The sequence below is a fragment of the Arachis hypogaea genome, chromosome 19 (assembly GCF_003086295.3).
Source record: "Arachis hypogaea cultivar Tifrunner chromosome 19, arahy.Tifrunner.gnm2.J5K5, whole genome shotgun sequence".
NCBI classification, from domain to species: domain Eukaryota; kingdom Viridiplantae; phylum Streptophyta; class Magnoliopsida; order Fabales; family Fabaceae; genus Arachis; species Arachis hypogaea.
In genome coordinates, this window is record NC_092054.1 from 17,395,910 (window position 1) to 17,540,088 (window position 144,179).

Genomic DNA, 144,179 nt, shown 5'->3' on the forward strand with positions numbered 1-144,179 from the left:
GATAAGGGTCAGTGATAGTCGGGAAAATAAAGGGAAAGTTGGGGAAGGAACAAGATCTGAAAAAGATGGGAGAAACCAACAAAAAGAGAGTCAACAAAGACTGTTAAACAAACTGGCTAATCTAACAGTAACAGACAACAGATAATCCAAGCAAAACACAAGCAACAACAAAGCCATTACTCAAGTGCAAACAACCAAGAAAGATAATGGAAAAGAGAATGAAAAGAAAGGAAAAGGATTGGAGAAAGACAAAGACACACAAACAAGCCAAACACTGAGACAACAAAACAAAGAAGAAACAAAAAAAGGAGAGAAGCCCAAGGAAGAAGCCAGAAATGAAGAGATAAGCATTGAAGAGGAAAACGCGACAGAGGTACAGGGAAAATAGGAGAGGAAAAGATGGAAAAGAAGAGCCAGAGAATCAGAAAATAACAACTCAAACAAAGAAGAAAAATGAGTACAGATGCAAAGAGGAAGCTGGCAGAAGAAGTACCTGTGGAGATTAAAGAGGAAGAGAAGAAAACAAAGAAACATCAATCAAACCCACCAACGGCAGTGGTTGCTAAGCAACCCTGCCGAGACCAATGAAGCTTGTTAGTTGGAACTGTCGTGGGCTTGGGAACCCATGGACAGTTAGAGCTCTTAATAAGCTCTTGAAACAAAAAGATCCCAATTTGTTTTCCTAATGAAAACAAGGAAGAAAACTAATGAAATTAACACTCTAAGAAGAAGAGGAGGTTCGGAGAATGTTATAGGAGTGGATTGCAGAGGGGAAGGCAATCGGGAGGACTAGCGGTCATATGGGGGAAGGAGCTAACAGTTGAGATAAAATCAATGTCGCTAAACCACATTGATATAGTAGTTAAAGAAGAAGGGAACAACAGGCAATGGAGAGCCACAAGATTCTACGGATGCCCAGAAATAACTAACAAGCACAAATTATGGGAACTCCTAAGATCTCTAGGACAAGCAAACAATATGCCATGGATGGTATTTGGGGACTTCAACCAAGTACTCGAACAAAAAAAGAAGTAAGGAGGATTGTCGGTGACATTTTCACAAACAAGAGGTTTCAAGGAGGCACTTCAAACAAATGAACTACTGGACCTTGGGTTTGTTGGCCACGCATTTACTTGGACAAACAATCAAGGAGGGAATCAAAATGTATAGGAAAGGTTAGATAGAGCCACTGTAAATATCAGTTGGAAGGAGGCTTTTCCTAGAACTGTGGTACAACATTTGCAAAGATATAGGTCCGACCATAGTCCAATTCTCATAGATATGGTGGGAGATTCAACTTTCAAGAAAAAGAGGGTAAAAAAGTTCAGATTTAAAGATGTGTGGCTGGAAAAGGAAGAGTGTGAAGAAATTGTCAAAAGAACTTGGATCTCGAGCAACAGTAGAGTGAAAAGGAAGCTAAAAATTTGTAGTAAATCGTTGGAAGAATGGGGGAAGAATCAATTCGAGCAGATTCCAAAGGTGATTGTAGAAAAACAGAAGAGACTAGAAGATGTGCAGCAAGGTCCTCAAACAGAACAAGCAGTGGCTAAAGCAAAGATGTTGCAAGGAGAACTAGATGAGCTGCTAAAGTAAGAAGAGATTTGGTGGGCGCAAAGGTCGAGAGCCTCATGGTTGAAAGCCGGTGATCGCAGTACGAAATTCTTTCATAAAAAAGTCACACAAAGGATGAGGAGAAATAGAATCCAAAAAATTACAGATGCAACTGGAGTTGTTCATGAGGAGGAAGGAAAAATAGAAGTGGTTATAACAGAATTTTTTGAGACTCTTTTTGCAGGGAAAGGTATTGAAAATGTGAAGAAAGTCACTGAAGTAGTTAGGGACAAAATTTCAAATGAAAGGCTAAGCATTATCCAAGAGGACTTCTCAAAAGAAGAAGCAAAGAAAGCTCTTAGCCAAATGCACCCAACCAAGGCGCCAGGCCCGGATGGAATGCCGGCACTGTTTAATCAGAGAATGTGGAGCATAATTGGAGAAGATGTGACCAGTTGGGCTCTTGATGTGTTGAATAATAGAGCAGATTCTACAGAGGTAAATAAAACTCATAGATGTCTAATCCCAAAGACTAGCAATCCAACTCACACAAAATATTTCAGGCTAATATCACTTTGCAATGTGCTATTCAAGATTGTCACTAAGACGATTGTGAATAGATTGAAGATTATTTTACCCGAAATTGTGGGAGAATATCAAAGTGCCTTCATCCCCGGAAGACTTATAACTGAAAATGGGTTAGCAGCTTTTGAGATATTCCATTTCATGAAGAAAAAAAAGGATGGAAGCAAAGGTTACATGGGACTGAATTAGATATGGAGAAAGCATACGATAGGGTGGAGTGGGCCTTTTTAATTGAAGTGATGAGAGCTATGGGGTTTCTGCAACGATGGCTAGACCTTATATGGAGGTGTATAAGCTCGGTAACTTTCTCTATTCTACTCAATAGGAGCCCATCAAAAGAGTTTAAACCCGAAAGAGGAATCAGACAAGGGGATCCACTATCCCCTTATCTATTCATTTTGTGTGCGGAAGTGTTCTCCAATCTTTTGAGGAGAGCACAAGAAAGAAACGCCATTCAAGGCATCAAGATAGCCAGATCAGCCCCAGAAATTTCTCATTTGTTATTTGCTGACGACAGCATAGTCTTTCTCAGAACATCAGATCAAAGCATCTTGATAGTGGTAAAGATTCTTAAAGCCTACCAACTAGCTTCAGGACAGAGAATTAACCTGGCCAAGTCGGAGATTTTCTTTAGCCGAAATGTGCCTCCTACCAGACAAATTCTTATCCAAGATTGGTTGAATATTAAGGTAGTGAAAAATCACTCAAAATACTTGGGAATCCCAACAGTTGTTGGGATGAGTTTGTCCAAGAGAGGACCTAGAAGAAGCTAAAAGGATGGAAAGAGAAATCGTTATCTAAGGTGGGGAAAGAAGTCTTAATTAAGTCAGTGGCGCAATCAATTCCTTCCTACATAATGAGTTGTTTTCAGTTACCAAAGAGTCTATGCAACCATCTGGAAAGAATCATCAGCAATTTCTACTGGGAAAGTAAAGAGGGAGAGAGGAAGATTTACTGGGTGGCGTAGGATAAGATGTGTGAAGCAAAGAATGAAAGTGGATTTGGGTTCCGGAATTTCGAAACTTTCAACCAAGCGCTTTTGGCCAAACAGGGATGGCGCCTAATTAAAAATCCGGAATCCCTAACAGTTAGAATGTTGAAGGCAAAGTATTTTGCAAGAAAGAAGTTCACATGCGCAGACATAGGTTTCAACCCTAGTTACACTTAGAGGAGTACTTGGGGGGCAAAATGGGTTTTGGACCTGGGTGGACTTTGGCAGATCGGTTCAGGCAAAGATGTGAGAATTTGGGGTGATTTGCGGCTTCCTAACTAAAACGGTTTTAAGGTATGTAGTACTAGAACAGGTTTTGACAAGGAAGCTACAGTGGACAACCTATTCAACATAGAAGACAGAAGCTGGAACCAAGACATAATCAGAAATACCTTTCTACCTTTTGAAATTGAACAAATTCTAGCTATCCCCATAAACAATCAGGCATAACATGACAACTACTTTTGAAAATTCAACAAGAAAGGAGAGTATGAGGTAAAAGGAGCGTACCATCTTATTAGAAGCCACAACAAGGGACCAGAGAACAACAGTGCATTAATCCAAACAGAACAACAATTCTAGAAAAAGCTTTGGAAGATGAACAAATCGCTACCTACAGGAAACAATTTGCAGAGGAGAGGAATTAGATGCTCAGGAATTTGCCCTAGATGTTGGAAAAAGGAGGAATAAGATACTCACCTTTTAAGAGACTATGAGTGGGTACAAAGGCTCTGGTTTATCTCGCCCCTCACGCTAAGGACAGAAGCGGCGACTGAAATTCTTCTCCAAGATTGGATTCGTTCCATGTTGGTCAAAATTGGGGAGGAAATGAGTGATTTTTTTTTTTTGTGTGTGCGCTCCATAGTATTTGGCAAGGGAGGAACAAACTTGTCTTTGAGAATGTTCAAATGGCACTGGAAGATCTTCTCCAAAAAACTCAGAAAGCGCTCAAAGACACAATCCATCCCGTACACTCTACGACAGCGATGCAGAAGACGCCTCCTGGGAGTTTGAGCTCTAGCACTTGGATCGTGCCTCCCCCCTAGATAGTACAAGATGAATGTTGATGCGGCTGTGATTAATGGAAAAAACGGTAGTGTAGGTATGGTAATTAGAGATTGGGAGGGGGTAGTTATGGATGTTGCCACGTTGGAGACTCATTACTTACTTTCAGTTATAGAAGCAGAGGCAATGGCAATATTTATGAGCTTGAATATAGCAGTCCAAGGATTTTTTTTGATTTGGAAATAAAAGGTGATAACATTGGAGTTGTAGAGGCTTTAGTCTCAACACATAACCTTACTAATCCTTTTGGCACCATCATAACAAACTGTAAAGCTCTTTTGAATAGGTTTAGGCTTTACAAATTTTTACATGTGAAAAGAAGAGACAATTTAGTAGCGCGCTCTCTAGCTAATTTAGCATTTATCAGACCAAACTTAATATGGCTTGAAAAAACTCTCTTAGAAATTTGTAATCTGGTCCATTTAGATATTTTGGGCCTTGCTGTTTAATAGAAAGTTTCCTTTCAAAAAAAAATAATCTAACAACATATTTTATCCAATAATTTTAAATATTGATGCTAACTAATTAATTATTAGAATAATAAAAATTATTTGCCGTAATAAAACAATCAAACTTTATATACCAAACTTTTCTATTACAATAAAAGTCGTTCATAACCAATTAAGTTATAGGACACAAGTCTACTACGATTTAAAATGACAATTTCAAGCGTAATAAATAAAAAAAAGGTGGACGTGAAGTCGACTTTATGTGAAGTTGATACCTGAGAGCCATTAAATGATTTGACTGATTTAACTAAATTTTCATCCAACGACTCTCAGGTATCAACTTTACGTAAAGTCGACTTTACCTGAGTTTTCACCATAAAAAAATGCTAAATGATAAAATTGCTCAAGGCCAATATGTGTATTAAGAATTAACTCATAAGGAAAAGGAAAAAAAAAAAAAAAGTGTTGCGCGATACAGTAAATACTAAATAGAATAAACAGAACGGCGATCACATACAAAGTTTGGAAAGTTCAGATTTCAGAAGAACATGTGCCCAATATATTGGAATGTTGAACCAAGAAGGCGATCCATCCAAAACAAAAAGAAAAGAAAAGAACACACAGTAACTCACATGCAAGATAGTTACATAACCGTACCATGCTTCAATTTGATCCAGCATATTTTATATGTGGTCAAAAGAGGACATGGAACTAGACAAAATGAAATGATTACAAAGGGAAAACCATTCTCGATTGAAACCCTCTTGTCGGGAATAATGCAAATAATGGCATGTATTGTTTGAGAAGTAACGGCAACTTCGCCTTACATTTCCTTCATTTTCTAACACATTATAACTATTATACAATATGAAAGATTGTCAGATATACCACTTTACTTTTTTGAACATTAATATTCCGGTCCTCATCATTATTGAGATTTATTTATTAAATAATTTATATATTTACCAAAGTGGAGAAAAAATTTTAGGCTACGAGATTTCAGTTTAATTAACAAGTATTTCATGTTTATTATGATATGCTATTAGAAAGTTGACACTATAATAATAATAATAATAATAATAATAATAATAATAATAATAATAATAATAATAGTAAATATTTTTTTTAATCTTTGATTATCATTTCGAAAGACAATAAATTCTTCTATAATCAAAATTTTTTTTAATTTATCTTAACTATTCATATAATTAGACTTGGTTTGGTAAAACTTTTTGAAGAGATGCTTGTACTTTTTAAAAGTTCATACTCATTATTTTGTGTTTGATAAATCAAAAAGACCATGTGCTTGTGCTTGCAGCTTTTAAAAGATGGGGTACTTTTGAAAGCATCTAAAATAGAGCTTTTCAAAGTTAGCTTGTACTTTTTAAAATTTAAAAGTTTAATATAACCTCATATGTTAACTAATTTCAAATTTAATGCTTGCATTTATGTCTATTATAGAATTTTTAAATTTTAAAAATTATTTTACCAAACGCAATTGTTGTTGCTTGTGTTTATTGAAAGTTGTTTTTAATTTGATTTACCGAACATAAATGTTACTACTTTTAAAAAACCATCTTTTAAAAATTAACTTTTATAAGCTACTTTTGAAAAGTAAAAATTTTACCAAATTAAGTTTTAGTTTAAACGATTTATGTTATTGGTCTAAAAGACCTCTAAAATATCAGTAGTTCGTCGTTTATAAGAGCCGCTTAGATCAATAATGGAAGTCACTTATACCAATTATTTAAATAATTAGAGATTGGTTAAAAAAATTTTAAATTATAAAAAAACGTCTTATCATTCCAACAAATATTCAAAAATTGCAAAGATGATTTACTCTAATAATAATAATAATAATAATAATAATAATAATAATAATAATAATAATAATAATAATAATAATAATAATAATAATAATAATAATAGTAGTAGTAGTTATATTTGGCCATCTTACTTATTTGGACTGAAAAATAAGTTAGAGCAAGTCCTACGAAGATAAATTCCGCGGCAAAAATTATCTCATTAAGAAAGGGAAGAAGAAGATGGGTTTTGTTTTGAGATCACAAAACTGGTTGGTCTGTGATTTCAATTATCTTACTTTTGTTATACCTTTAGCGTATAAATTAAAATTACTTTTATTTAAAGTAAAGTTTTTCGTTTAATTCATTAAATTATATTGCTTAGTGTGCATGTGTATGTATATAAAGATGTTTGACATGTTTGGATTAGAAAGCTTTTTTTTGGTTTTCTCATGTTTGGTCTTTTTCTTTTTAAATAATACCAATGTAACTACAAGTAATAACTTTTCATTCATATGATTTTTTATAAAAAGCCAACATTGAATTATAAATTTATAACTTATAAGAAATCTTTAATTATAATATGTCATGTATGTAAATAAAAAAAAAACATATGATATTTTTTTATATACCTAAAAAATATGATATATGTAAAAGGTCTATATTTATAAGAACTATTTGTGCATGTACACAACTAATTGTGCCTAATTTTGGTGAAATTTGTCATAGATGCATGATCTTTTTATCCTGGATTATTTTATTTATTATGTGATTAAATGATAAAATCAATAAAATGTAATTCTATAATAAGCCATATATAAGCAGTATTGTAAGTTTGTAACTGATGTCATCTTATTTGAACTCATATGTGAAATTAATTACATATATAAAATATTTAATTTTAATGCACATTTTTATTAATAAAAAACTTACTTAATGTAATACTGATGGAAAATAATTTTGATTAATTAATTTATTTTTATTTCTAGTCCATAAGGAAATTATTTTTTCCTTAAAACTAAAAATGTATTTCAGTTTGATGTTGGAATATTAATTAGAGTTGAATAAAGTTGGTAAAGTGCATGAAAAACAAGAATTTTGTAAATGGAACATACTGAAAAACCTTCAGAGTAAGGTGATTGGATGTTCGCCACTATAAATACTAGAGGTGGATTAAATTAATATTTAACTCGAATGTGGTTTTGAACTAAGTGAACAAATATTGTTCTTAAATATTTATTTATTAGTTTAAAATTTGAAAGTAGAAAAAGTATAGGTATCAACATATTATCTGCCAACTTATTACTAACAATAATTAATTATTATATTTTAAATACATATATAAAGAGACACATCCAGAAAATATATCTATAAAGATACTTCTATTAAACACAACCATAAAAAAAATATTTTTATTAGATACATCCACGAAGATACTTCTATGAAACACAATTATAAATAAGAGTTGACAGAAGTTGGCAGATATGCTATTGATAACGTAGCGGGACCGTTTGAAAGTAAGGCTATTGTTTGAGAAATAAACTTGCCAATAATAATTATGACATATTAGTGAAAAGAGTTAAGGTCGTTATCATGAATACGATCGAAAACAAGTCGAGTTTAATTGAATCAGGTTAAACTTTAGCTCACGAAAAACTAAGCTCGATTAATTAATAATTGAGTTTGTGTGTAAAATTCAAGCATGGTTGATCATAAATTCACAATTAAATATATATAAAATTAAAATTTACATTAAAAAAAGTATCGATTGTATATATATTTATCAATCCATTATAGTTTATGTCATTTATATAATTATATATAAAATTATATATTATTATATAAATTAAAAAAATAAAATACATAATATATGTATTAATATAAATAATTATATAAGTAATATATAGTTAATATATATATTGCATGTTATGGTAACTACGGTCTTTCTCGTTGAATTTGGTGTTGTCTTCTTTATGTTTTTTTCTATTGTTGTTGTTGGTGAATCGTTAGAGGTGGAAATGTGGAACTGGCCGGGGGAGTTCACAACTTCACATATAGTAGCGACGAAATTTGGTTTATTTTTTTTAGTGAAAGAACTATTTAAAAATTTATTATAACGTTAGAAATATTTTGCATCGTAGATGATGTTGATTTTGAATATAAACTTTAAAGTTTAAACACTAAAACAGTAATTTATGCTAAAAACTAAAATAAGTCTTAACCTTAAAAAGTTATGTTAGATCAATTAAAATATCATAGACCAAATTAAATCTCTACTTCAATTCAGCTTAATTTGAAAAGTTTCATGACTAGCCACTTTATCATTATGAACCAAGAGACTAAATTAAAATAAAAAATAAAAACTCAGCTTGCATGTTAAAATTGTGTAGATCATAGAGATAATAATAAAATTAATTTGAGTTGATTTAATAATTAATTCACTGATTTATTTAAATAAGTGTTGAAAATTTAAATTTTACTTTGTACATACAATAATTTATTAACTAGTAATAAATTTTTAAATAGTAAATTTTCTACCTACAACAAATTAATTTTTGACACGATGAGAAACAAAAAAAAAAAAGAGAGACAATAATGAAGATAACAGTATATGTCGATGAAGGAATTCAAAAGCGTAATTGATTGAGGCAGCGAATTGACCCCAAAAGAAGAAATTATAATGGTGGGGTTATCAGTTATCAGTTATCACTCACTGAGTCTCGGAGACATGCATTGAACATTGTCAGTGTTCAAACCACAAAAGGCTACTGAAAATTGAAAATTGTGGTCTCCCTCTCTATAATCTTCGTGAAAATTATTGTCACATGACGAGAAAGTTCAGTCTACCTTTTCGCTCTATGGAATGATGATATTGATGAGGTACTTAATTAAGGCTTCAGAAAATAAATGTTTGTTGATCATAAAATATTTAAATTTTGACAATTTTAATCACTTATATGATAATTTAATTTCGATGTGCATACAGATTAGTCTAATCACATATATTTTTTAAAATAATTATTTACATAGTTATAATATAATAAAATAGTTGATTTTATTGATGTGATATCATATAATTATATGTATGTATAAAATTATTTTATATTGATAATATATTAAAATTAAATTTTTATATTAACTGTTTTAATATTATAAAAATATTAAATTACTCTGAAAAACAACCTAGAAGCTAGAATAGTCTTGGTAGTTCATTTCGTAATTTTGTCAAACTAATTATGAACATTGAATTAATTTATATTGTTTATGAATAGAATTGTTAAAAAATTTAAAATGTTCAACATGATAATTTATTCAAAACAAAGTAAGATAAATTAAAGGGAAGTAATAATAGATAGATACTCCCATGACTGCACAGATGCCTAAGTTACAACATCTATCTCTTGGAGATGAGACCTAGTTGTTAGCTTTTAATATTATATTTAGATAAGTTTTTATGTGATGATTATAAACAAAATATTTGGCAATTTTGATGTGTGTATTTGTTCTTAATTAGAAAAAATGGTAAAGTATTAAATTGTTTTTTTTACATTTTTATCGTAATTTTATTTTAGTTTTAAAATTTAAAAGTGTTCTATTTGAATTTAAAAAAATTTTATTTAACTTTAATATAATCTCATCGTGAGGTCAAAATTAAATAATTAACGAAATGTTGTACATAACAACAGTACAATAATAAAGTCGATAATTTAGAGAACAAGTACAAGCTCCAGACATACAAAATCAACTGTAGATACATCAATACATTTTATTTATTATTCTTTTTATAATTTAAATGAAATATTTTCTATAGAACTAAAGAGATAAATAAATGTATTGATGCATCTACGGTTGATTTTGTGTTTTTGGAGCTTGTATTTATTCTTCAAATTATCGACTTTATTTTTGTATTACTGTTATGCAGGATATTTTGTTAAATATTTAACTTTGACTTCGTAATAAGGCTACATTAAAACTAAATAATTTTTTTTTAAATTCAAATAAGACACTTTAAACATTAAAAAATAAAATAAAATTACACCTAATTATAAAGTTACGGAACAATTCAATATTTTACTCTTCAAAAAATTATATATGGAACACATATATGAATCATATTGAGCATCGAGAGGAATGAGCAAATGAAGAGTAAACGAATGAACGAATTTAACAACAATTATGTTAACCGTAAAAAAAAATTAACTATTAAATCAAGTTAAATTATGACATATCTTACTATTATTAAATAAAATAAAATAAAATAATTTATTATAATTAATTCTAATTTTTAATTTAACTTAAATTTTATTAATTTAATCAATTAATCACGATATAAATTTTTTTTGCAAATTATAAAAATTATTAAAAAAGTTTAATTTTATAATTTTTTTAAATTATATATTTATTAATTAATTTCAATCATAAAATTAAAAAATTCAAAAAACATAAAAATAAAAATAAAATTTAAGAGGCGCAAAAAATTTTAAATTTTCTCTTTTTTGCTTTCATAATTTTTTTTTCAAAAATTTTTTTTATTGTTCTTATTAACTAATTATATCTATTTATTATCCGTCATTTTTGTAGACCAATTAATAAATTATTTTACACGACATACACATGTATTAATTCATGGTAACTACGTTCTGTTCACATTTTGGTATTTTCTTTTTTCTTGTTCTTCATATACGTATCTTCTAGTGCATTTTAGTTTGCCGGCATCGTAATCATGCCTTCATGGCTATGTTGAGTAACAACGGCTCTAGTTTGAAAAAAAATTTAAAAAAATTATTATTGTTTTAAAATATTTTCAACGGATCTAATTTCATTGTTAAGAGGAATGAAAAAGATTTTTGAAAGAACGAAAAAAATAAGAGAAAATTATTAAAAAAGCGTTTTGGGAATTTTACATATTGTGTTTCTTCAATTTTTATATTTATTTTTTTTTAACTTTTTATTTTTTGGTTGAAATTAATAGATGTGTGATTTAAAAAAATAAAAAATCATAAAATAGAATTTCTCTAATGATTTTTATAATTTTTAAAATAGTTATATTATAGTTAATTGATTAGGTTAACAAAATTTAGATTAGATTAAGAATTTAACCATGATAAACTAACTTATTTCATCCAATAATAATAAGATATATATCATGCATAAAGAAATAAGTTATCTTTTATTTTAGAGAAAGTTAAATAGAATTTATTTTAAATCAATTATCTATAAGAATATATATTAAATTATAAAATATATATTAAAATTAATTAAATAATTTATATATTTATATATAAATAAATAATAACTAATATATTAAGGTGAATTCTACTCAATTCTTTTTTAAATAAAAGATAAATTATTTTTTATAACATATTTAATAATTATTAAATAAAATAGATTGTATCATCATGATTAACATTGATTCTTAATTTGACTTGAGGTTTATTACCTTAACTACCAATATTTTTTTTGTAAATTACAGAATTATTTGAAAACTCATATTTTATAATTTTTTTAAATCACTTATTTAATGATAAGTTCCAACACAGAAAAAAAAAAAAAAAAAACTCCAATGCTACATAATTTTTTTGCTTTTAAAAAAATCTTGTTTTTCTATTGAAGCAAAACTACAATAGTCGTGCATCTAGTCTATCTCAAAATTTTAAATGATAAATATTTTGGGCTAACCTAAAGCAAAATTAAAAAGCATATATATCTAGAAGTTATATGCTAATAATCAAATATTTTATATCATATGCAAATTAAATTATAGAACTTTACTATAAAAAATTTAAAAACTAAAAAGGAAGTCACTTAATTTGGCTATAGTAAACCTACTTATAAGTTAAAATATTGTTCTAAGGTATAATATAATGTTACATACTATTGCGATTTTTCTTCAATGGAAAACAAAATTTTTTCGAAAGAAAAACTTTAATTTGCATCAATTTAGTTTCAATGAAAGAATCACTGTTGTCTTTTGTCTTTTGTTTTTTTGTTCCTCTTAGTATTTGAGTTTTTGTTTTTCTTTTGGAATTGATTAATAAATCGATGGTTTGGGAAAAAAAATTGTAAAGTAAGAATTTTTTTAGTAATTTTTGTAATTTTTAAAAAAATTATTATAATTAATTAGTTAAATAATCAAAATTTAAGTTAAATTAAGAGTTAGTATATATATTAACTATAATGATATAATTTATTTTATTTAATAATTATTAGATATATCATAAAAAATAATTAATTTTTTATTTAAGAGAAAAAGTTAGGTATATATATATAGTATTTTTAATTTAAAAATTGGCAAACCAAAGATCAGGGAAGCAAATATCATTATTCAAAAGTGAATTCAAGATGATATATATATATATGAAGACTAAGGAATTTTTTTCAAAAATAAAATAAAAAAATTCATATTTTTTCAAACATCATTTTTGAACGTTAATTTTTTAAATACAATTTTTTTTTGTTTAGAGCAAATTTTCCGCACTTCCGGCAAAATCTATAAAAATTATAGAGTTCATTTTATCCCTGGCGAGCTCCCTTCAAATATTTTAAACCCCACGTTTTTAATCCATTTTAATACATTATCATCATCTGATCTCCAAATAGTATATAAGAGTACACAAAAATACATAGATAACAAGTATGGCTTCTTCAAGGATTTTTTTTAAGGTTTAGTTACTCTGCAGGTCCCTATAGTTTCACCGAATTTTCAATTAAGTCCCTATACTTTTTTTTTTCAATTAGGTCCCTATACATTATTTTTTTTCAATTTAGTCTCCGTTAATGTTAAACGTAAAAAAAAAGTTAGTGAATTATGAAATTACTTGTATATCTTTAGGAACCCAATTGAAAAAAAAAATATAAGAACCTAATTGAAAAATCGATAAAACTATAAATATTCAATGAAAGATATTCCTATAATCCTATTCAATGATTCTAAGACATTAAAGATATTTCTATGATCCCTTTTATTTTGTCACTATCATTCTTTTGCGTATTTATATACAAATTGTACCAAAAATATATTTTTTTTTTTACTTTCAAAATACCTTATCTTAAGAACATACCAAAAAAAATGGATAAAATGAAACAGAAATAATAGTAATAAGTATATATAAAATTCAATTTCCACCATTCAAGTAATCATTATGATTATGTAATATTTTATATTTATATGGATTCATGGAATATAGTTTGTATCTTTATCCTATCATGGTACGCCATAGAAAACCATAAGACTATGTAATTTGTGTTATTGAAATTTGAAATCTAAAAACAAAAATCATAGAAAACATTTCGGTGTAATACAAATAATCTAAAAATCAGTTCTTGTGTTGCAACCTCCCACTCTCTGAACCAACATAGGGATCAACAACAACATTGATAAGGCTGATTCTTATGCGACTCATCAAGAGGCTGGCTCGTGGTAAATGTAACAGTTCTAACATGTTTTGCCTCGGATGAGTTTTTTAACGACAGACGGCATACCGGGCAAGTGGATTGTTTCCTCAGCCATATGTCAATGCAAGAAAGATGAAATGTGTGATCACATTTCGGCATGATGCGTAACACTTTTCTTTTTCTGTAATCTGCCAAACATATGACACACCCATAGAAATAATACGAATTAGTTATCCATTCATTGACTCCTTGGTTGAATTTATTTTGAATCCATGAAGTGCTTTTTTAAAAAAATGATGTTAAGATAATTACAATATCTAGAAAATACTAGAAGTTACAATACGAGGTTAGGAACATATGAGATGTAAGTTGTGCATGAACTGAAACTGAGAGACCAAATTTAACTATGTATCTTCAATAGCATAGAAGGCCTCTTGGTTCAATTTCAAAATGGGATTGCATCAAGCATAACAGGCTCGGATTCAGGGTCATTAGCATGATGTTCTGGCTATCATAAACAATAAAAAATTAAAATCTAAATCACCAACTGATAAACAAGTAAAATAAACAAAACCACAACTTAAGTATAAATTAAACTACTAATTAGGCAAAGAATAATATCATCAACTTGAATTATATGATATATGCAGATTCATGAACCTGAAGTATATGATATATGGAATATTGATCTGTAAAAAAATCTCAACCACGTACTCATCTTACAAAAGAATAAAATAAAAGGGCAGTATATACATTGTTCAATACCTATATACCAATTCTACATCTGATTGAAATTTATTGCCAAGTCACAGATTTATTCTAGAAAAAAGATACAACATTTGCATCATTACAACAATCTAAGAACCATGACCAAATAATACATAGTATAGAACTAATTTTCACAAAAATTTGAGCAAAATATCAAAAACTCAAACTCATGTTCACAAATCACAACTCAAAAAAAAAGTTTAATTAATCAGCTCAGGAAAAGAGAGGGGTTTAAAGAGGTGAAATTTTTACCTTTTCTATGTCAATCTTGGATTCAATCTCATACATCATGCGAGATTCAATACTCCCTCTTATCTTTCCACAATTGATTTTTGTGCGCATAAAAACAATAAAAGTGCCACTCATCCCAAACCCAATGACCGTGGTAACCAAATTGGTACCTGAACCCATCATCTCCAATCACCATTTTTCTTTCAAATTTTAACACAAGAAGAAGAAGAAGCGCACGCCGAGTGGCGAATAGGCTTCGACGGCGAGGTGAGGCGAGGCACTTCGAGTGGCAGACAAGACCGACGGAGGAGAAATACACTGCACACACGACTCTCAGAGAGTAAATTAGGAGCCGGTTAGGGGTTTTTTTTTTTCTTTTGGGACAAATTTCAAGGGTGTTTTGGGTATTTTAGAAAAATAGAAACATGTCCAATTAGCATATCTAATCCAAACAAGAGAATATTATTTTTTTAAATAGAATATTCTCACAGTAGGGACTTAATTGAAAAAAAAATTAATGTATAAGGACCCAATTGAAAAGAAAAAAGTATAGGGACTTAATTAAAAATTTGGTGAAACTATAGAGACCTGCAGAGTATTTAAACCTTTTTTTAATTAAAAATTAAAAAAATAAGTCATATTTAGCAATAAGAACCATTATCATCGGCTCCAGAAATACACAGGTACACTGGAATAAGCCATATTTAACAAGGATTTTTTTAATTATAAGTCGTATTTTATTTTGAATAAATTTATATTTTTTTAAATTTATTTCAAAATAAAATACGACTTATAATTAAAAAATTCTTGTTAAACATGGCTTATTCCGGTGTTCTTGTATATTTTTGGAAATGATGATAATGGTTATCATTGTTAAATATGGCTTATTTTTTTAATTTATAATTAAAAAAATTCTTAAAGAAGTTATGCTCGTTGTCTGTGTATTTTTGTATACTTCTTATAGATTTATATACTATTTGGAGATGATGATAATAGATTAAAATGGCATGGGTTTAAAATATTTGAAAGATGATTAACAGAGATAAGGCGAACTCTATAATTTTTATAAAGTTTACAGGAATATAACAAACTTGCTCTAAATAAAAAAAAAATCGTATTTAAAAAATTAAAATTTAAAAATAATGTTTGAAAAAATATAAATTTTTTTTATTTTATTTCTAAAAAAAATCCAAGACTAAGCAGCAGAATGTGTGAAATTATAAATTAGTCAATTACCTCATTTATCCAAGTTGGTAAAAATATAAATATGTAAAAAATTGAAGCACGCTGGCGTTAGTGCGTGGTGTCAAAATTTCTGAAAGAGAGAGGAAGAAAGAGAAATAGTACAAAAGGACAAGAGTACAAAAGGGTCAACACTTGGATTAATAGAAGCATAACGAAGAGTGTCCACCAGATAACCACGACAAAAATCAGCTTACCAAACAATCATGAGTTTTAGCATCAGCCTCTTTCAAAAGATCCCCATCATTCGTGTACTTTCTCATAACAATTTTTTTTTTTTTTTTGGGTATACTCTCATTACAATTTTTTAATAATAACTCTTTTTCTTCCCCAATCCCTATATAGGCAAAAAATATTCTATTAAAGCCCATGAGTTAGAGGTGATATATATTTTTTTATAGTATTTTTAATTTGATTGGTCAAAAATTAATTTATCATAGTGTTTCGAATAAAAGAAAATATAATCGATAAAGCGATTAAGGTTATAATCGACTTCATGGGATAACGGTAAATACTGCAACAACCATGTCATTTGATTCTGTAACTATCGAATTTCGACAATAATGAGCACTAAATACTGAAAAAACAACAGCTTTAAAAGGCAAAGACTAAAAGAGAGAAGCAACCAACAGGTAAACATACGAGAAACTCACTTTACTACCTAGCACACTACTGACTTTAGCATTAGAGTGTCTTGCAGGTTATCCTTTCGACCTGGTTCTGTACTTGACGAAGTTGGGATCTCCTGTCTCCACCTTTTCAGATCGTGACCTCGCTTTGAGCACAAACATTTGGCGGCGTCTGTGGGATCCCGCTTTAGTAAGAATCATGGCTGAACGATGGATTCAATCTACCATTAATTTAAAAACCTCGTTGAAAAGCCAACAACGGGTGGATGGACATGAGACAAACGTCACACCAAGTCACGAGGAAGTCCCACTTGGTTACGAGAACCCTGAACCTATAAACCTAGAACCGTCATTTCGCTGCCTGGGAGATGACTATCATCATGCCATGCAAGAAATGTGATACAGGATGCAAAAATTGGAATGCTATCAATTAAAGCTTCAACAACAGTTGGTTGAGTGTTTATTATCCAGGCGGTCCCGTTCTCAAAGTCGCCCTGCCAGAGAACAGGAGGAACCTCATCCCAGAACTCATGAACAAAAGCGCAAACTCCATAGGGCTTCACCTTCTCCCCCACGTCATAGAGACGAAAGAAGGTCACCCTGACGGCACGACGATTCCTGGGCAGGAGAAGAATCACGATCTACCTAGTTTAAAAGGAGGCGGACTCCGCAAATGAGTCCAACACCTAAAAGGCATAGGGAGTCCCGAGAACACGTCATCATGGGTCAAACCCCATTTGCCTCTCATGTTCTTCAAGTTTGATTGCCAAAGCATTTTGACAAGCCAACGGACTTAAAGTATGACGGAAAGACGGATCCCCAAGAGCATATCGATACCTTTAAGGCTAGGATGAACCTAGAAGGGGTTGAAGATGCAATTCGATATAAAGCCTTTCCGATAACATTGTCAGAACCAGCCATGATGTGGTATAATATATTACCTTCTGGATAGATCCTCTCCTTTGTTGACAACAAGGTCAAATTTCTGGCTCACTTTACCACCAAAGGACTCAGGCAAAACACCCAATTTTCTTATTGGGAGTAGAACAAAGGGTGGGTGAGAGCATTCGAGACTACTTGAGTCAGTTCAACAAAGCACTTTTAGAGGTGAACATGCGAACTCTCGAAGTCGTGTGCTTGTGCTTGATTGCTGGATTATTGGAAGGAGACTTCCATAGGCACCTAACTTCCAAGGACGTAAAATCCATGGAAGAAATCCAACAGATCGCTGTGGAGTACATGTGAGATGAGGATGTGTCAAAGGTAGTTTCTACCAAAAGAAAGAACTCAGCATCTCTCCTAAAAGGCGGGAGCTCGGGACAATCCTCAACCCCAAAACTTTTATTTCCTCGAGTTGGAAAGTTCAACTCCTACACTCCCCTAGTGGCCTTACTTGCCGAAAGCAGGCTAGATTCAACCAAGAATCTCATTGAATAAATCTCAGTATTGACAAGTCTCATAGTCACAAGACTGAGGATTGTATTGATCTGAAAGATACTTTGGAGCAATCAATCCAAGATGGAAAGCTTCCTAAATTCGTTCAACACGTACGACCGCCAAAATGGTGTAATAAGGACAAAGATTGGGAAAACAAAAACCCAAGGAGCTCCAGACCTCCAGAGAATACGGAAGATACAGCTCAGGTCGTGGTCAACATGGTAGTTGGAAGAAATGGGTTGCCAAGATCCAACAACGCTGTAAAAAGGAACATTAAAGCCGCAACCTCGGAAGTTCTCAAGGTAACAAGTGTTCCAACAGTTCAATTCACAGCAAAAGACTTTCAGATCGGCATGTCGAATGAGGACGAACCCCTAGTCATCACGGCCAGATTAGAAAATGGCATTGTAAAGAGGATCTTCATCGATAACAGCACGGAATCAAACCTTCTACTTAGAAATGCATTCGATACCCTGGGGTTGAAGGATTGATGATTGGACTTTTGACGGTTTAGAATTCACAAATGAAGGCTCGTTGCAATATAGTTTCTAAACCAACAATAATCTTTTCATGCAAAAATTTGTTTGTCACAAGTAACAAACCCCTAAAATTTATAAACTGAAGTATTGAACCTTGGGTCGTTTTCCCTAGGAATTACAAACAAGTGTTCTTGTTATTGGTTTTGAGTTGTATATTTTGGGGTTTTGGATAAGAAACATGAAAAGTAAATGGAAATGAAATTCAAATAACAAAAGGTATTGGCAAGGTGTGGTGGTTAAGGATCTCTATCCCTATCACTAACCACAACATGAGAATTGGCAAGGATCAACCACATTAAGTCATCCTCTAACTAATAAAGGAAAGTTAAATGAGCTATGTCAATCCAAGTCCATAAGTCCTAGTTCTCCACCAATTCAATTAGTGAGATCTAGAGTTAATGGCTCCCAATCGTCAATCACTTGGACATTAGTAACTCAAGAGTTCCTAAGTTATCTTCCCAAGGCAAGAGCATTAAAATCTACTCTAACATCTTCTCAAGCATTTTGACAAACACTTGGAAGGCAAAAGAATAAAGCATAGTAAATCAACAACAAGAGTAAAATCTAACAACAACTAATTGCAAAGAATTAACAACAACAACTAAAAGAAGCACAATTATTATGAATTACCTCTAATTGAATTGAAGGAGTAGAGAAAGAACAAGAGTAGATCTACAACAAAATATAGAAGCAACATAAAGGAAATTACAACAAAAGAATAGAAGAAGATGATTGCAACAACAAAGAATTAAGAAGTAAAAGTAGAGGGAAGCATGAATGAAAACCTAGATCTAAGAACTAATCCTAATCCTAATTCCTAATCCTAGAGAGAAGAGAGAGCTTCTCTCTCTAGAAACTAACTAAAACTAATCCTAATGTGTGTAAATGATGCTAAGTGTTGATTCCCTTCAATCCTTGGTCCTTTAAATGCATTTTGGTGCCAAAGTTGGTTGCAAATTGGGCCCCATAGCTCTCAGAAATCGCTGGGCACATTTTCTATTAAAAAATCACGTGCGCCCACGGCGTGTACGCGTACAGTGCGCGTGCGCGTCCCTTGCATTTTCGCGATCCACGCGTGCGCGTACAGTGCGCGTGCGCGTGGATGATATTTCTCAAATCTTTGGCTTTTTCATGATTTCTCCACTTTGCATGCTTTTCTCTTCACTCCTTTGATCCATTCCTAGCATTTTCAACCTGAAATCACTTAACAAAACAAATCAAGGCATCCAGTGGAATCAAAGGTGAATTAAATTTGGCTAATTAAAGACCTAGAAAGCATGTTTTCTCACTTAAGCACAAATTAGGAGACAATCATGAAACCATGCTATTTCATTGAATAAATGTGGGTAAAAGGTGATAAAACCCCCTAAAATCAATACAAGATAAACCCTAAATATGAGGTTTATCAAGGATCAGCACCTAAAATCCCATCTTCTGGGAGTTGTTGGCTTGGGAGATCATTATATCAAACCAGATGGAGTCGTGGACCTCTTCTTTACCCTAGGGGAAGGCATGAACATAAGGACAGTACAATGCAAGTTTGTTATCCTTCAAAATTCTACAACCTACAATGTCATTTTGGGGAGGAGGATACTTACTGATTTGTGCACGTTCATCTCGACCAAGTTTTTGGTCATGAAGTTTCTTATAGCGGAAAATCGGGGTGCAATGATTCGAGGAGATTGGGTCTTTACAGTCAAGTGTAGCAAAGCTGGTCTCACACTCTGAGATAAGGCCAAAGAATCGACTGGAGTTTCCTTGTTGACTTAGACACCCAAATTCAAGAGAACCCAAGGCCAGAGCCTAACGGAGAGCTTGAAAAATTTTCAAATTGGGGACAATCCAGAGAAATACACCATGATTAATAAAGAACTACCTTACCCCCCTGAAATTGGAGCTTCAGAATTTCTTGAGAGGTAATGTGGACTTATTCGCTTGGGAACCTACCGATATGTCGGGAATAGACCCTGCATTCATGTCCCGTCAACTGGCTATTGACCCCGCCTTCAAGCCGGTTGCGCAGCAATGTTAAAAGATGTAACCTGACCGAGCAGCCGAGGTCAAAATCCAAGTCCAGGGATTATTGGATGCCGGGTTCATCCAAAAGTTGACTTATTCCACTTGATTGTCCATTGTGGTGATGGTGAAAAATCTAATGGGAAGTGGTGAATGTGTGTAGACTACACAGATAACATGATTGACTCCTCCTCGGGATCGGATTCTAAGCTTCTTGGATACTTATAGTGGTTATAACCAAATCCCAATGCACAAAGCTGATGAGGAGAAAACAATTTTTATTACCCCTTATGGAATTTACTATTATACTGTAATGTCTTTTGGTTTAAAAATGTAGGGGCAACATACCAAAGGCTAATGGCAAAGGTTTTCAAGTAACAGATCGAGAATAATATGGAAGTATACATTGATGATATGTTGATCAAAACTAATGAAGACTCCGATCTGATTAAAGACCTCAAAAAAGTATTTAACTATCTTCGACTTCACAGGATGAGGTTGAACCCAGCAAAGTGTGCCTTCGGAGTTTGGAGAGGTAAAGTCTTAGGGTTTATGGTTACCTAAAGAGGCATAGAGGCCAATCCTGAAAAGTACTAGGCAATCTTAGACATGTCGAGTCCTCGGAATCTCAAAGAGGTTCAAAGGCTAACAGGTCGGTTGGCTGCCCTATCAAGGTTCTTGGGAGCCTTTGCCATTAAAACCAAACTATTTTTTAATTTAATGAAAAAAGATATTGACTTTGCTTGAACAGAAGAATTTGAGGCTGCTTTTCAGCATTTTAAAAACTTACTCTCATCTCTTCCTATTTTGGCAAAATCCAAGCACGGCCAGCCTCTATATCTATATTTATCCGTGACTAAGGAGACCCTGGCCTCAGCCTTGGTCTTAGAAGATCAGGATAAGCATCAACATCCAGTGTATTTTGTAAGCAAAGTTCTTCAAGGACTCAAGCTACGTTACTCAAAAATTGAAAAACTTGCTTTTACATTACCTACATCGACACGTCGGCTACACCAATATTTTCAAAGCTACTTAATAACTGTGATAACTGACCAACCGATCAAGAGGGTTTTGCAAAATTCTGACTTCTCAGATGATGAACTGATCTATTGAATTGTCCCAATTTGATGTGCGTTATGAACCACGTTCAGCCATCATGACTCAAGAGATGGTCGACCTGCTGGCTGAGATGACACGCCCAGATTTTGACATAACAATATGGGAGCTTCATATGGATGGAGCTTCAAATGTCCGATATAGGGGAGCATGCATCATCTTAACCAAAGGAGAAGACGTGGTGGTTGAGGCTTTCATAACATTTGACTTCCCTATTTCGAACAACCAAGTTAAGTATGAGGCTTTACTTGTAGGATTGGCACTAGCTCGGAACTAGCTCGGGATGTTGTAGCGATGGAGGTAACCGTGTATAAAGATTCGCAACTAGTAACCTCTCAAGTTAATGAGGAGTACCAAACACGAGACCCATTATTACAGTAGTACTTGAAAAAAGTACAACAATAGGTATTGCCTTTCGATTCTTTTTTAATCAAACACATACCTAGAGAACAAAATACTTGTGCCAATGTGTTATCCAAGCTTGCAATCACGAAGCTTGGTTCGGATAATCGTAGTTTGATACAGGAGGAGCTTACAGAGGCCATTGTGATGAAACTCGATGTTCTGACATTGTGTTCATCCACTATCAACACATGGATGAACCTAATTTGTGAATATATATAGCACAGAACATTACCCAGTGAACCCAAGGAAGCGAGAAAATTATGGCTTAAATAAGCCAAATACACTATGATAAATGGTCAATTGTATAAAAGGGGCGTGTCCCAACCACTATTGAAATGCCTAAATGACCAACAAACGATATATGTATTGCAAAAAGTGCATGAAGGCTGTTGTGGACATCACTTAGGGAAAAATCGCTGTCACAGAAAGCCGTTAGAGCCGGATACTACTGGCCGAAACTCATCAAAGACGCCATAGAATACGTGAAAAAATGTCATAAGTGTCAACAATACAGCAATCTCCATCAAGCGCCTCCCTATGAGCTCGTATCCGTCATCCCGACGCGGTTGTTTGCAAAGTGGGGAATGGACTTGTTAGGATCTTTCTCACAAGGACGCGGACAGGTAAAATATCTTATAGTTGCTATAGATTATTTTACCAAGTAGATCAAAGTTGCACCATTGTCTAGCATCAGCTCCGCTCAATGCCAGAAATTCGTCTGGAAAGAAATCATAGTGAGGTTTGGAATTCCCGAGTTCATTCTCACAGATAATGGGACCTAGTTCACAGACTTGAGATTCCGAAAATTATTGTCTGGCCTCGGGATCCGACAGATATTTGCCTCAGGTGGAACATCCACAGGCGATTGGGCAAGCTGAAGCTGCGAACAAGGTAATCTTAAATGGACTAAAATAGAGACTAGATGAACATCTTGGTTCTTGGGCTGACGATGTATGGTTAGTAATGTGGTCATACCAAACTACAGTACACTCCAGCACCAATAAAACTCCTTTCAGGCTCACTTACGGTGAAGAAGTGGTAATCCTAGAGAAACTCAGAGAGCCAAGCCCGAGAATGCTTCTAGGGACATCAATAACCCATGAAAGCTTGGATTTAATTGACAAAATAAGAGGTATGGCTAACCTAATGGAGCAAGATATGAAGCAAATGGTAGCTAAAAGAGATAACATAAAAGTCCGACCCAAGAGTTTTCAAGCAGGGGACTTGGTTCTAAGGCAAGCTGATGCTGGGGTACCGAAAACACGGGATAAGCTGGCTCCAACCTGGAAAGGACCCTTTAGAGTAAAGAAAACGTTGGGAAAAGGAGCATACAAGTTGAAGACCTTGGATGACACCGAGATACCAAGAACCTGGAATGCAACCCATTCAGAAAGGTACTTTTCTTAGATGATAGCACATTTGAGTAACTTTTTTTACTTTGCAATCACTTGCTTAAATATTTGAATTGTTTAAAAGTCTTTTACATCTTACTACGAATTCGATGATTACGCAAGAACAAATGTCACTTCATTCGTTTAAAATCAAAATCGAACTAGAAGTAAAGTTTGAAGCAAAACGATTTTACGAAGAAAAAGACATACCATAGTACAAAATAAAACACTAAGCATTCAATAAGTTAATCCTGGACTTGAGGGGAATAAACAAATGTTAAGTCTCGAAAAAAATGGAAAAGTTACTGCAAAAGTGTCACAAATACCGAGGTACCAACCTCAAAACACTTAGAAAATAAGTAAAAAAATTGTATGTAAATTAAACATGGAAACAATTTTTCCATCAACAACCTTTTTGAAGGCATCGACTTCGGAGACGTCCAAGTCGAGAGCCTTCAGTTTGATCTGATCTAAAACATTTTTCTCGACGTCAAAAATGTCGTCAATAGCAGCTTGCTCAGATTTCCTGATAGAAAGATCAAGTTCTTCAATCTTTTTCATCAACGCGAAAACCTGCTTCTTCGAGGTTGCCTCCCTCAAATCAGAAGCAGCTTGAGCTGACTTCAAAGTCTTTACCTCATTCTCCAGGGAAGTTTGCTTGGCCTGAAGAGCAGTAACCGAGCTATTGAGATCCTTAATTTGGTTGGTGGCCTCAGCAATCATCTTGTCCTTGGAAAGGAATTCCGAGCAGAGACTCATGATCTCCACCTCTGCGTCCCAGACATAAGTTGCAGAACGCAGGAGCATCTTTTGGACCTGAGGAAGAGTATCCTCTAGAGGCATATTAGCAAGAGCTGCCCGAGTATCGTCATCCATTAAGTGTTTGTCCACAAACTCAGGAGCCTGGAATTCCTTATCCAAAACATGCTTGAAGGTCGAAGGGACAGAAACAATGGCATCATCTTGGCCGATATTCCTGGGCTGCTTCAAGGAAGGAGAGTTGGCAGGAGAATTCCCCTCTACAACGTGTATCTCAGGGCCTTGCCCATCCCTACTCCCTTCCACTCCCCGAGGCTGTGGCTGGTGACTTACGGTAGCAGAAGATGAAACCTTGTCCCCACCAACTGTAATATGATGTTGGGATGCCAACCTGCTCTTCATTTCGGCGATAGCGGCGAGCCCCCCAGCTATGTCAACTGGGAAAAAAAAAACAAAGGGTAACTCATGAGATAAAAAAGTCAAAAATAAAATGAAAACACAAAGCGTTGAAGGCTTACTAATCGCACTCCAGGAAACTTGCTCGTTTATAAGAATGTCCTTAAGAATTAGCGAACGCTCATTCCACAGCATCATTAATAAATTGATACTGAGGAGCTCGTCAGCATTTAGCTGGAAATTCGAATTTTTGGGGAAGAGAATTTATACTTCTAATAAAGATTAAATCTGTTGGAACTGTTCAAATTTAAGAAAAAAGGAGTGGTGCCCTCAACCCTCCATATCTTAAAAATTTTTTCTTTGAATCTATGGTAGGATTTCTCAAATAAAGTAAAAATTCTTCTGTTTGGGACACCTCGAAAAGAGATGAACCCGCAACCTTGTGATTTAAATGAAATTGTAAAGGTAAAAACGTAGAAAATGACCCTAAGTGTGGGTTTGATATCTAGGAACAAACACAGGAGCTCAGAACCTCGGATAATCACCCAAGTATTGGGGTAAAGCAGTGAAGGAGCACACCCAGTGTGAGTCAAAATGCTCACTTGGAAATTAGAAAAGGGAAAGTGAATCCCAATCCTGGAGAACAAAGTTTCATACATTCATAACCAATCTGGGATAGTATCGACATGCTCATTTATGTGGCACAGACGGTCCCCGGATCTCGGAACAGAAAAAAATGTACAAATTACTAATATCAGAATAAAAAATGATCTAAGCTTCTCGAAGATTATCAAGCTCTTCTTGCATGATAATGGACGGAGTAGTTTGAATCTCCTCGGATATCCAGGTGTAGATGTCCACCTCGAGTTCATTATTCATCCTCTGAATAGGAGCAGGTCGGGGTCTCAACAAATTCGCACCGCCATGCCCATGAGTCGCGATTACTTTTTTCCTAGCCATCACCTACAGGGGCACCACCACTACGTCACTACCACTACCAAAAAGCAAAAATCATAACACTACAAAATCTTAGCTAACCAAAAGATGCAAAACAAATCCAGGAAGCACAAATAGTGAGAGCAAGCAAAATCATCGATCATTTGGAAAAAAATCTCAAACAATGGTGCCCCAACTATATTTGGCCAAATCAAAAGGAATAATAAACTAAAGAAAAATGCGAGGGAAACTTCAAACAACAGCAAGCGACATCAACCAAACAAGAAGAATACAAAAAAATTCACATAAAAAAAGTACACGCAAGAGCACTAACCACAAAAAATGGGGTGAATGCTGATGGAAGGAGTATTGGCGACAAGAACCTCGATGGGAAATAAATGTAAACAAAGAAGAAGCGCACTGAGCCAAAGTGAAGAAACTATTTGTGTATAGAAAGGGAAGAGACTATTCGAGTGTGAGAGAGCTTTGGTAAAAGAGGAAAATGAAAGGTAAAGCAAAAATAAAAGACTATTTAATTTTAAACTAATATTATATTTATTACAGAGAGAAAATGGAACTGACGGTTCGTGGAACGAGAAAATTATAACCGTTTTTGAAATTAAAAAAAAAACTGTTTAGTTTCCTTCAATGAACCTCTCAAAATTCTTATATAACATAAGGCATGACTTCATAAACTCAGATGCCCCCGACCCAAGGATCCAGGTCCAAGAATCTGAGTTAGGGCACTGTTCCGGAAAAAAGAGAACGTAACTGATGAAGTGATTAAGGTTATAACTGACTTTAAGAGATAAGGGCAGATACTACAACGGCCATGTTATCCGATCCTATAACCGCCGAATCTCGACAATAATAAGCACTAAATACCGGAAAAATGGCAGTTTTAAAGGGAAAAGACTAAAAGAGAGAAGCAACCAACAGGTAAACACACGAGAAACTCGCTTTACTACCTAGCATACTACTTACTTTAACATTGGAGTGTCTTGTAGGTTGCCCTCCTAGTCTGGTTCTGTACTTGACGAAGTTGGGATCTCCTGTCTCCACCTCTTCAGATCGTAACCTTGCCTCGAGCACGAACACATAGATTTAAATTTTATTTAAAAATTTCTTATTAGTTAATAAATTATTACATGCACAAGTCGTAATTTAAATTCCATATACTTATTTAAGCAAATGAATACTAATCATTCGACCTAACTTAAATTAATTAGAGATGATACTTTTTTCTTATATTGATGTGAGATAGGGGTATTCAAGACTTAACTCGGCTTGAAATCTGGTTTAGATCTAAGATATATTCTGTCGGGTTTAAATTTGTCATTTATACATATTATTTTCGAATCGGATTCAGATTATACTTCGAATTACCTGACCCGATTTAAAGTTTTTTTTTATAATAAAAAAGCTGTATTTTAAAATAAAATTAATAATATTATTATATTTTTATACTTCAATTAATATTTTTTATTTTATATGACATTATTTTTATTTTAAAATAATTTATTTTAGTATATATATATATATATATATATTAATTTTACATCAAATCGATCTAATTTAACCCAGTTTATTTCGGATCACTTTTAGATTTGATCAAAATAGATCCGAAGCGTTTTTGTACCGAATCTTGGTCTAATTAATCCGATCCGACCTAGGCACCTAGCGTCCTAGCCTATGAACACTCTTAAGTCTTAATGTGAGGTGATACTTATTTTTTTTGTCATGATGTGAGGTGATACTTAGTTTTCGGCCACATCTAAGTAGTCAGTGTCCAAAGTCAACAAAGCCCAATCTATTTGAGAAAAACAAACGAAAGACCAGAAATAACCCTAAGTGGTACAAAAGCGGCTATTGTTGTGACTGAAGAACATGAAATCCTGTATAAATGATTTCAAAGCCTTTTAGTTTTGTGTTGGTGCATTAAATTTTTTTTTTTTGAGAAACTGTTAATGGCTTTCAACGCCAATTATGATTCTTTAGTATTTCGTTGTTTTGCACTAACGTTAGTGTCCAAGCAATCAAGCAGATAATAGCTAGATAAAGAAAATACAGATCCAAGAATTCTTAGTTAGTAGTATTTAATTTTATCTAATGCCTAAATTATAGAAAAAATTAGAGCTTGAGAATAGAAACATTTTTCAGTATTTATTTTTATGGAATTAACGATGGGGCAATATTAATATCAAGTTACTTTGAAAACACATTTGGGACACAAATATGAAAACACCCCCCTCCCCCAAGTTGGAAACAATGTTGATAATTATCCCAAACACCTGGGGGAAAAAAACACTTTAGCTTTACTTTAGAATAAATTATCATGTTTTATTATGAAAGATTTAATATAAGTTTTAACCATCATAATCATGAAAGATAAAAATTAATTCGATACTCATAAAAAATTGGGTAAGCTACAAAATTATCTAAAATACTTAATAAAATTAACCAACAGATCCGAATTACCCACTTTGATATTTTTTGTCCAACTAATCCAATTTTTATTTTTATTTTTTTATTGATATCAAGTTAATTTCGATTTTTCATAATTAAAATGAGTAGAAGTCAGTCACCAAAAAAAATGAGTAGAAGTCAAATTTTTAATAATTAAAAGGACAAACTACCAATATGGTATTTAAAAGATCATTTTACAAATAAAGAATACCAAAAGATCAAATACGAGAAACAAATAAACTCCAAAAAATTAAAAAATGTAACAAAAATAACCATATATATATATATATATATATATTCAAAAGAGCATTAGATGCCAATTTTGATGTATTTTTTTTAAGCATTATTAGAAAATAAAAAAAAAATTATTTTTAGAATTGGTGATTTTACACAAAGTAAATTTTTTTCTATTCCTTTCTTTTTTGATCGAAAATTAAAAAATAAAAATCATCTAAATGTCGTATTTATTCATATTCTTATAAAAAAAATTCATATCAAATACACAAATTATTTGTTAATAATAATTTGTCACGGATAAAAACATATGATTTTTTTTTTTATTTTTATCGCGTCTTTAAATCTTCTTCAAGAGCTTATTTATATATCTTTGAATTATTTTTATTAACAGTATAAAATTTTAAATATTATTATTAAATAATTATTTATTCCTAACCTTTTATAATCTTCGGCTGTCGTTTATCAATATGTTAGGTGACACTTAAATGTATGTATTGAGTATTAGATACTTCCAGGTTCAGATTCCACCGGTTGTTGAAAAAGTAGCTATTATTGGAGAAAGACAAGTTACCTTTTTGAATGAGATTTATATGTAACGAGAAATGGATACATAGACGTGTAGAATAGATATGTTTGAATAAGTAAACCCTATATGCTAGTATTTAAACAAATAAACTAATCAATTTCCTTATGCAGCGATAGGGACATGTTCATAAGTAAGAGGTGATTTAAGAATATATATATATTGCTTATTACAAATATCTCTCCATAGCTGGATTAATCAATCCTTCAAATCTCTATAACTTAAAAAATACTAAAGCTGTCAATATCAAAGAGACTCTTAAACCGAACCACACCCTTTTTAAAAAAAAAATAAACGCCCAAATCATTAATTTCAATAAGTTTTAGATTAGATATTTTATTCTTTAATAAATTTTTATTTTTTTAAAATTTTTAAAAATTATTCTCCTCAGACATATTGGACCCTTCATATTCCTTTCAATACATTCCTACTTCTTTTCTTCTTTATGATTAAAAAAATTGAAATTTAATCTTTCTTGGATTCATATTCTCTAATAAATAACGATATGAAAAATATTTAATTAGTAAAATTTATTATTTTTTATAATTATTTTTAACTATTAATTTATTTTTAATTTAATAATTCAATAATATATTTTTAATTTATACTTATAAATATTAATAAATAATTAATATTAAAAACAATAAATTCGGCTTATTTTTCTAACATTTTTCTAACATTTGTGTATGAAGGTTAGGAGATAATCGTATGACGAAATATAAGATACTATTGCTCATGAATTTTTTTCTAAAGATTTAGAAGCTACTTACATATGACCCATATTCCGTATTCCGACACCAAACTGAATTGAGACTGGATCTGAGGTTGCGTTAGTTAATTCACTGCAGGTAATCTATGTATCCCGGGCTTAGAGGCATTATTTGAGTGGAAAAAATTTGTTACCGATAAAAATTTACGTACAGTTATTTTTATTTAAAATTTATGATTAAAAATTATTAGATAATAATTTTGTTAAATTTATTAAATTATTTAACCGTTTTTAACTAATAACTTTGTATATACAAAGACAAAATTATATGTAAGTTTTCAACAAAATTATATGTAAGTTTTCATCATTTGGTATAGTCCCTTTGCTTTAATTTTTAACCAAATTGATAATTGAAACCTGTTTGTTTATCTTTCTATAGAATATTGTAATATGCAATTGAACTTGTTGATTAAATCGTTTGTATGTTAAAATTGAATTTGGATTTATTAAAATTAAATTAGATAGTTTATACAGTAAAAAAGTGAGAGGTTCATTTTTTTGGATTAATAATTATTATTGTAAATTCATCTTATAAATATTAATATGAATTTTACTACTTCGTTTAAAAAATGTACTGTACTTAGTTTTAAGAAATAGGGGTGTGCATGGTCCGATTCAGTTTGAAGACCCAACTCGGTCCCAAACACTTTAAGGACTAATTTGGTGTGATTTCACCGGATCTAGGGTCAGGTAAGGGTCTCAAAAATAGACCCGATCATTATTTTGGGTTGGGTTCGGGCCATAGTTCGGATCACTCGAACTCGGCCCGGTCATCATACACAATTAATATTTTGTGTTATTAGTGATGGATGATGGCTATTCTTATGTGGAATTTAAGTATTGTAAACCTTAATATTTTGTGTTATTAGTTATTATAAGACTATAAGTTAATGTTTTATGTTTAAAATGCATAAGATTTTAGACTAATGCATAATATTGTGTTATTTGTATTGATTTAAATATTTGGTGTTATTAGACAATATTAGTATTGATTATAGTTATGCTTTAATTTTAGAGAAGAGTTGGTTCTTGTTATATTTTTCTAAGTAAATTTTAGGGATAAGTACGATTTTGGTCCCTAACGTTGAGGGCCAAAATCGAAATCGTCCCTCTTCTAATTTTTGATTTAAAATCGTCCTTAACGTTTTTTTTCGTATTAAAATCGTCCTTTTAATTTTTTTTGGACAAAAATACCCTCACCACTACCAACATAATTACCTCCTTCACCACCACCACCACCAACTGCCACTCCACCACCATTATCAACATCATCATCACCATCATCATCATCATCATCAACACCCACTGCCACTCCACCATCATCAACACCATCATCAACGCCGCCTCCCCCTCCCCCTCCCCCTCCCCGCCTCCCCCACCCCCACCCCCACCCCGCGTCCCCTCCCCCTCACTGCCTCCCCCTTCCCCCCACCTCGTGTCCCCTGCCCCTCCCAGCCTCCCCCTTCCCCCCACCCAGCGTCCCCTCCCCCTCCCCGTCTACCCCTTTCCCCCACCCCGCGTCCCCTCCCCCTCCCCGTCTTCCCTTCCACCACCCCGCGTCCCCCACCCCCCACCTCCACCTCCACCTCCACCTCCACCTCCACCTCCACACAGAGAAACAGAAACAAAAAATCAACAAATTCAAGCACAAATTTAACAAAATCAAACAACACCAAACCAAGAAGCAGAAACAGAAAGCAAGAAAATAAAAAGCAAAAGCAGAAACAGAGGCGGCGAGGCAGAGGCGGCGAGGCAGACGTGGTGAGACAGACGCGGCGAGGCAGAGGTGGAGGCCAGGCAGAGGCAGAGGCGGCCAGGCAGAGGCAGAGGCGGCGAGGCGGCGAGGCAGAGGCGGCGAGGCAGAGGCGGCGAGGCAGAGGCGGCGAGGCAGAGGCGGCGAGGTGGTGACCCTGATTCTCGCGTTTCTCTCTCTGCTAGCCCTCGATGGCGACGGCTCTAAGGGAGGCGACAAGCAAGGACGGCGGTGGCTCCTCGGACGACGACGCACGCGACGGATTCAGCGGCGGTGGGAACAGCCGAGGCAACAGCGACAGCCGCCGTCCCCTTCCCCCCTTTCCCCTTTCCCCTTCCCTCTCCCCCCTCCGCCTCTCTCCTTCCCCCCACCTCCACCCCACGTCCTTTCCCCTTCCCCCAACCCCGAACCCCACGTCCTTTCCCCTTCCCCTCCAAGCTTCGCCGCCGGCGCCGTCCCCCTCCCCTCCCCCTCCCCCTCCCCTCCCCTCCCCCTTCGTATACCTTTTGCCTCCCCCCCACAAAATGCGTTTTCTTTTTTTTTTATATATTTTTTTTATTAAAATAAGGATAATTTCGGAATAAATTAAAAATTTTTATTAGAAAGGACGATTTTAAAATAAAATGCAACATTAAGGACGATTTTAAGTCGAAAATTACATCAGGGATGGTTTCGATTATGGCCCTCAACGTTAGGGACCAAAACAGTACTTATCCCTAAATTTTACTATGTCAAATAATGGTTGGAGTCTTGGAAATGTAGATATTTTCACATGCTAGCTTATAAGAAGGTATCAAGGTAATGTAATGTTAACGGTCCGGTTTTCACCCGATTTTTACCCGGTATAATTGTGGCCCGAAAGTGTATAGGTTTCATCGGGTCTAGGACCGAATTCAGGTCTAATAAATAGGCTCGGTATATATTTCGGGACGGATCTGGGTCACATCAAATCCGATTTTACCCGAACCATGCACACCTCTACTGAAAAATATTAGATACATGCATTATTCATTTCCTTTATTTTGAGACTCTTGATCACTATTCAAGGTTGAAAAGAAGTTCAAAATGTAAAACTAATACTTGATATTAAATTTCAAATAAATTAAACAAGATTGGTTTATTATAAGAAATTGTATTTGTATATATTAAGTTGTTGTCTCATTTTTATATACTTAATTTATAATAATTATTATATGTAGTCGTCAGTACTTTTTTACTTAATTATTTTATGTTTCATTACAATAATGGACACGAATTTAGAAAAGTTGGTCAAGCTAATTAATAACATCACCCTTTAAAAAATTAGGTCAAGCTAATTAATAACATCACTATTTAGAAAATTTAGGCCAAGCTAATTAATAACGTCACCCTTTAGAAAATTAGGTAAAGCTAATTGTATTAATTATTAAGTATCTTCAAGAAGGAATCTCTAATAAATATTAGGTTAAGTACGATTTTATTTTTTAAGGTATAGTTTGAAATTTTTTTTCGTCCTTAATCTTTTTTTGCAAACAAAATCGTCCTTAATATTTAACTTAGTTTTAAAATCGTCCTTCGAACTAAAATACCTTTCTCCTTCCTTACCAATTTCAAGTTTCTATTATTCTTTTTCTTCTTCTCCATCACAACAACAGCATCTCTTCTTCTTTTTCTTTTTTTTTTCATCACAGCATCAGCAACAACAACAATAAAATCAGAAACAAAATCAATGTAATAAACATAAAAAATATAATAAAAATAGAAGCATAAACAGAATTAGAATCAGAAGCAGAAGCAGAACAATTAGAAGCAGAAAAAATCAGAAGCAGCAGAACAATGAAATCAGAAGCACAACAACAATGAAATCAAAGAAACAGAATCAAAATCAGAAGCACAAAACTAATGAAATCAGAATCAGAATCAGAAACAGAAGAACAATCAAAAGCAGAACAAATCAGAAGCAGAACCAAAACAAATCAGAATCAGAAGCAAAACAAATCGGAAACAGAATTGGAACCCTAAGAAGGACCGGCTGCGAGGATGTGAAGTGGCGGTGAGGTCAGCAGCACAGACTGCAGTGGCAGAGCGCAACGGCGACGAGGCACCCTTCTTCCTCTCTCTGGCCGTACGTTTTCTCACTCTCTCTCTCTCTCTTCGCGAGCTCTTCGATGGCGGAGGCAAGGCGTGGGTCTCCTCTCTCCCTCGCGAGCTCTCTCTCCTTCTAGTTCTGATTTACGACGGTGACGGCGGTTCCAAGTCTCACCGGTGCCGTCCCCCCTTTCCCCTTCTTCCTTTCTTTCCCCTGTTCTTTCCTTCCCTCTTCTTCCCTTTTCCCCTTTCCCCTTATCCGTTCTTTTTATGTTTTTTTCCTTTTTTATTTTATAATTTATTTAGTTAGGGGTAATTTGGTAATAAAAATTAAAATTTAAGTAAAAAGGATGATTTTAAAATTAAGTTAAATGTTAGGGACGATTTTGTGTGCAAAAAAAGATTAGGGACGAAAAAATTTTTCATCCTATATACCTTAGAGACTAAAATCGTACTTAACCCTAAATATTAACTTGGTTTAAAGAAGCATTTTTAAAAAAATAAAAATATTTAGGGGACAGAGATACATCAAATAGTAGCGGTTTTTTGAGAAATTGAGGCGATCTTCTACCGCCGCAAAATAACATACCAGCGGTTGTGAAAGAATTGCGATTTAGGGAGTGGGTATGTGATTTTGCGATCATTTACAAGAATCGCCGGTATAATCGCCGCAAATCAGATAATTAATTTTGCGGCGGTTGCAAAACCGCCACTATTGTGGTTAGTAGATTTTTAAAATAATCTGCAGCGGTTTCAAAACCGTCGCAAATTTGTGTAGGTTTTATAAGAAAAAATGCGATGGTTTTGAACCGCCGCAATTTCACACACGAGCTTTAAAAAATGACTATTTATAATAGTTTATACCATTTTTCTTTACTATAACCTATTTTCTTTACATCATAGTTTATTAAACTTGATATATTAACATTAAAGAACACTAAATAAATAATATTAAGGAATGGACCCTCTCATAGTTTTCTATCCCTTCTTTTCCATATATTCCTTGAACTATTTTATCAGTCCTGTTTCGTAGCTTAATGCTAGGTGGCTGTGATGAAAGTTCCAATGAAAAAGATAGATATCAATTAAAGGTATAAGTTCTGTAACCAACATAAAGAGAGAAATACTTATAGTATTTTGTCGACAAGTCATTCATGCTCATATACTCTAAGACCTCACTGCCAACGAAGTTTTCAGATAAGAACATAATAGCCTTGGCAACAACTTTATTGGCTTCTGAAAGAAAAGATTGAGGCGGAGTCAATAAGAATTCATAATCACCCAAAAGTTGTAAGCTGGCAATCAAATCTCCACGATGCTTCTCCAAAGCTGGTTTATCTTTTTTTTTTTATTGGTAGGGCTACATTCAGATTCTTCAATCAATTTGCTTTCCTCTTTATCAATAATATGAGCGACCACAAGGGTTATAATGCTCAATAACATACACATGCAAGTATGAAGGTGAGGTACAGGACCTTCAGTTAAATCCCTCTCCTAAAATAACAGTTAGAAAATATAAGTGACATTATTTGAAAAAGGTGTAGATTCCAATTTCAAAAACTTTCTAGAGCTATTTTTTCTTTTATAAATAAAAAACACTTAATCAATTAAATATAGAAGTGCAGCTGCCAACACATACAAAGCAAATGTAAATAGTTTACCAACATAACATTCCCTTATAATAAAAAACAAGATTATATCACCAGCTCATGCACATGAATAAATTCATGAAGCTATTTCACAATTTAAAAAATTTCTCATCCTTTTGTTGTAACCCATACCCTTTGAACCAACAACAATGCTGTAATTCATAAACCTAAAAATGCACTGGGCCAAGTACTTCTATTTACAACATGTAAAACCTTCACCAAACCTGCAATAACAACTTAAAATAAATTTCTAGTTAAAAAAGGCTTGAAGTAAATAAAACTTTCAAGTACTTTCATATTCTCTATTAGTCAAAAATAGTCTAAATTAGTCTTATTTAGCATTTATTAATTTTCGCTAGAGCTAGAATTAATGAATATTAAATAAATCAAATTTAAGCTGATATTTTATTCTCACTACTGTTAAACAATATCACAACAATCAGATAATTAATAAGCAATTTAAACATCAACAAACCATAAAACAATGCTGTAGAGCAACTCAAAAGTAAAATAAATCGCTTCCAGCAACAGAACACTTGACTAGCATGCTTAAATTAAGCTTATTTCCCATTCCATAATGACTAATAATCAAAATCTCCATGATAGCTTTGAACAAATATTCACATAAAAATAAAACATTATCAAACATTTTTTCCCTTCCATTGTTCTCCCCAAAATAAAACCCCAAAGCAAAATAGAAAAATCAAAAGGCATAGCATTAACTCAATCGATTTGCGCCCACACTGAATCATCACCCAAAACAAGGCCCTAGTGTTAGCTAAGGGAAAACAATTGAATTGAAACAAAAATATTTTTTTTCTCAAAAAAAAAAAAATAACAACAACAATGAAGCAGTTAGAGTAAGAAAGGAAAGATTTGAAGCACGTGTTGGGTTTTTGGGCTCCCTTCCTATGTGGAGAAAAAGTCCAAATGCTAGTATCCAAACCCATGAATAGTTGAAGTGGTTGAGGTGAGTTAGGGTTGAGTGAGAGAGGATATTTTGAAAGGAGAACACCAAACAATAGAGAGAAAAGAAGAGAGAAAGTTATTTTTGCACATACACAAAAGCTGTCTCTGTAAATTAGTCACTGCAGATTCGTTAACCGTTAGATTGAGCTCAAATTTGGACAGTGTGTTCTACACATCTGGTTCTTTGATTTCACCATTTGGATCTTTGATTCTTTGTCTGTAGCTGGAGATATTGGCCACGCACAGTAGCTCTATTTTTATGGTATTTTCATCTACTTGTTCTTGTTTTGAAAGCTTTGAAGCTTGGGTTGTTTGGCTTATTGTATGCACATTTTGTGCAGTAATTTGTGACTCTCTTGTACCCTATTTTTCCTCATAGTGAAGCTATATCATGGTCTTGGTGACTCGTGGTTTTTACTTCTCTCATTGAGGAGGTTTTCCACGTTAAAAATCTTGGTGTATTAGCTTGTTTCTAATTTCTGGTTTATGTGATTTTTCCGCTGCTATTGGGTATTATTGTGCTGGTGTTAATACTTATTGTGAGTGGATATTATTGCTCCTCTAATTCTTGCAAGTAGGGAATTGTGTTTTATTTCTATCAATTGGCATCAGAGCTCAGTTTTGGGTATTTGGTTATAACTTGTTTGAAAGATGGAGGCAAATAATTCTACTAGGATGATAAGTTTGAATGGAACTAATTACCATCTATGGAAGGGTAAAATGAAAGATTTGTTGTTTGTCAAAAATCTACATTTGCCCGTATTTTCTACACAAAAATCAGAATCTAAAACAGATGAAGAATGGGAGTTTGAACATCAACAAGTTTGTGGTTTTATTAGGCAATGGGTGGATGATAATGTTTATAATCACATTGCTAATGAGACTCATGCTAGGGCTTTGTGGAATCAAATTGAATCCTTGTATGCTTCCAAGTCTGGCAATAATAAATTGTACTTGTTGAATATGTTGATGAATTTGAGATACAAGGAGGGGTCACAAGTATTAGATCACTTGAATGAATTTCAAGGAGTTCTTGATCAATTGTCAAGCATGGGAATCAAGTTTGAAGATGAGGTTCAAGGATTGTGGTTGCTAAATACTCTACCAGATTCTTGGGAGACATTTCGTATCTCTCTTACTAATTCTGCTCTGAATGGTAAAGTGAGCATGCAACTTGTTAAAGATGGCATTTTAAATGAAGAGATGAGAAGCAAGGTTCTGAAAACTGGACCGGTCATTAAACCGCTATAGTCATTGGTTCACTGGTTCACTGGTCCAACCGGTCTAACCAATGGTTCAACCGGAAAAATCGTTTTAGAATAAAAATAATAAATAAATTATAAATAAACATCCTAAAATATCTTCCAAATTTAAAACACTACACAAAATCATCAACCCAATTCATATGATCTTATCAAAATACAAACTCAAAAGTTAAATAGTAAAAAGAAATATCTAAATATTAAATTTTGACTTTGAGGGTTAATAGGATCACTTAACACCTCAAATTCTAATTTAGAAATGTCAGGAGACAAAGGATTATCAATTTCAAAAGAATGTTGAGCTAGTTCAGTTAGAAAATGTTGATAATTCTGTGGTATTATGCTAGCTGAACATGAACCTGAACCTTGCAAGATGACCTTTTCGGTTTAATCTTTGGCAGTGTTGCATTCATCTGTTGTAAGAGAGCTCTCCTAGCAACAGATTCTTCTTGCTGAGCAAGCCATAAACAGAATCTAGTGCTGTTTCCAAGTTGAGGTATCAACATAACAAGTAATCATTGAATAAAAAAGCATAACATATCACCAACTACCTATACACTTTGACTCTCCTTCCACTACCATCATCATCATTCATCAGTTTATTTATATATGGCATTAGCAGGTAGCTAGCCTACTCATTCAGCAACAACCAGCATTTGATTTGATTTCCATTTTTAGCATTCAGCAACAACCATTACAAAACAGCAGTATAACAACAACAGTGCCATAGCAAAATAGCAGAATAACAACAACAGCAGTTTAACAAGTCATTAATCACAAATTCTAAATTCAAAACACTGATCAGTGATCATGATCACAGTGCCATAACAAAACAGCAGCATAACAACCACAACAGCAGCTTAACAAGTCACTAATTAGAAATACCAAATTCAAAATACCGATCAGTGATCGCAGAATCACAGTGCCATAACAAAACAGTAGCATAACAACAACAACAGCATAACAAGGAAAAAAGAACAATGAAAGTCACAAAAGAAATTAGCAATCCTATTCTTGTTTCATGCATTTAATTACTCATAAACAAAACTCAACTCCACCTGAATTGTTAATTTAACCTTGGTCTTATGGAATCATAAATAGGAATACATTACATTGCTCTTTCTTCTAAAATTCAAGCAAAAACACTATCAGAGCCCATATCTAAATTCTGCCTCCAGCATTCAACAATATTGCAACAAACAAATTAGGAGCCATCAGCAACTGGTAAACCAGTAAAACACTATCAGAGCCATCGAGCAGTTAGAAAATACTAAAACAGAGTAACAGAGTAAGTATTACTGTATTAGGTATTCTGGTTGATACAAATGATATAACAGAGTAAGTTTATTTTAATATACGTGATTTAAGTATTTAATAGAGTAAGTGAGTAACAGAGCAATCAGAAGTCAGAACCATACATACAAACTTGCAAATTTGTAAAATTTCTACCATTAGCAACCAGCAAATACAAGACAGTACCAAACTTCAAAGTTCAAACCAGGACTGAAGACCGAAGAAGAAGAATTGAAGAACCAAACTTCAAGCCAAGACCCAAGAAGAATTGAAGAAATATGGAACAAAAATTGAAGAAGAAGTTCAGAGAAGATGAAGACGAGGAGCACTCACCTGGGTTCGAGAAGCCAGCGAAGACGAAGAGGACCTGCCTAGTTACTGGGTTCCGGACACGGGGAAGAGGAAGAAGCGGGTGTGCTGAGGACTTGTGGACGGCGGCATCGCTGACGACCTCAGAACAGCGGCGACGATGGAGGGCTGGGGTTCGGGGTTCCTTTGCTTCAGAGGGCTAGGGTTCGGCGACAATGGAGTGAGATGAACGAATGGGGGAAAGGGGGAGGGTTGGTTCACGCGTCTATTTGGTTTTCTTTTTTTTTTTTAAACAAATTTAAAAACGGCGTCGTTTTAGGGGAACCGGCCGGTTTTCGGCCGGTTTGACAATTTTTCAATGGTTTTCTCCCAAGCGGTTATAGGAGGAGGACCGGACCGCTTGCATCGCCGGTTCCCAGTTGAACCGGTTTGACCGGCCGATTCGGTCCAATTTTCAGAACCTTGATGAGAAGGACAGAATTCTTCGTCACACTCTGAAATGTTAGTCACTGAAACTAGGGGGAGAAATCAGAATAGAGTTCAAAAGAGGTAAAAGCAGGAACAAATCCAAGGGAAGATACAACAATGTTGAGTGTCACTACTGTCACAAAATGGGTCATGTTAAAAAATATTGCTATCTTTGGAAAAGGAAAACAAAGGTAAGCAAGAAAAGAAGGATGATAGTGGTAATGATCGTGTATCTTCTATTTCAGATGATCTTCTTACTGTTGATATTGCTGATTATGAGTACAAGGTCAATCTTGTTTCTGATGATGAGTTCAGCTGGGTAATTGATAGTGGCGCCTCATACATGTTACACCGAAGAAGGAGTTCTTCACTTCTTATACTCCAAGTAATTTTGGAGTACTTAAGATGGGTAATGATGGCTTGGCTAAAGTTATTGGTGTAGAAAATATTTTTCTTGAGACTAACATGGGAATGAAGCTGCTACTTAAAGATGTTAGACACGCTCCAGATGTTCGCTTGAATTTGGTTTCAGTTAAAAGGCTTGATAATGAAGGCTTTGTAAACACTTTCGGCTTTGGACAGTGGAAGCTTACTAAAGGCAACTTAGTGGTGGCTCGAGAAAAAGGTACTTCAAGTTTGTATGTGATGCATGCCATGATTGCAAAAGGTAGTGTGAATGCAATTGAAAGTAAAGAAGTTTGTAGCTTGTGGCACAGAAGACTTGGTCATATTAGTGAAAAAGGACTTAGCTATTTGGCTCGAAAGGATGCTCTTTCAGGTTTGAAGAATGCAGAGTTGGAGAAATGTTCTCATTGCATGGCTGGCAAATAAAGAAGATTATCCTTCAAGAAGCATCAACCTTCAAGAAAATCAGACTTCTTGGAATTGGTGCACTCCGATATTTGTGGTCCTTTGAAGGTACGGTCTTTTAGTGGAGCTATTTACTTTATTACTTTTATTGATGATCATTCAAGAAAGCTTTGGACTTATGCTTTGAAAACAAAGAACCAAGCTTTGGAAAAGTTTAAACAATTTCAAGCTTTGGTTGAGAGGCAAACAGGTAAAAAGCTTAAATGTATTCGCACTGATAATGGTGGTGAGTATTGTGGACCATTTGATGAGTATTGCAAGCAGCAAGGCATTAGGCATGAAAAGACACCTCCTAAAACACCTCAGTTGAATGGTTTGGCAGAAAGGATGAATAGAACGTTGCTTACTGAAGCTAAGCTACCTAAAGTCTTTTGGGGGTGAAGTGCTACTTATGTAACACCCTACCACACAGAGCTTTACGCTTAAGTCGTAAAATAGAGGTGGTGTGGTATTACAACCTCTAAAATAAAATGTATATATATATATAATAGCAGAAGAATTATAATATGCTAGGAGCCTTGAAGAATAGAGGAAATAGAAATCGCGAAAATAAAAGCGCAACGCTCGAGAAATGAGTTAACTTGCGTGCTAAGAAAGCTACCGCTGTCAAGTGTAAAGTAACCCAAAACAGGAATATAGAGTCAAAGATACAAAATAACGAGCTCCTGACTCAGCCTGCGAAGTCAAGACTGGCCGAAGAATATACACACATATATACATATATATACATACCCAAAACCCAAATGTACATAAACAAAATCCTACCTCTCCATACACCTCTAGCAGGATCAAAAAGAATAAGTTATGTGGAGAGAAAACTAAGTACATATATATACATCATAGCATAACAAAATAACCCAGTAACCACTCCGCTTCAAGAGTTCAGACGCCTAACGAGATGCCTCTCGACCTGCATATGAAAAACAACAACATAGCATGGAATGAGAACCGGAGGTTCTCAGTATGGTAAAGGTACCACACACATAATATATAAGGTCCTGGGAATGCCAGAGGCAATCCTAGAATGCCGACACTCGTATTATAGAGCTTAAAGTATTAAACAGAGGCCATAAAAGGTGGTTTTCTAAGAATATTTAAACCTAACTTAACTTAACCTTAAATCTAAGTCCCATACTGCCATTCCTCCATACCTCCAACTCCATCATACATTTTCATAGACAAATAGACAGATAAAGGCAAGCACAAGAAGGTTACAAATACTGCAGGTAACAAATACACGTTTAACATGGCAAGTACATATAGGCACACCCAATTAAAGCACAAGCAAGTAATTCAAATAATATGCAGATGATGCATGCCTGTCCTATGGCTGATGAGGCTCATCTGTTAGTTATCCAGCCAACCCGACAAGTCTGAATTGTCCTTAGACTGTCCCCCGACATGCATCCCCAAGAGTCTATGCATAGCTTTATCTCAAATAATCAATATTACTCAATGGAGGTAACATTCCCGGGAATTTATATAGTGCCCGGTCACACTTATGTCGTAGGGTCAACAGAGTATCGAGTTTTCAACCTGGTACACGTGGTGGCAAGCCACGGCACTTAATCCAGGGAACCTCGTATCTCAGATCATTAAATTATTCAAGCCATATAAATAATTCAATTATAATTCATCAACATCCATATCATTCTCAATCGCATCTCATTCATCATCATACATCAATCATATTCAATCCTTATCTTTCATTATCACACCTCCCATTCCGTCCATCAATAGTTTCAATTCAAAACATAATTCGTTCTTTTCTAAATGAATCAAACTTAAAACATGCTCATTTCCTTAATAACTCAAAATCAAACCATATAACACCTTTGAATCTAAATCTTTTTAAATAATCATCTAAACAAAATCTCTAATTTTTATAAAATTTCGGCAGCATCTTCTCTAAAACTCGGACTTGCCACCCTTTTCGGGTCCAAACCTGCATTCTTTCCAATTCAACATACCCTTCCTCATCATCTTAACAATCACCACAATAAATCTACCTCAGATCAACAATTATACTGATACAATATTCAAATCCAACAACCAAAATTTAACTAAAATCAAAGTTCACAAATCCTAGGCTTTTAACACAAAATACCTCATTTTTCATTCAAAATTTCCATTCCAATTATTTTCAAACCTATTACCACCAATCCAAATTTCCAACAATAATCCTCAACAAGCTCCATATCTTTTCGTCAATCATCATTCAACCAAACTAAAATATAGCCATATAATCAACAATTCAATCACATATCCTTTCAAAGATCCAACTAGCAACCAATATCATCTTACAAACAAATCACCAAACCAAACCAAGCATATTCATCAACCCATTACTAAACATTAAATATACACCTGCGTTCCAACTTATCCTATGGTCATCTAGCCTAAGTTTTCACAGAACATTATATATTAAATGCAAGAAACCTAAACCATACCTTAGCCGATTCCCAAATATTATTCCAAGACAATTTTTCTAAAGAACACAGCCCTCAAAACCTCAACTAATCAGCTTCCTCCGAGTTCCAGTATTCACAATTTCAAGCTCCAATTATTTATTTTCAACCTAATACACATTTATAACACACATATATCTAATTTAATACTCAAAGCTCAAATTTAATGAAATTAAAATAAAATTATCATATCCTCACCTTACCCAAGCTTCACATAAGTAAGAGTGAATATTTTTCTCAAGCTAATTGGATCCTAAAACATCAAAGAACAAATAAATTCAATATCTCCACTAATTTTCCAAAAATTGGGGAAGAAAAGGCTGAGATAAAATAGAGGGTTACCTATGAAATTGTTCTGATAGAAACATAGAGCTCAACACGGTAAATGCGTGGCCTCAAACAGTGCGGCGATTGGAGCTCGGACGGAGAAGTTACGGGACTTTGAGTTTTACTGTAAGGGTTCGCATGGCTTCTCTTCTCCTTATTATGCTTCAGCGTGATTCTGCTGATTGAGGAAGAAGAGAGGTTTTAATTCATTTAGTTCCTGGGCTGGTTGGGCCCACGGGTCCGGTTTGGATCCGGTTCAACCGGTTCAGCCCGTTCGGTCCAATCTTGGGCCGATTTCTTTAAAATTGGTGTCAAAATTCTCGTTTCGATGAGCTCTATCCTAATTTGATATAATATTCGCGTTTCTAATCTTCCTTATTAAAAGCTAATTTATTGACTAATTATCTACTAATTTAACCGGGGTTTACAACTTACAGCGGCTCATGTGATTAATCTGAGTCCTACAATTGCTTTGAACAATGATGTTCCAGATCATGTTTGGTCGGACAAAGATGTCTCGTATGGTCACTTGAGAGTCTTTGGATGCAAAGCATTTTTTCATGTTCCAAAGGATGAGAGGTCCAAGTTGGATGTGAAGACAAGGTAGTGCATTTTTATTGGATATGGTCAAGATGAGTTTGGTTACAGGCTCTATGATCTAGTTGAAAAGAGGCTTGTAAGAAGCTGTGATGTAGAGTTTATTGAAGATCAGACCATTGAAGATATTGATAAGGCAGAGAAGAGTCAATCATGAGAGAGTAGTGACTTGACTGATGTAGATCCAGTTCAGTCACCTCCTTCGTCAGAACAAACAGAGAATCAAGATCAGGAGCATATGCAGTAAAATGAGCCTTTGGTTCCAGATGACCAGGAGATGGGAGATCCAATTGATGCTCCAGTTGATGATAATGCTAATAATCAACCTGTGCTACCTGAAGATCCACCAGGTTTCTATCCTAGGAGGTCTACTAGAGAGCGACGACCTTCAACGAGGTATCCTTCTAGTGAGTATGTAACATTTACTGATGGATATGTGACCTTGACTGATGGGGGAGAACCTGAATGTTATGCGAAAGCTATGGAAGGCGATGACAATAAGAAATAGTTTGACGCAATGCAAGATGAAATGAAATTCTTGTATGATAATCAAACATTTGAGCTTGTGAAGTTGGCAAAAGGAAAGAAAGCTTTGCAAAACAGGTGGGTTTATAGGTTGAAGCATGAAGAAAATTCTTAGTATCCAAGGTACAAGGCTAGATTGGTAGTCAAGGGCTACAGGCAGAAAAAGGGAGTTGACTATAATGAAATCTTTTCACTGGTTGTGAGAAGATCTTCTATTAGGACGGTTTTGAGTTTGGCTACAAGTCTTGATTTAGAGATAGAGCAGATGGATGTGAAAACTGCTTTCCTTCATGGTGATCTTAAGGATGAAATTTACATGGAACAACCAAAAGGTTTCAGGGTAAAGGACAAAGAGGATCATGTTTGCAAACTGAAGAAGAGCTTGTATGGCTTAAAGCAAGCTCCAAGACAATGGTACAAGAAGTTTGAGTCTGTTATGGCAGAACAAGGCTACAAGAAGACTACTTCTAATCATTGTGTATTTGTTAAACAGTTTGCTAGTAATGATTTTATTATCCTTTTGATATATGTTGATGACATGCTTATTGTTGGTCAGAATGCTTCTAGGATTGATATGTTGAAGAAGCAACTTGCATTGTCATTTGCAATGAAGGACCTTGGGACAGCAAAAGAGATTCTTGGTATAAGAATCGAGCGTGATAGAAAGGAGAAGAAACTTTGGTTGTTACAGGAGAAATACATAGAGATAATGTTGCACAGGTTTCAAATGGAGAAAGCAAAGGCCGTTAGTACTCCTTTTGCTACATACTTCAAATTAAGTTGCGAGCAAAGTCCATCAAGTGATGAAGAGAAGAAAGACATGGAAAAAGTTCCATATGCATCAGTCGTGGGTAGTTTAATATAGGTTTAATTACTCTGTTGGTCCCTATAGTTTCGCGAAATTTTCAATTAGGTCCCTATACTTTTTTTCCTTTTAATTGGGTCTCTATATGTTAATTTTTTTTTCAATTAAATCCCTACCGTGACAAAAACGTCTAAAATAACAGAATATTCTCTTAAAAATATGAATATTCTCTCTTTTACAATAACAGAGCACTCTTATCTTTTTAAAATTCCACAAAAACCCTTCTCACTTCCACACTCACATATCCTTAGCCTATCCTCTTCATCGAGCTCTCTCTGGATCTGCCGCACGGTGCCCTCTCGCCGCGCCTCCTCCCCTTGGCGTCCCTGTCGTGCCTCCTCCCTTGTATTCTACTCATCTCTTGTATTTTGCCGCGCCTCTGTCCCTCTCCCCCGCTGCGTCTCGCCTACGTGCCTCCGTGCTTCCGTGCTTCCGTGCTTCCCTCACCTCGCCACGTCGTGCCTCCGTCCCTCCCTTACCGAGCCGCCGCTCCGTCCCTCGCGCCTGGTTTCGCTGCCTCGCGCCTGCTCCCGTGGCTTCCATTTTAGACAGATCTCAGGACTAGGTTGGATGCAGGGACTTGGGGGTTGGCCTTGGTTATTGCATTTCGGCTGCAGTGGCTTCTCTCACCGCCGTAGACTATTCCCCTATATTCTACAATGCGTAAAACCCCTAATCCCTCATTCACAATGTGCGTAACCCACCCCTGTTCTCTGCTTGCCATGCTGGTTACTTAACAATAGGTATGATATTAGTTTTCACTTTTCAGCATCATGATGTAAAGAAATTTGAGTCTGTCTTCAATTGCATATGTTTTACTTCATGATTACTTGAATACTTGTTTATTGTTTGTTTCTATCTGGGGTTTGATGATCAGTATTCAATAACATAATTCATAACATGATTGTACTAGTGATTTGTTTTCAATGCTTGATTCTCTTTCGGGAGGAGTATGGTTAGTTATTTCCATAAATTTTTCTATTTTATTTGATTGATAATTAAATTGTGCTGGCATGTTAACAGCTCTTTATTTGTTGTAGGAATTGAGCCCTAGACTTTCGTTCAGAGGTTTGGAGAAGCTATTTTCATTCCAGCAGGTTGTCCTCACCAAGTCATTCGAAAGGCCTATTTCTTTGGCATTGTAATCTCTTTTGATATACAGAAAAATTTTCTTTTTCTAACAACCCTTGCAACTAGCCACTTTTTCTGACTTGATTAATTTTTTTTATTTTAAGTAGTTCCTGAAATCTATTCAATCAAATCACAATCAAGTGAATTCCTTCCTTTTGCAATCATGCATCAATGTTGCCCTTGATTTTGTATCTCCTGAAAATATTGGTGAGTGCTTTCGATTGACAGAGAAATTCCGCACACTCCCAATAAATCACAGGTCTTCTGAGGACAAGTTGGAGGTATAGCAAACAATATTTTTGGTTTAACTTTACTAGTTGTTTCTTTATTGAATGTAGCAGGTCTATTCAAGTTGATTCTTGAATTGAATATAACATGATATAGCAGTTCTAATCAGATTGATCCTTGAATATCATCTTTGACTTTAAAATGGGTCTTTAAAGACCATTTTGAAGTATATTTGCTATCAGATAAAATTACTGAGTATCACATTGTATGTCTAATCTTGAAATGTATAATTTCTGCTTATTAAGAATTTGTTTTTGTATAATGTAAATGCTTTACACTTTTTGAATTGCTGTATTATTTACACCAAGTGAAGAAAATTACAGTACACACAATGAAAGATATGGTTGAAAATTTGGAGAAAACACGGTTAGTGTTTGCGATCTTTATTCCTATCTGGTTTGCATTGTGATGCATGCATGATTTGATTACAATGTTCACTTTGATAAGGCATTGTTAGATTATTGTTTTTAGGTTCATGAATCATGACTATGAATTTAAGTTTATTATTTGATTTACTAAATTGGTAATTTTTATACAGGTCTGGGAAAAGTGAGGTTCAGGATGGTTGCATATATTTACTGATGAACTGAAGTCTGCTCTCTCTGCTCTCTCAGAATTCTTCTCGGCTCAAAACCGTCCGTTATCAATGTTATTATTGATCTATATGCTAGTTCAGGGAGTGGGAGGCTGCAAATTATATTGTGGTTTTTTATTGATCAATGTTATTATTGATCTCTATACTGAGTATCTCTATGCTTGTGGTTTTTTATTGTGTACCATGATATGATAAAGATACAAATTATATTCTATGAATCCACACAAATGTAAAATGTTATATTATCATAATGAATACTTGAAGGATGAAAACTGAATTTTATATATGCTTATTACTATTATTTCTATTTCATTTTATCCATTCCTTTTTTTAGGTTCTTAAGATAAGGTATTTTAAAAGTAAAAAAAAAACAAAAAGGTATTTTTGGTACAATTTGTATATAAATAAGTAAAAGAATGATAGTGACAAAATAAAATGAATTATAAAAATATTTTTCATGTCTTAGAATCATTGAATAGGGATTATAGGAATATCTTTTATTGAATATTTATAGTTTCACCGAATTTTTAATTAAGTCCCTATATTTTTTTTTTCTTTTCAATTAGGTCCCTAAGGGTATAAAAGTAATTTCACAATTCACTAACATTTTTTTGACGTTTAACGTTAATAGGGACTAAATTGAAAAAAAAATTAACGTATAGGGACCCAATTAAAAGGAAAAAAAGTATAGGGACCTAATTGAAAATTTCGCGAAACTATAGGGACCAACAGAGTAATTAAACCTTTAATATATGCTATGGTGTGCACAAGACCGGATATAGCTCATGCTGTTGGTTGTGTTAGCCGTTTTGTTTCAAACCCAGGAAGAGAGCATTGGAATGCTGTAAAATGGATAATGAGATATCTTCGTGGTAATTCTAACATGAAGTTGTGTTATGGAAGTGATAAGCCTATTCTAGTTGGTTACACTGACTCAGACATGGCAGGAGATATTGACTCTAGAAGGTCCATTTCAGGCTTCTTGATCAACTTTGCGGGTGGAGTTGTGTCTTGGCAATTAAGATTACAAAAATGTGTTGCTTTGTCTACTACCGAGGCCGAGTTTATTGCCATTACCGAAGCGTGCAAGGAGATGCTTTGGATGAAGAAATTCTTGAAGGAACTCGGGTTTACTCAAGAGAGGTATGTGTTATTTTGTGATAGTCAAAGTGCTATACATCTTGGTAAAAACTCTACTTTTCATTCTCGATCCAAACATATTGATGTGAGGTATCATTGGATACGTGATGTTTTGGATGCTGAGTTGTTGGAACTTGAAAAGGTTCATACTGATGAGAATGGTTCTGATATGATGACCAAGGCATTATCAAAATGGAAGTTTGAAGTTTGTTGCTTAATCGCCGGATTGGCGGTTACCTCCACATAGTCGTAAGGGGGAGATTTGTTGGGTTTTTGGGCTCCCTTCCTACTGTGGAGAAAAAGCCCAAATGCTAGTATCCAAATCCATGAATAGTTGAAGTGGCTGAGGTGAGTTAGGGTTGAGTGAGAGAGGTCATTTTGAAAGGAGAACACCCAACACTAAAGAGAAAAGAAAAGAGAAAGTTATTTTCGCATATACACAAAGCTGTCTCTATAAATTGGTCACTGCAGATTCGTTAACCGTTGGATCGAGCTCAAATTTGGACAGTGTGTTCTACACATCTGGTTCTTTGATTTCACCATTCGGATCTTTGATTATTTTTCTGTAGCTAGAGATATTGGCCACGCAAAGTAGCTCTATTTTTGTGGTATTTTCATCTTGTTCTTGTTTTGAAAGCTTTGAAACTTGGGTTGTTTGGCTTGTTGTATGCACGTTTTGTGCAGTGATTTGTGACTCTCTTGTACCCTATTTTTCATCATAGTGAAGTTATATCCTGGTCTTGGTGACTCGTGGTTTTTACTTCTCTCATTAAGGAGGTTTTCCATGTTAAAAATCTTGGTGTGTTAGCTTGTTTCTAATTTATGGTTTATGTGATTTTTCAGCTGCTATTGGGTATTATTGTGCTGGTGTTAATACTTATTGTGAGTAGATATTGTTGCTCCTCTAATTCTTACAAGTAGGGAATTGTGTTTTATTCCTATCAGCACGTACACGCACTTAATGAAATGGATCATTTTCACTAATCCTTCTCTTGAGATAATTATTATTAGAGTCAAATATTTCTATTAAATGATAATAAACGATTGGATGACTGCACAAAAATGATTAACCGATAACAAAACAAAATTAGATCTTCTTAATAAATTTTTAGATACTATATATGAAAGAATCTAAATTTTATAATATAACATGATCTACAATATTTATTATGTACCTCACCAAAAGCACCTTTGCCAATTATTATTAATTGTTCAAATTATCAACTCTAACTTTACTTCTTAGAAGCCTCATATACTCAGTTTCTCTAATATTATCGAAATATAACTTTTGTAGTTTAGATACTAAAATGCAATTTTTTTAAAAATTTATGCAAATCGCGGGAGGAGACCACGAATTCTGAATACATATGGTGGGTGGGATTCTACAGTTTCCGTTCAAAAGTTATTTGCATAGAAACCATGGTAGGGTTCCACAGTTTCTGTTAGAAGGTAAAATGAGCATACACAATCTTTTTTGCATAAATTACAAAATCCATCAAAATCTCTTCTCGCAGTCTCTTGGCTTAATCTTTTATTTTTCTCTTTGTTTTCTTCCTTCTCTCTTTTCTTGGCTTGCTTACTCTTTTTTTTATTAGTTTTTTTTTCTTCTTTTTTTTTCTTCTTCTTCCTCCTTTCTCTTCTTTATTTTTATCATTATTTTATTTATACCTATTCAATCTCACGGTAGCCATTTTCTATTAATATAAATATAAGAAAATATTAATAAATGATATATATTTTGTGTGTGATTATTAACTAGTAGGTAAAGTTAAAATGTAAAATGATAGACTTGGTATATATACTATCTATAAATAATATGAAAGTGTGATACTCATTTTACAACTAACATCAAATTCATGAGTTAGTAGGTGATAATCTAACTATTTTGCATGAACCTAATTCAATACCCAATACAAAATTCATATATTATTTGACTCTCTTTCATAAATTCATTGAAATAACATATTTTTTTCTACCTAATAAACATGAACATTGAAAGTGAGTAACTATAAAATAGCATGAATATAATTTTTATAAATTATATATAATAAAAAAGCAACCAAAAATTTAACTAAAGTAAAAAAGAGAAAAAAATGTTAAAATTACACATTCATCTATTAACTAATATATTCAATATATTTTTTTATATGAATGATTAACTTAATAATTAATATTAGTATATAAATAATATAATTGAAGAAGTAAATAATTTTTTTTTCAAATATCAAAATATTTAAAATGCTAACTTACACATAACTTATGTAATTTAGCAATTCATTAATATAGTGTGTGAAAATAAATCCAATTTACTAGCAAATAAACTAAGCTAAATAAGTTTAAACTTGACCCATGTAATAATAAATTTTTCAACTCAACTTACTTAATTATTCATGAGTCAATTTGACTTACTTTTAACTTCACTTTTTTTTTTCTTGTCACTTTTTCTAACTTTATTTATCAGTGTACAATCTATTTACATAAAAAAAATCTTTGCCTGGTATTTTTTCTATGTTCAGGCCTTACACAAAAAAAATTATTTATGCTCATTTTACCTTTCAACAGAAACCATGAAATTCCTACCACCGTTTTTATGCAAATAACTTTTGAACGTAAACCGTGGAACCTCACCCACGGTTTATATGCATTCAGAATCCGTGGAACCCCTCCCACGATTTGCATAAATTTTGAAAAAATTGTATTTTGGTATCCAAATAGCAAAAGTTGTATTTCGGTAATATTAAAACTTAAATATTTTATTTTAGTGAATTGCCCCAGTTTCTCTCTTATCTATATTCCTCACCATCTCTTTCTGCTCTTCAACTGATATTTGAATTTTTTGCATTTTTTCTTGTAGCTCTCTACGTCTGAGAATACACCAATAATAAAGAATTAAGATCAATACATTTTTTCCTCCTTTATTGTTGGCATTTGGCAATTAGTAACAGTAATTTTATACGATGATGAAGTAACATTTACTTAAATCATTGCACTAATCAACTAGTACAAAATTCATGTTCAACAATACATGGCATTCTTTTTCTCTTTTAATTTACATAAACCAACCAAAGAGAGACAAAATAAACCCAGTTACTTATACATAAAATCAATCTATCCCAGACTCAGTCGTAGAAACTAGTATAACAATATTTACTAGCAAATATATGTGAAAATTATTCTAACACTACAAATTAAAACTTGTTTTAGATATTGAACGAAAAATGCTAGATAAATTCTCTATTGATCTTTTTCTTCTTTTTTGATGAAGTAGAGCAATCAAATTAGTACAGAAACCAAAAGCATAACTAGATTCAGAGATTCAAAATGAACAAAAAATTCATAATAAATAAAATAAAAAAGAACAAACCAAAAACAAAGGGGCAGGACAGAAGGAAGGAGGCATGAGCACCGAGTAGATATAGGGCAGAAGCATGGTTTCGAAAAAGCAAATAAGTGATAGATGTTAGAGAGTAGCTAGCACATATATGAAACTGTGATTAGTGGTAGCTACGATGGAGGATGGAAGTGATTGTGGTTGGACTCTCGCGCAGTAATGCATCGTATTTGAACCAATCATTGTACATGAGGAGATGGCGAGCAAATCGGCGCAAGAGATGAAGCAGAGGAGCAAATCGAATCTGGCAGTAACAATGCTTTTTTCGAAGATGGAAAAGAGAGTATGTGACAGAATTAGTGGTGACAAATTTTAGATTGGCAAGATGCGAAAGTTTGAGCCTTTGAAGATAGAGAGGACGATGGAGGTTAGAGTTTACTCATTTGATCGTGTAAGGTAAAAGATATGAAAATAGGAAGAAGGGACGGGTCCAAAAAAAGATAGACTTGTTTCGGTTTTCTCTTAAACTGTCACCAAATTGGGAGATATAGCTGCTTATTACAGTTTCGCCACTACAATTATTGCAAAATTTATAGATAGCGTCGATTTCACCCCATTGCTAAATTGTTGCCGCTATTTACCGTTTGTTTTGTAGTGAATTGATAAAAAAATTAATTTAAAACAATTCAAAATTATCTTATTTTATATTAAAATTTTTGTATTTTTTATTCACTAATTATTATAAAATAAATAAGTAATTTTATATGTAATAAATATGTAATTATAGATATTAAATACATAAAATTATAAATATTGAATTAAATAAAATAATATTAGATTATTGATCTTTCTAACATTACAGAAAAAAAATTGACATAATAAGTGTTTACGAGTTCAAAATTAATATGTAGCAACATCATGGGGAAAAACCTGGCATTTCTTTTTAAATAAATAAAAATTTTTATATTTATTATTTTACACTAAAATACAAAATTTATCATTTTATGTAATATCTCTTAATTTTATAGTACTAAATTTCGCGGTCAATGTTTATAAAATGGAGAAAGAAAGTTTATATAAATTTTCAATTTCGCAGACAGTGTTAGCAAAATTGAACTAACAAAAAATAGATTATTAATACTTTTATTTTTAAGTTTTAAGTTAATTTTTATTAATTTTAAAATATAAATATTAATAAAAAATATTTTATTTAAATTTAAATAAAATATCAAAAAATCAAAATAAATAAGAATAACAATTCAAAATTTATGTTTTGGTATTATAAAAAATTTGTGATTTTACAAATTTATAAATTTAAAACACAACGATAAATAATTTTTAAAATTTTATTAAAAATTATCTTTTAACTCATTAGCATTCAAAGAATCATTATCAAAAATTTTTATGTTAAAAAAATTAATAAAAAGTATAACTTTTTAAAATGATAAAAAATAGAGTAAAGTATCAACCCGATTCTTGTCATTTTCTCCGAATGATAACACGACCCTTAATAAAAAACACGATCCATTTCAGTTCCTGATCCTGTGCTCCGTCTGCCAACGCGGTCCTTCCGTCACTTTCACGGCTAAATCTTGACAAAGATTGCTTACGTGTGTAGACAAGTGGATGAGCTGGATGGCTGAGGTGGTTACGTTGAAGATGCAAGCCCACGTGACTTGTATGGAAAGGACAGGGGCTTATCTGTCCACGTCAAAAAAACAAGAACGGCGTCGTTTTAAGGCATCCATGGGTCCTTATTATATTATCATGGTCGTCTCTCTCCCCTGTTTCGTGGTTGGAACCCAAACTACCATGAACAATAGCAGAAAGCGTGGGAGTGGAAGAGATGCGTTGAACGATGAGGGTGAGAGTATTTCTGTGAGTTCTATTGGTAGTATTGGAGCGAGAAAGAAGAAAAGATTTGTTGCCCCAAAATGCAATTGTAGGATTCATGCAATTCTATTCATGTCATCAGCCTAGTTGAATCCTAATAGGCTATTCTTTAGATGCCCATATTTCAAGGTATGAAATAATTAGTTATATTCTTGTCCCTATTAAGATCTGTAGCAAGCATCTCCTCAGTGCAATTCTATTTTTTCCTTGTTTACCGTGCAGATTGCATAATTTCATTGCAAATATTTTGCATGGCTGGATGAATATGTTGCATTGTTTGAAGAGGAGCAAACAAGTGATCACAGTCTTCATGGTCGAAATTCAAAGCAAAATCAGTTGTTGGATGCAGCTGTTTCGATGGAAGAGAAAGTGAGTAAGCTAGAGGACAGAGTTTCTGGCTTAGAGTTGCAGATGAAAAATTCTAGGCATGTTAAGTGTATTAGGGGTTTTAATTATCCATTGATGGCTGTTGTGTTTGTATTTGGAGTTGTATTTGCAAATTATCTCCGATAAATTGGGTAGTAGCTAGTAATTTTATGATTCTGTTTTTTGTTTTGAAAATACTTGTTGCTGAAATAGTTGTATCACCTGACAGTGTAACTTTAATTTTACTAAATGAAATAGTTTTGTTGATTGTTTGAAAAATATTGACTGTACCAAAAAACTATAATGTATTATAGTTATAATATGTTATAATCCAATTCGTGCAATCCAAGAAAAGTAATCTAGTTATAACTAAAAATCATATGTGACATTAACAACGTTATAAAATTACCAAATATCTACATCATAGTCACAAGGTGACTTCATAAGTGGGCAACATATAGCTCCATACCAACATTAGAGACATAAAGATAAATAGACTATTATAAGTTCATAACAGACATAGCCTAGCAAAAACAGTAACCAAAAGATTGTTTGTTGTGGCGGTTTGTAAACTAGTTTTCCAAAAAGACAGCCTATACTGGTTAAAATGTAAATCGAAGACTACACTTCTATTTTTTTTTTAGGAGGCTTAAATCCAGGAGTGGGAATCAACTTGAATAATCTTGATGTAGTCCCAGAAGTTGCTGCGACCATTATCTTGGCACTAAGTTCCTCATGTTGACTTGGTTTAGGCATCTTTGATCCAGTAGCAGCATTAATCACATTGTTGGATGGGAGTTGTGTGTTGGATGGAAGGGGAGGCCTCAAATAAGGTCCAATAATTGGAGGACTTTGATTCACCATAGAAGCTAGAACAAAGGTGGATGTAGTTGGTGGCATAACTATTGGTTGCTTCATCCTTTGTGGAGGTGGGTTATTCAAATTGATAGTCTCAGACGCTCCCTGTATACAAGAAGTAATGTATTAAGTGCAAATAAATAAAATATTTAAGTATTGCTATTTATAATGTAATTGTGAAATAGATTACAACTTCTCCTTGGGGAGCCATTGCCTTGGAAGGAGTTTGAGAGTAGTATTCAGCGGGACTGCCTTTTTTAAGCAGTTTCTTGTTTTTTTTTCTTTCTTAGTTTTTGTTTATTTTCTTTTAAGTCACCAAAAAAAAAAACTTCTACTTGGGGAGCAGATTGTGAAAAAGAAATTTCATCTCCTTCACTGTTCTTCTTAAAATTTTTTTCATGGTGAAACACAGGGATAACCAGACATTCAGCCATCTGAAAAAAAAAAACTTTGTTAACTCCTGATTAAAAAATTTAAACATAAAACACAGTTTCTTTGATCTGACATCAATATAAATGCCCAATCCTAATAATCTGTTCCAACTTTCTTTAATATTTTAATAGTTCTTTGTACTTTCATGCTATTTAAATACATAAAACTCCTAGTATATGGCAAGAGAAACAATATTTTAACTTTTCTATACCCCAGCACGGCTTAATACAACCAACAATTATGTCATGAGGACCACACACAAAAAAGAGAAAGGGACAGTGGTGACACCAACCTCAGCAATCTGTGCTATGTACAGAACCGTCTAAATTTCGTCAACAGCGTCGTCCAACCACCGTCTACTTCACTATCAATAGCTTCGTCAGCAATCTTATCAGCAGGCTTGTCACCACTCACCACTGCCTTGATGGAGAAGAAGCTTCTCTACTAAGATTTAGAAGGTAATTGCAATGGGGAGTCAAGGGGTATTTACGGGAGAAGATATAAAGCACAAAACCAAACGACCCATGGAGACCTCAAAATGATGCCGTTCTTGTTTTTTTGACGTAGACAGATAAGCCCTTGTCTTTTCCATACAATTCCACGACTTGCGTCTTCAACGTAACCACCTCAGCCATCCAGCTCATCCACTTGTCTACACACGTCAATAATTTCCGTCAAACTTTCGCCGTGAAAGTGATGAAAGGATCGCGTTGGCAGACGGAGCACAAAGTCAAAGACCGAAATAGATCATATTTTTTGTTAAGGGTCGCGTTGTCATTCAGAGAAAAGGACAGAGACCAAATTGGTACATTACTCTAAAAAATATCAATAATCTATTTTGTATCGATCCAATTTTATTGGCCTTGCCTATGAAATTGGAAACTTAAAATTTCTCTCTCTATTTTGCCGCCATGTGGACTACGAAATTAAGTGCTTACGAAATTAAGAGATATTATATAAAATAGTAAATATTTATATTTTAGTGTAAAATAATAAATATGAATTTTTTTATTTATTTAAAAAAATCCGAAAAAAATTAGAGAGAAACAAAACGAGAAAAAGAATAAAAAAGAAGCCGTGATTGATAATTTAATTAATACACCTAAGAAGTAATAGATGTTTAGTTGAGTAACGCGTTTAATTACATTATTGGCATACATATTAAAGAAGCTAAGCTATAATTTATATGATTCTCGTACGAACTTAACCTTTTCCATGCATGGTGGCCCTGGTCCATACTCCAAAAAAAGAAAAAGAATTAAATCCTTTTTCCAATCAATTTTTGAGTCCAAGAAATGAAGCCACCCTTTTTAGCTCCACATCCAAAAGTGTCTCCAAAGGGTCAAATTTCTCAGACATAAACAAGTTGTTACATTGATCTGACGATGATAATAGTGATGATGAGCTTGGATTGCTCTGTTCTTCGAGCAGCTTCGAGTTATGGCGGTGATCGTCGTCATTATCAGTAACTAACAGCATTTGATCATCATCATTATCATCAATGTCAATGAGAAAATCAGTGAGAGAAGCTTCTTCATTATTATCATCACTGCAGGGACTAATTGAAGTGTTATTATTATTATTATCGTTGTTGTTGTAGTGAAAAGCTTTGAGTCTTCTAGGAATTGGAGTTTGGGGTGCTACTAGTACATGTTTGTGAGTAAGATTGTTTTTGTGTTTATGGGAAGAAGATGAAGAAGGAGGAGGTGGCTGCCATTGTTGTTGTTGTTGTTGAAGCTTCTTTGAGAGATTGGTATTCCAGTAGTTCTTGATTTCATTGTCTGTTCGTCCCGGTAATCTCTTCGCTATCAAGGCCCATCTGTGTATTAACAAATTAAAAATTATGATTATTTTCTTTTTCTTTTTTTTTTATTTCGGGGATTTGATGATTTACATATTAAAAAATTGCAGAAGAATGCATACGGAAAAAAGTGTTCAAAAAAGTAACCCAAGATGATGAAAATAGTAAGAGCATTTTTTACGTGTTTTGACTTTTGAGAGTAAAATTAGTGATGATATGTTTTGTTTCATTCTTCATCTACCAACTACCATATCAAAATTATGGGTGACAATAGGTAGACGATTTGACAAGAATTTACAATATGATATGTGTTCAGCTTGGTCTAACTGGATTATTTTAAAAGTTTAAATTTATTAATATTTTAAATTAAAACTCACAAATTAATTTTATTATTAATGATATATATTTTAATTTATTGACTAAAATATTCATTAATAATTATTATTGATTATATATATATATTAATGTTAATTACTTGGTTGATTCAAATAATAATAACAATATAAAAGATATATTTATTATAAAACATTTTATCGAATAATAATATAATGATTGAATTTGTTATAACGATAAAAAAAGAGAGGATTTATTGCAGGATTCTTTTAAAAAAAACATTTTAATTATTTTATTTACTATTTATATTTTTAGGTGTCATTATATATTTTTTTTACTATAATTATACACGACTGTAAACAAGATATGTAATAATTTTATTTGACTATAAATGAGATATATTTATAATTATTTTGTTTGTATTGTAAATGATATATATATATATATATATATATATATATAAAATTTACGATTAAAATAATTTAAATTTTTACTACTTAAAGGGGTATATAAAAATTTATTTTAAATTTGTAATGAGTACAAAGAATATTCAACTTCCAATCATTTTAATTTGAAATAGTTACCTAGTAGTCATAATAGTGAGCAGTTTTAAATTTAATTAATAATAAAAATAAATTTTTTAAAAAAAAATCTTAGTGTTTAAAAATTTGAATAAATTATAAAGAAGGAAGATTTGTTGCTTAAATATAATAGAGAATACGAAGAATTAGTAGTAAGAGAAAATTTTGACGCAAACAAAACAAATACAACTTTTGTAATTGCTCTTATATTTGAATTTTTTTAATTTAACGATACAACTAAAATATTTGTTAATATTTTATTTGATTTAAATAGTAATAAAATATATAAATTTTTATTTTTTAAATTGATCTAAATTAAATTATTAATATTTTTATTATTTTAAAAAATTATATTTTTATATTTACAAATATTCATATCTCGTTTACCGTATAAACAAATTAGTTATGAGGATATATGAAATATGTGAAGTACGCCAACTTTCATACAACAAGTGATACTTTAAAAATTTGTGTCTTATCTCATTTATAGCATAAGCAGTGTAAATGAAATAAGTAATAGAATGCAAAAATATAAATTATATCCAAATTACCTATATTAATAAATAAAATATTTAAAATATTTATTAAAAAAATTAATTATTGTAAATGAAATAAAACTATAAAAGAGACCTGTTACCGAGAAGACGATGTAGCCTTATGATCATATCCTCTTCATCCTGAGAGATGTCGCCTCTCTTAATGCCTGGCTTCAGATAATTCAACCATCTCTGTCTGCAACTTTTTCCACACCTATTCAAGCCTATACACATATATTTTTATTTTTATTTTTATTATTATCTTTATAATTTTACTAAATTTATAATTAAATATTTATATTTTTTTAAATTAGATCTTTATATTATTTTTAATTTTATAATTAGGTCATTTACGTCTCAAAAATGTTAAAATTAATAAAATATTTTAATAAAAAATTTAATTAAATTTTTAATTGTAGGTATCTTTATTTTATAAAAAATATTTTATTAATATTTAATTTTAATATTTTTTAGATTAATAAAGATCTAATTATAAAATTAAAAATAATATAAAAATTTTAACTATAAATTTGATAAAACTATAAAGACCAACAAAATAATTAAATTTATTAATTGTTGTTGTGTACATAAACATAACATAAACACACAAGCAAAATTGAGTTAAAGTTCTCACATAGAATCAACTAATTAACTATCTGATGATTGACAAAATAAATTAACAAAAAGGAAAATGTTTATTACTTACATAGTTATTAAGAATCAAGTTAATCAACCAAACGAATAATCACGTACATCATATAATTCACAAGTACAGTTCCCGTTACTGTTGACAAACCAGTAGGGAACAAATAACAATAAGGGAAGAAAGGAAAGGAAAAATTAAAATGGGAAAAACTTTCAAAGAGAATATCTAAAGCTTAAAAAAAAAAGAAAAAAAAAAGAAAGAGTTGTACAATCAACATTAGCATAAGCTAAAGTATACATAGATCAAAGGAATTTAAGTGGAAAAAATATATAAATATATATTTAAAAAAAAAAAAACTGAGTGAAGCAAGTATATAAAAAATTACCGGCATTTTGGGCAACCTTTTGCCATTTTCCTTCACCATGAATGGCAACATATTTGGAGAGGGTTTGATCTTCATCTCTTGACCAAGCACCTTTGTTCATCTCTTTCGAGCAGCAAGGACGTCTGCCCATCTTTAATTTTTTTCTCTTCTTTCTCCTCCTTCTCTCATGATCTTGTATGTTCCTCTATCTTCACATACCTCAATTCCTCTATATATCTCTTTCCTTATGCACCAAAACACCTCATCTTACACCTACCCCTTGGTAACTTTTATAGTTATATATCAAAAATATTATTTGTTTATTAAAATCGATCACCATATATTTGTATATAAATATATGTAAAATTTAACTTATTTTTAATGTGTATTTTATATTTTAATGTGTATTTTACTTTAATGATTGATTTTGTATACACCTAATATGATTAGTTATATACATACTAGTCTTTTAGATTCTCATTTCAAAAAAAGAAAAACAATAAAATAATATGAGATAATATTTAAAAGGATAAATTATATTTTTTATTCTTAAAATTTGCTAAAAATTTTAAAAACACTTCTAAGTTTTATTTTGTTTCAATTTTGTCACAAAAATTTTTATTTGCATCAAATATACCCCTAATGACTAATTTTTCAAAAAACTTAAAGACCAATTCAGGAACAATTTTACAAGAATAACCATCAATACAAGCAAATCAGAGATAGTTGTCATGTATTATTATTGAATTAGTCTTAAACATTTTAAAAATTTAGTTATCAGGAATATATTTGATGAAAATCGAAAATTTTTAAAACAAAATTGAAACAAAATAAAACTTAGAAGTATTTTTAAAATTTTTAATAAATTTAAAAACAAAAAATATATTTTATCCTATTTAAAATTATCTTATTTAATTATTATAACAATAATTGAAAAATACAAAATAAAATAAATAATAATTAAAATGTAAAATAAAATCATTTTAAATTATTTTGGATTGAATTTCTAAAGGATTGATGAGTACATCTCTATATATAACTCATTAAATTTTTGCCCTTAAATAGATTGATGAATACTTCTCTATCCTTTGCCATATCCAGTCACAGTACTGTTTAAGGCTGACAATCTTACACTAATTCTAGTTACGCATTATCAGTTTTAGGAAGTTATTTAATTTGATTAAAACATTTTTGTGTTAAAGTATTGTGTGTGGTACAAAATGGATTATTAAAAATATTTCGATCTTTATTTTTTATCTTAAAAGAATAAATTAATCAAATTGTTTTCGAAAGATAATAAATCTGGTCACATCAGTTTTTTAATAATTTTACTTATTAACCGCACTAATAAAAAATGATATAGGACGTTAAATTATATTTTAATATACAAAACGACGTTTTTTTTTTTTGTAAGCTAGCCCAACAAATGCCTAAACTTGACCCACCACTCCAAAAATTCTATCCATTAGTCATCTTTTTTTTTGTTAATTCTCTCCTTCAATACTAAAACTCCATACCAACTCTTGCCTAAATAGCCATGAATGTCGTTTTTCTTTGAAACTCCATAGCCACTGCAGCACTGTCCCACTGGCCTTCATCACCGCAGCGCTCAAGATTTCATTTTGCCTCCTCGGATAATGTGCTGCACTCCGCACCATTTATTCCGATGCTTGTTCTTTGTCTAGGCGGTTTTTTCGGTTCTCCTAGAGATTGCAACTCTCTCACCGAACTCGGCCAATTTCTTCTCCTTGTTCTCAAAAATGACTTCCACCACTAATACTTGTTTTACATGTTAGGAAATTATTTAATTTTCTAATTTGTTTGTGCGTAATACATATATTAATTATAATCACAAATTACGCTATTTCAAATTAAATAACTTATATAGTGGTGATCTCATATATTGTTATAAATGCTAAATTGAATAAGTCATAATTACTTTTGATTTGGAATTAAATGAGAATAAAATCAGATATTATCTTTTAGACTTTAGATAATTATCTTTTGGATTTTAGATATATTATCTTTTGGACTTTAATATTATTTTATTTTGGCTTAAGGATTTAATGAGTGTCATGCTCAAATATAAATAGTGCCTTGGATTTCGATCCCTTATATACCAAAGCCACTTTTGTGCTCTTTCCCCATCAGAAAAGTTGCAATTCAACCGCTTAGGAATACAGAAGACTTTGGTTGAGGAAGATCGAAAGAACTAGAAGATCCAAATCCTACCATCAATTTCTGACTCTTATGAGTAAAGATACGCTTCCGCATTATATTATATTTTTGGTGATTCAATATAAATGATTTGAATTAATAAAATTATTTATTCTAACAAATAGTATCAGAGCCATTCATAATTTAACCATAAAAAATATTCAATTTTATTTTTATTGAATCAATATATGAATCGATGTATATATGTGTTTCTTACATTATGATATTGGATATATAAGAAGGCAACTACTTCTATGAAAGTGCTAAAAACATCTTAGGAATATACATATGTATGTATTATGTGAGCGACTGTGCGGGTATATATAAGAATTTAGTATTATTCCGATCCACAAGATATATTATTGTCGCCATTTGGATTGCTTTCAGAGTTAAGCCGTTTATATATATGCATTATTAATTTGTTCGATTACATACATATATATTGTTGTGTGCTTGTTACGATGAAATATAAGCATGCTTTGGTTGCTTTATTTGTATATATAAATATAAATTGATACTCATAAAATTAATTATTTATCTTAAAATATTAATAGAGTATTGTTAAATTTTGATGGTCTAAAAATTTAAATTGTGTGTGTCATTAATTTTGTATAAATTAATTGAATCATTCTTTTGAAATATAAAGATTATTATGTATATATCACTTATGTAAATATTAGTCTGTCTAAAAAAAAATTTATATTTGGCCAAGTTATGTGTACACATTAATAATATTTGAATAATAGAAAATAATGTTATTATTTAATTATTACATAAGGAAACTAGTAATAATTTGGATTATTATACCACCTATTTTATAAAGATTTGGTTTTAGAATAGAGTAAACTACTATTTCTACCCATAAAAGTTGAAAACGCTGACATATCTATCCATAGAAAACAGAAATTACCATTTGTACCCATAAAAATTGGTTTTTACAAGTAAAATTATCCAAACCCTAAAAAATTAAATAAAATTCCTAAACTACCCTTCTCTCCACCACTACTACTATCATCTCCTCCCCTCCCCCCTCTCCTCTCTCTCTCTCAATGTTCTCATCTTTTTCCAACCACTGCCACCACCACCACTAACCCATCCTCTCTCTCTCTCCTTCCATTTTCTGAGTTCGTCGCCGCCGCCATAATCCGTCAACTCTGCCAACTCCTTCCTCTTTCTCTTTCTCTCGCTTTTCTTCTGTGTTTTTTTTTCTCTCTCTCTTCTGCTTCTTTAAATTCTCAACCCAGAAAAAGGGCTTCACCATCATCAACAACAACAGAACCATCTTCAGATTCCTTGCCCCCACACTCTCTCTTACCTGCAAAATCTCTTCGGGTTGACTCATAATCCGTTTGCCCCTCCTCCTAGTGTACCCCAAACCCTAACCCCAATTCCCAACTCCAATATTGGAATCGACGATCTCAGGAGATTAGGGTTTCCAATCGAAACTGCCGCTACTACTACTACTAATATAAGCAATAACAGCAACACTATAGTTGATGCTTTTGTTATGCAGCAGGAGCTAAAGCTAAAGTTCGGGTCTTTGCCTAAGGAGGTTGAAGATTAAGTTATGGAAAGGAACGAGAAGAAAATAAAAAACAGAAAACTCAAAGTGGTGAAGGGCATGGATGAGTTGGGCCACGGCCCGCCACCTCCGTCGTCACCATCACCGTCGGCAACGAGTACCTCACCACCACCGTTGACACGGGTACGGCGGCGCTGGTGCTGACGGAGCGTTTGAGTGGCTGCACGAAGTGAGGATCGTCGATGGGGCCCATGGAAGCGCACTTGCATTTGAGGGTGGAGTTCCAGTGGTTCTTAATGGCATTGTCGGTTCTGCCGGAAAGGAGTCGGGCTATGGTGGCCCACTTGTTGCCAAACCGAGCGTGAGCTCTGATTATGGAGTCGTCCTCTTCGGGGGTGAAGGCCCAATGCTCCACGGGTGGGGAGAGCTGGTTGCACCATCGAAGCCTGCAAGACTTGCCCTAGCAGAACATTGAGAGAGAGAGGAGGGGGAGGAGATGATAGTGGTAGTGGTGGAGAGAAGGGTAGTTTAGGAATTTTATTTAATTTTTTAGGGTTTGGATAATTTTGCTTGTAAAAACTATTTTTTATGGATACAAATGGTAATTTCTATTTTTTATGGGTAGATATGTCAGCGTTTTCAAATTTTATGGGTAGAAATGGTAGTTTACTCTTTAGAATAAATTGATTGAACATTATGCTGCTAAAGTAATCTCTTTTGTGAAAATTGATTTATTTAAAACATAAGGAATATGGTAATATATAATTCATGTGAATATTGGTCAGCACAAAGGAAGGTCTATATTTAGCCGAATTATATACACATATTGATGGTAAATACACGTTTGGGTAACAAATTAAGAATAAAGTAATGCTTATTATTTATGCGAACAATAATCGGTCCAAAAGAAGTTTATTGTTTGGCCAAATAATAAGCATTGCACACTTTTTTTATTTTCTATTAATTATGCGGTCAATAATCGGCCCAAAGAAAGGTTATTGTTTGGCCAATTAATAGAAAATATATGCGGTAATAAATAGGTTGCAAAGTTTAAGTTTTCATGTGCGCATTCAGTCGGTCCAAAGAAAGGCTTAATGTGTGACAGAAATTTTGACAATATTTGATTACTGCAATGAGAGTATCACTTATAGTTAATTTTTTTATCTAAAGATTAAAAATTAATGTTGTTCTAGATATCTAAATACATATTTTTTTCCCATTATTTGACTAATATTTACTGCATGCTCTTTTTTTGTTCTAATAAAGAAATTATGGCTTCAGCTACCAATGTTTCTGTACAAATTAGCAGTATTCCTATGCTGAATGGTTCAAATTTTAAAGTTTGGAAGGATACCGTGGAGATTGTCCTCGGTTGTATAGATCATCCACTTCCATTCCAGAAAATCTCAATGAGGTTAAAATAGAAAAGTGGGAGAGATTCAATCGAATGAGTATTATGATCATGAAACGCTCAATTCCTGAGGCATTTCGGGGCTCAATTACTGAGGATAAAGATGCCAAACAGTTCCTGAAAGATGTTGAAAAAATTCTTTACTAATGAAAAGGCGGAGGCAAGTAGTCTTTTGAGAAAACTTGTCTCCATCAGGTATAAAGGTAAAAGGAACATAAGAAAGTACATTATGGAAATGTCTCATCTTGTTTCAAAATTGAAAGCACTAAAGTTAGAGTTGTCTAAAGATTTACTCGTGTATTTTATTTTGATCTCCCTTCCTGCATACTTTGGGCAATTCAAAGTGAGTTATAACACTCTGAATGACACTTGGTCCTTAAATGAGCTTATATCTCACTGTGTGCAAGAAGAAGAGAGGCTATAGCAAGATAAGACTGAAAGTGCTCACATGCCTTCATCTTCTCAGTATAAAAGAAAGCATGATACTATTGCGGATGTGCCTTCTCAATAGAAAAGGCTAAGAAATAGGATCAAGTTTCAACCTGTTTCTTTTGTAAGAAAGTGGGACACATGAAGAAGGATTGTACCAAATATGTCACTTGGCGTGTAAAGAAGGGTACAATTCTTACTTTCGTTTGTTCTAAGGCTAGTTTAAGTTATGTACCTATTGATACTTGGTGGGTAGATTCTGTTGCTACTACTCATGTAAGTGTTACTATCAGGGTTGCCTGTGGAGCCGACCACCAAGTGATGCTAAAAGATACATCTATGTGACAGACGGCAATATAGTTACAGTCGAAGCTATAGGAACTTTTAGATTATGTTCCACGAGTGGATTTTACTTGGATTAATTAGAGACATTTTATGCACCGTCATTTAGACAGAATTTAGTTTCTATTTTTTATTTGGACAAATCAGATTATTTTGTTCATTCGAAAACAATAAAGTCAGTCTCTTTTATAATTCGAATAATATTTACTCTGGTTGTTTTGGTGGATAATCTATATAGGTTTGATTTGAATTCCTATAATAATGAAATACTGCACACAGGTACAAAACAAAAACTAAATGAGAATTCGGCATCATTATGACACAAACACCTAGGTCACATATCTAAATAGAGAATTCAGAGGCTCGTGTCGGATGGAATTCTTGGATCCCTAAATTTGGCAGACTTTGAAGTTTGCATTGAGTGCATAAAAGGGAAAAGGACAAACGAAAGGAAATTAGGTGCCGAGAGAGTTAAAGATGTCTTAGAACTGATACATACCAATATATGTGGCTCATTCCCTACTGTCTCATGGAATGGACAACATTACTTTATTACGTTCATAGATGATTACTCTCGTTACGGGTAACTATATTTAATTCATGAAAGGTCCCAAGCCTTGGATGTTTTCAAGTCTTTCAAAGGTGAAGTTGAACTTCAACTTGGGAAGAAAATTAAAGCTGTCAAATCTGATCGTGGTGGTGAATACTACGAAAAATATGACGGTTCAGGTGAGCAACATCCCGGGCCTTTTGCTCTTTTCTTAGAGGAGTGCGGTATTGTTTTGCAATACACTATACCAGGCAAACCTAGCATGAATGGTATTGTAGAGCGCAGGAACCAAACTCTTAAGGACATGGTGAGAAGTATGATTAGTCATTCTTCCTTTCCTGAATCACTCTAGGAAGAATCCTTAAAAATCGCAGTGTATATTCTTAATAGGGTGCCAAGAAAAGTAGTTAGCAAAATCCCTTTATGAAATTTGGACTGGAAAAAGGTCCAGTATAAGGCATTTGCATGTTTGGGGATTTCCAGCTGAGGCGCAACTTTATAGGTCGCATAAAAGAAAATTGGACTTAAGGACAATTAGTTCCTACTTTGTTGGTTACGCTGAGCGTTCACGGGGGTACAAGTTTTACAATCCTGCATCAAGGTCTATTTTTGAAATGGAAAATGCGAGATTTCTTGAGGATGTTGAGTTTGAGGGGAAGGAAATATTAGGAATGTTGCTTTTGATGATGATTCTATAACTGATAATAATCAGGTCTTTGTGCCTATTATTGTTCAAGATACAGTTATAGTACAAGAGCACAATGAGAATTCTACTGTAGATCCAGTTACAGTACAAGAGAACAATGAGAATATTGTTGTTGCTCAAGATACTGCTACAGCATAGGAAAATAATGAGAATCCTCCTCAACCCCAACCCATATAGCAAGCTCAACAACCTCAAGAAGTACCATTAAGGAGATCCAACAGAAAAAAGGAAAAAATCCATCTATGATCTCAAACAAGCTTTCCGTCAATGGTATCACAAGTTTAAGGCATTACCTCATATAGTTTTGAGGTAAATATTATAGATGAATGTGTATACCACAAATTCAGTGGGAGTAAATATATTTTTTGGGTCTTATATATTGATGACATTCTACTTCCCAGTAACGATATAGGTTTGTTGCATGAAACTAAGAAATTTCTATCGAACCAATTCGAAATGAAAGATCTTGGTGATGCCTCTTTTGTATTAGGAATCGAGATACTAAGAGATCTCTCTCAAGGTATTTTTGGATTATCACAAAAGAACTATATTAAAAAGATTTTAAATAGATATGTCATGAAAAGTTGTAGACCAATGGGCACACCCGTAACTAAAAGAGACAAGTTCAGTCTCAAACAATGTCCCAAAAATGATTTTGAGAGGACAACAATGCATGATAACCCTTATGCATCAACACTAGGGAGCTTAATGTATGCTCAAGTCTGCGCACGCCACGATATATCATTCTTAGTGGGAGTGTTGGGTAGATACTTGAGCAATCCTAGCATGGATCATTGGATAGTTGTTAAACGCGTAATGCGTTATCTAAAGAGAACAAAGGATTACATGCTTACTTATCAAAGATCAGAAAATTTGGAGATCATTAGGTCTTCTGATTCCGATTTCATGGCATATGGTTGCGAAACTTTGTCACTGAGCTTCATATAGTAGATGACATTGAAAGACCGAACAATATTATACTCCAACAACAATAAGAGCTTGACAAAATCGAAGCATATAGATATCAAGTTCTTAGTTGTTAAGGAGAAAGTTTAAGAAAAAACAGATTTTCATAGAACATATAGGAACTGAGTATATGCTAGCAGACCCATTACCAAGGGATTGATCCCTAAAGTCTTTCATGAGCACACTGCTCTGATGGGTGTCAATATTTGTGATGCCTTAGTTTAGTGGGAGTTTATTTTATGCTATATGTCTTATGACAGATATTGAATTATTTTTTTTCTGCAGAATTAAGTTGATTGTTTATTTCATATTATGTGAAATGTTCATTTTACAATATTTATTTTGTGTTTGATCTCAATAAAGTTTTAAAGTTGGACCAGTTGGAAACAGACATGTATGAGATCACTTAGCATGTAATTTCCATATTACTCATCCAAATTTGATCTATGTCGTTAAGTATGTTAGGATGGTGATTGTCGTGGTTCAGTCACGATATTAATGTGATAAAAATTGCGGTAGTTCCATATCTAATGTATGAAACGGACCAGATTGTTAAAGTAATAAGGGAAATAGCATTCAGATGCGCGCATAAAGTTTATAAGATGTGATTATGTCAAGAAAGAATATATGTATAGCCCAAGTGAGAGATTGTTAGAAAATTATTTAATTTCCTAATTTGTTTGTGGGCAATACATATATTAATTATAATCACAAATTACGCTATTTCATATTAAATGACTTATATAGTGGTGATCTCATTTATTGTTATAAATGCTAAATTGAATAAGTCATAATTACTTTTGATTTGGAATTAAAGGAGAATAAAACCAGATATTATCTTTTGGATTTTAGATATATTATCTTTTGGACTTTAGATACTATTTTATTTGGGTTTAGGGGTTTAATGGGTGTCATACTCAAATATAAATAGTGTCTTTAGGGTTTCGGTCCCCTATATACCAAAGCCGCCTTTGTGCTCTTTCCCCATTAGAAGGATTGCAATTCAGCTGCCTAAGAATACAGAAGGCTTTGGTTGAGGAAGATCGAAAGAATCACAAAATCCAAATCCTGCCATCAATTTCTAACTCTTATGAGTAAAGGTACGCTTCCGCATTATATTATATTTTTTGTGATTCAATATGGATGATTTGGGTTAATAAAATTATTTATTCCAACACTACAAGCTTGACAGCATCTCCGAAGCCTCATATGCCTTTGACACCGTCGATGACCACGACAAGTTTAATGTACTTTACCACACCATGCTCAAAATATGCAAAAAACTCTTCTCTGTCTGAAGTTTTGGAATTTTACCATAGGATAAGGTCTAATGGATTAAGCATGATGCATATAAGATATTTAATAGAATGTCTTATAGAGAATTTTATCATAGAAGGAGATGATAGAAAGACTAATGGAAGAGATGGCAGAAGGACTAACGCGACTAGGTCCGTTATCTTTTTGGGACGAATTTAATTAGTTTATTTTTTCGGAGACGAAAATGAAAATCGAGGTATTTTTCTGAGACAATTTTGACTATTAACTCGTAATACAAAAGATTCCTTGGTGCTCTCTATTTTCTTTTCCTTAATTTTTTTTAAAGAAAAAAAAAAGTGACGCTATATGCATGACAAAATATCATTGCCCTTTAAAGAAAAGCTTTATTCTGAACCATATCTATGCAATTATTGTAGCTAAAAATTATGGTAAAATCGTAAAACTAAAAGCTTTATGTAATAATGTCTTCTAATACTCGTGTAATAGGACCAAAAGTTCTAATTTTAATGGTTAATAATATGAGTAATTCAATTTTTTAAATTATTTTATTCAATTCAATAATAATACAAATACAAATATAATTGAAAAATTGAAGTAGAAAAAACAACAAAAGACTTATGTTATACTATTTGTTTATAATTATATAAATAACAAAAGTTGATATAAACGGTTAAGTACCACTGTGGTACTTTATTAAAACAACGTTGTTCTGGGAGTTCGGACATGTTGGTCAATCAATAAAATAACATCGTTTAGCAATCAAAACCTGCATGCCCATACGAATTAGCATTGAGTAGAAACTTTCAGAAGCGTTAAATACATTTGGTGAAATAAAAAAAAACTACCTTGAACCACCTTTTTTTAACAAATCAAATATACACATCTTTTTTCATATGGAAGGAGAAATCCATTACATTCTCCATTTGTCTCTTTCCATCATATGCTTTTAATAATTAAAAAAGGGAATTATGAAACTTAAATTGTACCAAAAAAATGATGTAAATACTAAATACCAGCATCATCTTCGCTTTACGAAAATAGACTAGACTATAATTTTAAGTCAGCAGAGTTTGAGAAACATTGTCCTAATCCGAAAAGACGAGAAAGATACAAAGAAATGCTTTAATGCGCCCCACAGGCCCTAACTGGCTAAGTTAACTCCTCTTACGTTGTACAATTTTATTATTATTACATCAAAATCCTAAGCCGCTTCTTGATAGCTTTACACCAGATTTAGAACTTGAGATCTTTACACCAGTTTTGCATATTAATTAATTGATTAATCAGAAATAAATAACAAGTAAATCCAATCAATAAAGCATGCTTAAATTACAACTGAACTAGGCAGGCAACAATACAAATCCATAATAAAATTGGCTCAAACAGTGGAAAAAAGATAAAAGGGGAAGACTATTGAGGAGATGGAAGAGGATGTTGCCAGTTACTGGGGATACTTTAACACCTAATTCATACCTAAAAACTGAATAATTACAATTCCCTTGTAAGCTACTCTGTTACAGCAAGCAAACTCTTCCAACCTGAATCAACAAAAGAAATTACCAAATCGTGAGAAGAGTTGGACCAACAGCTCGCATAGTGCCGTTAAAAAACAATTCAAATAAAGCAAGCAGGGGATTTCAATTATCTTCAATTTAAACGGGTTATAATGACCCTTTAATTTCTGGGAAGAGAGTCCCTATATTGAATTAGCACTTATGAAACTTGGATCAATAACAGAGACTAGAAAAAGTATTTTATTGTGGATTTACATTTTGATGTATTGCACGAGCTAAAAACTCCTCAGCGTCTGAACCTTCTATACTTGAAGCAAAGATTTACACCTAATTACAAATTTACATTATACCTAATACGGAGATAAGTTCTCCTAATTGATATTTTTGTATTATAAACATGGGAGATAAAATACTCTCAAATTTGAAGATGGTGGTTGTTGGTGGTGACTGGTGAGGAAGAAAGGAAAGGAAATGATAGTAGGTTTGATGGTGGTGAAGATGGGGTTTGGATAAGATAAGAGATGATGGAAATCAATAGAGAAGGGGCCAAAGTGGTAAAACGAAAATTTTGACTAATCTTTGAACATAAAAACATTTAAGGGTAAAATTGAAACAAAATAGAACGTGAAAAGTAAAATTGAAACGAAATGAAACTTGAATAAAATTGAAACCAACCTCAAACTGAGGTATAAAGTATACTTTTCCTGTTTCTTACTATTGTTGATGTTTTGATGTTTATACATATAATTGTATAATAACTTGAAAAGTTAGTATAAAAATCTCTTAAGACTACAAATATAATTATAATTTAGTATTCAAATTTGTTAAATTGATAAATGTCATAATTAATATAACGATACCTATTGATATAAATATATGGTATAATACTAATTTTATTTATCATGTAGAGTTAATAGTCAAAATCGTCCCTGAAAGATATCTCGATCTCCATTTTCGTTCCTGAAAGATAAAATTAATCGAATTCGTCCCCCAAAGATACTCTACCTGGTCACGTTCGTCCTTCCGTCATCTCCTTCACCGAGTTGGCAAACGTCCGCTGACGTGTGTCGTGAACTGCCAACGGGGCAGACAATCAAAACGACGCAATTTTGGTACAAGGCTCTCCTAGCCTTGAAACGTCGCCGTTTAGTCTTCAGAAGAGAGATTCAAACGTACTCGAGAGCTAGCTTTCTGTAAGCAGTTTTAATTTCTTGATCAGAAGAGTCCCTTGACTCAGACAACACCTCATATGGGTCACGTCGATTTGCTGGGGTAGACGGTCCTTCCAATTTTGAACCCATCCCCATTAACCAGCCAGTCACTCCCTTTCTCTCTGCCCTCTTCAAACACAGAGCTAAACCCAAAAATGAAAAAAAAAAAAAAATCACCTTTTAGCTTTCGAACACTATTGTGGCATGTTATTCATCGACCCAAGCGAGAGAATTCAAAATCCAAAGATAGATGAAGGGGAGCTCCGAGAGAAAGCAAGGAATTCAAAAAGTCATTGGATCGAGCATGGTTTATGGTTTCCTCGGAATGGGGGAAAAGTGGAGATTTTGCGAGGTGGGAATTGGGGATCTAAGGGAAGGTGCGTGAAGGTAAGGTCAATTTGAAATGAAATCGGAAATGGAAAAGAAAAGGGTTGGATTAGGTTTGAATTTTCAGGAAAGAAAAAAAAGGAGATGATGATGGGGGTTAAGGCTTTGCAACGTTTGAATCTCTCTTCTGAAGACTAAACGGCGACGTTTCAAGGTTAGGAGAGCCTTGTATCAAAACTGCGTCGTTTTAATTGTCTGCCACGTTGGCAGTTAACAACACACGTCAGCGGACGTTTGCCAACTCAGCGAAGGAGATGACGGAAGGACGAACGTGACCAGGTAGGATATCTTTGGGGGATGAATTCGATTAATTTTATCTTTCGGGGACGAAAATGGAAATCGAGGTATCTTTTAGGGACGATTTTGACTATTAACTCTTATCATGTAAGCATTATGTTAAAAATTTTAATCTAAACTTAAACTATAGGATATTTTAGAGAAATGATGCATGTACTCCACCTTTTTTTGGTATTTAAAACTTATTTTCTTAACATTAAAAAGGCTTTTAATAGCTTGTATTACTAAACGAAGGTGTACCACTCTTGCCTCTTGACGTATTCAAGAGTGGTACATATAGCAAATCTCTTTATAAGATTTGTCATTCTCATTTTCTTTTAGTCACTAAAATCAAGAAAAGATGGAGAGTCAGTTGGTCTAGCCTGAGGATGGCAACTTGACAAGATAGGAAGAAAAGAAACCTTGGCCAGACAATGGCGCCAAGGTTAGACAAGGAGAACCCTAGCTCTTGATAACAATATCTGAATACATCAGATGTCTACACACTAAAATATCTAAAAAGGAAAATCTATCCTAACTAATGTTTGCATTATGAATATTTAACATGAAATCCTCTAAACAACACTCACCATGATGCCGACAAACTACTTTGAAATTGATAAAAATATGTAATAGAGAATGCATCTTACCAATATAGAGGCCGTTAAAACAAACAGCTTGAAGCCAAGAACTACGATCATCACTATTGAAACCTTGTTATTTGCTGTAGCATTTGAGAGCTAGTTGAATGAGAAAGCAATTGCTCTGAACCCAGGGGCCTTATTAGGTGGTGGCCACCAACAGGGTTAGGAATGCCCTGTCTACTTATGTCTTTAGAATTGTTCATACTTGGTTCGGCATGTGATGATTCCATCAATGAACGAATCTGATTGTTGGAGGATTAACATGCATGAAAGACATCAATTATGTTAGTGTCCAATGGTAAAGAAGTATAGAGATCAATCATTATACATAAATACTTCAACTTTACCATATCCAAGCGCCTCTTGTGTAGGTCATTTTGTAGCTGCAGGTTCAAAGCATTGCAAATCAGAACCTAATTATAGTAAGACATTGATTTTCCAGTTCTGGAGAGAGGAGGTACAGAAGGAGGAAAAACTATTGCTTACAGGTTTGCCTTGATTCTTTTTATCTTCACTTGAATATCCTGGTATCTTCAAATCCCAATTTTTCTCTGAACAGGGAATAAAAAACAAAGTCAATCAACAGCTCTGATATCTAACTCTTTTCATAAAAATAAATATGATAATAATTCAAGTCCTAGCATTATTAGAGGACTTTTCCTCTCAAACGTGATGAGAGATTGGAAAGAAATGCTACATAGACAGCTCTTCTTTTGTCTGTTTTCTGCTATTGTACAGAGGATCTCTTATCCTGCTTTTCCTCGAATTATTCTTCTATCCGTATTAATGATATTTTTTTTTATCAAAACTTTTACTTCACTTGAGGGCAATCCATGATCTCTTATTCATAATACAAGCTTCAGATATATGCGTTACATAAAGCTGGGTCATGGGAGACAATGTTGAAAAATGAAATCCTCAAGTGGGACTCAATGATAGCAAGAATTTTCTACAACTTATCTAGTTTGGACAAAATGCTTTACATTTTTTTGATACTTTGATTCATAATAATTGATGCCAATTAGTGAGATAAAGCTTAATAGTCACAGTAACATTGTCTAGTAACCTCTCAAATAATAATAATAATAATAATAATAATGTTTAATTACTCTATTAGTTCCTATAGTTTTACCAAGTTTTTGCAATTAGGACCTATATTTTTTTCCTTTCAATTGGGTTCTTACACTGCATTTAATTTATTAATTAGGTCATTCCTAGTATAAAAAATGTTAGAATTAACTAATATTTTTTCGCAAATTGAAGGTATCCACGATTAAGAACCTAATTAGATCTTTGACCACATGTTTTTTGGGAGAAATATTTCGTTAATTTTAATTTTTTGACATGAAAATGACTTAATTACAAAATTAAAAGAAGTGTAGGAACCCAATTGAAAAAGAAAAAAAGTATAGGAATTTAATTGCAAATTTGGTAAAACTATAAAGACTAACAGAGTAATTAAACCTAATAATAATAATAATAATAATAATAATAATAATAATAATTTACTACTTATGATTGTTCACTGCATAAATGCAGACCCCACAGAGTATGAAAGTAAATTCCTATTGGGAAAAGAAATCTATAAAATCAATAGAAAGGTACTATAGCATTAGTTTCAGATTAATAATTCATCACTCGGCTAACTGAGAAAGTTATGTATAAAAGAAGAAACATGAGATATGAAAGTGTAATTGCAATCTGTAGGCAAGAAGGTAAGAAGAAGCATTGGTCAATGAAAGGACTCATGGAAAAGAAGGAAGAAAAGGATTCAAGTCAAGCATATATGAAGGGTAATTGCTGAGATGAGAATCAAGAGCAGTTGAAGGGTTACTCTTGCAACTAAAAAATTTGCATGCACACAGGCTATTTCTGTGTAAGAGTGAGGAAAACCGACAATGGATGATGAAGCAGTGAAGGGCATCTTTTAAGTGCCCAGGCTATTCTTTTCTATTTTGTTACTTGTGTACATGTTTCTAGAGCTGGATTCCCCACAGGAATTCAATCTCCCTTAGGCCTAAATACCAGGTTCCTATCATAATCACAGAAGCAAAAGGCATGTTACTGTAAATTTTGTGAAATAAAAAGTGTTCAGTCAAAATTCAATTAATTAATGTTTGAATAACGGAATAATTATTTCTTGATTTTTGCAAGGTGGATCAAAATTAAACTATAGTTACAGTCACAAAATACCTAGGTGTAGCAATAAATCCTTGGACTCCAAAGTGGATGACTTTCTGTGTTTTGCCAACATGCAACCATGTGTTGTCGCCTGTATATAAGAAAAGTTAAGTTTACAATTCTCCAGAACATTGATAAGCACAATCAATCTAGAACAAGTCAAGTAGTATAATCTCAATGAGTCATGCATACACTGTAGTAGCAAAAGAAGCAGCAACAAACTTTGATCCCCCCTGTATGACATTCCCATCCCCCCCCCCCCCCTTTTCTCTCCTTTTTCTCTTTCATTCAATTAAGAGGTATTCTTAGTTACCAAAAAAAGTAAGTCCTTCACTACAAATAATTTCAAAGAAATCAGACATGTTACAATCCTTACTGCATCAATGAAGTCATCAGCAAGCTCTAAAAAAAGGTCTATAACTTCAGGGTCCAGCTTACACTGTGGATCAACCTGTATGATGACAGCAGATCATGGATAAAAATATTGTCAACAAACAAAGATATAGGAAAAAGCAAATAATAATAATAATAATAATAATAATAATAATCATGATGATGATGATGATGATGACAACAACCTGTGCAACTAACTCCTGTATCTTTCTTTTTCCAAGGAGTTGGTTTGTCGCTTCAGTTCCTTGGCTTGAGCTTCCCCCTGGGGTAGTTGCGCCAGATGCAGTAGCATCTGGCTGTGATCCTGTAAGACTAAGTGACTTTTGGCCCATGGGTCCTGACATCCTTGGAGACTGCTGCTGCTGATGATGATGAACAGATGCTTGAAGTTGAGACGGTTGTTGCTGCTGCTGCTGTAGAAGTTGTTGCTGTTGCTGCTGCTGGGGTGGCTGCTGCTGCTGCTGCTGCTGTTGCAGTTGCTGCAGCTGAGGCTGCCCCATTGGTTTTTGTTGCTGCATTAACTGGGACAATTGATGTGGATTCAAGGTCATACTTTGTTGCAGTTGAGCCGCAGGTGAAGCCAGTTGTTGCTGCCTCTGCTGTTGAAGACGCAATGGTGAACCAGGACCTGACATTGCAGGCATTTGCTTAAACCACTGTTGCTGTGTTAAAGAATTAATCATTGCAGGCTGTCCATTCTGAGACAAGCCAGATAACGGGGAATTCATAAAGGCCAACGATGACGACGGTCTTGGTAAGCCTTGAACCTGCAAGTCAAGGGGATTATTAATGTTACATACTTATTATACACTTGCATACACATGAGAGTGATTCTTTACGTCCAGAAAATGAACCTGTTTGCAGTTTAAGCACATCCAATTAATCATTTTTTTTCTGTAAATTTTGCATCACAACAAAAATTAACATGAAATTCCTTTTCCTATCAATATTCAACTGTAAAAATGCACATTTACATTTTGGACTAGAAACACAAGTCATAATAGTTAGTACATTTACTGTATTATGTGAACACATTTCATCAACCACCAATATATTTGGAAATAATTTTACTTTGGGGCAATTAATATTTATTAGGAAAATCCAAGAGGAGAAAAAAAAAAAGATCCTTCCGGAAGGCTTGACTTAGAAAAGAAACTTCAAGTGTCAATGATCTTGCATGACAGTTTCGGTTCTCTTCTTTTACATTATTTCCTTTCATCTAGGGGTTTGGTTACAGATCTAAAAATGCAGAATTTAGCCAATAAATGAACCCAACCTCTATAAGTGGACTAAAGTTGGAAGAATAAGGCATTGAAGAGATTCAATAAATAAAATACAATAGCTAGAGGTTCCTTAGTGAACATAACAATAGCTGAATGTTTCAGGGATGAAACCATCAACCTGAAACCAATTTACTGGTAATTACCAAAACAGTAAGGAGTGGTGGCAAATAAAGATAAGAGTTCGGATTGCAAGAGAGAGTGACAAGATACAGTCAATGCGTGCTGCCATTGCCATAACTTAAATGCACACAACACAACAAAAAGATAATGGTAACACCAGAATAATAGTATGTCAATTCAATTTTCACAATTCATTTGTTAAACTCCACTGTCTCCACATCACCCAAAATCTTCTACATTGTTGCGTGTTCTTATGATAATAATGAAAGTGAATCACAGGTAACACTCCCATGAGAAAGATAAAATACGAGATTTTAACATAATATTACAGTGTGTTTAAACTCTGTCCATTATCGGATAGCATGACACAATGAACAAGAAAGATAAAAATAGGACAACCACTCTACTCATAAATTGAATTATACTTCTTGAGGTCCGCAAATCCAACCGATAATGCATAAGAAAGAAGAGTGCAAAACTGAAGCAAGTTATTTAAATCATGAAATATCAAAAATGCTAAACAAATTTTAAATAATTTGAAAAATAACTTGAAAAGATCATTATTAAAGATTGAAATGTCAAAAATGCTACACAAATTTGACCAGAAGGACATTTAAAATATAATCAAAATAAGGGTGCAATAAAATATCATATAAAGCTAAAATTGGAATATTTGAAGCCAAAATGTATATAAACAATAGAAGGATAGATTATACCTGCTGAGAGGTAAGTGAATTCTGCCTCATCTGGCTTTGACTTATTCGCAATTGCTGAGCATATGCCATGGCTCCATTAGCAGCTCTTAGTTGCGAGCTGAGATTTGGCGTCCCCATCATCCCCATTGCTTGCATTCCTTGATGTGGCTGTCCAGCAGAATTAGCTGATGAGAATTGTGATCCCTGGACTAGCCCACCCTTCTGCCTTGGCTGCAGCAACTTCAGAATTACTTACTAAAGAAAACATTCTGAATAAACAACAGCATCTACGAGTAATGTCATTCAACAATTTAAAAAACTCCAGTCAAAAGCAAACGTATAGAAGTAAAAAGAGTGCCTCTCCTGAAATCATCTATCTTCTCCAAGCCAAGACTATGACAATAATCATGAAATGTTACATTTTCTGCTAGAATGGAACAATCATGAATTACAACCAATAATGCAAGTGATCATTGTCACCCAAGAACTCCTCTGTCTAGCATCCATCAGCAAAGCATAATTTTACTAAATCATGTTCCACTAGGAAGGGTCATGTACATGGTTCAAAAAAGATCATAATGTCCTCTCATAAATCATGTCTACTAAATTCTATGTATCTTTCTATAGCTTCCCATATGGTTTAGGTCTGCTTACACCATTAACTGCTGAACAACTTTTATCAAGTCCACTCTCCTTAACGAGGTTTCTAGCCTTTTATAGGCTTTCTCAACATTTGTCCAAACCATTCTAGGTTGAGAGTGTGCTACCACCACTTCCTCCCTAATGATTTTATTCCTAATACAATCTTACCTCGCAACATCTTCATCACGATAACACTCAACTTATTTTTTCCTTGACATTTCACCACCCGAAATTAGGAATCTTACATATTACCAACCCAATCCTATAACTAAGCAATAAAAGAAAACAATTCATGGTGAAAGCCAAACAATAACAAAAGAAAACAATGACCATAAAAGCAACTCATGATTACCGAGGACAACAAGTTAAACTGCGCTGCTCCAGCACTAGACAACATAGGGAAGTGCCCACTCTGCCCCATCAGAGCCGAGCGCGAAAGACTCGACCCTCCCAACTGCTGTTGTTGCTGCTGCTGCTGCTGATTCTGCAGCTGACCTGCCGCCGAAGCAGAACCGCCGAAATTCATTTGGCCGCCGTACAACCCAGCCTGCTGCCGCATAACGCCAAGCTGCTGCTGCTGCTGCTGAGACTGCATTTGATTGACCCGTGTCATCGAAGGGGACCGCTGGAGGGTCTGCTGGAGTTGGAATTGGGACATAGGGTTCATGGTCATCCCCTGAGACTGCTGCATCACAAGCGACTGTTGCTGCTGCTGTTGTTGCTGCTGTTGCGTTTGTTGCTGTTGCTGTGATTGTTGCTGAAGCTGTTGCTGCTGCTGCTGTTGTGGTTGCTGTTGCTGTGATTGCTGAGGGTCTTGGGGGAGAGGGGGGAGAGAAGGGGAAGAGATATTGTGAATTGAAGGGGATTGTTGTTGAGAGAAGTTTGAGATCGAAGGCGATTGCGCTGACATTGAAGGGTTGGGATTTGAATTAGGGATTGGGTTTGGGTTTGGGTTTGGATTTTGGGAAGGCTGGGATTGAGGGTCCATGGTAGAGGGTTTTGGTGAGGACGTTGAGGCGTTTGGAGTTTCAGCCATTTGTAGAAGAATTGCTTAGTGGAATTGGAGAGCAGAGAGTGAGTCTATGAATTCCACGGCGATGCGGACATGGCCAAATTGGGCGGAGAGGTTGAGTGAATCGCAAGAGGAAGAAGAAGAAGGACGGAGTTAATTGTTGAATCACGATCGTACACGTCAGGGAGAAAAAGATTTCACGCCTTCTCTAAGAACCGCGATGCTTTCGTCGGGTGGGATCATCTTATATAAGTTTTCTTCCCCTTTTTTTTTCTCTCAAAAAGTACTTGATTAAAGGGGGTAATAAAATATACTTCTTCTTCTTTTTTTTATTTTTAATTTTTTTAAACGTTTTTTATTTATATTAAATATATTTTTGACGATTAATTTTTAAAAAATTTAAAAAAATTTAGTCATAACTTTACCGAATAATTTTTATTATAAGTAAATTAAATATAGTTGTCATGTATTATTACTGAGTTGGTCCTAAATTTTTTAAAAATTTAGTTATTAAAGATATATTTAATATAAATTAAAATTTTTAAAAATAAAATTGAAATAAAATAAATTTTATAAGTATTTTTAAAATTTTTAACAAATTTTAAAGATAAAACATATTTTATGGACAAATGACTAAAATAAAATATTTAGACATTAAATTTATCAAAATACAACTTTTGCATATTACATATGTAAATACAATTTTTTACTAAACTAAATAAATCGTGAGAACGTCCCACGAATTCCAAATATACATAAATCGCTACACCCCTCCAGCGATTTATGTTGATATGCAAAATGGCTAAAAACTGTGGTAGGGCCTCGCAATTTCTATGTATATGTGAAATGTGCATAAACCGCGACACTTTTCGCTTCTACATCTCCATCTTCTTGTTCTGCATCACGATGCATTACTATACCCTGGCATTAGTCCAATGTATTGCTTAATTTTTCCATCATGCTCCCTAATTCTCATGTTATTCCGCTTTCTCTTTTTTTTTATATTTTTTTGTTGATTTTTTTAACCACTCTTTTGATTATTCTGTTTGAATTTTATTAGAAGATCAATTTTTTTAGTCTGTGTTTATTTATTTATTTATTTCATTTATTTTCTCAGGCTATGCCTTCTCCAACTACTGGCTCGTTTCATTGACTAAGTTCTCTGCCAGTTGATCAAAAAAATCTCAATGATGCTCCTAATTTTTTCCTCAAGTTTAAGAACAATGCCACTCTTGCCGATTCTAATCCTTTGCCTCTTTACTCTGTCTCTCGGAGGATGGTTATAATTGGAAAAAGTATGGTCAAAAACAAGTACAAGGTAACGAGTATCCTAGAATTTATTATAAATATACTCAACCTAATTGTCAGGTCAAGAAGAAGGTGGAAAGATCCATGGTCAAATAACAGAAATTATCTATAAGAATGCTCATAGTCATTTAAAACAATTTTTTTATATAAATAGGTAAATAAAATATATTAATTCTCATAATACGCATGTAGGGAAAGCTTAACGAAAATTTATTTTTATATAATATCAAAATATAAAATAAATTACAATCTTAAAATAATTAATTATATTTATATAGATTAACCATTTAAAAATAAGACTAGTAAGTTGATATATTATTCATCATAATTCTTTTAATTCAGACAGTACGTACTCAATACTAAATAAAAAAATTCAACAAATATATTTGTTCAATCCTAAATTTTAGAACTATAAATTTTAGAATTAAATTGACTATAAACTCAACATAAACCACTGGAAGGGTGCAGCGGTTTATGTATATTTGGAATCCGTGGGACTCCTCTCGCGATTTATCTAGTTTAGAAAAAAATTGCATTTGTGTATTCAATATCGAAAAGTTGTATTTCGGTTTATGCAAAATTGCCGCGGTTTCTAGCTATTTTGCATATCAACATAAACAGTTAGAAGGGTATAGCGGTTTATGTATATTTAGAATCCGTAGACTCCTCTCGCGGTCTATATAATTTAGTGAAAAATTGCATTTGTGTATGCAATATGTAAAAGTTGTATTTAGGTAAATTTAATGTCCAAATATTTTATTTTAGTCATTTACCCATATTTTATCCTATTTGTAATAAATTTCAAGTTGCAGTAAAAAAAATGATTAATGTTTAGAAAAATAAAAAAATAGAAGAAAAGACCATTTTTATTAATTGAGAATATTAAAAAGGGTTATTTGTAGTCAATAATTAATTCTTGAGTAAACTATCATTTCTACCCATGAAAGTTAAAAACGTTGACATATCTACCCATAAAAAAAAAAGAAATTACCATTTGTATCAATAAAATATGAGTTCCGCACAATAAAATTATCCAAACACTAAAAAACTACCTAAAATCCCTAATACCCTTATCTTTACCGCCACTTTTCTAATCTCAAATTCCACCACCACCCCCTTCATCCAACCACCCTAAATGGAAGAGTTTCTAATCCTAACCCTCTTCATCTAGCCACCATTCCTTGTCCCTTCTAATCTCAAATCCCACCACCATCTCCTTCACCCAGCCACCCTAAATGGAAGAGTTTCTAACCCTCACCCTTTTCACCCAGCCACCACCCCCTGTCCCTCCAAAACTCACACACAGAGACATTACAGACACCCCCATCCGAGGACGAAGAAGGGAAGAAGAGGGGGAGGGAGACCGCACTAGCAACGTGGGGGCTCGTTGCCACTATCGCATCATCGCGCCTTGTTGCTGCCGGCTCCGTCGCGTCTGTCACCGCCATTGATTGAGTCTGTCGCTGTCGTTGTCGCTGGTCTGGAAGAAAGAGAGCGTGCAAGAGATCGGAGAAGGAGGAGAGGGCGACGACGTCAACGGGTGTCACTGCCACCATCGTCATCGACGCTGCTCAGTGAGGGAGGAAGAACCGTAACGAGGAAGGAGAGCAAGAGTCCGCTGCTGTCACTGCCGAGCGAAGGTTTGGTTGGTTGGAAACTGATTGGGTCCTGTATCCTATGGCTGTCACATTTGCTACCCCTTCAATGGAGTTACAATAAGACATGGTTGAAGTTTGTACTTGTCCTGTGTTTACTTGAGTGATGGTGGTAGTTAGGGTTTAGGGTGATGGTGAGGAAGAATTTCAGTGGTGGTAGGGTTTGGGATTGGAAAAGTGGTGGTGTGGTGTAAGAGTAGAAGTTAGAGATGGGTTATATTAGAGGGTAATTTGGAAATTTCAAATAATTTTTTTGAATTTGAATAGATTTGTTAGCAAAAGTTTATATTTCATGGGTATAAATGGTAATTTTTTTTTTTGGATTTGGGTCCTCTAAAATTTGAATTTCACTTTAGAGAATAAAATGTGATCTCTCACCATTGATTTCATAGGTAGGACCAATAATAAATATGAAAGGGAAATTATTCAAGGATAGAAGATCACACTTTACTCTCTAAAGTGAAATTCAAACTTTAGAGGATCCAAATCCTTCCTTTTTTTATGGATAGATCAAACTTTAGAGGATCCAAATCCTTCTTTTTTTTTTTTATGGGTAGATATGTATTCAGTTATAATCTGATACATGAAATCTTTTACTCTAAACACATAATTTCTTTTAAAAAAAATATAAAAAGAAAAAATAGCTTTTTTATTTTTAAACACAATTTTTTAAAGTTATTACATATTTTTATTGCATTTTTTATTTATATATTTAAAAATTACACGGAAAATCATTCACTTATTTTCGTAATAAATAATATTTTTTAATTTTAAATATTTTACTAATTAATTTATACTTTTATATCATATATTTAAGCATTTATTAAAAAATAATATTAATATAATAAATATAATAATAAAAAGAGAAAAGGTGATCTGAACAAAATATTGTATGAATTTTTTTTTTATGATAAATAAATTCCATCTGAACAAAATATTGTATGAATTTTTTTATGAAAAGGTGATCTAATACAGGTTGTAAAATAGAATTGTAATATATCTAATGTTCAATATTCTTATAATGTACTTATTTCATTAAGAATCTTTAAAGTCAAAGCCTCTTCTAGAGAGAAAATAACTCTTCTGAAGTTTTTGGTACTATTGATAACAATACTATTATTTACTAGTCATGAAATTAGCAAAATAAAATATGTTAATAATTTTTAATTTAAGTTGATTATTTAAATGTAATATTCCCGTAATATTCCTATATTTGTAAATTTCGGTTTGAATTGATGATCTCTAGTGAGTAGGAGTGGTGGAAGAAAGTTGAGATTTGTTTAATGTAAGAGAAAGATGGATAAAAATTACTCTCTTTTTTTTTCTATATTTGTATCTATGATTTTAGCAACCAAGATACAAAAACAATTTTGTTCCCATTTCTGTCTTTAATTTTTCCATCTCTATTTCTTTGTCTCTATATTTGTCCCAAAGCACAATCCAAACGGAGCCTTAATTAATGAAAGGATGAATCCTCAAAGCTGGATTAGTTGCCTGTAGCAAAAATTTTGGACTTCAAAATTGTCATTGATAATCAACAATGATGAAAAAATGTGTATCTAGACAAACCCTACACTCTTTTCTACCCCTTTTTTTTTGTTTGCCTGTGGTGTCTTTCTATGATATGCTCTTTCTGTGGTTTGCATAATAGTTCCTACTATCCTTTTAAACAAAAGAAGCAAAACAAAACCATTATAGAGATATAGACAAGAAGAATATGAGATTCTCTAGCGAGAGAACAATAGCTGATGCTGATTGCTCTACCTGTCTTCTGAAATGTGGCAAACACAAATCCAGGATCATCTCTTGCATTCCATGACATTGCCGGAACTGTAATCTCTCTAGTTTGGTCGAAATGAACATGGTCAGAAAACGAATGGCTGTGAGCACTGAAAATAATTCTGCAGACATGTCAAGGGATCTCATTACTATATTATCATTAAGAAACTATAGGGCATCAACTAGAAAAATAAGGAAGTTCAATATTTGAGCAGCATCCCACTATTACTTGAGGAAAAGTTAAACCAAACCATGTACAGATATTCAAAAATTCTAAACATTCAATATAAGGATACAAACTGAATTGGCTTTCAGAATTCACATTGCAACAAACTCCCAGTAAACCAGATTATTATCCTGGATAACGATTTGTTTGGTATTTTTGTTGAATGCTGGGTGTGTCCTGAAACTTTAGATCAGCTCCTATTGATAATGCTTGTTATGGCACTGCAGTATATGCCATTGTTGTTGGGATTATTTGCTTGGAGTATAATGCTTGCAGTTTAAATGACAAATCTTTTGACAAGCAAGTTTCGTGCAATACAATTTGACATTTGGCATCTATTTGGTGTAAAGCTTATGATCTATGAAGAGGACTTCCCCTCTCAACCATATTGAGAGAATGAAAAGCTATGCTTTATAGATAAATCTGTTGTTTATAGAGAATGAAAAACTATCTTGTATTATCCTTCTTACCTTAATGAAAATTTTCTTTTATCCAGAAAAGAATTATCCTGTATAATAATAGGATAGAACTAAATTATATACTAATATACAACCATGCAAGTAGTTCATATTCAATACCCACTATACAAATGAAGTCTTACTAAAAAGAACTCAATAGTCAATAATATTAGAGGGGTAACTTGAGGAAAATCAGGGTGAGAATAGCAGATGCCAGATGCATCACAGGCTTCACCGAGAAGATCATTCTGCATAGCCTGCATAGATGAGCTTTGTGGGTTGCAATTGGCCTCTAGGGAGCATGGAACTCTGTCTTGAGAATATGGGGTTTAGAGAAAAGGACCACGTAATATTTAAAAGTAGACAATAATATGCTTATCTCTCTCATTCTGTTCACCCCTAATGTAAATAATCATTTTTGTACCTCCTCGACTTCTCCACCACTCTTCTCTTCTTCAATCTTCTTTTGCCCAAAATGTTCACAACATATGCATGTGGTTAGACATAATATAATCCAGGTTGGTACAACCATTTGTGAGAGGTTATTTTCATCCTATAGGAGGGTAACAAGAATGATTATTGGAACCCTAAGTTCAAACCTCAGTGTTTATAAGAATTTTGAGACTTGCTCCTTGGAAAAGACCTCCCATCAATGGAGTGGATGAATGATCAATTGCTGATATTTGGCTCGCTAAGAATCAAGTAATTGCTCAGTTTTTGTTTGTTCTCATTGGTCCTTAGGTTTTCTCCATGCGCAGTAAAAAAAAATAAAAACCATTTGAGAGACAGGGAAGAAATTGGATAGGAAAAATGTCCGTTTGAGGCAGAGGATAAGTGGCCCCTAAAAGTTTGCACTATACAACATCATGGATACCAAATCTTTCAATTTTCAACAGCTCAGGGCTCATATCAATATCAAGTCTCAAAGCCTAGCAATAACCTCTTTTTTATACCAGCAAAGAGAAACTATATAATTTTTCCAGCAGTATTTAGTTCCAGAAAAATAACTAAGCAAAATACTGAAATAGTAATGGAGAGCAAACTTATGACAAGATGAATTGCAAGTTTGTTGCAACTTTGATAGAAAAAATAAGAGATATCATGTATGTATTTATTATATGAACACAAAAAAATATCTGGAAGTAAAAAACTCAGAGCAACATTGATTACCTTGGCTTCAGAGCTTGTAAAATGTACTCAGAAGCATTTTGCGGAAGGGTATGAAGTAATTTGTACACACCAGCTCCAATATGCTCCCTGATACAACCAGAACAAAGTGACATAGAAAGTCTCGGCATGAATTCTGAAAGAATGTGTTGAATATTGCCTTCAAACTACAAAATATATGTTATTATTTAAACAAATACATAACTAGTTAACTACTGACTGTGTGCATGAATTTCCTAACTTTCTAGAGTACTATAAAACTCAATTTCTTACGAGAGCTTTCATTCAAAAAAAAAAAAAAAGAGCAAGAATGAAAATTGAATTCACATGAAGAATTAAAAGATGAGTTAACAATTTAACATACAAATTGATACTTAAATGAATCGGGCTTTAACATATTAGTCCAACACATTTGAGATAAATTTATTAAATCAAAATTCTTTGGGCCAAAATGCATGTTAACCTGAAAGAAATGAACATATGAATAAACCAGATGATCGGAAACTATATGATCATCCTAGCTACTACATAAGAAAGCAAGAACATGATGACAGATGACATGACCTTTTCTGAACCGTAGCATATTTTATGATAAGAAAAAAAAAGGGGCAGTATATCATTTATATGAAGGATATCCAGTTATCCACTAACCTGGGTTTTGAGACCTCATTTAACCCCTCAATTAAAGAGATAGGTGATCTCTTTAAAGTATCAATGCCACCTTGGCGCTGGTTTCCTGTTTGTTTCAAAGGAAAATGGAGTAGAATTACAGGTCCTGATCCAGATGGCATGGAGTGAACCCTCCACATGAAGTTATAGTTGGCATCTGTAGTGTTGATAGAATCATTTATTCCTCCTGTTTCATCGCGAAATTCTAGACTTTCCCTCTCTATTACCTTTTCAATACCGAACCGTAAACTATTGTTACCACAGAGTAAGGCCACAGCATTCAGTGTCACAAAACTGATATTATTAATTTCAAATGCACCACAGCCAGAAGGATCCAATCCTGGTAATTTGCTAGAAATCCAGTTAACTTTGTTGAGATCAAGATCACTGCAGTCTCCAATATCCCTATCACCAAGAACAGCATGGAATGGAAGATCGACAAAGGGGCCCAAAATTTGGTAAAACTGCTGAAGCACTGACGTCCATTTGCTTCTTGTCAACTCAGAACCTTTTGCAGATACATCTCCCAAGACAAGAAGCAAATCAGGCTTCAAACTTTCAAAAGATTTCTGGCCAGATGTTGCATTTTTAAATTAAACGGGTTGGATAAATGAAACTAATACGTGGATGTCAATGTTCAAATTCAACAATGAGGTAACCCGGAATTCCAATCTCAGCAGCATGCTTGGCAGCACAAACTCTTGCATACTAGTAAAATTTATCAATTACAAGACTATAAACAAGAAGCCACATTAATCTAGCATCACTGATGTATAATACGCAAACAAGGAAGGCAGGGAATTTCTCTAGTTACATATTACAAAAATATATGTTCCTTAGAAAGCCTAAGGAGATAAAGAGTGTATGTGATCAGACAGTGAAAATTGCATAAATATAAGATGACGGGGTTTAAATTTTTGTGTATCGCAGCATTGTTGAAACTACAATTACTTTACATAAACACATAATAGAGAGAGTAGGAGTCTCATAGGCAGTGTTGGAGACAGTTCCAGGATAAAAGTATAGAGACATTGAGAGACAAAAACCTGTCTGGGAGGGGAGACAGGCAAGATGTCTCTACCTCAGGACAGATGTTCTTTGTACTTTTTGTCCATCCAAAATATGGGGATAGTGGGAACTATGAATATATTTTTTCCGACACTACTATCTCAATATCTATATTTTGTAACCTAGTGATTAGGTTCCTACTTATCTGCCTCATTTAGAATAAAATAAAAATACACATTGAAAAATAGGTTTCTACTTAACAAAAGCACAAGGCTGCTTTTGCAGCCTAAGTGTATACACCTACTCTCATAATTTCTCTGTTGAAGCTGAGTTCGTACTTCATAACAGTTATCTTATCCAGAAACTAGTAGCAAATGCAAGAGTAAACCTTGAACATAAATTTATTATCAAACATTAATTCTTCAAACAAAGAAAACATTCTTCATTCTTTTGCCTCGCCAATATTAAATGAAACTTCTTCAGGGAAGACTAACATGAATCTTTAGAAGACAAGTTAGGAGTCTAATACTTGAGAAATGATTTTTGTACACACATAATGTCATATCGATATCATAGCTCATGGCCTCATGCCGACATCCACCTCCACCACCCTTAAATTTTGGCCCAATTCTAATGAATCAAAATTAGCTAATTCTAAAAGAAATGCAAAAGCTAGAAAAAGTAAAGAAAAGTACTAAATTGCTAAGAAGTTCTTTTATTGTCCTTATATCATTCTCAAAAGGTGCTTATAGTACCATATAATGGTAGTAGAACCTTCCACTCCAATCATATCACCTATTGACACCTTGTCAAAATTGTAAAATATCCTAAGTATTTATTATTCGTCCATAACATATAAACATCAACCCATACTCTTAACACGCAAAAACTTATTTTTCACCATAGGAACACCCACTCTCGGTGTGGTGCTCAACTGCTCAAGTACCATTTCCCTTAATATTATGATGTGAGTAAAATCAGAACATAGCAGCTTACATAATAATTACCAATAAGTTAAACGCACAAGAGAAAGTGAGAAGTCATTCAATAAAAAAAAAAACACATCAGAACATTTTAACAAACACCTGGTGCGCAAAACAAAAAACACATTAAAACCCAACACAAGGTTAGTAGCAAAACCTAATTGAAGCAGCTACTATCATTGAACTACAAGGCGAGTTAAAGAAGTACCCTAAAGAACTTGGATATGTAGTAGTCCCTGAAGAAGACGCTTAAATAACCAGACTCAGAGCCCAACAAGAGAAGGTCAGCGACAAGCATGACCTTCAAGTTTTCAGGGTCATCTTCAAATTTGGGATCTTCAAAGGGGTCAACCAAGTTGCATGCGGGTGTGGAGACCCACTCCTCGAACACAAGGAGGGAGGCTATGGCTACTAGAGACAACACCTTCAACCCAACAGTTACCCCCATTCTTGGATTCGAGTGATGCATGAAACAAGGGTGGGTTTGGAAGAAAAAATGGGTTTCACTACACCTGGGAACCATTTGAGTGTGCCATTACCGTGGCAGTATCATCCTCTCATGTTTGGCTCATCAGAGTCAAATAAATATGGAGCTTAATTTTAATTTTGGAAGGAGCCTATTATTCGAGTTGGTATTCAATTTGGCATTAAACTTGTATCTCTGTTTAGCGTCCAAATTTTGCAAAGGAGCTACTAAAATATTTTTTTTAAACATATTTTTTAATAATTAAAATTTAACACATATAATTAATTAAATCGTGTTATCTTTATCAAAATTAGATAAGACAAATTAATTTGACTAAAAAAATAGTAAATTAAATTTTGAATCGGTCTAAATTAATATTATTTTTTATAGAAAATAACTACAATACTCTTATTATAAAAAATGACTAAAATACTCTTATTATATATATATATATATATATATATATATTTATTGAAAATATTAAATCCTAATCCTATGACCGTAGAGAAATAAAGGGCTAGAATTTAGCATTCTTAAAATTCATATATATAATATGAGTATTTTAGTCATTTTCTATAATAAAGATATTGTAGTCATTTTCTATAAAAAATAATATTAATTTAGACTAGTTCAAGATTTGATTCACTATTTTTTCGGTCAAATTAATTTGTCTAGCCTAATTTTGACAAAAATAATATGGTTTAATTGATTATATGTGTTAACTTTTAATTATTAGAAAACATCTTTAAAAAAATACATTTTAGACGTCTTCATCTGAGTGGCTCCCATTTTGTAATTGTGTCTCAAATTAGTTCCTTAGATCATTTTCAGTACAAAAGTGCTAATGAAGCGCTAATATAAAGATGTCACGCTAAAACCTCTAAAATTATGCAGTTTTAGTTTTGGCATTTAAATAGTAAAAAAAAGCGTCGTATCACTTGTTTTGTTAAGTAAAGTTTCAATGAGATCGACTAACTTGACATTCGACCGTCTACGAAGGCATTCCGTTAATGTCTATACATTAAAAATTTTAGGGACTAAATTAAAACTCACATACATTTTTAGGATCAAGACTAAATTTTATTTTGGTCCCTGAAAAAAATCACGTGATTACCCATTTTGATACCCAAAATTTAAAATTACATATAATGGTCCTCTATATTCAAGTCCGGGTACTAATGTGGTCCCTCGACCCTTTCTGATAATGACTAGATAAACGGAGTGCTGAGATGGCAACATCCCTATCATGTTGGATAATGAGTAAACGACATTGTTTACCCTTTGACGTTAGAAACGTCGTCGCTTTGTATACAAAGGGAGAAGAAATGATTTTGACCCAAAATAAAGTATTCTTCTTCTTCTTTACCTCCACTATTCTTTTTCATCTCTGAGCAATGGCACCAGTGAAGGTTATTGAAATCCTTCGTCACTTTAGTTAAATTAATGCACGGCTAGGTTAGAGCGAAAATCACAGTATTTCAGAAGAAGGAGGTTGCTCCCTCTCGTTCTTAGCCAAGGTAATTGTTAATACTGGAGTTTAATGGTTTTAATTTTTTTTAATTTATTTTTAAAATGCATGTAGACTGTGCTTTATGGTGCTAGTGTTCTTGTCAATGAAAAATCATTATGCTTTCTTGCTAATATTTTTCTAGGGTTTCTTTGCTTGCTTCTATATTGGACTGTGGGTATTGAAGATGCTCTGTTTTTTATGAATAGAACAGGAGATGATGTTGATGGAAAAAGGGTTATACAATTTTAAACTATTTTTTAGGTTTTGGTTTTCATCTTTGAAGTATGCAAAAAGTAGTGTATAATATATGATATTTGTCTCTGATTCATGATGCTAATGATGTATAATTTTATTCTAAAGTTATATGCTCTCTTTTGTGATTGTGTAGATGACTGAATTGATTGATATTATGATACATCATGGGGTAGTTTCTAGAAAAATAAAGATGACAAACTGGTTTATTCTCCAGATAATATGGCTTGCCTGAAAGATATTGACGTGGATACTTTGGACGTATTTTATGTGAGAAACTACCACAAAAAATTTAGTTACGGCGAGATACAGAAATGCCAATGACTTATTCCTAGGAGGAGCCTATAAATTGGTCTAAGGAACCTAGACACTGATAATGAATTCATGGAAATGTGTTACCAGGATCAGAAAACCAAAGAGTTAGTTGATATGTATTATGAACATGGTGCCTCAATTCCTGAGATATTAGAAGGTAACACTAGTGTTGTCTACTTAGACGATGAAGAAGATGTTGGGCGGGGACCAAGTGAGACTCCACTTTCTAATTCTAAACCCACTTCACTTGATGCTCCCCTTCCAAATTCTAAGCTAAATAAACAAAAGTCTAACTCCAATCCTAGACTAAGTGTAGCTCCAACATCTACCCCTACTATTACCAACATTGTTTCTATACCTAAAGCACAATCATCCAAGCCTACCAATGTCTCTAATAAGTCCAACAACACCACCAAGTTCTCTATACCTTCCATGATCACTAAGTCCACTAACCCAACTAAATCCACCAAGGCCACATCCTTAAAAAAATTCACCAAGCCCACTAATCCAAAAATTTTCACCAAGTTCACTAACCCAACAAAATCCACTAAATTCACCAACTCCAAAAAGACCACAAATTCCAACAAACCAACTCAAGCCAGAAAGTCATGCACAATGTCTGCTTTCAAGAGAAGAATAGCACATGTTACTTAAGCCTCGGCTAATGATGATGATTCTTCTGACTCTTATGAGAGCGCAGAAGATGAACTATATAGGCCAGGTCTGGATAGTAGTTCTTCATTTTTAGATGAAGGGTTTATGGTTGTCAAAAGTGGAAGGGATTCTCTTAAGTATAAACATGTCCCTGCCTCTACATTTGCAAAACTTAAAGAGAAGATTGTTATTGAAGATGATAGACTAGTGGAGGATGTCTCGAATGGAGAAGTTGACATTGGTTTTATTGGTAATGCGAGTGATGGTGCAGAATTTGGACTTGATCTTGGTGCTGATTCTGATTGGACTAATTCGTGGCATTCTGAAGAGATGAAGACCCCTTTAAACTCTAATGAGGAGCTAATAGATATTGATTGAGATGATGATTGTCCATTGTTTAGAGAGGATGGTAGGTTTGGAGAGTTAGTGTTGGAGGTTGGTATAAAATTCACCTCCAAATGAAAGTTCAAAGAGGCTATTAGGGAATACACAATTCAAGAAGGAAGGAGGATCAAGTTGAAAAACAATGATAGCAAAAGAGTGAAGGTTGTATGTAGAATAAAGGAATGTCCATGGCTGGCATATACCTCAAGAGACGATGAGGATACTTGTTGACAGATAAAGACATTCAACAGTGATCACACTTGTCCTAGAGAGGACAAAAATAGGGATGCCAACCGTAATTGGTGTATAGTAAATTGGTGAAAAAAGGTTAGAAAGTACCCAAACTTCAAGTATTGTGAGGTGATGACATATTTCAAGAGAAGATTTGATATTATTTTGAATAAGAATTCAATCTCTAGGGCATTGTGTGATGCGAGGAGTATCGTGTATGGTAATGAAAAGAAGCAGTACACGATGGTGCAAGATTATGGTCTGACATTGCTAAAAGCCAATTCTGAATCAATTGTTCCTATTTCAACCATTTCTCAACCAGATGGGACTGTGATATTTGATAAAATGTATAAATGTTTAAGTGGCTATAGGGACGGATTTATAACTGGATGTTGGCTGTTGATTGGGTTGGATGGTGCCTTCTTCAAGACTCAATTTGGTGGCCAAATTCTATCTGCGGTTGGGCAGGATGCCAATCATCATATATATATCATAGCCTGGGCAGTTGATGATGTAGAAAACAAAGATAATTGGAAATGGTTCCTCGAGTTGCTTCACCAAGACTTAGAATACTACAAGGACAAAGGATGGTGCTTCATATCCAACATGCAGAAGGTAACTTTTACATAATTTTTTTCAACAAAAACTTTAATATTTGTGCTTTTTGTTGTAATACTTGCTGGATATACTTTAATATTTTTGGATATACTTGCTGTAGGGATAATTTTCATATTTTATGTTATTATTGTTGCAAGTTAGGAGTGGTATGTACTATAATTTTTACACAAGTTTTTTCAACAAGAACTTCAATGTTTGTCTTCATTATTATTTATGATGGAGAATATACTTGCTGCAATGATAATTGTCATATTTTGTATTGTTATTGTTGCAAGTTAGGACTGTTATGTACTATTATTTATATTAATAACACTAGTTTTCGATTGAATTATCTATGTATCAGGTATCATATGAAAATTTTTATTCTCTTAAACCTTGATAACAATAGTTTTCACTAGTTTCTCTTACTCTTAACCATATGAGTTATCTTTGTACCAAATCTTTTAACCTTCATTTGTCCTTGCACAATAATTATAGTAGAAGGAAGGCTTTTCCTTTTCAACAAATAAGTTTCAGGGTATATTGAATTATTTAGTTAGTTCAGTTTGACCAAATTAATATCCAAATGGATGAATAAATCTATTTTCGCATTATGTCATGTCATCTATAAGATAATTAAAATTCAAAGGGCATAATTATTGGGAGAAAAAAATTGAAATAGTTATATTAAAATACTTATTGATTTGGTTTATATCTAAAAATGTTTTGTTGTTGCTGTTCTTAGGTTGGAAATTGTCTATATGATTCTTGTGTTGTTGTTGTCTATGTTGACATGGACTGACTTGATGCACGATATTAAAAATTTAGGGGACTGTTATGTACATAATTGTTCAAAATGTGAAGGACTTTCATGAAAAATCCTACTAAAAGTAAGGGATTGTTATGGGAATCGATAATATTAATTAGAGACTGTAATGGAGAGTCTTATGCATATGAGATTATGACAATGATTTTTGTGGCAGGGTTTGATTTCTGCATTAAAGGAGGTGATGCCTAACGTGCATCACCAGTTTTATGTTTGACATTTGTGGACAAACTTCAATAAGAACTGAAAAGATATGGAATTAAGGGGTTTACTTTGGGAATGTGTTCGGGCCACCACATTTCAAGAGTTTAGGGACACCATGGACAAGATCAAAGGATCAACGAGGATGCTTGGGCATATCTAAACAAGTGACCAAGAGAGTTATATGGACTAAGTACTAATTTAGTCATAAGCTAAAGTTGGACAGCATATGCAACAATGCATGTGAGATTTTCAATTCTAAGATTAAGGAAGCAACAACAAAGCCCATCATTACTCTTTTGGAGGAGGTCCAAATGTTTGTCATGAGAACTATCGCAAGAAACAAAATAAAATTGAGCAATCATGTTGGAAAACTACCACCAATTATCAAAAGTTGGTTGAAAAAAGTGAGGAAGGAATCCAAGAACTAGCACCCTATATGGATAGGAGATGATGGATATGAAAAATTTGAGATTCATAGATATCCCACAAAACCATGCTGTTGATTTGAGAAAAAACATTTTGTATATGCCAATTCTAGATACTAAGAGAATAAGTAAATTATGAACAAGCCACCGGAAGATTTTTGTCATCCATTGATGACTATGGATGCATACAAAGTAACATATAACCACCGCATAAATCCAATACTTGAACAACCTCTATGGGAGGTTTCAGAGTTCAATAAGTCACGTGCACCAAAGGTTAAGAGGCCACTAGAAAAATTGAAGATGAAAAGAAGAATGGATTCTGATAAAAAACATGGAGGTGGAAAGAGATCGAGGCTTGATACTAAAAAAAATGATAACACTCATTTGAAAGACAGCTTGAAAATTTTACTTGCAGTTACTGTGGTGATAAAGATCACACCAAGAGAGGCTGCAAAAAGAAGAGATTGGCTGATGTAGTTGCTGCAGCTGCTACTGCTGCTGCGGCGACTGAGGCTACTGCAAAAAACAAAAAGGGCAAAGGGGAAAGTGATTCACCAGCCGATCAAACATGTGCTGCTGCCTCTGATGGAACCAACCAAGAAGCTGAAGGAGGAAATGTTCCACCTATTGATGCAACACCTATTGCTGAAGCAGCTAGTGATGTTCAACTAGTCAAAATTGAGTTGTCTCAATCCACCTATTCTGAACAAGAGGACTTTCAGTAGGTAAAGATATAAATGACATTATTATATCATAACTTATTATTGTAAGCTGGCTTTAAAACCTGAATATTTTTACAATATGTAGGTTGCTGGAAATATAAGGCCTACGAAATTTTCGGCAAGAAGAAGAAACTATAATAGAATTAAAAAATAGAAGCTATCAAAATCAAGACAAAATCCCTTAATCAACCCACAGAAAGTCACAGCCCCTGAATCAGTCCACGAAAAGAGCATGTAGATTTGCAAAAACTAAGGATAAAATTGTAAAATAGCAATTGTAATAAAGAAGTAATCCCCTATAAATAAGGAAATGAGAGAGAGTGTTAAGGCATCCGCTTTTACACACACAATTTCTCATATTCTATAATATCTAAAGCTTTTGTTGCAGTCTTTATATTTTCAGCATGTTGAAGGACTAATAGCTAAAGGTCAAGGATGAGAGTTTGTTACCGAAAATTAGCAAGATTAATATCTTTAGGAGTTTGTTACAAGAAGTTAGTTAGATTAGTATCTTTCTCACCAAGTGTAGCTAATATCTCTTCACTGGTTTATGTATAAAAGCATTACACTACTTGTACCTAATATACAAAAAATATAACGCTCGTTTAGTTTCTCTCTTATCATTGTTCAATCTCTTTTTCTCTTACTATTTCACAAATCACAATCTGATAATCATCTTTGTATTTATTTCAAGCTTCTGTATTATAATAGCTAAGAGTTATAACTCAAATGGCATAATCTTCTCATCTCCACCTAGAAATTTTGGATTCAAATTTCACTTCTAACTTTGAAAAAAAAGTTATGATAAAAATATTTGCCAACGAATTATAATTCAAATGACATAGTCTCTCCATCCCCACTTAGAGATCTCGAGTTCGAATTTCACTCTTAACTTTAAAAAAAAAAAAACTTTTGTATTATAATACAAGTTCGTATTTCGTTCATATTATAAGTATTATTAGATAATTATCATCATTAGTTTAAAAGATATTACTTTATTGTTAATATTGCTTTTGCTTAATTTATATTTTATTAATTTAAATTTTACTTTATTAATAAACGGTTAAGATTATATAATCAAGCTTTCAAAAAAAACTTACTAAAATTTGAACTTAAATTATTTGATATATGAGTTTAAATTTTATTCCGACTTTACTCACAAATTCATAAGTCTAAAGAAATGAGTTTTATTTGACTCATGTTGTAAAATAAATAAATAAAAAAGAGAAAATAAATATAAAATAAAGAAGTATGAATAGAAAACTCTAATGTTAAAGAAGTATTTGATGTTGTTGTTGTGTGTATACTGTCTCTGACTATGACTATGCCTCTTATTTATACTTGTGTAAGTTTAATTTTTTCAAGTTTTGGAAAGATGGCACCATCTATCATTAAATATTTGTATCGTCCAAGTAATTTTAATTGGAGGAACGGTTGATGGACATCTATATTATAACACTCCCACTTGGATGACCATTATGAATATGCCTCATTAAAATCTTACTAAAGAAAAATTTAATTGGAAAAAACTTTAGTGAAGGAAAAAGAGTACAATATCCTTTGTGATGAGGACTGCCTCATTAAAAACCTTGTCAAGAAAAACCCATCAGGGACAAAAACCTGATCAAGGAAAAAAGCGTACAGCCTCCCTCTCTTGTCGACATTATTTAATATCTCAGAATCGGCGGATCCCAATCTGATGTATCAATCTTTTAAAGGAGGATTTTGGTAGTGACTTTGTAAATAAATCTGCCAGATTATCGCTTGAGCGTATCTGTTGGACATCAATTGTTCCTTGATTGTGAAGGTCATGAGTGAAGATGAATTTGGGAGAAATATATTTTGTTCTATCACATTTGATGTATCCACCCTTATGTTGAGTAATGCATGCTGTATTATATTCAAATAAAACTGTTAGAGCTATTTTGTAGTCAATCAGTCCACATGATGACAGAATATATTGAATTAAACTCTTGAGACAAAAATACTCGCGACTTTCCCATGTATCGCAAGTATTTCAGCATGATTAGAAGATGTTGCTGCTATCATCTGTTTTGTGGACATCTATGATATAGCTGTATCACCATATGTGAATAGGTATCTTATTTGAAATCTTTCTTTGTGTGGATCAGACAAGTATCCTATATCTGCATAGCCAACTAATTGTAACTTGGATTTATATGGATAAAACAGTCTCATATCAACTGTTCCATGAATATATCGAAAGATTTGTTTGATTCCATTCCAATTTCTTCTGGTTGGAGAGGAACTATACATTGATAGTAAATTCACAACAAATGATATGTCAGGTCGTGTATTATTAGCAAGGTACGTTAGCGCTCCAATGCCACTAAGATATGGTACTTCAGAACCAAGGACATCTTCATTTTCTTCTTTAGGACAGAATTGATCTTTTTCCACGTCCAAAGATCTTACGATCATTGAGTACTTAATGGATGTTATTTATCCATATGAAATTTGTTCAATATCTTTTTCTGTGTATATTGTTTGATGAATAAATTTATCATGTTTTGTATGATCGATCTGCAGGCCAAGACAGAATTTAGTCTTTCCAAGATCTTTTATCTCAAACTCTTCTTTTAGAGCTTTTATAATTGTTGGAATCTCTTCAGTGGTTCCAATAATATTTAAATCATCAACGTACTCAGCAATTATAATGAATCCAGATGCAGATTTCTTTACGAAAACACATGGGTAGATATCATCATTTTTAAATCCGTTTTTGGCCAAATACTCAGTAAAACAATTATACCACATTTGTCCATATTGCTTTAGACCATATAAAGATTTTTGCAATTTTACTGAGTATAACTCTTGCGAATATTCATTGGATGGTTTAGATATCTTTAGTCCTTTAGGGACTTTCATATAGATATCACGATCTAATGATCCGTATAAATAGGTTGTTACTACATCCATTAGATGCATATGTAGTTTATAATATGCGGATATACTGATCAAATAACGCAAAGTTATTGCATCTACTACAGAGAAATATATTTCTTCATAATCTATATCGGACCTTTGTGAAAAATCTTGCGCCACAGGTCGAACTTTGTAGCGTATAACTTCATTTTTCTTATTTCGTTTTCTCACAAATACCTATTTGTATCCAATAGGTTTTACATCTTCTGGTGTACATATTACAGGTCCAAATACTTCACGTTTTACAAGTGAGTCTAACTCAGCCTTCACAGCTTCTTCCCATTTTGGCCATTCATTCTTTTGTCGACATTGTTCGACTGTTCTTGGTTCAAGAACCTTACTTTCATGCATGATTTGTAATGCCACATGATATGAAAATAATTCATTGACAATTGTTTTTTTCGGTTCTATTTTTCTCATATAAAAACATAATTTATCGAGATCTCATTATTTTCACAATTTTTAGTATTTTTAGGTATCTGAACATCTTCTCGCGTTAAAGCTATATCAAAATTTTGGACAACTGCAAGTGTATTTACTATGTCTTTATCCTTTTCAATATGAATAGTATTTACCTCTTTTATTCGAGGATTTTTGTCTTTGAAACCGACAGGCCAACCACGCTTCTGACGTGAATTTATTTTGATTACCATTTGTCCGACTGGGATATCAATTCGAATCAGAACATTTTCAACTGGTATATAAGATTTAGTAATCATTTTCATAGCAGAAAATGCATCAGGCAATTTATTTGCTATTCTTTACAAGTGTATAATCTTTTGAACTTTTAGTTCACATTGCCATGATCGAGAATCTAAATGCATCAAGGATGAGGCATTTCAATTAAGTTCTTTTTTAAGAAGCTTATTCTCTCTCCCTAATGTTGAAAATTTTGATTCATCAAAATGACAATCTGCAAATCGAGCTTTAAATACATCTCCTGTTTGTATCTCAAGATACCTCACTATAGAGTAGGAATCATATCCCACATAAATTTTCAATTTTCTTTGGGATCCTATTTTAGTACGAGAAGGTGGGACAATTGGAACATTTATCGCACACCAAAATATCCTCAAATGGAAAAAATTTGGCTACTGGCCAAAAGCTAATTGCATAGGAGATAATTGATGGTAACTTATTGGCCTCAATCGAATAAGTGCTGCAACATGTAAAATGGCATGCCCCAAACAGAGGTTGGGAGATTCGTTCTCATAAGTAAGGGTTTAGCAATTAATTGGAGGTGTTTAATAAGTGATTCTACTAATCCATTTTGTGTATGAACATGAGCTACTAGATATTCAACGCTTATTCCGTTAGCCATACAATAAGTATCAAAGGTTTGGGAAGTGAATTTACTAGCATTATTAAGACAAATTGCTTTGATTGAAATTTTGGAAAATGTGCTTTTAATCAAATAATTTGAGCAAGTAATATCGCAAACGCCAGATTGTGCGAAGATAATAGGCACACATGTGACCATCTCGAAGATGCGTCTATTAAGACTATAAAATATCTAAAAGATCCATATGATGGATGAATAAGTCCACATATATCGTTTTGAATCATTTCTAGGAATTCAGGAGTCTCAAATCTAATTTTTACTGGTAATGGCTTTAAAATTAGTTTTTCCTGAGAACATGCAGCACAACAAAATTCACTAGATTTAAGAATTTTTTGGTTTTTTAGCGAATGTCCATGGAAATTTTCAATAATTTTCTGCATTATGGTTGTTACAGGATGTCCCAATTGATCATGCCAAATTATAAATTCATTTGGGTTAGTAAACTTCTAGTTTACAATGGCGTGTGATTTAATTGTACTAATTTTAGTATACTATAACCCAGAAGAAAGTGATAACAACTTTTCTAATATAACTTTTTTATTTGAATAATGAGTTGTGATACATAAGTACTCATGATTTTCCTCAGCAAGTTTCTTAGAGACTTGATAGACAATAGTGCATTATTTATTATGAATTTTATTTCTCCGAGAAACAAAATTATAACTCTTTTGGAGCCTTCTATCACATTGTTTGAGCTAATAATAATATTAACATATTTTTCTTTTGGTACAAGATGAGTAAAATATATATTACTTTTAAGAATGGTATGCGAACTTGCACTATCCGCAAGACAAACATCTTCATTATATATTCTTACCATTTTCTTCAAAGACAAATAATAATAAAATAAGTAGCAAAAAATTGTATTCCTGATTAGAATTGTTTTTCTAAAAAAACACTGTACATAAAAATAGTGTCATATACTAAAATATTATTATTATTACTATTATTATTATTTTAGAACTTGACACCTTTAGTGATTTTGAAATTCATAAATATAAATATTTTATTAAATATTATTTATATACGTCATACTTAAAATTTAAATACATTGGCCAATATTTCTTTTAGAATCCTCAATGAGATATTTCATAATGAGTTGTGTAATTTTTAGCAATATCTTTTGAAACAAAATTTGTCTCCTTTCTTTTGACATCATTTTTCAAAAGTGCTTAATAAAAATCAACTAAGTGCCTTGGGATACGACAGTTACGTGACTACGACAGTTACGTGACCAATGACCCTTTCCACCACAATGGAAATATATATCCTCTGTTGATTTATTTTACCCATTACTTCTTTCTTCATCCCACTTCTGATGAGATCCTTTTTAGTGAACATAATTTTTCTTCTTTCCACAATTTTTCTTGTTACCAAAACCTTGTCATTTACCTCTTTGGGGGTTATGATTTTCCGCATTTGCTTTAGGAAATGGGGTGGCGCCAGCTGAGTGTGTTTCATGATTTTTTAAAAGTAATTCATTATTACGTTCAGCAACAAGAAGGCAAGAAATTAGTTCAGAATATTTTTTAAATTCGCTTTCTTGATACTGCTGCTGTAGGAGCACATTTAAGGCATGAAAGATCAAGAAAGTTTTCTCTAACATGTCATTATAAGTTTTTTTTCCACATAATTTCATTCGTGAGATAATTCGGAACATTGCTAAATTGTATTCATTTATTAATTTAAAATCCTGTAGACGCAAGTGTGTCCACTCATATTGGGTTTGAGGAAGTATTACTGTTTTTTCTATGATTATACCTTTTTTCAAAGTTTTTCCACAGATCTGCACAATCTTTTAGTGTGAGATATTCATTTTACAATCATTCGTCAAGATGATGACGAAGGAAGATCATAACTTTAGCTTTATCATTTTGGGATGCATTATTTTCAGCTTTAATGGTATCGCCAAGATCCATTGAATTAAGATGAATTTCGACATCTAATATTCATGATAAGTAATTGTTTCCAAATATATCAAAAGCATTAAATTCAATATGAGAGAACTTTGACATAAAAAAAATTTATTACATGAGTCTTCCTAAAATTTGATCGGAGTCTCGTGTTGATAACGTGTTGTAAAATAAATAAATAAAAAAAATAAATATAAAATAAAAAAGTATAAATAGAAAACTCTAGTATTAATATAATAATATCCACCAATATTATTATCTCAATAAAATATAAATGATTCATATATATATTATATGTGACAACGTAAAAAGAGATATTAGTCTTTGATATTATTGCTCTGTGTATATTACCTTTGACTACGTCTTCTATTTATATTTGTATAAGTTTAACTTTTTCAAATTTTAAAAAAATAACATTATTTATTATTAAATATTTGTACCGATCAAGTAATTCTAATTGAAAAAATGGTTAATGATCATCTATATTGTAACAACTCACAAATTAATATTAGAAATATTTTGAAAACAAGAAGCTACTATAAAAAAATATATATAATAAAATAAACATATTCGTAATTTAAATATCTGTATAATAAAATAAAAAAGATATTTGAAGTAAGGTCCTGGAAACACTTTGGGAGGTGTGGCTCATGCTAAGCCCCTCATTCCTTATTCTTCTTCTTCATACTTTTCGATCCATGTTTCTCTCTCTCTCTCTCTCTCAATGCGTTGACTCTCTCTCCGCCATAGTCTCTGTCGTCGCTACGCCATCTCAGTCGCCGCTCGCTTTTCCTCTCTCTTTCTCTGTGCCTCTCTGGGTCGCTTCTTTCTTCCTCTTAACTTGTCGTAGGTGTTTTCTTTTTTGTTATGGTTTCTCTTGATCTTATCGTAGTGTTCACGGGGATGATAAATTGATGCGTTTGGTCAATGTATTTTTTCTTTACATGACTGCGTGCTTGATGAAATGCCCCAATAACAAGTAGGTTCTTTCTGTCGTGTGTTTTGGTCCTTTGCTACTAAATTGCACCATTAGTTGAAAGGTGTATTTACTTATTCTCTCTCGGTTGTTCATGGTGATTATTGTGTGATTTTCTATTCTTGATTTTTTTTTATACTTTCTTCTATTGCTTATGTAATGTAACTTTTATGATTCTTAGTTGCTTGATTTTGTTTTGATAAAATGATTTTGTGCTCTGTTGTTAATTTGAACTCTTAAATATAAATTTGAAATGAATACATGGATCCATTCTTACGTGTTTTAGTATTTATGAATGTTCAACTTGGTTGTTTCTTAGAAATTCTGAGTTTGTACCTTGGGTTTGTTCCTTCATCCTTTAGAGTTGAGTGGCATGATCTGTTCTGTTTTCCTCTTGGATGGTCAAAGGCGCTTTTTGCAATGATTCAACCCACTTATTCAGTTCTTGGTGGCTTGCATTGATTATTGTATGGACTTTTCTTTTGTTATGTGAGTGGGTGAATTAATAAGAGTAATGTTTTATTATGAGGTTGAAGAAAGAGGATTGAGAATTGGGATTAGATCCTAAATTTATGTTCACATTTAACTTGTGAATAATTGTTTCTGTGCTAATTTCAGGTTCTCGAGGAGATCAATCCTCAATTTTGGCGGCCCTAAGAGATAGATTCGACGAAACATTTGTGTGAGTGAATGTTTTTATGGTTATTTCTAGTGTATTTCTTAGTGCCTAATAATCTGGCCTTCTATTCATTAAATGTGTATAAAAATAATAAATATAACACCAGTCAAAATGATAAATATCTTAGTATCTTACATTTGAATTAAGAGGTATTGAACTATTGATTCAAATTTTAGAAATATCAAAATATACTTTTTACACCAAATATCTCTTCTTTCCCCGTTGGGGTAAGATTTTGATTTTTTTTTAAATCTAGATTGAATCTTATTTCTAATGGTTACATCTATTTACAAATAATTTTTTTTTCATTCATGATTATTCAGTTTGAACTCATTGGAACTATGAAGGGCTTTTGGAAACATTTACAATTATATAAGTTTTACAATTAGAGGGACAAGCTCTGCAAATGGCTGCTTGGTTATGATTTTTTTTAATTGACAGATTATATTTAGATTAGAGAAAATTATGAAATGGATTTGCAAGATGTGTTAGTACTTTTGTCCGTTCACTCTTGGTTATTTTTACTCTTGGAAGCATTGTGTAATGCTGTAATTTGAAACTGAAATGATGTTTTGTTGGAAAATAATTAGGTTAACAGTAGCCAGCGACCTTTAACACTAGCATTGTTGATGATAATGTCATTTGCTTGGTCTTCGGAATCTTATGCAAACTCTTATTGCACCGGGCACCCTTTTTCTTGGTTGCTTAACTGATAGAGGAAAGAATATGATAAAAGCATGTGTATTGATTGTCTTGTGCTTCTCTTTGGCCTAAAAAATACTGAGCCAACTTTTTGAGTTTCTTTCCTCTCCTGCAATCAAATAGATTTAGCATCCCATCCAATTGCTCACTTTTTATTTTCTTCTTTAAAATTTTGTGAGATATCTCATACTTCTTTTGTCCACTTCTCTTCTTCATATTGGTCAATGTATTTGCTTTCTATTCATTCATTCATTCTTCTTCTATTTTTTCTTCCAGTGCATTTGTCAACTGAATCATAAGCATAATTGAAATGGAAGGTGATATATTTGGAGAATTAGGCAATACAACTCAAGTAGATAGTAGAATTCTACAAATATTTCAAAAGAACTTGTTGCAAGCCCAAGATATCTTGAACCAGAATAGGCTACTAATCAATGAGATAAACCAAAACCATGAATCCAAGAGGCCCGATAACTTGAGCAGAAATGTCGGTTTGATTCGAGAGCTCAACAGCAACATCAGAAGGGTGGTTGATCTCTATGCTGATCTTTCTGGTTCTTTCACCAAGTCTCGGGAAGCTTCATCTGAAGGGGACTCAAGTGGAACTTTGAAATCTGATGGAAAAATCAGTCAGAAGAGAATTAGATCTACCTGATTGATCATTGATATTTGAGTTTGAAAGCAGTTAAATCAACATGTTCATTCTAATGGCGGATAGAAATTGTCGAGTGGGACTATGTAAGTACTCTCCAAATTATTTTTTGTGTTCCATATTGGTTTTATGTCTGGAGGGCATAGAGCTTTAGTTAATGATCTAATCTCTTGTACCAATTTGTGTACCATATAATTGTAATTTCAAACAACTCGTTAGCCCCGTGAAATGGAAAACAGTGGGCCATTAATTCAATTTTCCAAGCTTGAACTTATTTAACATTGCTGATAGTGATTAAATTTTTCTGCATTGTTTGATAATATTTGATGGGTCATTCTTAGTTTCATTCCTGGTTCTGTACGTCTATGATCCAATCATCCAGCAACTCAAACTAAATGTCATCATTTATTGATGATTGTGCTCTTCGACTAACACACTCTGAGGATTAAAATTATGGGAGGTTGTGTGCTGGTCTGTTATCACTTAAATGTGCTAATCATTTTTTACTTTTTATAGTAGATGTTAGGTAGCGTTTGGTTCATGTCCATGTGCACTAGAGACATGGACACGGTGGAACGTGTACACTGTTTGTTTGTTGAGACACAAAATTTTGATGGACACGGTTACACACAGATGTACATGAAATACATGTATTTTGTGTATCTCCTTTAAGCTGTGACACTGAGACATAACTCATGAGACACAAAATTTTTTAATTTTATCCCTAGTTATCTTTTAAAATTCTAATTTTATCTTTTACCATATCTTCATAACTCTCTCTCTTCTTCTCCAATTCATTCCACCTTCCAACCTCTGTTCTACCCTGCCTTCTCCTTCCACCATTGTCACCGCCACCACTGCTGGCGTTGCCACCGCCTCCTTCCTTTGTCCGCCTCTCTTCCTCTCTTCTGCCTTCTCTCTCTTCTTCCGCCGTCGCCCTCATCTCCCTCTCAGCGTTGTTGCCGTCACCATCGTTGTGCTGCCTCCCTGTCGCCTTCCGTCATCCCCATCGTCGTGCCGCCTCCAGATCTGCCTTGGTTCGCCGCTCTTCTTCGTCGCTTGTGTCGATGCCTCTATTGCCTCTAGATCTACCTTCACCCACTTCCGTTGCCTTTGTTGGTTCATGCTGGTGCCGACGCCTCCGTTGTCTCTTCCTGTATATAGATCTATCTTCACCGCCTCTATATCTGTTTTTCAAATTGTACTTGTTTTTTGTATTTTTTTTCATTATTCTTTTTCATTGGACATATTTTGTTCAAGTTTCTTTTTTTTTCTTGGATCTCTGTTTTAATTTTTTATATATAGAAAAATTATTGATTTGATTATTGGATTAAAGATTTTGATGATATTTCATAGTTATTTAGATTGAGGCTGAAAAATTAATGACAGTGATGGTGGAAAGCAATGTTGGTAGTAGTGTTGCAGTGATAAGGGTAAATATGATATTTAGTTAAGATCAATGTGTCTTGTACATCATTACCAAACATAGCAAAAAAAAATTGTATATTTTGTGTCTATGTCTTACTGTGTATTTGTGTCTCAAAGACACTATCCAAACACTGCCTAGTACTAAAAGGAACATGGAGAATCACAGGAGGAATAACCATTTTCAAATACAACATCAAGCATTTAATACTACTAGATGTGGGATTTTGGGCATTCCAGTAATACTCATGAAATAAATACAATAATTATGTGATGAAATTGATTGTGACAAATAAAAGGGAATATAGGTGGAGTATTGTTTTGTTTTCATGTGCTTTTCTAGGATTGGAATGGAGGATTATATTTAATAATTTGATAACTTCAGGAGCTATTTTTTGCTAAATGTGTTGAGGATGCTTTTTGTCTGAATAAAGAAAGTGATCATAGGTAGTCTAACTCCATCTTGGTAACCAAACACGCCCATATTGTAACTAGTCACTGCTAATAATCACATGGAATATGATTGAAGTTGTAAGACATGAGTACTTTTTCCTGCCTTTTGGGTGGGGGCAATGGCATTGCATATGATTGTGATTGTAGAAAGATTACTAAAAGAAAAGAAAGTTGGCATTCTGCCAAACCATTAAAAGTAGCAATAAATAATTGACCAAGAATACTAAAAAGCAAATGAAAGATTAAAGAAGGGTGTATTCATGATGAAGCCTTTATTTGGAGCCTCTTGGATGCTTATTAGTTTTTTTTTTTTTTTTTTTTTGGTCAGAGATGCTTATTAGTTTTTACTTTTTAGGATGCAACCCCTTTCCCTTCTCTTTTCTTAGGAGTTAAAGACTACAGAGCTTTATAGAGGAAACAAGCCTTTTGCACTGTACTTTTTTATAATACATTTTGAGAAAAATTGTTCTTGGGATAATGGAAAAGCTTTAATCTTTTGGTTAAATATAATTTACCCTTTCAAGCTAAGACATACATGAATTATTTAGAATAAAATGATAATAATGTAAAAATGAAATGCTATGCACATACCCATATTAGAGCAAAATATTATGTGCAGAAGTTTAATTCACATTAGATTTATTAAACTACTCAATGCCCATTATTTTGAGTTTTTACTTTTTACCCTTTATTTTCTCATCCCCCCAACCTTTTTTTCTTTTTTCCTTTTTGAGAAATTAGCTCTCTCATCTATAGATCTAAAAATACCATAGACATAGACCAGGAAAAATAAAATAAAAATAAAAGAAACATACAGAAAAGAGTCTCAAATTAATGAAATTATACGATCCAAAACCTGGCACAGTTTTTTGTTATCATGGGTTCAATTTTAAGTAAAAAGCAATGTAAGCTAAGGTTGATTTTGGACTTAGAATTGAAGACCAGCTACATGACCAACAATTTTCAATTTTCTAGCTAATATTCATCCAACACCTAAGAAAACATGACTATTATCCAAGATGCATATATTAACAGTAATGGAATTATTAGCTGTAGCTAAAAAACTATTGATTACATATACTTTCTCATATATGTAGTCTATGGTGCCCACAAGTTTTGGTGGCTACGGTGACTATGGACTTTACAAATCATCAGATGCTGAAATTTTCAACCAAAATGAAAAATTGAAGCATGTTTCAGTTACAGTTCTATTAATAAATAATGACATGTTTATGGGTCTGTAAATAAAAGAAAAAAATTAGACTATTTATCATATTTCTTGACAAAAAAAAAATGGTCAATCGTTTTCTCTTGTCGTTGGAAATAGAGTCGCTACCAATGTCCAAAATTAAAAAAATGATAGTATCTGAAAATACTTATATTGTATTAATCTTTTTTTCTCAGGTTAATAAATAATTATTTATATCTTTTATTTTTAATTAAAATAATCACTTTATTCTGCAATAAAAAAAGACTAATAATTGTTTATATCTTTTATTTTTAATTAACATAGGTCAATGTATAATTTTTTTTGTAAGGATTATGTTAAATAACTAATAATTTTTTTTAAACAACATAAACAACGGACTTTAAAATTAGTCCAATTCAAATAAAATATATTATACTTCAAATTACTCACTTAAATCTTAATATTAGAATAATTATCTGCACATTTAGTAAATTGAACATCCGATATATCTATTGTTCACATTATTTAATATTTTCATTGTCTACTTATACTTTTTTTTTTTTGTAATTAATAATTTTAAATTTCACTTGACTAATATAATATTAAAATTTAATTAATAACAGTAACTTTAGACTTTAAATTTTTTATTGCAGAATAAAATGATTATTTTAATTAAAATAAAAGATATAAATAATTATTTATTAACGTGAGAAAAAAAGATTAATACAATATAAGTATTTTCAGATACTACCATTTTTTTTATTTTGGACATTGGTAGCGACTCCATTTCCAACGACGAGAGAAAACGATAGACCATTTTTTTTTGTCAAGAAATATGATAAATGGTCTAATTTTTTTCTTTTATTTACAGACCCATAAACATGTCATTATTTATTAATAGAACTGTAACTGAAACGTGCTTCAATTTTTCATTTTGTATGGTTGAAAATTTCAGCATCTGATGATTTGTAAAGTCCATAGTCACCATAGCCACTAAAACTTGTAGACACTATAGACTACATCTATGTAATATTGTAGTAGAGAATCAATGTTGTCCAAGTCTACTACAAGAGAATCCATGTCGTCCTAATGATGAACTGATGATAGAGAACGATGATATGCTTAAAAATTAGGAGGAAGAAAAGAATGATGACATGCTTTTCTTTTTGGTTTTCCATGATATTCTCAGGTCAAAGACTAATCTGTCACGAATTTGAGTTCTATTTAAGAGTTTGTCCAACGGGTTACTGCATGCACAAGACGAAATTCGAACTCCCAACACTTGTTTAAATAGACTAGTGAACTATAACTCTGTAACCCTGTATTAATGAATTGATTGGGACTTTGGTGACTGCCATAACAAATGAAAATGCTGCCATCCCGATTGGTTTAATATGCATGTCGAGTTTGAATTTGAAAAAGAAAAATTGAATAAAATAGTTGAGCCGATGAGCCTAAGTAAACTTATCTCATCCCCATTCATTTGCACAACAGGGTGTTGATGAAAATGCGGTTCTAGTATTCACCAACAATTTCAAACACTAGAATAGAAAAAATAAATAGGGTGCCATGTGAAAGATCATTGAAGTCATTGATTCGGTTTCTCCATCAACGCTGTCAAACATTGTTTCCAATCTGAAACTTGATTTTGGCCATTCGCCACCTCAAATATGAATCCAGATTGTGGGACACAGTCCAAGGCTTGTACACAAACAAAGGCAGCATCTTCTTTGCTAATACTTCCACTAGCTGCACAACCCTGCTTTGTATATATATTAGTGCATATCAAATAAAGTTCAATGCCATGCTAATACTACTTTTGTTTTCATCAAATATTGTTGCTTCAAATTTTACTTGTAACTCTTTTTTAAATCTAAAATACGAGGCTGTTTATTTTTCTCTGTTATTGAGACTATTATAAGTATTCTGTCAAATATAATGCAAGTAAATCAAATTGTCTATATTGCACTCTTTCTATGCGGTCCTTTTCCGAATGACCGGACCTATATAACACAAGATACTTTGTGCCAGATTGTCCTATTATATGCATATATTTTACAACCATGTTAGGTGTATTCCAAAATCAACCACCAGTAAAAATGCATATTGAAATACAAAAATACATAATAAAAATTAGTTAAACTACATATGTATTTATACACAAATACATAGTAACTGATTTGGTATTTGATTTTTAATGTGCACATAGTATTTCTGTATATTTTATTGTACCTTATTCAATACTTGTATCATATTGATCCAACATAAACTAGAAATAACCATTTTAATAGAAAGAGATTGCTAATATTAGATCAGAATAGCACTCACAGAAATGTTCTAATAACAAGTAGCAATATCAAATAGTGACGAGATTAGTTGATAGCAATAGCATGCTTTGTTTTGGGTTTGACAAGTAAAAACATCCTATGAAACATATACTTATTATGTCTCAGATTGTTTCCATTATCAAAAAGAAGAAAAATAAAAATGTAGGGTGTTGTATGTACCTGGTCGAAGGTAAAGCCTTGATTTCCACCAGCTGTATCTTGAAATGCACCGGTTCTAATAATGGTGTAAGGAATCCCTGAGCTCTTCAACACTGATTCATCTTGCTCTGCCAATTTCTTTGCATTGCTTTTCATCATAGATTGGATCCCACTTTTACCACTATAAACTGACAACTGCTACTTTGTTAAAAAAACAAAACAAGGCAACAAATAAACACTCTTCTTGTTTTCTTCAACGGAAAGTAACCTTGAGAAGAGTAATGCTTCTCCTATGACTCAACTTTGTTGGAGAAATAAAGTTTTGAATCGACCAAAAAAATAAAAAATAAAAAAATTAGGATCAATATGATGTTTGGGTAAATACTTAATCAAATTAGCATTCATAAAACATCAAATCTTATATGAAATAAGCTAGTATATTCTTCCAAATCTTATATCTATTTAGATATTTTTATCCAAATGTTATTTCTAATAATGCTTGCAAAAAATCGCATAAAAGATATTATCTCTAAAACCTTTTTTTTTAATATATATTTAATATTTGGTTATTTTTGTCACGATTTTAAGTATTTCGGGTGTTCGTTTGTCATTTGTATCTTTCAAAATTATTTTTGTCAACGCTATAAACTTTTGGGTACCATTTTGATAGTTTACTTAGAAAATAGCATTTCTAGGGATAATAAAGGAAAAGGGTACCTGTGATAAGAGGATTATATGTTGTACCCCTTGAAGGCTCCCAACATTGGAAAGAAAACCCTCCTGGAAAACATTAATGAAATAATTCAATCATTTATCCATTTGGAACATTGTTCTAAGGACAACAAATATAATAGTATCACCTTTGTCTTTGTCTTTATCTCTATAAGTGCAAAATTTTGACACTAAAAAATGATCAAGTATCATTGTTCAAATTTTACAAATGCAAATGAGTGAAGGTGTTCATACATACATTTGGGCATATAATTGTGCGAACTCCTCTGAGAGCTTTCTTGAGGAATCGATTGTCACTTGTATCACCTGTCATGGACTGTTCCCAACAAATATCATGCAATGAGTAAATAATAATCATGATTAAATAAGGAACTATAAAAAAAATGAAAAAAAAAAAAGGTTATTAACTTTTATCCACCTCAACATAAGTTCCAAAGGCTTCAAGTGCAGCCCGTTTATCCTTTACCAGTGCCTTTATTCGAGTTGGCTTCACAATTAGTGACAATATCACCATCTGTGTAAAACCCAGAAAACATTGACTCAACAAGGCTTTAATGTCATGGATTCCTTTAATACAGGGTAAAGAGATATAAATATTCGTGTATCCTCTCCTATTAGTTTAAATTTTTAGAAAAAGTGATTTCACGACATGGCTTATATGAAAATTAGAAAAAGTTTAAAATTCGCTCCTTGTTAACCCCAAAAAGAAAATTCCAGCTCTCTTAGTTATATATTTTGTAAAATATAGCACTAAATACTCCTCTAATTATAACACTATTCCTAAAAAATAACTTTAAGGGAAAATCAATCTTCCTAATCAGATAGAAGTCGTCAAGATGATTTTCACCAAACTATTTAGTAAAATTTTCCCTTTAATATAAGTCAATCAAGACAATGGATACATATTTATGAAGTATAAGGTTCCAGAAGTTCGGAGGCAATTCTCTTTAAAATTTAATTTTGATATATTGCCAATATAAAAAAATTTTATACGTACATTTAATAATGTAATATTACGTAAGTAAAAATAATTACTTTTTACATTAGAAAAAGACTCGCATATATACTCAAACAATGCATAGAATACAAAGGTGTATTCATTGAAGAGAAGAAAAAAAAAGAAAAAAGAAAAAGAGGGACTCGCATGTTTGTTTTTTCTCACCTCGGAATTCTATGTATGCTTACAATATATATGCCAGCAAACACCTTTACATTAATCGCGTAAATGATAATTTAAAAGAACGGATGTAACTTGACGATTATGTAAAACGTTTTACATTGTGAGTGCATCAAAATAAAACTCTTTCCACTCAATGTAAATCCTATGTATTACATCTATACATATGTTGATTCATGTTTCAGTTAGTTGTAAATGTAGTGAATAAATAGGGACCAACTTTTCTGCCTGTGTAAATAACATTGTTGATAAGAAAATTGTTCTTGAATTACAAGATTTTTATATATCAATAATAAGGCAAAGCTTGTAATAATAATTTAAAAAAAAATTGGCAAGCAGACCTGACCCATCTCACTATCTCCATCTGTTACTAGCACTGCATCCCTGATTTCATCTTCTGCGTTGGTACAATACAATTGTGTGATATCAAAATTTCAGAATAAATAAGCATAAAAGAAAAAGAGTAAACTATCAAGTATAAGTATTGATGGACGGAATCAATATTTCATATTCGAGTAAATGCAATTACCTTTCATGCGAAGTTAATAACTAAGAATCCATTAAATAATTTAACAAATTTGATTAAATTGTAGTATAAAGACTCTCAACTATCAACTTCACGTTCAACTTCTTTCATATGAAGTTAATTGCGCTCAAATTTTCACCACTAAAATAACTTACCCGGATAATCATCCTCTTCATCTTGTGTGTTAGTGTCGTCTTTTGGAAGGAGATCAGGTGCACCATACCATTTCCTTAATTTTGGACCCCCTAGAAATTAATTAATTAATACATGTTTGATTATAGAGGAAAAATAGTATCCAAAATTATTTTCGTTAATCTATAATGTGAGAAGAACAGGAGGAGTATGTTTTTAAGAAGCCAAGAAGAAAAAAAGAGGGTACGTGGAGAAGTATCCACCTTCGATGTAATCGAGAATTTGGTCGAAAAAAGTGAGCTTCTTCTTGGCATGACATACAAGAGAAAATGAGTTATCTGTGTTGATGAAGAGGAAAGAAGAACGAAATGGTGTGGTTGAAGTTTGAGAATCCAAAAGAAGATGATGGCTTTGGAGGGAAAGGATGGAAGAAAGCGTAGAAGAACACACCAACGCCATTGTTGGCAGTGGCGCCTTCCTCCAACCGTTGGTTCCCGCTTGAAAGGATAACACTCTGCAATTCCCTAAAAGCCCTTACTAATTCGTGTTTCTTAATTCTTACCGACAAAGGAGTTAGAGTCATAGTTATCAGAATCGAACTGGTGATGGAACCAGTCAGATTACTGGATTATTGGATTATCACCAGTCAGATTACTGGATTATTGGATTATTGATTCAATCGATGAGTTATTAGTCGAATTGGTTAATTCGGTCACTAGTCAGACTATTAGATAACTGGACATACAGTTATTTTTATGTGAAATTGATATTTAAAAATTGTTAAATGATTTAACAAGTTTGACTAAATTATCATCTAACGATTTTTAACTATCAATTTCATATGAAAACAAATATACGTGAGTCTTTACCTATCATCAGAACGGCGCCTCCAACCTCCTGTTAAACACCGTTTATAAACATTTTTAAGTAAAACTCTATCTTTTTCACCAATAATAAAATAAAAAATTCAGACCAAGGTTCTTATGAACTATAATCAAACTGACCACTAATTACTAGATCACTGATTTAAAGATTTCTAAGTTTAATTGTATTTTAATTCTTAAGTTTATCTTTTTTTATTTCAAACATGTATATTTTAAATTTTTTAATTTTAATAAATATTTAATTTAAATTAATTATATTATATTAATATTTTAAAAATAAATAAAATTTATTATATAAACAAAGAAAATATTAAAAAACAAATTTTATAAATAAAAAAAATTTCATTTGTTAGATAAAGGTAGTTCAAATATTATGTTAATCCTAAAATTAAAATTTTATCATCCACAATTGGTCTACTAGTAGTCGAAACTCCAACTTTCTTCCTCTTTGATTTATACTCTATCATATATGCATTCACCGTTGTTTGTCATGGTCATCCATAGTTCTACATCTTCAATTCATGTCTTGTCACAACTTCTTCTTCACTCAAATTGTTTGGAGAATAGATTTTTTTTATTTTTTTTTTAATTATTTGAAAAAATATAATCTCTCCTCTTATATTTTTTAAGTGGAATTAATACATATGAAAAAATATATTAAATAATAAAAAAAATAATATTTTACTAAACAATTAAAAAAATAAAAAAAAATCTATTTTTTATTATCTGAATTTACTTCTACTCACAAGTCACACCACCTCTTTCTTTATCAATGTATATGTTGTTATTTATTTTTGGTGAATGCTAATGGTGCTTAAAAAATAGTGCCTATTTATTAAAAAATATTAAAAATTAATATTTAATTTAAAAAATATAAAAATAAATTATTTTTAAAAATTCAAATTTTAAATTAGGTAAAAATTAGACAACAATTAATAAACACCATAAAATTTTTCTTATTTTTTATGTTATCACCTATCTATATTTGTTTTTGCTTGCATCACCCTAGACTTTGTCTCTCATCACACTATCAGTGTCTCTACTCTGATTCTACCCCTTGCCTTTATTATAGACAAAGTACCTTTTTTTTAACATCGCCCCTTCCTCTATTACATTTGAAGATCTACTAGTTTTGCCTCTTTGTGTTTTATTTATGATTCTTTCAAACCAAAAATAACATTGCTATATTCCAAGTCTAAAAACTATCGAATTTTTAGTTCGGTTCGATTTACCAATTTTTGGATGATTTGGTGTTTATCGCCATTTTAAATATAAGACGATTTTACTTAAGAACCGAACTGAATTGGATATTCATTTTTAATTGATTCAGTTTGACCGATCGATTCGAAATTCAAAACTAAAGGCAAGTTATCTAAGACCTATAAAATCAAAGTTGAATTTGGATCGGATATAAAAAAAAAAATCTACTTGTAGATAGAGGATAATATGATAGTTAGTAGCGAATTTTGGTACTACTCAACCTACCTCATTTCATTCTATCTTACCCATATATTGTCCTACTCCTATTTGTGGTATTGAAAGTTTAGGAAAGTTTTTAAGTATACCGATACATCGGTGTTTCAGTGATTTTTAATCGTTGATTTTAATTATATATATTATATATACTTTTTATAATTAAAATTAATGGTTAAAAATCACTGAAACACCGGTATATCAGTACACTTAAAATTTTTTCGAAAGTTTATATCCAAAAATATTTCGTTAGTTATTCATCTTACCTTTATCTACTTTGTTCTTTCTTTACGTATCTTGTTTCTCCCAAATATATTTGTCACTATTTTGGTTTATATTAATAAACTTTAATCTGTAAAATCAAAATATATGAATGATGAAATATATGTACTGACTAAAATTTAAAGAGTAAATATCCAATTTGATATCCAAAATTCAAAGTGTGCATCAATTAAATCTATAACTTTTATAAATGACTAACTACGTCTTTTAAATTGAGAAACATGAATTCAATTTCATTCCTAAGTAAACTGTCATTTTAATGGTATTGATGTATACTATTAAGTGCCTGCTTGGCATTCTAATTGTACACTAATGTGGACAAAAGTTAAATCAGACTCAAATTGGTCCCAGAATTTGTTTTATGATATCCAAATTAGTCCATCTTAACTTATAAAACCCTAGTCCTCTCTTGTCCCTAATTTTAATCATTTCTTATCTTTTGTTCTCTATTTTTTCTTTTACAGTTCATCTTTTGAATGTCTTTACCATCAACAATATTTTCTACAAAAAAAACTTAAAGAAACCTTCTCCTCATGAATGATATATTTCTCTGTGCATATATATCTGGTGAATAATTTGAGAATAATTGCGAGATCTGCGACGAAAGAATTCATGGAGACACTGTAGGTCGGCGTTGACGTCAGCATGATTGAGCAATTCGGTGTTGGATTCTACTTTGCGTACTTGGTTGTCGAGAAGGTGATTGTGACAACCAAGCATAACGATGATAAACAATATATTTAATCATCGTAGGGAGGTCAATTATTTACTGTGACTCGGTCAGAAACCAAATGCCCCCTCTTCCACAAGGAGAATCAAATAAAGAACATATTAATTTGTGTATGAATTTATTTAAAAACACATTGAAGTATGTACATCAATTTGAATCATTGTGCATGCTTAGATCTTAGACTTTAGGAGAAACTTTTATAATGTTTTAAGAATTTTTTTAATTGAAAGAATTTGATGTTACAATAAGAGATAATAGCTGAGTGATTGATATTTTTTTTGTTTTAACCGATAGACTACTTAGAGGAGAAGAGGATTAATTAAGGACCTTGTAAAAAAACATTCAGAATTCATTCGGTATTCCATTTATCTTTGGATTGAGAAGACTATTAAAAAAGATATTAGGTTGCGTATATTTATAGGAACGGGATACTGAGATAGGGATACAGAAACACAAAATTATGTTTGACAGATGAGATATAGATAGAGACATTGTGTCCAGAGATACTGAATTAGTGTATTTTGTGTCCATCCTGACATGAAGGACACATATATACTAACAAGGAACACAACTTATTTTTTATTTTTTATTATTCTTATTAGTTTTTCATAATTATATTTTTCTTCTCAAATTTTTTGAATAAAAAAGAATAAATTATATTTTCATAATTTGCTCTATTTTATTACCAAACAGAATATAAGAACACTAAATTCCGTGTCTCTGTCTTTTATGTTTTGTTCTTAATGTCTTATCTTGTCTTATTTTCAGAAACAAATGCAGCCTTAATAACGATAAAAAAATGAACTAAAGAAAAAGGAGGAAGGTGATGTTGAAAAAGTTGATGAAAAGAAGAAAAAGGACTCCAAAAAGATGAAGAAGATCAAAGAGATTTCTCATGCAACAAATAAACAAAAAATGAATAGGAGAAAAAAAGACAAAGAACAGAAGAGAAGAGATGAAAATTGGGGACGAAGGAGGGTTAGGATTTTATAATTCAACATGAACTAATTTAGATATTAAAAAATAAATTTGAAACCAATTTGAACATATTAGCATACAACTAGAATGCCAAGTTGGTACTTAATAGTACATATTGTTAGGATTTGGTTGAATTAGTCTCACATTGCTTAAGATAGCAAATGGAGTGGGTGGCTTAGGCTATAAATATGAGGCTAATTTTTTCATTTGTTTTTGCACCGGTCAGAAACACTTTAAGCTTGTATCTGATTTTTCTTTTCCTCTGTACTCTTTATTAGAGAGTGTTGTGAGGTGTAGTTAGATATTTGCTTTGAGAGAGTGTGGATGTACTGGGGTGCCGGTGTTAGAGAGAAAGAAGTCTATGTGTTGTAACAATTTTCACATAGTGATATTCTCTAGTTGTCATTTGACAACGGCCGTGGTTTTTTCTCCGGTAATTGGAGTTTCCACGTTAAATTCTTTTGTTGTGATTGTGTCTATTTTATTTCTTTGTCAAAGGTGTTTTCTCAAGGGGGAATGGTGTATTATTCCCAACAAGTGGTATCAGAGTTTCGGTTCGGTGGGATTTATTCTTAGTATGCTCTGTGGTTGCAACTTAGTCTGACCTTCCACATCAGAAAAGAATTTTGTCCTGTGGCTTGAGGTTGATCTTTGGTTGCTGTTGTTGTTGCTGGAAGGCAGTATGACACTATGAGAGTGCAGTTTGGAAAGGTTCTGGCTAAGGAAAGACTTGGTATTTAAGTGTGTCCATTGTGACCCACCTCTCTTTCCTGGGGACCCTTCCTAGTGCACGGTTGAGTTATACTATTCCAGTATACGGTTGCAACAATGTCAGGATATTCAAGTGCTGTGAAGTTTGAAATAGAGAAATTTGATGGAAGAATCAATTTTGGCTTGTGGCAAATACAAGTCAAGGATGTGTTGATACAATCAGGTTTGCACAAGGCGTTGAAGGAGAAGATCTCTGGTTGCTCTCTCTATGAGAGAAGATGATGTTCTCTAGAAGACAAGAAGTATCCTCATGGTATTACCACACTGCCATGGATAAGGATAAGTTGTGGCAATCGGGTCCACAATTGCACACAGGCATTGGTTGGCGTTAAGATGCAAGGTGTGTGGCGGAGTTAGGTCGATGGCTGAAGAACTTCCAGGAAAAGCCAATTTGGAAGTTGCACCATGAATTTTCAGCAAGGTTTCGATCTGTACCAAGGCGAAATGCTTGGAGTGGTCTAATTCCAAGTGAGTATACTTTCATGGTGGAGTATGATAGTTCTCTGAACTATGATTGTCGGTATAGACAATGGCAACAAAGAATTGTCGGTGTTGACAATGGAAGCTGAAGATGTGTGACTATTTCAATCAAGGTGGAGATTATTAGGATTTGGTTGAATTAGTCCCACATTGCTTAGGATAGCAAATGGAGTGGGTGGCCTAGGCTATAAATATGAGGCTAATTTTTCCATTTGTTTTTGCACCAGTCAGAAACACTTTAAGCTTGTATCTGATTTTTCTTTTCCTCTGTACTCTTTATTAGAGGGTGTTGTGAGGTGTAGTTAAATATTTGCTTTGAGAGAGTGTGGGTGTACTGGGGTGCCGGTGTTAGAGAGAAAGAAGTCTATGTGTTGTAACAATTTTTACATAGTGATATTATCTGGTTGTCATTTGACAACGGCCGTGGTTTTTTCTCTGGTAATTGGAGTTTCCACGTTAAATTCTTGTGTTGTGATTGTGTCTATTTTATTTCTCTGTCAAAGGTGTTTTTTCAAGGGGGAATGGTGTATTATTCCCAACACATATGAGTCTCATTAAAACAGCAGTTCACTCAGAAACGAACATAAAATTCTTAATTTAAAGAACGTAGTTAGTCATTTACAAAAATAAAAAATTTAATTGATGTACGATTTGAATTTTGAGACGAAATTAAATATTTACTCAAAATTTTATTTTATAATCTTATATATTTTTATGTTTATTGTTTCTATCAATTTTCTGTATATAATAGTACCTATTATAATTATATATTATATTTGTTCTTTTATATATATATATATATACCAAGTAGGTGAGGCGGATACACTACGATTCCAACTCTCACACTAGATCGAGTAATTATGCGTTTCTAAATAGCGATGAAGTTGGTCGATACATACAGATTTAAGTGGTGTTATCAATCCTTTTTATAGTTTTAATTCAATAAGATTTAAAATAAAAAAAAAATTATACCATCATTCCATTCGATTCTAACTCCAATCATAAATTGAAAATTCTTTTTTACATGGTAACAAATTACAATTAAATTGATATTTTTTTAATTTTAAACATTATGTTTGTTCAAAAAATATTTTAAAATATTACATATAATTAATAATTTATTAGAATCAACCTCTTCTAAAATAAAAAACTTAATAACATAAGAACCTCCTTAAATAAAAATACTAGGACTCTCATACATAATAGAAATTACAAATATAATAATAATTAATTCTTTATTTTATTACTTTATAATTTTGTTCACTTTAAAAAAATTTCTTATAGATATAAATATTTATATTTATAAATATAAAAATAATATATTTAATAAGAGTAAATTATTTATCTTTTTTTCATTAGTGATTTATTTTCACAATCAAGCCAAGTCCTCCAAATAAAAGCTAAAAATTAATATTTAGAATTTATATTTTATATAGTAAAAGTTTAATGAAAAAATTAGTGTCAAGAATCATTAAGAGACTTTAATTAACGAAAAAGATTAATTATATTAAAATTATTAAAAAGGACCAAATAAAAATTATATTAAGAAAGAACCAATAAATAAAATTTGAAATGACAAAATTATCTTATTATTCTCTTCTCATCTTCATGTCTTTGCTTTGTGCTTTTTCCTCTTCTATCATCTCTATTGCCGATGTGTTTTCTCTTTCTTTTTCTCGACATTTCTTATTCTTCGTTTTTGTCAGCTTTATCTTCTTATATACAAATACCGTAGGTGAATTACATACGGATTTATTAGGTGGTGTTATCAATCCTATCTATGGTTTTAATTCGATAAAATTTAAAATAATAAAAAATTTTCTGTACCACCATTCCATTTGATTCTGACTTCAATCATAAATTAAAAATTCTTTTTTACATGGTAATAAATTACAATTAAATTGATATTTTTTAATTTAAACAGTAAATTTGTTTAAAAAAATATTTTAAAATATTACATATGATTAATAATGTAAAATAAGCTCTTCTAAAAATAAAAAAGTTAATAACATCCTTAAATAAAAATACTAAGACTCTCATACATGTTAAAAATTATAAATATAATGATAATTAATTCCTTATTTTATTACTTTATAATTCTTTTTACTTTAAACAATTTTTTATAAATATAAATATTTGTATTTATAAAAATAATATATTTTATAAGAGTAAATTATTTATCTTTTTTTCATTAGCGACTTATTTCACAATCAAGCTAAGTCTTCCATATGATAAAAAATAAAAAATAAAAATTAATATTTAGAATTTATGTTTTATATAGAAAACGTTTAATGGAAAAATTAGTGCCAAGGATCAGTAAGAGATTTTAATTAATAAAAAAGATCAATTATATTAAAATTATTAAGAAGGACCAAATAAAAATTATATTAAGGAAGAATCAATAAATAAAATTTGAAATGACAAAATTATCTTATTATTCTCTTTTCATCTTCCTGTCTTTGCTTCGTGCTTTTTCTTCCTCTATCATCTCTATTGTCGATGTGCTTTCTCTTTCTCTTCCTCAGCATTCCTTTTTTTTCGTTTTTGTCGGCTTCATCTTCTTGTGTACATGTTGAGTATGTTATCCATTTGTCTTAGTTACAAATTGAAACAAGCACTTGATTCGAAGCCAAATCAAAATTCAACTAGTGTTGCAAAAGGTCTTTATGTCTTGTGTTATGTTAGGAGAATTTAAAATTTTTAATCTCATGTTCTGTATTTTTTTTTATTGATAATCTCTTACCCAAATTGAAAAATATTGTCTTACTCATGAAGTTTGCATAATTTTGTATTTTGTTTGATATGTATAGTGGATTGTAACTATAACATTCTTACTATCAAAGTGGCGCAGTCGAAAGCGTGACATTCTAATAGTGAGGGTGTTACAATTTACCTATGCAGTTGGGGTAGTCTGTGAAATGTTTATCTCATTTGGCTTTACATGAGACCTCTTTGGCATTTTTTTTTTGTTTTTCCTAGCCTTGTTCTATATCACAAAAAGATTTATTACAGCCACATATGTTTACGAAGAATAACTCATTGTGAATACACAAATACATAACCCAAAATCTACACAACTAACAATATATTGGTCTAAAACAAAACAAAAAAAAAAAAAACTTACAAGATGGTCCATGTTAATAGGTTCAGGTTCTTCAACAGGTATGTTATTGGCACCATCACCAATACCAGCCACATTTTCTATAGGGGAAGGTGCATAAGCTACATTTTCAGTCATCACAATCAAAACTTTGCTAGCAGCTTTTGCCTTTTTCTTTTTTGGTTGTCAGTCGGGTTTAGCTGGTGCTCCTTTGCATGTTTTATAGTAATGCCCCTTCTTCCTGCATTTGCTACATATTACCTGAAAAGTTCTTCTCACCATGTCGCCACTCACTGGGGGAGGGGGAGGGTGCACTGGATTCAGTCCGACGTTTCTTTGGATGACCAGCTGGTCTTACTATCCTAGGAGGTTGTGGTTTTGGATGGCCTGTCTTCTCCCAAAATTCTTCGCTGTTAACTTGATTTACACACAAGTCATATGTTTTTCTCACAGCATCCATGGTGAGATAAAAGCTACAAAGTCTTTGACATCCTTGATCCTCAGTCTAGAGATAGCAGCAACTACATGAACACATGGCATCCCTAGACAACAACAACAAAAGCACGAATATGATGTGCCAAAAATAGTGGAAATAATAAGCCAAGAAATAACAATTAATGTTTACCTGTCAACTACCATGCATTGCAAGTGCATGTATGTTGTTGAATATTGACTCCCAATTTGTGTTTTTCCCTAGTAACTTCAAACAGAATCTGATGTCAGGGCATCTTGGCTAGTTTTACAAGCCATTTTGAGTATGTTTTAGGTTAGTTTTATGCATTTTCTTAGGCAATAAGCAAGCATTTGGATGAGTTATGCATTCATGTCTTGATTCAATCAAATATTTTGAATTTTAAACAATTTCATGAGAATAATGCAAGGATTAATTGATGCAATGAATGATACATTATCTTATGATTGGAGCAAGGCTTTGATGCAATTGTTTGATTGATTTCAGATAAGAAGGAAGCAGGAGAAGAGCCACGTTAGTGGCCAAATTAGTGCCACTAACGTGGGCACTAACGTGGACAAGGCAAGGAGAAGGACCGTTAGTAGTAATGTTAGTGCCACTAACGTCATCAAAGGGTATGCTCAAAAGAGGAAAGCCACATTAGTGCCACTAACGTGGGAAAAAGAAGGAGAAGGACTGTTAGTGGCAACATTAGTGCCACTAACGTAAGCGAAGATGTGCTCAAGGGAAGAATAAGCCACGTTAGTGGCCAAGTTAGTGCCACTAACGTGGCCATTAATGTGGGAAGCTCAAGGAAGTGGCGTTAGTGGTGGCATTGATACCATTAACGTCATCGAACGATGAAGCAAAGGCAAGGATTGAGTGGCGTTAGTGGCCACATTAGTGCCACTAACGCCACCATTAACATGGGCTTAGGCAAGGTGTGGCGTTAGTGACCACGTTAGTGCCACTAACGCCAGGAGTAACGTGGATTCAAGGGGTTTTAGGACGTTAGTGACCACGTTGGTGTCACTAACGTCTTCGAGCCAGGAAATTACACATAACATTACTCACACTAATGGCCTAACTAACGTGACTACTGCCTCAACTGAACTCTTCCAGCAAGCTGAGCAAAGCCCAATGAGTTTGTTAACTGCTTCAACTAAGGACAAGGGCCCACATCCAGAGACTTCAAGACTCAACTAAGGATAAGAGAAATGGTATATATAGGAGTAGTTTTGAACTAGAGAGGAATTGGAACCTGGAGGGGATCCAGATTTGTAAACACTCATAATTTACTCTTCTTTATAATTAGTTGCTTTCCCATGCATTTTACATTTCAATTTCCATTTCCCAGAGCCATGATCAACTAAACCCCACTTCATTGGAGGAGGGAGCTCTGTTGTAATTCAATGGATCAATAATAGTTCTTATTGTTCTTTTTCTATTCATTCTCTTTGATTTGCTTGAAAACTTTTGATCTTCATCCAATTGAGCAATTGTCTCGGAAGAGAAATTGTTCATACTTGGATTTCCTCAAAACCTTGGAAGAGGAATGAGGAAATCATGCTAGAAACGCTTTCTCATGTTGGACTAGATTGGGGGTTGGACGGATATAGTGACATATAATCCTCCCGATGCTTTGATCTAGAAAAACATGTGGTATAATCAGTGATCGTACTTCATCTCTTCCCATGAGCAATTAGATCAAGGAATTGGGCAATTGTTCAAACTTAGAGAAATTGAATTGCCAAGGAATTGAGATTTAATCACCTAAGATTACCAAGAGATCAATGAGTTTAATGGATTAAGGAAGAGATGAGAATGAACTTGATTTGGAGAATGCAACATCTCCTGAACCCAATGAACTTCCCTATTCTTATTTTCCCATTCTCTATATTTTGCTTACTTTAATGTTCATCACCCCCATTCCCATCTAATTTCCTGCAATTTACTTTCTGTAATTTACTTTCTGCAATTTACATTCAACTATTTACCTTTTCGTCATTTACAATTCTTGCTATTTACGTTTCCTGAAATTTAAAATTTTGCAAATCTCAATTCAATTCTGTTTAGTTCAACTAGACCATTCCTCTAATTAAAGTTGCTCAACCAATCAATCCCTGTGGGATTCGACCTCACTCTACTGTGAGTTTTTACTTGACAACAAATTCGGTATACTTGCCGAAGGAAATTTGTTGAGATACAAATTTTCCGTATCAATTTTATGGCGCCGTTGCCGGGGATTGATTTTGCATTGACAATGATTAAATCAGAGGATAACTAGATTGAACATCTTTCTTTTCTTTTGTTGTTTAGTTTAATTTCAGTTTGATTACTTTCATTTTAGCAATTTCAATTACTTTTCATTGTTTATTTACATACTTGCACACTAATCCACTAAATGTTTGACAAATTGCACCAATCACTCTAACCACAATTCTTAACAGAGTGATTCCTCCACTTGCTTTCTTTTGTTTTTGGCTGTGTGTATGACAGGTAGAAGAAGGGGAGCTACAACCTCTTTTGAATCTGAACCTGAGAGGACATTTCTTAGACTAAGGAGGGAAGCAAGAGGAAAGAAGGTTATTGGTGAAGAAGAAGAGGAGGAGGATCTGGATATAGATATAGCTGATGATATGAACAACCATCATGGAGAAGGTATGGGAAATCATGTTGGAGAGGGTGCTGGCAATCATGTTGTGTAGGAGAGAAGAGTTTTAGGCTCTTTCATCAACCCAAACCCAGGAAATTGTGGAAGTAGCATTCTAAAACCAACCATTCACGCCAACAACTTTGACACCTATAGATTGCTCTTGTTCCCCTTTTCTCTTAGGGACAAAGCATCTAAGTGGCTTGAATCCTTTCCTAAAGAGAGTCTGACCACCTGGGAGGATGTTGTCAATAAGTTTCTAACAAAGTTTTACCCTCTACAGAGGATAATCAAGCTGAGAACGGAGGTGCAAACCTTCAGATAGCTAGATGGAGAAACCTTATATGAAGCCTGGGAAAGATATAAGGAGCTAACAAGAAGATGCTCCCCTAATATGTTCAACGAATTGGTACAGCTGCACATTTTCTATGAAGGTCTTTCTAGAGAAGCAAAGAAGGCCCTGGACCATTCTTTAGGAGGCTCTCTCAATGCCAAAAAGACCATAGAAGAGGCCATAGATATCATTGAAACAGTGGCTAATAATGAGTACTTCTATGCCTCAGATAGGAGCACCAACAGAGGAGTGATGGAGCTGAGTCATATGGATACATCGCTAGCTCAGAACAAGTTGATTACCAAACAATTGGCAGATCTCACCAAGCAGATGGAGAAAAATCAGGTTGCAGCAGTCAATAATCAACCACCAGCTCAAGAGGGGGTGAACACAGAGGAAGGATGTGATTGGGAACAGGCCAATTATGTTAAAAACTCATCAAGACAATCCTATGATCCACACTCCAAAACATACAATCCTGGTTGGAAGAACCACCCAAACTTTGGGTGGGGAAGCCAGCAAAACCAAACCCAAGACCATAGGCCTCAAAACTCCAATCATTACAACAATTCCACTTATCAACACCCCAACCAAAGACCATATCAAGCCCCACATAACACTTCCTTCCAACCTCCATATCAAACACAAAATAGCCATCCTCAACCTCCACTTCCCAACCTACCATCACATTCATCATCTGAGGATAGAATCTCCTGGATTGAGGCTTTGCTTGAAGAACTTTGCAAGGAGTCTAGGGACATGAGAAATTTCAAGGAGGAAGTGAGATCCAATATGCAAAACCAGAGGGCTGCCATTAAGAAGTGGTGCGCAGAAATCGTGACGGTTCATTCCTTGGTAACGGCGCTAAAAACTTAATACGCACGTTCATAATCTTAGTTCTTTGTCACAACTTCGCACAACTAACCAGCAAGTGTACTGGGTCGTCCAAGTAATAAACCTTACGTGAGTAAGGGTCGATCCCACGGAGATTGTCGGCTTGAAGCAAGCTATGGTCATCTTGCAAATCTCAGTCAGGCAAATTCATATGGTTATGGATATTTGATAATTAAAATATAAATAAAACATAAATTAAAGATAGAGATACTTATGTAAATCATTGGTGAGAGTTTCAGATAAGCGTATGAAGATGCTTGTTCCTCCTGAACCTCTGCTTTCCTATTGTCTTCATCCAATCATTCATACTCCTTTCTATGGCAAGATGTATGTTAGGCGTCACCGTTGTCAATGGCTACATCCTGTCCTCTCAGTGAAAATGGTCCAATGTGCTGTCACTACATGAATAATCATCTGTCGGTTCTCGATCATACTGGAATAGGATCCATTGATCCTTTTTGCGTCTGTCACTACGCCCAGCACTCGCGAGTTTGAAGCTCTTCGCAGCCATCCCTTCCCAGATCCTACTCGAAATACCACAGACAAGGTTTAGACTTTTCAGATCTCAAGAATGGCCGTCCATGGATTCTAACTTATACCACGAAGACTCTGATTAAGGAATCCCAGAGATATTCATTCAATCTAAGGTAGAACGGAAGTGGTTGTCAGGCACGTGTTCATAGGTTGGGAATGATGATGACTGTCACGATCATCACATTCATATTGAAGTGCGAATGAATATCTTAGAATCGGAATAAGCTTGAATTGAATAAAAAAACAATAGTACTTTGTATTAATTCATGAGGAACAGCAGAGCTCCACACCTTAATCTATGGTGTGTAGAAACTCTACCATTGAAAATACATAAGAACAAAGTCTAGGCATGGCCGAATGGCCAGCCCCCAAAACATGATCAAAGGATCAAAAGATAATCCAAAGATGTAAATACAATAGTAAAAAATCCTATTTATACTAACTAGTTACTAGGGTTTACAGAAATGAGTAAATGATGCAGAAATCCACTTCTGGGGCCCACTTGGTGTGTGCTTGGGCTGAGCATTGAGCTTTACACGTGTAAAGGCTTCTCTTGGAGTTGAACTCCAGTTTGTAACCTGTTTCTGGCATTTAACTCCACTTTGCAACCTGTTTCTGGCGTTTAACTCAGAATGCAACATGGAACTGGCGTTGAACGCCAGTTTGCGTCGTCTAAACTCGGGCAAAGTATGGACTATTATATATTGCTGGAAAGCCCTGGATGTCTACTTTCCAACGCAATTGAGAGCGCACCATTTGAAGTTCCATAGCTCCAGAAAATCCACTTTGAGTGCAGGAAGGTCAGAATCTAACAGCATCTGCAGTCCTTCTTCAACCTCTGAATCTGATTTTTGCTCAAGTCCCTCAATTTCAGCCAGAAAATACCTGAAATCACAAAAAAACACACAAACTCATAGTAAAGTCCAGAAATATGATTTTTATTTAAAAACTAATAAAAATATACTAAAAACTAACTAAATCATACTGAAAATTATGTAAAAACAATGCTAAAAAGTGTATAAATTATCCGCTCATCACAACACCTAACTTAAATTGTTGCTTGTCCCCAAGCAACTGAAAATCAAATAGAATAAAAAGAAGAAAATATACTATAAATTCCAAAATATCAATGAAACTTAGCTCCAATCAGATGAGCGGGACTAGTAGTTTTTTGCCTCTTGAATAGTTTTGGCATATCACTTTATCCATTGAGGTTCAGAATGATTGGCATCTTTAGGAACTCAGAATTCAGATAGTGTTATTGATTCTCCTAGTTCAGTATGTTGATTCTTGAACACAGCTACTTTATGAGTCTTGGCCGTGACCCTAAGCACTTTGTTTTCCAGTATTACCACCGGATACATAAATGCCACAGACACATAACTGGGTGAACCTTTTCAGATTGTGACTTAGCTTTGCTAAAGTCCCCAATTAGAGGTGTCCAGGGTTCTTAAGCACACTCTTTTTTTTTGCTTTGGACCTCGACTTTAACCGCTCAGTCTCAAGCTTTTGGCTTGACACCTTCACGCCACAAGCACATGGTTAGGGACAGCTTGGTTTAGCCGCTTAGGCCATGATTTTATTCCTTTAGGCCCTCCTATCCACTGATGCTCAAAGCCTTGGATCCTTTTTATTACCCTTGCCTTTTGATTTTAAGGGCTATTGGCTTTTTGCTCTTGCCTTTTGGTTTAAAGAGCTTTTAGCTTTTTCTGCTTGCTTTTTTTGTTTTTTCTATTTTTTTCGCCATTTTTCTTTTCTCTTTTTTTTTTCACAAGCTTTTGTATTCACTGCTTTTTCTTGCTTCAAGAATCATTTTTATGATTTTTTAGATTATCAAATAATATGTCTCCTTTTCATCATTCTTTCAAGAGCCAACATATTTAACATTCATAAACAACAATTTCAAAAGACATATGCACTGTTCAAGCATTCATTCAAAAAATAAAAAGTATTGTCACCACATCAAAATAACTAAACTAGTTTCAAGGATGAATTCGAAACCATGTACTTCTTGTTCTTTTGTAATTAAAGCATTTTTCATTTAAGAGAGGTGATTGATTCATAGGACATTCATAACTTTAAGACATAGATAATTAAACACTAATGATCATATAGTAAAGACACAAACATAAATAAAACATAAGGCTCAAACCGAAAAACAGTAAAATAGATAGACAAGGAGATTAAGGAGTGAGTCCACCTTAGTGAGGGTGGCGTCTTCCTCTTCTTGAAGAACCAATGGTGCTTTTGAGCTCCTCTATGTCTCTTCCTTGCCTTTGTTGCTCCTCCCTCATAGCTCTTTGATCTTCTCTTATTTCATGAAGGATGATGGAGTACTTTTGATGTTCCACCCTTAGTTGTCCCATGTTGGAACTTAATTCTCCTAGGGAGGTATTGATTTGCTCCCAATAGTTTTGTGGAGGAAAGTGCATCCCTTGAGGCATCTCAGGGATTTCATGGTGGGGAATTTCCTCATGCTCTTGTTGAGGTCCATGATCTCTTATTTGCTCCATCCTTTTCTTAGTGATGGGCTTGTCCTCTTCAATGAGGATGTCTCCCTCTATGTCAATTCCAGCCGAATTGCAGAGGTGGCATATGAGGTGAGGAAAGGCTAACCTTGCCCAAGTGGAAGACTTGTCAGCCACTTTGTAAAGTTCTTGAGGTATAATCTCATGAACTTCTACCTCCTCTCCAATCATGATACTATGAATCATGATGGCCCCGTCTATAGTAACTTCAAACCGGTTACTAGTAGGAATGATTGAGCGTTGAATGAACTCTAGCCATCCCCTAGCCACTGGTTTGAGGTCATGCCTTCTTAGTTGAACCGGCTTGCCTCTTGAATCAATTTTCCATTGAGCTCCTTCCTCACATATGTCTATGAGGACTTGGTCCAACCTTTGATCAAAGTTGACCCTTCTTGTGTAGGGGCGTGCGTTCTCTTCCATCATTGGCAAGTTGAACGCCAGCCTTACATTTTTCGGACTGAAATCTAAGTATTTCCTCCGAACCATGGTGAGCTAATGCTTTGGATTCGGTTCACACTTTGATCATGGTTCCTAGTGATCCATGCGTTTGCATAGAACTCTTGGACCATTAAGATCCCGACTTGTTGAATGGGGTAGGTGAGAACTTCCCAACCTCTTCTTTGGATCTCATGTCGGATCTCCGGATACTCATTCTTTTTGAGCTTGAAAGGAACCTCAGGGATCACTTTCTTCTTAGCCACAACTTCATAGAAGTGGTCTTGATGGACCTTTGAGATGAATCTCTCCATCTCCCATGACTCAGAGGTGGAAGCAATTGCCTTCCCTTTCCTCTTTCTAGAGGTTTCTCTGGCCTTAAGTGCCATAAATGGTTATGGAAAAATAAAAAGCTATGCTTTTACCATACCAAACTTAAAATGTTTTCTCGTCCCGGAACAAAAGAAGAAAGAAAGTAGTGGTAGAAGAAGAAGAATCAAGGATATGGAGGGAGAAGGTGTATTCGGCCAAGGGTAAGAAGAGAGGGTTGTGTTGTGTGAAAATGAAGAAGGAATGAGGGGTTTATATAGGAGTGGGGGAGGGTTTAGGGTTCGGCCATTAGGGTTGGATTTGGGAGGGAAAAGAGTTTGAATTTTGGAGGTAGGTGGGGTTTATGGGGAAGAGAGGATGGATGTGAGTGGTGAAGAGGTGATGGGAAAGAGTGATTGAGGTGATTGGTGAAGGGTATTTGGGGAAGAGAGTTATGAAAAGGTGTGAAGAAGAGAGAAGAAAATGTGGGGATCCTGTGGGGTCCACAGATCTTGAGGGAATCCTGTGGGGTCTACAGATCCTGAGGGGATCCTGTGGGGTCCACAGATCAAGTGGGGTCAAGGACTTAGCATCCCTGCTCCAATTAGGCGTGTAAAACGCCCTTCCTGTGCAATCCTGGCGTTTAACGCCAGACTGCTGCTTGTTTCTGGCGTTAAATGCCACCTTGGTGCTTGTTTCTGGCGTTAAACGCCAGACAGATGCTTGTTTCTGGCGTTTAAACGCCAGACTGCTCTCCTCTAGGGTGTGCTATTTTTAATGATATTTTTCATTCTGTTTTTTTTTTATTTTTCAGTAGTTTTTGTGACTCCACATGATCATCAACCTAAAGAAAACATAAAATAACAATAGAAAATAAATAAATATAATTAGATAACATTGGGTTGCCTCCCAATAAGCACTTCTTTAATGTCAATAGCTTGACAGTGAGCTCTCATGGAGCCTCACAGATGTTCAGAGTAAGGTTGGAACCTCCCAACACCAAACTTAGTGTTTTGACTGTGGGGGCTTTGGTTGACTCTGCAGTGAGAGAAGCTTTTCATGCTTCCTCTCCATGGTTACAGAAGGAGATCCTTGAGTTTTAAACACAAGGTTATCCTCATTCAGTTGAAGGACTAACTCTCCTCTGTCCACATCAATCACAGCTCTTGCTGTGGCTAGGAAGGGTCTTCCAAGGATGATGAATTCATCATCTTCCTTCCCAGTGTCTAGGATTATGAAATCAGCAGGGATGTAAAGGCCTTTAACCTTTACTAACACGTCCTCTACTTGTCCATAAGACTGTTTTCTTGAGTTGTCTGCCATCTCTAATGAGATTCTGGCAGCTTGCAACTCAAAGATCCCAAGTTTCTCCATTACAGAGAGTGGCATTAAGTTTATTCCTGACCCCAGGTCACACAGAGCCTTCTCAAAGGTCATGGTGTCTATGGTACATGGTATTAAGAATTTGCCAGGATCCTGTTTCTTTTGAGGTAATTTCTGCCTGTCCAATGAATTTAGTTCATTGGTGAGCAAGGAAGATTCATCTTCCCAAGTCTCATTACCAAATAATTTGGCATTCAGCTTCATGATTGCACCAAGGTACTTAGCAACTTGCTCTTCAGTAATTTCTTCATCTTCTTCAGAGGAAGAATACTCATCAGAGCTCATGAAGGGCAGAAGGAGGTTCAATGGAATCTCTATGGTCTCTAGATGAGCCTTAGATTCCTTTGGTTCCTCAAAGGGAAACTCCTTATTGGTCACTGGATGTCCCAGGAGGTCTTCCTCACTAGGATTCACGTCCTCCTCTTCCCTTGTAGGTTCGGCCATGATGGTCAAATCAATGGCCTTGCACTCTCTCTTTGGATTTTCTTCTGTATTGCTTGGGAGAGTACTAGGAGGAGTTTCAGTGACTCTTTTACTCAGCTGGCCCACTTGTGCCTCTAAATTTCTAATGGAGGATCTTGTTTCCTTCATAAAACTTACAGTGGCCTTAGATAGATCAGAGACTATATTTGCTAAGCTAGATGGATTCTGCTTAGAGTTCTCTGTCTGTTGCTGAGTGGATGATGGAAAAGGCTTGCTATTGCTAAACCTATTTCTTCCACCATTATTAAAGCCTTGTTGAGGCTTTTGTTGATCCTTCTATGAGAAATTTGGATGATTTCTCCATGAGGGATTATAGGTGTTTCCATAGGGTTCACCTATGTAATTCACCTCTGCTATTACAGGGTTCTCAGGATCATAAGCTTCTTCTTCAGAAGATGCCTCTTTAGTACTGTTGGATGATTCCTTCAATCCATTCAGACTCTGAGAGACCATATTGACTTGCTGAGTCAATAATTTATTTTGAGCCAATATGGCATTCAGAGTATCAATTTCAAGAACTCCGTTCCTCTGAGGCGTCCCATTACTCACAGGATTCCTTTCAGAAGTGTACATGAACTGGTTATTTGCAACCATGTCAATGAGTTCTTGAGCTTCTGCATGCGTTTTCTTTAGGTGAATGGATCCACCTGCAGAATGGTCCAATGACATCTTTGATAATTCAGACAGACCATCATAGAATATATCCAGGATGGTCCATTCTGAAAGCATGTCAGAAGGACACTTTTTGGTCAGTTCCTTGTATCTCTCCCAAGCTTCATAGAGGGATTCACCTTCTTTCTGTCTGAAGGTTTGAACATCCACTCTAAGCTTACTAAGCTTTTGAGGAGGAAAGAACTTGGCTAAGAAAGCCGTAACCAGCTTATCCCAAGAGTTCAGGCTATCTTTAGGTTGAGAGTCCAACCATATTCTAGCTCTGTCTCTTATAGCAAACGGAAAAAGCATAAGCCTGTAGACCTCGGGATCAACCCCATTGGTCTTAACAGTATCACAGATCTGCAAGAATTCTGTTAAGAACTGAAAGGGATCTTCGGATGGAAGTCCATAAAACTTGCAATTCTGTTGTATCAGAGAAACTAATTGAGGTTTCATCTCAAAATTGTTTACTCCAATGGCAGGGATTGAGATGCTTCTTCCATCTAGATTGGAATTAGGTGCAGTAAAGTTACCAAGCATCTTCCTTGCATTGTTATTATTTTTGGCCATGTCTCCTTCTTTTTCGAAAATTTCTGTCAGATTTTCTCCAGAGAGTTGTGCTTTAGCTTTCCTTAGCTTCCTCTTCAGAGTTCTTTCAGGTTCAGGATCAGCTTCAACAAGAATGTTCTTATCCTTGTTCCTGCTCATATGAAAAAGAAGAAAACAAAAAAGAAGAGGAATCCTCTATGTCACAGTATAAAGATTCTTTTATGTGAGTAGACGAAGAAAAGAAATTCGAACACATAAAGAGGGAGAGGGTTCGAACTTTTAAGAAGAAGAGTAGTGTTAGTAGATAAATAAATAATTAGAAGGGGGTGAGAGAGAAGAATTTTCAAAAATGAAATAAATTAAAAAAATTGTTTTTAATTTAAAATTAAAATTAAAATTCAAAAATTAAGAAAGGAAAATTGAATCAAATTAAATTAAATTTAAAATAATTAGTTAATTTAAAAAGGAATTTTGAAAAAAAAGGAAGGTGATTTTCGAAAATTAGAGAGAGAATTAATTAGGTAGTCTTGAAAAATATATGATTGAAACAAAAAGATAGGATTAGTTTGAAAAAGATTTGAAAATCAATTTTAAAAAGACAAGAAATTAGAAAAGAAGTTAGAAAAGATTTTGAAATTAATTTTTTAAAGGATGTGATTGAAACTTATTTTGAAAAAGAAATTTAAAAAGATTTGATTTTGAAAATTAAAGTTGATTACTTGACTAACAAGAAACAAAAAGATATGATTTTGAAATTTAAAGATTGAACCTTTCTTAATAGGCAAGTAACAACTTGAAATTTTTGAATCAATCACATTTAATTGTTAGTAAAGATTTTGAAATTATGAAACAAAATAAGAAAAAGATTTTTGAAAATCAATTTGAAATTTTCGAAAATATGAAAAAAAATGAAAAAGAATTGATTTTTGAAAAACATTTGAAAAATATAAGATTTTTAAATTGAAAATTTGATTTGACTCATAAGAAACAACTAGATTTTAAAAATTTTTGAAAAAGTCAACTCAAATTTTCAAATTTTATGAGAAGAAAAAGAGAAAGATATTTTTTTTATTTTTGAATTTTTAATGAAGAAAGAGAAAAACATGAAAAAGACTCAATGCATGAAAGTTTTGGATCAAAACAAATGATGCATGCAAGAACACTATGAATGTCAAGATGAACACCAAGAACACTTTGAATGTCAAGATGAACACCAAGAACTTATTTTTGAAAATTTTCAAGAAAAGAAAAACATGCAAGACACCAAACTTAGAAATTTTTATTTTTAGACACTAAGAATGCAAGAATGCATATGAGAAACAAGAAAAGACAAAACATAAAAATGCAAAGATCAAACAAGAAGACTTACCAAGAACAACTTGAAGATCATGAAAAATGCAATGCATGAATTTTCGAAAAATGCAAGAAAGAGATAAGCATGCAATTGACACCAAACTTATGACTTGACACTAGATTCAAGCAAGAAACATCAAATTATTTTTTTGTTTTATGATTTTATTAATTTTTTTTTGGTTTTTTCGAAAATTATTTTAGGAAAAACGAAAAAGAAGAAATTTTTTTTGGTATTATTTTCGAAAATAAGAAATAAAAAAGCTTAAAAATAAAATAAAATTACCTAATCTGAGCAACAAGATGAACCGTCAGTTGTCCAAACTCGAACAATCCCCGGCAACGGCACCAAAAACTTGGTGCGCAGAAATCGTGACGGTTCATTCCTTAGTAACGGCGCTAAAAACTTAATACGCACGTTCATAATCTTAGTTCTTTGTCACAACTTCGCACAACTAACCAGCAAGTACACTGGGTCGTCCAAGTGATAAACCTTACGTGAGTAAGGGTTGATCCCACGGAGATTGTCGGCTTGAAGCAAGCTATGGTCATCTTGCAAATCTCAGTCAGGCAGATTCATATGGTTATGGATATTTGATAATTAAAATATAATTAAAATATAAATAAAATGTAAATTAAAGATAGAGGTACTTATGCAAATCATTGGTGAGAGTTTCAGATAAGCGTATGAAGATGCTTGTTCCTCCTGAACCTCTGCTTTTCTATTGTCTTCATCCAATCATTCATACTTCTTTCTATGGCAAGCTGTATGTTAGGCGTCACCGTTGTCAATGGCTACATCCTGTCCTCTCAGTGAAAATGGTCCAATGCGCTGTCACTGCATGGCTAATCATCTGTCAGTTCTCGATCATACTGGAATAGGATCCATTGATCCTTTTTGCGTCTGTCACTACGCCCAGCACTCGCGAGTTTGAAGCTCTTCGCAGCCATCCCTTCCCAGATCCTACTCGGAATACCACAGACAAGGTTTAGACTTTCCGGATCTCAAGAATGGCCGTCCATGGATTCTAACTTATACCATGAAGACTCTGATTAAGGAATCCCAGAGATATTCATTCAATCTAAGGTAGAATGGAAGTGGTTGTCAGGCACGCGTTCATAGGTTGGGAATGATTATGACTGTCACGATCATCACATTCATATTGAAGTGCGAATGAATATCTTAGAATCGGAATAAGCTTGAATTGAATAGAAAAACAATAGTACTTTGTATTAATTCATGAGGAACAACAGAGCTCCACACCTTAATCTATGGTGTGTAGAAACTCTACCGTTGAAAATACATAAGAACAAAGTTGATGAGCGGATAATTTTTTTGCATTGTTTTTACATAGTTTTCAGTATGATTTAGTTAGTTTTTAGTATATTTTTATTAGTTTTTAAATAAAAATCACATTTCTGGACTTTACTATGAGTTTGTGTGTTTTTCTGTAATTTCAGGTAATTTCTGGTTGAAATTGAGGGACTTGAGCAAAAATCAGATTCAGAGGTTGAAGAAGGACTGCAGATGCTGTTGGATTTTGACCTCCCTACACTCAAAGTAGATTTTCTGGAGCTACAGAACTCCAAATGGCACGCTCTCAATTGCGTTGGAAAGTACACATCCAGAGCTTTCCAGAAATATATAATAGTTCATACTTTGCCCGAGTTTAGATGACACAAATTGGCATTCAACGCTAGTTCCATGCTGCATTCTGGAGTTAAACGCTAGAAACAGGTTACAAAGTGGAGTTAAACGCCAGAAACAGGTTACAAACTGGCGTTCAACTCCAAGAGAAGCCTCTACACGTGTAAAGCTCAATGCTCAGCCCAAGCACACACCAAGTGGGCCCCGAAAGTGGATTTCTGCATCATTTACTTATCTCTGTAAACCCTAGTAACTAGTTTAGCATAAATAGGACTTTTTACTATTGTATTCAGATCTTCGGATCATCTTTTGATCATGTTTTGATGATTGAACCCTCCTTGGGAGGCTGGCCATTCGGCCATGCCTGGACCTTGTTCTTATGTATTTTCAACAGTAGAGTTTCTACACACCATAGATTAAGGTGTGGAGCTCTGCTGTTCCTCATGAATTAATACAAAGTATTATTATTTTTCTATTCAATTCAAGCTTATTCCGATTCTAAGATATTTATTCGCACCTCAATATGAATGTGATGATCGTGACAGTCATCATCATTCCCAACCTATAAACGCGTGCCTGACAACCACTTCCGTTCTACCTTAGATTGAATGAGTATCTCTGGGATTCCTTAATCAGAGTCTTCGTGGTATAAGTTAGAATCCATGGACGGCCATTCTTAAGATCCGGAAAGTCTAAATCTTGTCTGTGGTATTTCGAATAGGATCTGGGAAGGGATGGCTGCGACGAGCTTCAAACTCGCGAGTGCTGGGCGTAGTGACAGACGCAAAAGGATCAATGGATCCTATTCCAGTATGATCGAGAACCGACAGATGATTAGCCATGCAGTGACAGCGCATTGGACCATTTTCACTGAGAGGACAGGATGTAGCTATTGACAACGGCGATGCCTAACATACAGCTTGCCATAGAAAGGAGTATGAATGATTGGATGAAGACAGCAGGAAAGCAGAGGTTCAGGAGGAACAAGCATCTTCATACGCTTATTTGAAACTCTCACCAATGAATTACATAAGTGACCATAGCTTGCTTCAAGCCGACAATCTCCGTGGGATCGACCCTTACTCACGTAAGGTTTATTACTTGGACGACCCAGTGCACTTGCTGGTTAGTTGTGCGAAGTTGTGACAAAGAACTAAGATTATGAACGTGCGTATTAAGTTTTCAGCGTCGTTACCAAGGAATGAACCGTCACGATTTCCGCGCACCAAGTTTTTGGCGCCGTTGCCGGGGATTGTTCGAGTTTGGACAACTGACGGTTCATCTTGTTGCTCAGATTAGGTAATTTTATTTTAATTTTAAGCTTTTTATTTCTTACTTTCGAAAAATACAAAAAAAATATTTTTTTTCTTTTTCGTTGTTCCCAAAATAATTTTCGAAAAAATCCAAAATTTTTTTATAAAATCATAAAATCAAAAATATTTTGTGTTTCTTGTTTGAGTCTAGAGTCAAGTTTTAAGTTTGGTGTCAATTACATCTTTTTAATTTTCTAAATATTATTTTCGAAAATTCATGCATGTGTTCTTCATGATCTTCAAGTTGTTCTTGATAAGTCTTCTTGTTTGATCTTTAAAATTTCTTGTTTTGTGTCTTTTCTAGTTTTTCATATGCATTTTCAATTTGTTAGTGTCTTTTCTAGTTTTTCATATGCATCTTCAATTTGATAAGTCTTGATGTTCATCTTGATCTTCAAAGTGTTCTTGGTGTTCATCTTGATATTCATAAGTGTTCTTGCATATTTTTCTTGTTTTGATTCATAATTTACATGCATTGAGTCTTTTTGATGTTTTTCTCTCTCATCATTAAAAATTTAAAAATAAAAAAAATTATCTTTCCCTTTTTCTCTCATAAATTTTTGAAAATTTGAGTTGACTTTTTCAAAAATTTTTAAAATCTAGTTGTTTCTTATGAGTCAAATCAATTTTTCAATTTAAAAATTCTATCTTTTTCAAAAATCAAATCTTTTTCATTTTTCCTTTATAAATTTCGAAACTTTCAAAATTATTTTCAAAATCTTTTTCTTATTTTTATTTCATATTTTCGAAATTAATGCTAACAATTAATGTGATTGATTCAAAATTTTTAAGTTTGTTACTCGCCTAATAAGAAAGGTTCAATCTTTAAACTCTAGAATCATATCTTTTTAGTTTCTTGTTAGTCAAGTAATCAACTTTGATTTCAAAAATCAAATCTTTTCAAATTTCTTTTTCAAATCTTTTTCAAATTAAGTTTCAATCATATCTTTTTCAAAATCAATTTCAAAATCTTTTCTAACTTCTTATCTTTTCAAAATTAATTTTCAAATCTTTTTCAATTAATCCTATCCTTTTGTTTCAATCATATCTTTTTCAAAACTACCTAACTAATTCTCTCTCTCTAATTTTCGAAAATCACCTTCCCCTTTTTCTAAAATTTCCTTTTTAATTAACTATTTGTTTTAAATTTAATTTAATTTGATTTAATTTTCCTTGCTTAATTTTCAAATTTTTAATTTTAATTTTAAATTAAAAACAAAAGTATTTTTATTTTAATTTATTTAATTTTCGAAAATTCTTTTCTCTCATCTCCTTCTAATTATTTTATTTATCTACTAACACTCTTCTTTTTCTTAAAATTTCGAACCCTCTCCATCCTTCTGTGTTCGAATTTCTTTTCTTCTTCTACTCACATAAAGGAATCTCTATACTGTGACATAGAGGATTCCAAATTTTCTTTTTTGTTTTCTTCTTTTTCATATGAGCAGGAACAAGGATAAGAACATTCTTGTTGAAGCTGATCCTGAACCTGAAAGAACTCTGAAGAGGAAGCTAAAGCACAACTCTCTGGAGAAAATCTGACAGAAATTTTCGAAAAAGAAGGAGACATGGCCAAAAATAATAACAATGCAAGGAAGATGCTTGGTGACTTTACTGCACCTAATTCCAATCTACATGGAAGAAGCATCTCAATCCCTGCCATTGGAGCAAACAATTTTGAGATGAAACCTCAATTAGTTTCTCTGATACAACAGAATTGCAAGTTTTATGGACTTCCATCCGAAGATCCCTTTCAGTTCTTAACAGAATTCTTGCAAATCTGTGATACTGTTAAGACCAATGGGGTTGATCCCGAGGTCTACAGGCTTATGCTTTTTCTGTTTGCTATAAGAGACAGAGCTAGAATATGGTTGGACTCTCAACCTAAAAATAGCCTGAACTCTTGGGATAAGCTGGTCACGGCTTTCTTAGCCAAGTTCTTTCCTCCTCAAAAGCTTAGTAAGCTTAGAGTGGATGTTCAAACCTTCAGACAGAAAGAAGGTGAATCCCTCTATGAAGCTTGGGAGAGATACAAGGAACTGACCAAAAAGTGTCCTTCTGACATGCTTTCAGAATGGACCATCCTGGATATATTCTATGATGGTCTGTCTGAATTATCTAAATGTCATTGGACCATTCTGCAGGTGGATCCATTCACCTAAAGAAAACGCCTGCAGAAGCTCAAGAACTCATTGACATGGTTGCAAATAACCAGTTCATGTACACTTCTGAAAGGAATCCTATGAGTAATGGGATGCCTCAGAGGAACGGAGTTCTTGAAATTGATACTCTGAATGCCATATTGGCTCAGAATAAAATATTGACTCAGCAAGTCAATATGATCTCTCAGAGTCTGAATGGATTGAAGGAATCATCCAACAGTACTAAAGAGGCATCTTCTGAAGAAGAAGCTTATGATCCTGAGAACCCTGCAATAGCAGAGGTGAATTACATGGGTGAACCCTATGGAAACACATATAATCCCTCATGGAGAAATCATCCAAATTTCTCATGGAAGGATCAACAAAAGCCTCAACAAGGCTTTAATAATGGTGGAAGAAACAGGTTTAGCAATAGCAAGCCTTTTCCATCATCCACTCAGCAACAGACAGAGAATTCTGAGCAGAATCTATCTAGCTTAGCAAATATAGTCTCTGATCTATCTAAGGCCACTGTGAGTTTCATGAATGAAACAAGGTCCTCCATTAAAAATTTGGAGGCACAAGTGGGCCAGCTGAGTAAAAGAGTCACTGAAACTCCTCCTAGTACTCTCCCAAGCAATACAGAAGAGAATCCAAAGAGAGAGTGCAAGGCCATTGATTTGACCATCATGGCCGAACCTACAAGGGAAGAGGAGGACGTGAATCCTAGTGAGGAAGACCTCCTGGGACATCCAGTGACCAATAAGGAGTTCCCCTTTGAGGAACCAAAGAAATCTGAGGCTCATTTAGAGACCATAGAGATTCCATTGAACCTCCTTCTGCCCTTCATGAGCTCTGATGAGTATTCTTCCTCTGAAGAGGATGAAGAAATTACTGAAGAGCACGTTGCTAAGTACCTTGGTGCAATCATGAAGCTGAATGCCAAATTATTTGGTAATGAGACTTGGGAAGATGAATCTCCCTTGCTCACCAATGAACTGAATGCATTGGACAGGCAGAAATTACCTCAAAAGAAACAGGATCCTGGCAAATTCTTAATACCCTGTACCATAGGCACCATGACCTTTGAGAAGGCTCTGTGTGACCTGGGGTCAGGAATAAACTTAATGCCACTCTCTGTAATGGAGAAACTTGGGATCTTTGAGGTGCAAGCTGCTAGAATTTCATTAGAGAGGGCATACAACTCAAGAAAACAGGCTTATGGACAAGTAGATGACGTGTTAGTAAAGGTTGGAGGCCTTTACATCCCTGCTGATTTCATAATCCTAGACACTGGAAAGGATGAGGATGAATCAATCATCCTTGGAGGACCCTTCCTAGCCACAGCAAGAGCTGTGATTGATGTGGACAGAGGAGAGTTGGCCCTTCAACTGAATGAGGACAACCTTGTGTTTAAAACTAAAGGATCTCCTTCTGTAACCATGGAGAGGAAGCATGAAAAGCTTCTCTCACTGCAGAGTCAACCAAAGCCCCCACAGTCAAACTCTAAGTTTGGTGTTGGGAGGCCACAACCAAACTCTAAGTTTGGTGTTGAACCCCCACATTCAAACTCTAAGTTTGGTGTTGGGAGGTCCCAACAATGCTCTGAACATTTGTGAGGCTCCATGAGAGCTCACTGTCAAGCTATTGACATTAAAGAAGCGCTTGTTGGGAGGCAACCCAATGTTATTTAATTATATCTATTTTATTTTCCTTGTGTTATTTCGTGTTTTATTAGGTTGATGATCATGTGGAGTCACAAAAACTACTGAAAAATAAAAAAACAGAATGAAAAATAGCATTGAAAATAGCACACTCTGGAGGAGAGCAGTCTGGCATTTAAACGCCATAAACAAGCATCTGTCTGGCGTTTAACGCCAGAAACAGGCACCAAGCTGGCGTTTAACGCCAGAAACAAGCATCTACCTGGCGTTAAATGCCAGAAACAGGCTACATTTGGGCGTTTAACGCTAGAAACAAGCAGCAGTCTGGCGTTAAATGCCAGGATTGCACAACAAGGGCGTTTTACATGCCTAATTGGAGCAGGGATGTTAAGTCTTTGACCCCACTTGATCTATGGACCCCACATGATCCCCACCACTTCTTCTCTCCTCTTCACTCCTTTTCATAATTCTCTTCCCCAAATACCTCTTCACCACTCATATCCATCCTCTCTTCCCCATAAACCCCACCTACCTTCAAAATTCAAACTATTTTCCCTCCCAAACCCAACCCTAATGGCCGAACCCTAACTCCCATCCCACCCCTATATAAACCCCTCTTTCCTTCTTCATTTTCACACAACACAACCCTTTCTTCTTTCCTTGGCCGAATACACACCCCTCTCCCTCTCCTCCATTCTTCTTCTTCTTCTACTACTTTCTTTCTTCTTTTGCTCGGGGACGAGAAAACATTTTAAGTTTGGTGTGGTAAAAGCATAGCTTTTTATTTTTCCATAACCATATATGGCACCTAAGGCCAGAGAAACCTCTAGAAAGAGGAAAGGGAAGGCAATTGCTTCCACCTCTGAGTCATGAGAGATGGAGAGATTCATCTCAAAGGTCCATCAAGACCACTTCTATGAAGTTGTGGCCAAGAAGAAAGTGATCCCTGAGGTTCCTTTCAAGCTAAAAAAGAATGAGTATCCGGAGATCCGACATGAGATTCGAAAAAGAGGTTAGGAAGTTCTCACCAACCCCATTCAACAAGTCGGGATCTTAATGGTTCAAGAGTTCTATGCAAACACATGGATCACTAGGAACCATGATCAAAGTGTGAACCCGAATCCGAAGCATTGGCTTACCATGGTTTGGGGGAAATACTTAGATTTCAGTCCGGAAAATGTAAGGCTGGCGTTCAACTTACCAATGATGGAAGAGAACGCACGCCCCTACACAAGAAGGGTCAACTTTGATCAAAGGTTGGACCAAGTCCTCATAGACATATGTGAGGAAGGAGCTCAATGGAAAATTGACTCAAGAGGCAAGCCGGTTCAACTAAGAAGGCATGACCTCAAACCAGTGGCTAGGGGATGGCTAGAGTTCATTCAACGCTCAATCATTCCTACTAGTAACCGGTCTGAAGTTACTATAGACCGGGCCATCATGATCCATAGTATCATGATTGGAGAGGAGGTGGAAGTTCATGAGATTATACCTCAAGAACTTTACAAGGTGGCTGACAAGTCCCCCACTTGGGTAAGGTTAGCCTTTCCTCACCTCATATGCCACCTCTGCAATTCGGCTGGAATTGACATAGAGGGAGACATCCTCATTGAAGAGGACAAGCCCATCACTAAGAAAAGGATGGAGCAAACAAGAGATCATGGACCTCAACAAAAGTATGAGGAAATTCCTCACCATGAAATCCCTGAGATGCCTCAAGGGATGCACTTTCCTCCACAAAACTATTGGGAGCAAATCAACACCTCCCTAGGAGAGTTAAGTTCCAACATGGGACAACTAAGGATGGAGCACCAAGAGCACTCCATCATTCTCCATGAGATTAGAGAAGATCAAAGAGCTATGAGGGAGGAGCAACAAAGGCAAGGAAGAGACATAGAGGAGCTCAAAAGCACCATTGGTTCTTCAAGAAGAGGAAGACGCCACCCTCACTAAGGTGGACTCATTCCTTAATCTCCTTGTCTATTTATTTTACTGTTTTTCGATTTTTGAGCTTTATGTTTTATTTATGTTTGTGTCTTTACTATATGATCACTAGTGTCTAAGTGTCTATGCCTTAAAGTTATGAATGTCCTATGAATCCATCACCTTTCTTAAATGAAAAATGTTTTAAAAACAAAAGAACAAAAAGTACATGATTTCGAATTCATCCTTGAAATTAGTTTAATTATTTTGATGTGGTGACAATACTTTTTGTTTTCTAAATGAATGCTTGAACAGTGCATATGTCTTTTGATATTGTTGTTCATGAATGTTAAATATGTTGGCTCTTGAAAGAATGATGAAAAGGAGAAATGTTATTTGATAATCTGAAAAATCATAAAAATGATTCTTGAAACAAGAAAAAGCAGTGAATACAAAAGCTTGCAGAAAAAAAAAGAGAAAAAAATAGCGAAAAAAGAAAGAAAGAAAAAAAAAGTAAGCAGAAAAAGCAAAAAGCTCTTTAAACCAAAAGGCAAGAGCAAAAAGCCAATAGCCCTTAAAACCAAAAGGCAAGGGTAATAAAAAGGATCAAAGGCTTTGAGCATCAGTGGATAGGAGGGCCTAAAGGAATAAAATCCTGGCCTAAGCGGCTAAACCAAGCTGTCCCTAACCATGTGCTTGTGGCGTGAAGGTGTCAAATGAAAACTTGAGACTGAGCGGTTAAAGTCGAGATCCAAAGCAAAAAAAAAAAGTGTGCTTAAGAATCCTGGACACCTCTAATTGGGAACTTTAGCAAAGCTGAGTCACAATCTGAAAAGGTTCACCCATTTATGTGTCTGTGGCATTTATGTATCCGGTGGTAATACGGGAAAACAAAGTGCTTAGGGCCACGGCCAAGACTCATAAAGTAGCTGTGTTCAAGAATCAACATACTGTACTAGGAGAATCAATAACACTATCTGAATTCTGAGTTTCTATAGATGCCAATCATTCTGAACTTCAATGGATAAAGTGAGATGCCAAAACTATTCAAGAGGCAAAAAGCTACTAGTCCCGCTCATCTGATTGGAGCTAAGTTTCATTGATATTTTGGAGTTTATAGTATATTCTCTTCTTTTTATCCTATTTGATTTTCAGTTGCTTGGGGACAAGCAACAATTTAAGTTTGGTGTTGTGATGAGCGGATAATTTATACGCTTTTTGGCATTGTTTTTACATAGTTTTCAGTATGATTTAGTTAGTTTTTAGTATATTTTTATTAGTTTTTAAATAAAAATCACATTTCTGGACTTTACTATGAGTTTGTGTATTTTTCTATGATTTCAGGTAATTTCTGGCTGAAATTGAGGGACTTGAGCAAAAATCAGATTCAGAGGTTGAAGAAGGACTGCAGATGCTGTTGGATTCTGACCTCCCGGCACTCAAAGTTGATTTTCTGGAGCTACAAAACTTCAAATGGCACGCTCTCAATTGCGTTGGAAAGTAGACATCCAAGGCTTTCCAGAAATATATAATAGTCCATACTTTATCCGAGTTTAGATGACGCAAATTGGCGTTCAACGTCAGTTCCATGCTACATTCTGGAGTTAAACGTCAGAAACAGGTTGCAAAGTGGAGTTAAACGCCAGAAACAGGTTATAAACTGGCGTTCAACTCCAAGAGAAGCCTCTACACATGTAAAGCTCAATGCTCAGCCCAAGCACACACCAAGTGGGCCCCGGAAGTGGATTTCTGCATCATTTACTTATCTCTGTAAACCCTAGTAACTAGTTTAGCATAAATAGGACTTTT

At 33.6% G+C, this 144,179-nt stretch overlaps 6 protein-coding genes, 1 long non-coding RNA gene, 2 other non-coding genes and 1 pseudogene across 22 annotated transcripts in view; 2 read left to right on the forward strand and 8 right to left on the reverse strand.

The window, feature by feature from the left end:
- LOC112777240 (uncharacterized) overlaps positions 1 to 4,344 on the reverse strand; it is a 5,340-nt gene extending 996 nt beyond the window's left edge. Inside the window, exons 1-2 of the long non-coding RNA XR_003190350.3 lie at positions 3,827 to 4,344; positions 3,638 to 3,740 (exon numbers count right to left, since the gene is read on the reverse strand). This is a non-coding gene — a long non-coding RNA (uncharacterized lncRNA). The remainder of the gene's footprint in view (positions 1 to 3,637; positions 3,741 to 3,826) is intronic.
- Positions 4,345 to 13,805: 9,461 nt separating this feature from the next.
- Positions 13,806 to 15,020, reverse strand: LOC112778025 (RING-H2 finger protein ATL46-like; annotated as a pseudogene).
- Positions 15,021 to 56,274: 41,254 nt separating this feature from the next.
- LOC112779989 (transcription factor MYB123) lies at positions 56,275 to 59,792 on the reverse strand. Its single transcript, XM_025824334.3, has 3 exons — positions 59,497 to 59,792; positions 58,560 to 58,689; positions 56,275 to 57,033 (listed from the first exon to the last, which is right to left on the reverse strand). The coding sequence occupies exons 1-3, from the start codon at positions 59,624 to 59,626 to the stop codon at positions 56,490 to 56,492; spliced, it is 804 nt and encodes a 267-aa protein (XP_025680119.1). The 5' UTR covers positions 59,627 to 59,792; the 3' UTR covers positions 56,275 to 56,489.
- A 3,504-nt stretch (positions 59,793 to 63,296) lies between these two features.
- LOC112778026 (transcription factor MYB73-like) lies at positions 63,297 to 64,609 on the reverse strand. Its single transcript, XM_025822396.1, has 2 exons — positions 64,569 to 64,609; positions 63,297 to 63,660 (listed from the first exon to the last, which is right to left on the reverse strand). Exons 1-2 carry the CDS (start codon positions 64,607 to 64,609, stop codon positions 63,297 to 63,299), a joined length of 405 nt encoding a protein of 134 aa, XP_025678181.1.
- A 5,545-nt stretch (positions 64,610 to 70,154) lies between these two features.
- Positions 70,155 to 79,660, reverse strand: LOC112776924 (transcription initiation factor TFIID subunit 12b). Its single transcript, XM_025821195.3, has 9 exons — positions 78,595 to 79,660; positions 77,622 to 77,831; positions 75,688 to 76,269; positions 75,486 to 75,560; positions 75,122 to 75,200; positions 73,415 to 73,479; positions 73,276 to 73,311; positions 72,935 to 73,170; positions 70,155 to 70,434 (listed from the first exon to the last, which is right to left on the reverse strand). The coding sequence occupies exons 1-8, from the start codon at positions 79,276 to 79,278 to the stop codon at positions 72,988 to 72,990; spliced, it is 1,914 nt and encodes a 637-aa protein (XP_025676980.1). The 5' UTR covers positions 79,279 to 79,660; the 3' UTR covers positions 70,155 to 70,434; positions 72,935 to 72,987.
- A 3,855-nt stretch (positions 79,661 to 83,515) lies between these two features.
- Positions 83,516 to 89,165, reverse strand: LOC112776925 (uncharacterized). 5 transcript variants are annotated; one of them, XM_072227098.1, is made up of 5 exons: positions 88,716 to 89,162; positions 86,499 to 87,085; positions 85,851 to 85,937; positions 83,982 to 84,118; positions 83,516 to 83,711 (listed from the first exon to the last, which is right to left on the reverse strand). In XM_072227098.1, the coding sequence occupies exons 1-5, from the start codon at positions 89,028 to 89,030 to the stop codon at positions 83,704 to 83,706; spliced, it is 1,134 nt and encodes a 377-aa protein (XP_072083199.1). In that variant the 5' UTR covers positions 89,031 to 89,162; the 3' UTR covers positions 83,516 to 83,703. The 5 variants fall into 5 exon arrangements, 4 of the variants coding, with proteins under 4 accessions (XP_072083199.1, XP_025676982.1, XP_025676981.1 ...); XM_025821197.3 differs by lacking the exon at positions 83,516 to 83,711 and adding an exon at positions 83,715 to 83,879; XR_003190230.3 differs by lacking the exon at positions 83,516 to 83,711 and adding an exon at positions 84,293 to 84,443 and having other exon boundaries at positions 83,910 to 84,118; positions 88,716 to 89,163.
- Positions 89,166 to 101,920: 12,755 nt separating this feature from the next.
- LOC112777204 (protein ELF4-LIKE 4) lies at positions 101,921 to 104,587 on the forward strand. 7 transcript variants are annotated; one of them, XM_029295964.2, is made up of 4 exons: positions 101,921 to 102,143; positions 102,636 to 102,762; positions 102,892 to 102,955; positions 103,931 to 104,587. In XM_029295964.2, the coding sequence occupies exon 4, from the start codon at positions 103,965 to 103,967 to the stop codon at positions 104,307 to 104,309; it is 345 nt and encodes a 114-aa protein (XP_029151797.1). In that variant the 5' UTR covers positions 101,921 to 102,143; positions 102,636 to 102,762; positions 102,892 to 102,955; positions 103,931 to 103,964; the 3' UTR covers positions 104,310 to 104,587. The 7 variants fall into 7 exon arrangements, 5 of the variants coding, with proteins under 5 accessions (XP_029151797.1, XP_025677300.2, XP_029151798.1 ...); XR_011878037.1 differs by having other exon boundaries at positions 101,923 to 102,276; XR_011878038.1 differs by having other exon boundaries at positions 101,941 to 102,276; positions 102,636 to 102,740.
- A 4,170-nt stretch (positions 104,588 to 108,757) lies between these two features.
- On the reverse strand, positions 108,758 to 113,039 carry LOC112779609 (uncharacterized). Of its 4 annotated transcripts, none has more exons than XM_025823938.3 (8): positions 112,690 to 113,039; positions 112,450 to 112,539; positions 112,110 to 112,165; positions 111,010 to 111,105; positions 110,830 to 110,907; positions 110,577 to 110,639; positions 109,881 to 110,054; positions 108,758 to 109,132 (listed from the first exon to the last, which is right to left on the reverse strand). In XM_025823938.3, the coding sequence occupies exons 1-8, from the start codon at positions 112,883 to 112,885 to the stop codon at positions 108,962 to 108,964; spliced, it is 924 nt and encodes a 307-aa protein (XP_025679723.1). In that variant the 5' UTR covers positions 112,886 to 113,039; the 3' UTR covers positions 108,758 to 108,961. The 4 variants fall into 4 exon arrangements, with proteins under 4 accessions (XP_025679723.1, XP_072084877.1, XP_072084876.1 ...); XM_072228776.1 differs by having other exon boundaries at positions 108,758 to 109,122; positions 112,690 to 112,986; XM_072228775.1 differs by having other exon boundaries at positions 108,758 to 109,122; positions 109,881 to 110,057; positions 112,690 to 112,986.
- An 18,812-nt stretch (positions 113,040 to 131,851) lies between these two features.
- On the forward strand, positions 131,852 to 131,959 carry LOC112781887 (small nucleolar RNA R71). Its single transcript, XR_003192637.1, has one exon. It is a non-coding gene; the product is annotated as a small nucleolar RNA R71 (small nucleolar RNA).
- A 6,644-nt stretch (positions 131,960 to 138,603) lies between these two features.
- Positions 138,604 to 138,711, reverse strand: LOC112781888 (small nucleolar RNA R71). The gene has a single exon (XR_003192638.1). It is a non-coding gene; the product is annotated as a small nucleolar RNA R71 (small nucleolar RNA).
- Positions 138,712 to 144,179: the final 5,468 nt, after the last annotated feature.

Excerpts from the sequence above, each read along its gene's own strand:
- LOC112779989 (XM_025824334.3), bottom strand. The coding sequence starts at position 59,626 with ATGGGCAGACGTCCTTGCTGCTCGAAAGAGATGAACAAAGGTGCTTGG. Across the intron at positions 58,690-59,496 it reads AAAGGTTGCCCAAAATGCCG|GCTTGAATAGGTGTGGAAAA; the intron begins GTAATTTTTTAT and ends ATATGTGTATAG. Across the intron at positions 57,034-58,559 it reads CATCGTCTTCTCGGTAACAG|ATGGGCCTTGATAGCGAAGA; the intron begins GTCTCTTTTATA and ends GTTAATACACAG.
- LOC112778026 (XM_025822396.1), bottom strand. The coding sequence starts at position 64,609 with ATGGAAGTGGATGATCTATACAACCGAGGACAATCTCCACG. Across the intron at positions 63,661-64,568 it reads AACCGAGGACAATCTCCACG|GCTTCGATGGTGCAACCAGC; the intron begins GTATCCTTCCAA and ends CAAGTCTTGCAG.
- LOC112776924 (XM_025821195.3), bottom strand. The coding sequence starts at position 79,278 with ATGGCTGAAACTCCAAACGCCTCAACGTCCTCACCAAAACCCTCTACC. Across the intron at positions 75,201-75,485 it reads CTGATGACTTCATTGATGCA|GCGACAACACATGGTTGCAT; the intron begins GTAAGGATTGTA and ends TCTTATATACAG. Across the intron at positions 73,312-73,414 it reads AAAAGAATCAAGGCAAACCT|CTACAAAATGACCTACACAA; the intron begins GTAAGCAATAGT and ends TTGAACCTGCAG.
- LOC112776925 (XM_025821196.3), bottom strand. The coding sequence starts at position 89,030 with ATGGTTCCCAGGTGTAGTGAAACCCATTTTTTCTTCCAAACCCACCCT. Across the intron at positions 85,938-86,498 it reads AATGAGGTCTCAAAACCCAG|GGAGCATATTGGAGCTGGTG; the intron begins GTTAGTGGATAA and ends TGGTTGTATCAG. Across the intron at positions 84,119-85,850 it reads TTACAAGCTCTGAAGCCAAG|AATTATTTTCAGTGCTCACA; the intron begins GTAATCAATGTT and ends ACATGTCTGCAG.
- LOC112777204 (XM_029295964.2), top strand. The coding sequence starts at position 103,965 with ATGGAAGGTGATATATTTGGAGAATTAGGCAATACAACTCAAGTAGAT.
- LOC112779609 (XM_025823936.3), bottom strand. The coding sequence starts at position 112,885 with ATGGCGTTGGTGTGTTCTTCTACGCTTTCTTCCATCCTTTCCCTCCAA. Across the intron at positions 112,540-112,689 it reads AATTCTCGATTACATCGAAG|GGGGTCCAAAATTAAGGAAA; the intron begins GTGGATACTTCT and ends ATTAATTTCTAG. Across the intron at positions 111,106-112,109 it reads GAGATAGTGAGATGGGTCAG|ATGGTGATATTGTCACTAAT; the intron begins GTCTGCTTGCCA and ends GGTTTTACACAG.